Source organism: Lampetra planeri, chromosome 31, assembly GCF_965212315.1.
Source record: "Lampetra planeri chromosome 31, kcLamPlan1.2.h2, whole genome shotgun sequence".
Classification (NCBI taxonomy): domain Eukaryota; kingdom Metazoa; phylum Chordata; class Hyperoartia; order Petromyzontiformes; family Petromyzontidae; genus Lampetra; species Lampetra planeri.
Genome location: NC_136137.1, coordinates 1925585 through 2069763, shown reverse-complemented (window position 1 = coordinate 2069763; position 144179 = coordinate 1925585). Strand labels below are relative to the sequence as shown.

At 49.1% G+C, this 144179-nt stretch overlaps 4 protein-coding genes and 1 long non-coding RNA gene across 15 annotated transcripts; 3 read left to right on the top strand and 2 right to left on the bottom strand.

Annotated features, from left to right (window-relative positions):
• Nucleotides 1-48620: 48620 nt before the first annotated feature.
• Nucleotides 48621-98080, bottom strand: LOC144729077 (uncharacterized). Its single transcript, XR_013587624.1, has 3 exons — nucleotides 97976-98080; nucleotides 82846-82907; nucleotides 48621-49696 (listed from the first exon to the last, which is right to left on the bottom strand). It is a non-coding gene; the product is annotated as an uncharacterized LOC144729077 (long non-coding RNA).
• LOC144729075 (frizzled-5-like) lies at nucleotides 62608-67751 on the top strand. Its single transcript, XM_078608959.1, has one exon. It carries the CDS (start codon nucleotides 63700-63702, stop codon nucleotides 65905-65907), a length of 2208 nt encoding a protein of 735 aa, XP_078465085.1. The 5' UTR covers nucleotides 62608-63699; the 3' UTR covers nucleotides 65908-67751.
• On the top strand, nucleotides 67844-104032 carry METTL21A (methyltransferase 21A, HSPA lysine). Of its 9 annotated transcripts, none has more exons than XM_078608968.1 (5): nucleotides 67844-68060; nucleotides 99561-99774; nucleotides 99886-99997; nucleotides 100828-101109; nucleotides 102396-104032. In XM_078608968.1, exons 2-5 carry the CDS (start codon nucleotides 99628-99630, stop codon nucleotides 102563-102565), a joined length of 711 nt encoding a protein of 236 aa, XP_078465094.1. In that variant the 5' UTR covers nucleotides 67844-68060; nucleotides 99561-99627; the 3' UTR covers nucleotides 102566-104032. The 9 variants fall into 9 exon arrangements, with proteins under 9 accessions (XP_078465094.1, XP_078465095.1, XP_078465091.1 ...); XM_078608969.1 differs by lacking the exon at nucleotides 67844-68060 and adding an exon at nucleotides 90351-90413 and having other exon boundaries at nucleotides 100870-101109; XM_078608965.1 differs by lacking the exon at nucleotides 67844-68060 and adding an exon at nucleotides 90351-90413.
• A 4531-nt stretch (nucleotides 104033-108563) lies between these two features.
• On the bottom strand, nucleotides 108564-126925 carry LOC144729072 (cyclic AMP-responsive element-binding protein 1-like). The gene is given in 9 exon segments (XM_078608952.1): nucleotides 108564-108880; nucleotides 110246-110351; nucleotides 111048-111222; nucleotides 111224-111240; nucleotides 111988-112139; nucleotides 113421-113521; nucleotides 114537-114659; nucleotides 116910-116955; nucleotides 121159-126925. Coding segments are annotated over 9 exon segments (870 nt in total). The 5' UTR covers nucleotides 121164-126925; the 3' UTR covers nucleotides 108564-108735.
• A 297-nt stretch (nucleotides 126926-127222) lies between these two features.
• LOC144729073 (NF-kappa-B inhibitor-interacting Ras-like protein 2) lies at nucleotides 127223-132911 on the top strand. 3 transcript variants are annotated; one of them, XM_078608956.1, is made up of 5 exons: nucleotides 127223-127756; nucleotides 128417-128528; nucleotides 130667-130911; nucleotides 132009-132101; nucleotides 132278-132911. In XM_078608956.1, exons 2-5 carry the CDS (start codon nucleotides 128435-128437, stop codon nucleotides 132422-132424), a joined length of 579 nt encoding a protein of 192 aa, XP_078465082.1. In that variant the 5' UTR covers nucleotides 127223-127756; nucleotides 128417-128434; the 3' UTR covers nucleotides 132425-132911. The 3 variants fall into 3 exon arrangements, with proteins under 3 accessions (XP_078465082.1, XP_078465081.1, XP_078465080.1); XM_078608955.1 differs by having other exon boundaries at nucleotides 128414-128528; XM_078608954.1 differs by lacking the exons at nucleotides 127223-127756; nucleotides 128417-128528 and having other exon boundaries at nucleotides 129302-130911.
• The last annotated feature ends 11268 nt before the right edge of the window (nucleotides 132912-144179 follow it).

Here is a 144179-nt window from a genome sequence, read left to right as displayed (position 1 = left end):
CTCACTCGCACTCACTTTCTCAATTCTCCTACTGCCTCTGTTGCTCACTCACGAAACACTCAAACTCACCCACTCTCAGCTCACTCTTTCTCACTCGTTCACTCTCCCGCTCATTCTCCCGCCCACCGGCTCATTCAACTCCCATCAGAGTACAAAGTTCACGAGTTCTTGAGCCAATAGCGAACATGAACAGCGGGGGGTGGAACCCAGGATAACAAACAAACAGCCGTACTCGATAGCAGGTCAAGAGTTGATTCTTTTTTCAATGTCGATGCCTCGACCCGCTCGCTCAAATTTAAGCTCGAGAACTGTGGATCGATTGATTGGAGCAGCGCCCAACGACTGGGATTGAAAAACAATACAAGTTTGGACATGGGCCCTGATATTGAATTGAATGTGTCCTTACTTCTGTGAATTCTCCTCCGTTATGTCAAAGAATACATCATCGCAATCGTAAACGTCGTCTTTATCATCGCGATCATTGTTGTTGTTTTCAGCATCATCATCACCATCGTTGTCATTATGACCAACATCTGCTTCATCGTAGTCGCATTCAGAATCAAAATATGTATTTAGAGTGAAGGAATCCGATGAGCCCTGAAGCTCTTTTTCACCGAGGTCCAGTAGGGGCAGATCGGCGAGGTACAACAACAAACAATGCAAAACAAACACAATAGGAGTGCAAAATATAGAAAAGGTAAGCAAGTCACGAAAAACAAATATCATTTTAAAAAACTTCGTTAAAGTACAAATTGCAACGGGAGATAAATTCCTGCCGACTTTTAGACACCAACTGCAAGCTTGGGCAAGGCAGCAAAACAACAACAACAACAGTCCCAGACCGCACCAAGACAATATAATAACACATCACAATCGAACAATCGATACGCGGGCAAAACTATCGATACATTCACCAAAGCAAAAACAACGCTGCACCATCATACGTCTCGAATCAACGCATTAATCACACCTCCCTCCCCTCCAACCACCCACCCACCGCCTCCAAAAGAAATACAAAAAATCCTCAAGTAGCGAACAACGTTGCTAACGAGACGGCTAATGGCCTGGGCTGCCGCTCCTCTCAACGGAAATCGATCAGCGACAACAAAAGGATGAAGAGAAGCGGGCGATGGATTCCGTGGCCGCATCGCCGAGAACCGACGGCACACACACACAACATAATAATACTAATAATAAATCAGGGGACGCTTCAGCCCGAGATGATTGAATTGGCTGCAGCCTGGCCCACGCCACTAACAACAGGGAGCCACGGCCCGCTGTTGATATCGGTGAGTTTAACGCGTAGTAGGAGGCTTTCGCGGCCAATATCATCCATAATACACGGTCTTTTTGTGGGGGGTTAGATCGCGTAATTATACAAATGTGTCGTTAAACCCGCCACCACCCGACGCAGCCAATTCGTAAGAGTAAATGTTGTGGCTTTCTCTCCAACACACAACCGGTTAGTGCTGTACTAGTGACGAATTGGCACGTTCTGTTTACGTGACAACCCTTACTCGTTGGCTGTGTCGGGTGGTGGTGGGTTGAACGACACGTTTCTATATTTACGCAAGCCAACAGAGGTCGTCCCCACCCCCGACGCAGGAATGAGAAATTTCCACCACTGGCTGATGGGCTTTAAAGAGGAGGAGGTTGTCCTGTGGAGATACTCATCCTGGCCATAGGAATGTCGAATTTCCACCACTTGCGCGAGGTCGTCGACAGGAGACGATTACAGCCTCATGGCTCGTTTGAGCAGGAAACCAGTTCGGCTAGATGCGGTAAACATCCAACATGACCCATGATTCGTCGAAATTAGTGGAGCTGTCGAGGAGGAGTTCTCCACATGAACATACAGGTTAGCCGTCTAGTATGCAGATTGTTATTGTTGTTGACTAGTGGCGCGATGTTCACTACCTCGCCAGGTATGCAGGAAGTCGTGGGGAACGAACCCGACCCTGGCGCCTGCTGCTGCATATTTGGAGGTTGCGTGTCTCCCTCTCATCATCATCACGGTGGCTAGGAGATGTTAACTACCTCGCCTGGTCTACAGGAGGTCGTAGGTTCGATCCCGACCCTGGCACCTGCTGCTGTATATTTGGAGGTTGCGTGTCTCTCGCTCGGTGGTCGCATAGATTCTTCTCCGGTTCCTTCGCTGTATCCTTCGACATTTAGAGAAATGCGTTTAGACTATTTGGCTGCTATACATCTCCACACGACGACGAGCCACTTCGTTGAGCTGTCATTTGTGGCCAGGTCGCTTCTAAAAAGAAGAGAGACCTAAGTAGCTCAGTGGGCCTTACCTGGTAAAAATAAAAAAATATAATGATTTAGTTTAGTTATAAATTTCGATTTAAAGCTTTCGTGATTGCAGGGATTCATCTTCTTGGTTCTTTCGGTAAAGTCACGTAGAAGGAAAGTGATAAAATAATAAAAATTCAACATAATAAAATAATTCTCACGACGTTTCGGCCACAACGCAAGCAGCCAACCTGAGGACGGCTGCTTGCGTGACGTGACTTTACCGAAAGAACCAAGAAGATACTTATACATTGTTATTCTCCGGACTGACTTTCAAATGTTTGGCTCGAGACGATTGCCTCACTCGCAGCAGCAGCAACACCGGAGCGTTCATGACGACGCCGCAGTGCGACGTTCCGTGGCCAAACGATAACAATCACAACAATAAATGACGACGACAGCAACAACAACAACAACAGCGCCCACCGAAGACGCAACGTCGCGGGCTTCGTGTCGGCCGCAGGTTTCCCGCACCCCACTGGGACCGCGGGCTCCGTGCGTGCGAGCTCCGTGCGAGCTCCGTGCGAGTCGCCGTGACGCGACACGGGACGAACAAAGCGACCCCGGAACGCGGCGATGGGGAGCGATTAAAGTTCGCAGAGTCACGCAACGACTCCGCTCTCAAACGTGGAAAGCGCGGCGTTGAAAGTCGCGTTTTTCTTATCTATCCAGTCTGCTGTGCAGTAGCTAAACGTGAATAGTTCCTATGACCACTGTTTCATTGCTTTTATGGCTTTATTTTGGGGATTTTGGATAAGTTTTTTGGTTTGGCCATGTTTGTTTGTTGTAGTACAGAGTTAGACTGATGGCCTTAATCTAAGTTGTCTTGTGGTTGTTGTTGTTGTTTGACTTGCATCCCACTGGGATTTTTGCACATTATTGTGTACGGTGCTTTTTCTGCAATATTTTACTATCTTTTCTTGGATTTTCTGTTTGCACTTAGTCACATATTCACTTTAAGATGTTTTTTGTTCATGTTTTAGTTTTTTGGCTCACAGGGCTATACCTAATAAATGAACTTGAACTTGAATATACATTGTCGGTATCCTGCCCAAGTCTACTTACTTAAGATGTCTCTGACTTGCGTTTGTTCTCTGATCCATGTGTTCATCTGGCTGTCTCTCAAGAGTCATTCCAAGCGTGCGTCTGCTCCGTGCTTCTGCGCACACTTTTCAGCTCGTATCTCAGTTGCGGTGCGCAGCCCTTTGTCAATCTGCTACAGGATAAAGGTCTTGGACACGCTGTTACGGCGGTGGGGGATTGTTGGACCGTACTTCACAGCGCTGCTCGGTGCAGCTTTGGCGAAGAGCGTTTCAGAAATCGTTTCAAAAATCGCTCGCCACTGATGTTTTGTCGTGGCCAGGAATCCAACATATAGTCACCGACTCCAACGTGCAGTGCGCTAACCACTGTGCCACCGCTCCAACCTACTGATTCAACATCTCAAATTATCTTTTTTTCGTTTTCTTATAGTAAGGTTGAAGCAAATATTGTTGATCAGCAGTGGTTTTTTTTTTTCAATATTGTTTCAGAGCTTGCCTGTGGTATCACAATGCCATTTTATTTATGAGGACAGTTTTACAGGAAGGCCTCACTGAGTCCAAACAATATTTTTCGGGAGGCCGTGCTACATCGTGCTGATCATTTTGCTGCTATCAATGTCCGCGTGAAGCCACTTTCTTTGCCCTATCATTTGCGGCCAGGTCGCTTCTGAAAAGGATGCTAATAGCTCAGTGGGCTTTACCGGGGAAAATGAAACATAGTTTAGTTGTATTGGTATATGTTTAGTGATTTTATTACCTTTATTATATTTTGCACTACTATTGTGTTTTTGTACTGATTGTTGTCGTAATGTACTGACCCGCCCCTACTGGACAGCTTTATCGTTCATCGGATTCCTCCAGTATAAATACAGATTCTAATTCTGACATCGTCATGTTGGGCCAATTCCATAATCGTTTGGCATGAGGGAGAACGCCAGAGCACCCGGGGAAACCCAATGGGTGTGATGGGAGCAAAGCACTTAAAACTCTGTACTCATAGATTCAATAATCCTTAGCTGTACTGCCACATATAACACCTGGTATTTCCAGGTAGTCTACCATCCAAGCACGAACCAGACTCAAATCCGGCTTAGCTTCCGAGATCCGATGATGGAAAAAAAAATTGGCACATTCAGGGAGGTTTGTACGAAGATATAAAATGTGTACAAAATATATACTGTTTTAGTTTTCTTTCAAAATGATTGGGGGGAAAAACATTGTTAATATGTACGCTTGTAGACACGCCTGGGTGTAGACATGATTCATGCAGTGGAAATGCATTATGGTATTTACATGCCTCGTTGGCAGACGTCTGTAACGCGGTGTGAGATTGTGGTCATGTGTCTGCACAGGTGACAAATGCGTGCCCACCCAACTAGAGGAATAACGATCACAATCTAACGAGAAACTGAAACAGACCCGATCGGATAGAATACTGCAACACGATGGTGTGCGCTCGTAACATCAGATTGTGTCTTTCCAAGACCGCAAGTGGACCATAACAAGGAGGCCAGACTAAATGTTATTCCTGTGATAACAACATATTGAAATGCCAGTTTATTTGGGGAATATTTCAAGCCAGCTTATCCGTGGTACCGGCCAGAGCGACTGTGCAATGCAATACCTGGGCGTGAGAGACGAGCTGTTTTAAAAACACAAGCCAATAGGAGCGGAAACAAGTAATGTGTTTGCGTCATTTTGACGCACCGTATGGAACATGGTCAAACAACCCCTATGATCGGCACGACATGGGGAGGCCTTCATCCAGCAGTGGATTGACAAATTTTAAAAAACGCTGTATTGAATGAAAACATGACGAGAGAGTCGAAAAAGATTACTCTTTATTAATATCACCACGGTAAATTGTTGCTCATTCGATTGTTAATTGTTTTTGTATACGAATTGATTATGATTCAAGGGTCATCCGATGGGTTTTCGGGGTCGTACCGCGTGTTGATCGGCACGATTGTCCGACGTTTCCCTCCGCGTTCCTAAATCAGCTGGCAGCACGTGACAAATGGTCTCACATGCATAATGAGTAGGGTCATTAGGAAGCGATGCTTCCAAAAGAACAAACAAAAGCACCGATCTTGATTGGGTCAATTTCACCAGGACCCATTGAGACAACGCGTCTCCCTTTGCGAGAGTCACCAAGGTCAAGTAACACCACACACACAGCAGCAATTCAGAGCTAAATTACACACACACACACACAGCCATCAGATATACAAGAGATACTCAGTCGCTAATCAGCCAGAGTGAGATCCATAACCACACCGCAATCATTCGCTTCGCAGTGGAAGCATGTGAGCCGCAAAAAAGACAGAACGCACGCGCGCGCACACACGCGCATTGTCGATGTCCGCAAGGAGACACGGGGCTGTGAAGACGCCGTGGAACGGAGGCGCGCGTCGTGAAAGCGATTGCCGCTGACAAGGACACGGTACGATCAACTGGATCCGGTGCGGTACAAATATATTTCAGTTTTTTTTTAGTTTGACACGTGGACTTTCGCGACCAATGTCGTTCATAATAACGTTGTAATTTTTTTTGTTAGATCGCACGAGTATAAGCGTGTCGTTAATCCCGCCACCACCCGACACAGCCAATTAGTAAAGTTTGTCCCGTAAACAGAAAGTGGCAATTCGTTTAACTACCTCAGCCCATCCGTGTGTTGCAGAGTAAAAAGTAATATTTAAAAAATAATTAAACACGCTTTTATGAAATGTACTAGTAATGGACGAACTCCACGACTCCAGGAAGTGGCCCCGAAGCTTGTCATAACGTAAGGGGCCATGACCAATTACAGGCAACGTCAGTTGACCGTGGACAATTAGACCCAAACAGAAACATAACAAATAAAAAAGAATATTTAAAAATAAAAATAAATTCATGATAGAATATAGCAGAGGTGTGGACTCGAGTCATGTGACTTGGACTCGAGTCAGACTCGAGTCATGAATTTGATGACTTGCGACTCGACTTGGACTTGCATAACAATGACTTTGTCCCACCTCTGGAATATAGTATTGTCATCAGTATGACATAAGTATACCAAGTTTGCAGTCGATACCACATTGGGAAGTGGGTTAAAATTGAGTTACAAGATTTGAGAATACAACAACAGACAGTGTGAGTTAAATGAAAGCGTGTACAAATCCAGAATTCTGACATCATCTCCCGATGATGCTGCATGCAATTACCAGCGAAACGTCGTGCCACTCACATTGTAAATGTGTTGTGGATGTACTCTCCAACACACTAATTGGCACCTTTTGTTTACGTAACAAACCTTACTAATTGGTCGGGTGGTGGGGGGTTCACGACACATTTATATTTACGCGATCTAACCCAACAAAAAACCTTTTATCATGCATATTTTTGTTTAAACATGCACCGTGCGACAACACCAACACATCGCTATCACGATTACCATCCCCACTCATAAGTGTCTCGTGATGACAGCGCTCTCGTCCCCATCGCTCGTGTGTCTCCCTTTCACCTCGCAGATTCCTCTCTCCTTACGTCCCGGCAGGCCCCGTCTCTGTCAAGCTCAGCGGGGCCACTCCTCCGTGCCGTCGCAAGGTCACATCTGGCCCGAGCTGTCACCCAGCTCAAGTTCAAGTTCATTTATTAGGCATAGCCCTGTGAGCCATTCGGCTCTTGAAGCGGGTGCAACCGCAACAAACAAAAAACAAACACTTGAACAAAAAACATCTTAAAGTGAATATGTGACTAAGTGCAAACAGAAAATCCAAGAAAAGACAGCAAAATATTGCAGAAGAAACACCGGACACCGCTACACGCCAGAGGAGCGGGTGGCATCAGTTCGGGGTGGGCACGTAGCGCCCTCGTCAGAGGTGGTCGCATTCAGAGAGGACACGGAGGCACGAGAGGATAATGTTGTGTGTGTGTGGGGGTAGTCATGGGGTCTGTGAAAGAGAGGTGCTTAAGAAGAGTATTGCATTAGCAGAGCAGGGTATTGATGGACTGCGTAAACCACTTTGCAAGGGGACAGAAGCCACCTTTAGTGGTGAGACACGTGGTGTATTTGGGGCAGGAGTAGTGTATTTGTTGTTATTTTATGGGACGGAGAGTGGAGGCGAAGCGACTAGAAAATAAACAATCTGCAAAGATAGCGATATTGGGAATGTCCATGGAAGGACAGGGTGAGCGACGTGAACGTGTGTAATGGGACATGGCGAGAAAGTGACGTAGATGTGATCAGGAGGAGGTTTGTGATGGGTGGAGGAGGGCAGGTGACTGAGACAGGCACTGCAGTGGCACCCACGTGTCATTCACCCGCACCTCCGATTAGCACGGTTGGCTACGTATGGTGCTAAAGAAGTTCAACACAGATATATAGAGGGGTCGGCGATCAAGGGGAAGACGTAGAGCCAGGCGGATGGAGACCGTAAGAGCAGTCATTGAGGGTTAGGAGCCAATTTTTAAAAGAAGGGATCGAGCGTAAAGAATAAAGCGCAAGTGGGGCATGTTGGAATCACCAGCCCCGGTCATGATGACCTCCTGACCTTGACGTGTAGTTACTCTTACTATCACCATCAATCCTCCTGACAGGTTCTCGTGTGTATATATACACACACACATACATAAAGTGCATGCTGCCCTGTAGCCAAATGCGTTTACGAACTGTGCAATACAAAATCTGGCAAATGTTAAAATAGCCCCCTTGCTAATGGACTCGCTAAATGTGGCGCGTTTCAAGGCCACAACCAAAACCATTTTGTTGTTCGTCCATCGATCTGTCAATCTGTTTGTCCATTCCTCTGTCTGTTCATCCATCGGTCCGTCTGTCTGTCTGTTCGGTCGTCCGTCTGGGGTGCCACAGTGGTGAGATGTTAACAACCTCACCTGGTATACAGGAGGGCGTGGGTTCGATACCGACCATGACACCTGTATATTTGGAGTTTGCGTGTTCTTTTCTCTTCGGGCCTTCCGTTTGTCGACTTCACGTTTAGAAACAATATTCGTTTAGAGCATTTTGGCTGCTGTAAATGTCCACATGATAAGCCACTTTGTTGAGCAATCATTTGTGGCCAGGTCGCTTCTGAAAACGAGCATTTTTGCTCAGTGGGCCTTACCTGATAAAATGAAAACAGTTCAATAGTTTAGTTAGATAACTGATAAAAGTGGAATTGTTCTCGATGATACACGGTGGGACTTGCACATTTAATCGTGCGAAAGCCTGTCGCTAAACCTGCGTAGGTCTTCGCAGCTGAGCTTCACAGCTGCGCTCTCTGGCTGTGCCGCCACGCGTTGCGACGCACTACGTCCGACGTTTCGCTCCACGCGCAGGCACCGTCCTCGTGGAACCTTTCGTTCCCGGCACGGCGGCGCGAAACGTCGGACTACGTGCCACACAACAGCACGGTGGCAGGCACAATGAGCAAGCGCATCGGCGATAGCGACCGCCGTGTCCCTTGCACCGCTCCACGCTGGGGCTCGCTCGCTCGCCCTCTCGATCACCAACCCACAGCGACAGCAACAACAACAACAACACCGACGCTCGCGGCGCGTCTCTCATCCCCGTCTCCCCCCGCCGCCCCCACCGTCTCTCCCCACTCCTGTGCCTGCGCTTCCTTCGCTTCTTTATGCCGCACTTCAGATCCATTTGTAACCACGGCAATGAGCCAGCGGCGAGAGAGCGAGAGAGCGAGAGAGCGAGAGAGCGAGAGAGCGAGCGAGAGAAAGAAAAAAATAATGCAAGTTATAACTTTTTTTTTTCCTGCCATGGTTGTTTTTCAGATCTTTTATGCCCGAATTGTTATAATTGGGGCAGTTGCTTTCATGCTGCTATTGTTCGCCTGCAGTATCCACCGTGGATACGTTTAAAAACACACGACAACATCGCGAGACTTACGCGAATTATTTCAGCGGAGCAGTGCCAACTTATTTGACTTGATGATGATCTGCTGTACGAGCCTGACAAAGATCCCCCGTATAGCCTTGAACAGGCTGTTGGGGAAAGTGCTGTTGGCGAGCACCTATGAAAGCCGTCACTGCGCACGAGGGGGTGGGTGTCCAGCACCATGCCCGGCCGCCTTTGTCTCCCTAAGTGCTGATATTTACACAGCGCACCAATGTAGGATATTCATTTCAGGTTTAATCGACATGGGCATTACGCACCCACCCACACAAGCACGCTATTAAACGCAACGCGGCGGTCGTGCGAACCAAATCGTGGCATGCGTCATCCGAGTCAAAATGTGCTTTAATTCTCGCTCGACCCGCCAAGGTTCACGTTGATCCGTTGAGCGCGATGACACAACAACGCCATGGGTCGTGAGCAGTTCAACGCGGTCACATCCGCTGCGGTTCCAGCAAACTGGTCTCTGCTGGGCGAGCAAACCCAGAGGGCTATGCGGGCGATTGAATATTCAAGAGGTGGGTGACTTGAGCGTTCGCAGGCGCGCTACGGGTCTCGCAAGAACGAGAGTGACGATCCATACCCACAGTCTCGTGGCGTGTAATCGTGCGAGACGGTCGGTAGTGTTCCCGAGTAATCCTCGCCGATGATTTTGTTTTTGCTTGACACGTCGGCGTAGTTATAGAGTGCGCAGTCGGTGCAACTGCACAGGGGCCCCACACCCGCGGTGACCCATCCAAGTATTAAGCGGGCTCCAACCGGCTTAGTGTTTTAGATGTAAACATGTAGACCAGCCACATGCAGGTTAATTTGGTCATACACACAATCTGTCGAGATAGACATTTGTTTTGCAGAGGGGGCATCCCAAGTGCCGTATTTTCTTAAAACGTTTGTTTTTGGTTCGCAGATAAATCAATGAATGTTAGAAACCATTCGAGAGGGCAGTGGATCCCCATAACCACGACACCCCACGCATCTCTCTCCACCACCAAAAACGTGTGACGAGTGAAATTGCCGATTCATTTGGACGTGCACATAACAGGGAAGCGTTGTGGTGCTTGCACGAGGCGATGGGTTTCTCTGGGCACTCCTCGCCACGCACATCAGTTACAGTGACAATTATCTGAACTCATTTGTGGGCTTTACCGATAGGCCGTGAGTCGTTACTGCATTTGGAGAATGTTCCTTTCACTAACGATGCTTCACCAGCCTGGGAAAATATCGTTCTCTATTTTATTGTATTAGACAAGAGCCCGATAAAAGGCACGAACATTATTAAGGGAGGGGGGAGGGAGTGCAGAAACTCCACGGACGATCGGTGCTCCTGCATTCTTGGAAGGGGAGAAGATCGAGGCTCACTGCCCCACTCACGCGGTAGGCACCGCTAGCGGCGGGGACGCAGGGATTCGTGCGGGGAAGGGAAGAGGAACACAATTCAAGGGAAAGGTGTGTGGGGGTGGAGGGGATCGTTGTCTATTTTGGATTTCCGACGGCCAGGGAGCTGAGCGGTAGAGCGAGCGGCTCGCGGTCGAGACGGTTGCGAGGTTCAGATTCTGCTTGGGGGTTGACTCGGCTCATCATTTCGATGTAAAGCTTCTTTCGTGACGGCAGGGATTCATATTCTTCGTTCTTTCGGTAAAGTCACGTAGAAGGGAAATAATAAAATAATAATAAGAAACATTATAATAAAAAATGATGTCTTCTTTTTATTATTTTATTATTTCCCTTCTACGTGACGTTACCGAAAGAACCAAGAATATCAGCTCATCATCTCTCGGGGGGGGGGGGGGGGAGGTCGATTAAAAATACCTATCGCTATGTGCGGTTATCCTTTGGATATACTCGCCCCTGACATAGGAATGTGGAATGTCCGCCACTGGCCCAGGGCTGTAAAGCGGAGGATGACCACTGCATCGTTGCTCGTACGACCAGGGGGGCGGGGGGTGCACGTCGCTTGGGCCAGCCGCTCACCCAAACCCGTCCGACCGGCGCGTTCACCTTTGACCTGGAGCCCCGTCGATGGGAAACGCGCGCGCGGGGTGTGCACCCGTAACGAAGCACCTTGAGCCTTTTAATGGGCACAATGCACATCGCGATCTTTAATCATCGCGAGCCGATGCCGTGCCACGATACTCCGTCTAATGGAATGCGCACGCATTGTGCGCACGATGTTGACTCGCTTGCTGCTCCCTCCCATCTCTTTTCTCTCGCTCCCTCTCGCTCGCACCCTTTGACGAGTGATTTGTTTAGAACTTTAGAAGCAAAACGTTCGGGAGGGGGGTGGGTGGGTGGGTGGGGGGGAGATTACGGGACCGGCGTGGCGGTCGGCGGCGTCGACGGTGTCACGCCATCGCGTGAACGCGGCAGCCGCTGATCGTAGAGATGTCCCCGGTACGTGAAGTGTCAAATCTCGCGACGCGCGCTTTGCCTGCCTCGCCCGCATTGCGGAGATATTAGACATTCGATACAAATTGGGTTTTGTTGTTGTTAAACATCGGAACAAATATATACACGAGGTTTTTTTACTTGTGATGCTGCGATGCCAGTGGTGAAGACGCACAAATAAACTAAACTGTAAAACATATTTTTCTATTTTACTAGGTAAGGCGCACTGAGCGAAAGGGCTCTTTTTCAGAACCTGGCCACAAATGACAGCTCAACGAAGTGGCTCATCACGTAGTCATTGATAGCAGTAGCCAAACACTCTAAATAACAAACTCAACACATTCGCCGATCACACTTCTCTACAATGAAGTAGGGCTATTGCCCGAAACGTTGACCATGACATGCGATTATTTTAATTATTTTATTTTATTATTATTATCTGTATTCTTTGCACAAAAAATATCAAGTCCTAGGACAATGTCGTAAAAAACTTCGATAAACGTGATAATCCACCTTTAATATCCACATTCTGCAGCTAGATATTAGCTTTCTCCAATCTATTGTTTGGAAAACACCTTCCAACGTCGCCGTGGATATTAAAACACATTAATCGCTCAGCGAAGTCGTTACCACGTCCAGTGACCAATGGTCTCTAGGAATACAGTAAAAGCTTGGATTGCGAGTAACTTGGTCTGCGAGTGTTTTGCAAGACGAGCAAAAAAATTCAATAAACATTAATTTGATAAACGAGCGAGGTCTTGCAACACGAGTAGTATGTAACACGCTTTGTCTGCCGAGTGTCACGTGATCACTACTGATATACGAGTGCTTTGATATACGAGTGCTTTGATATACGAGTGCTTTGGATTACAAACACGTTTCCGGAACGAATTATGCTCGCAATCCAAGGTTTTACTGTATCTGGAAGAACCTAAAATGCAAGAAGGCTGCGGAACTCATGACGACAATGTTCAACTCTGACTTTGCCCCATTGATACAAGTTGCAATTCCACTTTTTTGAAATGTATTTTAATTGCATCATGTGCCCACAAATGGCCACACGATGGACGTAACGCATTCGCTCGTTGCGTTGCGAGGATCGCAACTCCTCTCGACGGGGCCTCTGCGAGTCGCCACGCTTTGTTTTCTTGTCTCGGGAAACTGTTCGTCTTGAAAAAAAGTTGACGATAATAGCTTTGGCTCTGTTGCTAGTTTACCTAGCCTGCCACTGTAATATATGTACATGTCGGTGTTAATATTGTTGAACAGCTATAATATATTTAACTGTTTGGATATTTGTTCATCGTAATTTTACAGTTCTTTTCTAAATCCACTGATGGAGTAAAACTCACAGTTGCGCCGTCGAGAGTGTAACTGCTCGGCCAAATAATCCATGGCGAACCGTGGCCCATTCAATTGAATAAAACTTCATTTTATGTTTCTATAGACATGAAGAGGAGACGAAGAAAGGGTGAAACCACTATTCGAACCAAAATTGCGTAAACAATTGCTGCGAATTACAGTCGAGCTTTCCCCTCCTCTATCATCACGACTGCTGCCTGAATTCCGTGCGAGTCTAATGTCACTGGGCACAGTCAAGGTTTCTCCCCGTCTCTCTCCGTCTCTCCCTGTCTCTCTGTCTCTCCACATATCTGCATGCCCCCCCCCCCCCATGTCTCCCTGTCTCTCTCTGTCTTTCTCTCCCCCCATTTTTCTCCAAACCCTCCCCCACAGCCTCCTCCCCCCATGTATCCCTGTCTCTCCCCACCCACCCCCCCGTATCTCCCCCCCCCATTCCCGTCTCTCTGTGTCTCCCGTACCCCCATCTCTCCCCGTCTCTCCCTTGTTTTGTTCCCATCTCCGCTCCGTGAGCAGCCGCGAGACGGAGTCGAGGAGGCAATCAATCCGAGTTAGCACGGCACCGCGTAATGACCGCAATACACAATCCGCCGTGGCACGAACCATTACATCTTAATAACAGCCGGGGACCATTACAGACCGGGTCGCGCCGGCCGCGGTGAATTAACCGCTTTCATCTCAACCCACCCTTCCACTTTTGTTGGGATCGGTGCGGCCAGTTTTTGGAGGGACCCCCCTTTGCACGCGAAAAAATTGCCGGCGAATTTCGGCTCACGGCGGAGCGAGGGCCGCGTGGACGAAATTGCCCGCGCCTCATCATCGCGGAGAGGAAGGCGGCACTCGGGAGCTCACAGAACGGGCGCAGGGCGGAAGCCTCGGTGGACGAGGGGGGGGGGGCGAATGGTTAAAAGGGGGGGGGGGCTTGTCGCGTGCAAAAAACCCCAACATCAATCCAATTTAAGTTGATCGACTAATGCAGACACATGGCAAGTGGCTCCTACAGGTATTATTTAGCGCTGCCCTCGTGCGAGCAAGACGAACCGCCGGTGTCTCCACGAGCCGAGATATGCCCCCCCCCACACACACACACCTCCGTATAATCCGGCGCAATTATCGCATCACGTTTATTGGGGGACCGTGACAGTGACCATCATTCAGCACCGTGCCGCGGCGCTCTCGACGGCGGCGGCGGCGTTTCGGCGGTGGGGGGCCCGGCGTGAGTGGGAGCGGAATTTTAAATCGCAACGATGTGGAGGAGGAACTCGCGACTCCGGCAAGCGGGAGATCTCGCCCCTGCTAACCTAATAATCCTGCAGCGGCAGCGGCGGCGAGCCTATTCATAAAGGCGGTTTACTCTAAACGTCAGGGCGGGAGAAAATAAAACACTTCATTTGCCGGCAAACGCCGTAACATGGTTACTTTTCTGAGGTTGGAGGGGGGGGTATAAAAATATCACATTTGCAGCACTTGTGCTTAGCCGAGAGATAAAATAAAATAAAAACAACGCGCTCGTGTGTTTGTAGACCCCTGAACGTGTGTTAACTTTACAGATTTGCGCCGTGTATTATTTGCTGAGTGGGAGTGTTGGAGCAAGGGGTTAATGCACTTCTGAGGCCGGTAGCCGAACGTTCGAATCCCATCCACGGCCAAAGCGAGTGGCAGAGTGACAGCTGTGGCAGGCGAGCGACTCATCCCCGTCACCCACGGGCTTACTGAGCAACGTGGTCACGTGCGCTCCGTGTTCCGTCTGGAGGTCATCCTCCTGAGACGATTTGTGCTCAGCCGCATCACCTCTACGTAACAGAAAGGCTCAGTCCCTTTTACACGCACCTTTACATCATCCGCACCTAGTTTACACAACAAAGGCCCATTCCTAACAGCGTGCTTCAGCCGCACCGAACCTCACAAAAATAATATTCAGCGACTACCTTGGCTCCTCCCACCCTCAACCAGTATATACACAAGGACTGTTTTCTTGGAATTTCTCTGATACAGCTATCGTGCTGTGACTGTTCCACCTGAAGACGGAGGCTTGTGTTGCCTCCGAAACGTCGTGATTTTTATTTTATTTTTTATTTTACTTTTATTTATTTTAATTTTTTACCTACGTGACTTTACCGAAAAAACCTAACAATACGCTTTGTGCTCGCTGACGAATTGTGGGGGTTTCTTTTTTGCAATACACTATTTTCAATTCTTACTGCGATGCAGCTGTTGTTTTTGCCCTCGTCCCGATTTGCATTTGTTTGTGATGTCGTCATTTTTTGTGGGACCCAGGTCACTCTCGCACATGGGACTCATCCCGATCTCTGGCTGGAGGTCTCACCTGGTTAAACAAAGTAACCCTGAGCTTGACCTGAACGCCCAGCAATCACCCCCCCCGCCCCCCCATGACCAACGCAGCATGGAGAGTGCCTTCATCCATCAGCGAACTGACATAAGGGCCTACATTACGACCATCCTTAACACTGACGCGGACATGTTTGAACTTTAAATAAGTATACAATGAAAGCAAAGCAAAGCAATAGCCATCAGAAGCAGCGCGAGGAGCATTAAAGCGAAACCCCAAATGCACACAGCGGCGTTACTTGCGCTGTGATCGGCGCGCAGGCAGAGACCGTGAAACCCGCTACGCTCGAGAACGCAACCTGATCCCCCGCAGTCTAAACGCACCCCGCAGTACGAACGTGCCTCGCTCGTCCAGCCGAGTGGTGGCGGAGTGGTTGCGTCCAGCCGAGTGGTGGCAGAGTGGTTCGCGCAGCAGAGGTCAGCGCGCTGCGTGACGAACCAGGCAGGCTGATGAACTAATTCGAAGTGTCTTCTTGGTTCCTTCGGTTATTGTCACGTAGAAAGGAAATAATAAAATAATAAAAATAAAACATAATAAAATAATAATTATCACGACGTTTCGGCCACAACGCAAGCAGCCATCCTCAGATGACAGACCTGTTCTTCACCTGAGGACGGCTGCTTGCATTGTGGCCGAAACGTCGTGAGAATTATTTTGTCATATTTTATTTTTATTATTTTATTATTTCCCTTCTACGTGACTTTACCGAAAGAACCAAGAAGATGAATCCCTGCAGTCACGAAAGCTTTAAATCGAAAGTTAATTCGAAGTGGTTGGACGTGGGAAGGAGACGTCGTTGTAAAAGTTGATGGCCGATGGTCGAGAACAATAGCGGAGTGGCAGCCAAAGGTTGCGAACGCGGAGGAGAGGACGTCCAGCGGCGAGATGGAGCGATGAGCTCCGCTCGCGTGCAACATGTGCCGGGTGGACAATCACACACCGCAGGCTCGACGGAGGTGGTGGTGCCTTGCGGAGGCCTTCATCCAGCAGTCGATTGACCACGGCTGATGACGAGTTATAAGAAGCGGTAGTGTTTGGTGGAGGGGGCGCTGGGGGGGGGGGACGCGGGCGGCGTCAGGAGCGGGTTTGCGGTGCAGAACCTGTTCCGGGATCATCAAACCCCTGTCCCGGATCAACCTCTTCATGCCGTGACTAATCCTGCCGTCGGCTCTCTCAGTCGCATTGCTTCTGTCAACAACACATGGGCGTTTGGCGCTTTGTGCCATTTGTTTGAACTTTATCGGGGAGCAAAGGTAGATACTGTATGTATATAAAGGAGGTTGCGTGTGCACATGCGGCCGATTCGCGGTACGAATTCCTGAATCGATGCATCCACACGGCCCGCTTGCAACGTGTGGCGAGCATTTAAAGTTAAACTAAACTTTGCATTTGTTATTTGACCAGGTGAGGCCCACAGAGCTATGCAGCTCGTTGTCAGAAGTGACCTGGCCACAAATGATAGCTCAACGAAGTGGCTGGTCACGTGGACATTTTACCAGCTGAAATACTCTAAACGCAATGTTGATTCTAAATGTGGATGGGAAAACCGGAGGACACCAGAGAAAAATCCACGCGACCACGAGGAGAGAGAGACACGCAAACTCCAAATATACAGCAGGGGTCAGGGTCGGGATCGAACCCACGACCCTCCTGCATACCAGGCGAGGTAGTCAACATCTCACAATGGACACAGTGACCTTCAGCCACTGGCTCTGTGTGGACGCGGGCCCTTACGTGCACACGTTTGGGGTTTCTTTTCTTTTTTTAGCCGTGTTTGCTCGTCGATTTTTTTTACTGTCTCCTGGTCAACGGGTGACCCCAGGTGATGTGGCAGATTTTAAATAAAAGCCACGGCTCCCCGACCGAGGCTGCTGGTTACAGCTTGGTAGCAGCGGCCGTGTGTAAGCAAACAATCGCTTTACAAGGCGAGGTATACAGCTCACGGAGTCAACAACGAGTTGAGGCAAACTTTGCACAGCCCACGGGTACAAGGCAAAGATCCACCGCGTAGCCTCGACAGACTTTCGGGGCAAGTGCTTTGAGCGCAGTCGCGCCTATGAAAGGTCGGCACGGTCACACGAGTGGGTGGGTGGGTGGACAGCAACCACACCCGGCCGCCTTTGTCTTCGTCGTGATTATGTTTAATACACGCCGCACCAGGTACACACGCCAGGTACACACACACACACAGAGACGCACGCTTTCAGCGAAAGCTCCTTTTCACCTCAATCAAGCGTCGTACGATTGAATCCGGGACGAGGCGCTCACGAATAACGCCGTGCCGTCATGCTGACCTCAGAACAAGGTTGCGTTTCTCACCTCCTGCCGAATGAAAACGTTTGCTTACGACCGCTTTGCCGACAGCGCCGTGGTGTCACGATCAGCATGCTGATGGTGATCAGCACGCTGATCGTGATCAGCACGCTGATCGTGACACCACGAGGTCGCCGATATGGATCCTGTCTCCAGCAAGCTTCTGAATCGCACCCCTCCTCCTCCCAGCCCCCCCGCCTCTGTCCGCCCAGCAGCGTACAGGCACGTCTCGCTTAACACGCGTTCTCTTTACGATAGTTCGCTATCACGAGGTGTGTGAATGTGTGGATGTGTGTATATGTGTGTCTGTGTGTATGAGTGGGGAGCGGTAGTGTATCGGTTAGCGCGCTGCGCTAGGAACCCGGCGGACCCGAGTTCGATTCCCGCTCACGACAAAACACCGGTGACGATTATCGGAACCGGTCATGGGCCTCCCTTAGGTCGACTCAGCCTCAAATGAGTACCTGGTGCGATGTGTAAACATCCCCACTGGGGAGACAAAGGCGGTTGGGCGTGGTGTTGGCCACCCACCCCCTCGTGTGCCGTGCCGGACTTTATAGGTGCTCGCTAACAGCACTTGCCCCAACAGTCTGTTAAGGCTATACGGGGGATCTTTGTCTTTGGAAAGGCGGTGAGCGCGAGAGAGGGCTGTGTGACTGAGTGGCGGGCGAAGAGGTGATATCCTCATGGGCCATACGGGGAACCTTGCACTGTGGTTCTTTGAGTGTGCAAAGTGTTCCATTTGATGTTTCATTACTCTATTTAAAAGTTATGCAGTCATTTGTATTTCTCACATTTAAAAAAGTTCTTCAAGAGTGGAACATTTTGGGGCTGAAACGACGCTCGTTTAACGTGGAGTGTTCGCTCACGGAGCAATTTTCGCCTGCACGTATCTCGCTCGTTAAGCGAGACGTGCCTGGAAATGGGTTTCACCACGGTCAGTCAGTATAGATCGGTCGGCAGGTCGCGTGTGGTGGTGAAGTAAAACATCGGGGTGCTCCCACCTCTTCCAAGACGCCTGGCCAGCGTGGAAGAGTAGGCCAAATACCCTCTCTCTAAACCCCTCTCTTGTGGAGGCCCTTCTGTCTGCAGTGGCGTGAGCCGGGAAATTTCAGGGCTGCGCCTTGACATTATTAATTTACTACTTGACTATTGCTGCTAACGTGTAATACCCCAGCCTGCTCGTCATCACGTCTTCATTCCTTGGTGCTGTACTGCACAGGCTGCCGTGCGGGGGACTTTGGCATATTCACAGGTGTTTAGTGTTCTACCAATATCATCGTGACGTTCACTCAGATGCTACAGAGAGCTACCTCGCACGCTAACTTCCTTGCTTCGTTAACAACGTCAACGCATTTGCATCTGCGTAATGAGCGGTGACTCTGTGCGCGTGTTTGTCCAGAGAACTCCACCTAGACAGCTTCGCCGCACATTTCAAGTGAGATTTGAAAGCTCGTGATATGCAGCTTATATGTATATAAAGGTGGTCAATATTTTTTGACAATAACAATTTGGCGAATTTGGTGAATTGGCCCGACTATGCTTACCTCCTCTTCCGTTTAATATCGCAGCAAAAACTCAGCACATTGCACAATAACCTACCTTCAAGAATATACACTGCAGTGGGTGACGTTGGGAAACGGCCATTCTTCATTGCACTTCCGAAAAATATTTTATCTGCATTTGATGCTCTGTGTAAAAGGGACGTTGACTGAAAAGGTCACTCACAATATTTGTGTTTTCTATGAAGGCCACAGTGCTGTCGGTGTTATTGTTGTTGTTTGTTGTGCACTACTGCCGACGCAGCAGCAGCGGCGTCACCAAATAATTATTCATCATTTATAAGAGACTGGTGCATGAACAAAAAACAGACTGCCGTGTTATTCAATACCAAACTGTCGCGTCTCAATGGGCTTCCCAACCAGTGTTTTAGACGCACTTAAAACCACAACAATGTGTTGTACTCCTAAGAATTGTCATCATGTTCACGGGAATGTCAGGTGGTTGTCTTCCTTACACCTCTGACCCCATGATAGTAATGCACCCGTTATGTGTGAAATTTTTTTAAAATGTAAACAGATTCTCCACATTCCACAGATTTTCAAAAATTCCCTAATTGATGACCTCACGCGTCGCAAAAGGCATACCTCCTTCAAAGTGATGCATTCTGGGAATTTACCACAGACTCAAAGGCTAAATAAAGAATGAATGGCCGTGGCTGGAGATCGTTTCTCATCCGTTTGGGCAGCAGAGTGGCCGGGCAGCCCCGACGGTTGTCCTGCTCCTTAAGCGGCGACAAAACGCTTTCGATTCAAAAACCACCTCCCTTGTGCGGCAGTGACACAGGGCATTCTCAAGACGCGCCGTCTGTGGCTGTGAACGGGGTGCTCAGCGTCAGCTACCGCGGGCTGGCGTCGCAAGCCAAAATGTGTCTCAGCTTTGAAGCTGTGCAGGTGGCCGGGTGGCTCACAGGGGCCGGAGCGCCGAGTCGACATCGCCGAGATGTTGGGTTCGAATCCAGCGTTCAGCCGCCGCCTGTCACTAAACTGCGGTTCTCAGGTGTCGCGAGGTAACTGGTGGTCTCAGCTCGGTCGTGAATCGACTGCTCGTAAAAGCGTCGTAAAATGTGGCTTTTCAACTAATTTGGCAGAATCTCCGGATGTGAGAATTACAATGATGGGTTTGACCGTTCAGGCTATCCGGGGAATCTTGTAGAGATTGGGTGAGCTATGAACCCAGCGACCCGAGTTCAATTCCCGCTCACGGCCAACACCAGTGACAATTATGTGAACAGATCCTGGGCCTCGCCTAGGTCGACTCAGCCTCTAATGAGTACTTGGTGCGGTGTGTAAATATCGCCACTCGGGAAACAAAGACGGCCGGGCATGGTGCTGACCAAATCACCCCCTCATGTGCCTTGCCGGACTTTATAGGTGCTCGCTAACAGCACTTGCGATCTTGTGGACCTTACCAGGTAAAATAAAAATATATGTTTAGTTTACCTTTGAAGAGAATAAAGAGTCCTGTGATAAATCTATTCAGCAGCGATTCTCTCTTACATACCGGGGCTGGGACACGCTGCTTTGTCAGATTTCCCAATGGATTCTTCACCTCGTGGCATGCATGATGCCGATAGCATATGTGGAATAAACTGTGGAGTAAAAATACTACCCAGTAAAACATTCGTTTAAAAACACACACAGACACAACACCGATAATTATCGCTCTTGTCCCCGTGAATTTGCGAGGTTCGTGGTCGGGTCAGAGGAGGATGGTTGACCCGAGCACCTTGCCGGGTCAACCATCGCCTGCATTCACGTCATCGGCATCGGCATCGGCCGGTGTGTCGACAGCATTCGCCTCGATGAACTCATCAACCACCTCGCGCCATCAACAGCGATCGTCGACCACGAGCTCGACGGCCGCACATCGCCCACAGGATGCGTGCAACGGTAGTCACGGCACGCGCACGCGACAGCACGAGGCTTGGTTCGCAGGTCACGGTGGCTTTCAAGTCGCCAGTGGCAAGATCGGGGATTTGAGAACGTGTGCGCCCCAAATGTAGGTTCGTTACTCGCGCACGCTGCATGTATGTGTATTTAAGTACGGACCACACAAGCATCGGGTATATGGCACATCCATAAACTAAACAGTGCACAACACAGTGTGTGAAGTTACTGCTTCATTGAACTTATAGCGTGCATCGGATGTTAATATGTAATATATATAGCCGTAATGATACCGTTGTGGCAAGTGCTGTTCGCGAGTTCTCATAAAGGGCAGCATGGCAACACGAGGGGGTGGATGGCCAGCACCACGCGCGACCGCCTTTGTCTCTCCAGTGTCGATGTTTATATATCGCACCAAGTACTCATTTGGGGCTGAGTCGACCTAGGGGAAGCCCATGACCGGTTCCGATAGTCGTCACCGGTGTTGGCCGTGAGCGGAGATCGAACTTGGGTCGCCGGGTTCGCAGCGCACCACTTCCCTTCCCCTCGCCCACGTGCTCCAGTGCAGTTGCACACCACCTGCACACCACCTGCACACCACCTGCACACCACCTGCACACCACCTGCACACCACCTGCACACGTCATAGCTACGCCACCGACGGATGATGATGCTGCTGATGATGATCGTTTTCTCCACCTTAGCATATTGTACATGTCATTCAAGGCCGTAATTATAATATATATTGGGGGGGGACACATCCCCCCCCAATATTCAAATATGCTCATAATTCCCCCACCCCCAATATATTGCTATTAAAAAATAATTTCTATGCTATGTAAATAAAAACAATTTGCTAAACCTTGGCCACAATGTCTAGACTTGTCTTCATGTCAATCAATGCATAGATGTATGTTTATATGATTGTGGTTATGGTTGTAATTTATTAATCCATAATCTCTGCCATTACATACAATGAAACAAGAAATGGTAAAAAAATAAAAACCGAGCAATGTAATACAATACACTATTCGACATTATTGTAAAAATAAATAAAAAGTCCATCCCATGTGTTAGTGAATTTTTAAATATTTTAGACAGGAAATTAGTTTTCAAATTTAGATATTTTTCTGGGTTGGGACCCCCAGACTCCCTGAAAAATTTGGTCCCCCCCAATGTTGACTCCATGGCTACGGCTTTGATGTCATTCCACTCTGCTGCAACATCGGTTTTAGTTCTTTCGGTGATGATTGCATCGGTTTTAGTGTTCTTATTCTGCTTTGTCTGTCCAGGAAAGCCTCGCCGAGTCTCAAGACTCAATTTCAAGAGGTTTCTGCCAAATTCTCGCAGTAGGGGAGTGCCGTTGCTGCGTGTCAAACCCAAATGAAGTAAATTGTAGGTATTCTTTTCAGAATAAGGATATTTGCCCAGTACCAGTCATGGTTTTTTTTGCTATGGTATGGAAATGGAGATCCCGCGGACGAACACCATGCAGACAAGAGGGAGAATACAAGAACAGGTTTTACCCTATCTGGCAATACAACAGTTGTGTTAAAACGTCTTAACAAAACGGTTTTATTTCCAGAAAAGGTCAAACCTCTTCTTGTATTTTGATCCTGGCAAGGGAGGTCTCATGGAGGGAATGAATATACAGCAGCCGTTCACCCGCAGTGGTTCAAGAATTCCCGACTGCCGATTGGTCACTGAATGTCGAGACCGTTCCAGAGTTTGCTTCTGTTGAATTATTGCTGCTGAAATGACACACTCCCAGAATGCTGTGTGGCTGATGGGATGTCTAACAACAAAAAAGGAATTTCGTTTTGCGTTGCAGGGACAGATATGCGAAGGGGCCATATAATTGCCTGGTTATTTATCTTGTTTACATTCTCCACAATAATGCTCATGATTATTCTGCGTTACCTAATACTGTAGAGACATAAAAGAGGAACACGCATAATTAGAGGACATACCCAGGTTGGAGAGACCAATCACGCTGACTGTGAAGTAATCGACGAGGTTACGTAACTACAGGTTAGCAAGAACCCACCCCACCACGTTTATCTCTTCCGCGACAAATTATCAGAGGATTGCGACTCGAAAGCTCACTCGTTGCTTTGGCTTTCTCGGTTTGCTGAGCGGAAAAAAAATAGACACACACACACTCATCGCCGTTCACCGCACAACACAACACAAAGTTTCAACAGTCCGCACGCGATGAGCTCAGTATTGATTACCTTCCCAATTGTGAATGTATCTTTGCAGTCGGAATCGTGAGTGCCTTTTCTGTTTTGAAGCAGAACTTAAATGGCTCAACGATGTTTGTGTCAAACCGGTTAGCAGCGAGTAATCATTGACTCTCCTTAAATGTTACCTTTGGGGTAATAATTAACGGAGTTGGCCATATAGGGGAATGTGATATATTGCCTTGGCAAAGAGTTCTATATGTGATGTGCGTGTGTTAAATAGCGTCCACACACACACAGTCGTCGCTACGTTAAAAAAAGAAAGTTGCTACTTTATAAATACGTTCCCCTAATGTTTCGCATTAAGTAATTGCCACACACTGCTCACTGGGCACATTAATTAATGATTAGACAGGTGATTACCGCAAGAGCGGTTGAAATTATCCCAATTCCGCGTAGCTCAAATGACATTTTACTGCTTCGATGAGCTTCGCAATAAAAAATTAACCAACATAATTGTGCATTACATTACACCTTGTCATGTAGAAACATCTCACTTCGCAACTATAATTGCCACGTAAAAGAGATATACATTCTTTACGACACGTGCTTTTTAAAATCAAATAGGTGCGCGTAAGAGTTGCATAAGAAGTGCAGTTCGTGTGTGTGTGTGGAGTGTGTGTGTGGAGTTAGTGTGTGTGTGTTAGTGTGTGTGTGTGGTGTGTGTGTGGTGTGTGGTGTGTGTGTGTGTGTGGCGTTAGTGTGTGTGGAGTTAGTGCGTGTGTGTTAGTGTGTGTGGTGTGTGTGTGTGGGGAGTTAGTGTGTGTGTGGAGTTAGTGTGTGTGGAGTTAGTGTGTGTGGAGTTAGTGTGTGCGGAGTTAGTGTGTGTGTGGGGAGTTAGTGTGTGTGTGGTGTGTGGAGTTAGTGTGTGTGGAGTTAGTGTGTGTGTGGAGTTAGTGTGTGTGTGGAGTTAGTGTGTGTGGAGTTAGTGTGTGTGGAGTTAGTGTGTGTGGTGTGTGTGTGTGGAGTTTGTGTGTGTGTGGAGTTTGTGTGTGTGTGGAGTTTGTGTGTGTGTGGAGTTTGTGTGTGTGTGGAGTTTGTGTGTGTGTGGAGTTTGTGTGTGTGTGGAGTTTGTGTGTGTGTGGAGTTAGTGTGTGTGGAGTTAGTGTGTGTTAGTGTGTGTGTGTGGAGTTCGTGTGTGTGGTGTGTGTGTGTGTGGTGTGTGTGTGGAGTTTGTGTGTGTGGAGTTTGTGTGTGTGGAGTTTGTGTGTGTGTGGAGTTAGTGTGTGTGTGAAGTTAGTGTGTGTGGTGTGTGTGTGTGGTGTGTGTGTGTGGAGTTTGTGTGTGTGTGTGGAGTTAGTGTGTGTGGAGTTAGTGTGTGTGTTAGTGTGTGTGTGTGGAGTTCGTGTGTGTGTGTGTTTGTGTGTGTGTTAGTGTGTGTGTGGAGTGAGTGTGTGTGGAGTTAGTGTGTGTGTTAGTGTGTGTGTGTGGAGTTCGTGTGTGTGTGTTTGTGTGTGTGTTAGTGTGTGTGTGGAGTTGGTGTGTGTGTGTGTGGCCTTCATAGGTGCCCGCGAGAAGCACTTGCTCCTACAGTCTGTGAAGACAATTTAGGGGGTCTCTCCGTGTGGGGGGAGGAGAAGAGTGGTGGCGCAGTGGTTGGACGCACTTCGCTGCCAACCATGGCGGCAGTGGCAAGTGGTATCTGAATGTGTGACGAACATTTCAACCGGTCCTGTGCCCCTCTTAGATTGACTCAACCTTAAATGAGCGGTGGGGAGACGAAGGGTGTGTGTGTGTTGTCCTGGCCAGGTCCACCCCTACATGTAAACTATTTAATACTAAAACTATTATAAATTGTACCAAGTAAGGCCCACTGAGCTATGTAGCTCTTTTTCAGAAGATACCTGGCTACCACAAATGATAGCCCAACAAAATAGCGCATCATGTGGACATTTATAGCAGCCAAATACTCTAAACGCATGTTTCGAAATACCGAAGGAAAAACCGAAGGACCTGGAGCAAAGTCCACGCGACCACGGGGAGAACACGCAAGCTCCACATATACAGCAGCAGGCGTCAGGGTCGGTAATCGGTCGCCTACGGCCTCCTGTATACTGAGCGAGGTAATTCACATCTCGTCAACAAATAGAGAAGGGATAGCTCTCAAAAGGTACCCCCAGAATAAGCAAATAATGCATACCCGTGCCGTTATCTCCTGGCCATTCAAGCTTTCATTGCTGTACTAGTGTCTTCTGGCCCCTCAACCCAAGGCCACAACACACACATGAAGAGAAAACGGCCAAAGTTCTACCCGGGTTTCAATTCGCTCGGTGTGCTACTGCGGCGGTGTGATGGGTGGCACACTGGATTTGCAATCCAGAGGTCGCCCCGTTAATTTGACCTCCTGGCGTGGCAGTCAAAACAATGAGCAAGTTGATTAAATCCTCCACTAACTTTGTAACCCCAGCAGTGTAGATATGCGCCCCAGTTAGATCAATCGGCAGGCAGCGAGCAGGTGGTTGAGTGTGGCTACTCTCACGTCTTCCAAGAAGTCAGGTCAATGTGGTGAGAGCAGGTCAAAATCGTCTCGAGAGGGCCCCTCTAGAGCTTCCTTTCAGTGGAAGTCCTTCTGCTCGCAAGCGAAAAAGAAAACGAGGCTGTGCACCATTACCATTGCTGTCAAGTTCAATTTCATTTATTAGGTATAGCCCTGTGAGCCATTCGGCTCTTGAATCGGGCGCAACCGCAACAAACAAAAAACAAAAACATGAACAAAAAACATCTTAAAGTGAATATGTGACTAAGTGCAAACAGAAAATCTAAGAAAAGACAGCAAAATATTGCAGAAAAAAATCACCGTACACCATCGCCGTGTGCAAACATCCCAGTGGGATGCAGCCCAGAGGATTTGGGAGTTTTTCGTAAATCTCTACTTGATCCGTCAACCCCTCGCCTGCAAATGCTGGATCAAGTTACAGGCGTGCGTCACTAATGAATGAACCTTTGCCCCAAAGACTCGAATCATTCGACGATGAATTGTCACGTGTACGGCACGAACCCGCATCGCGGCTTGGAGGACGAGGCGAGGACCTTCAATTGAATCTTATTTTCAAAACAGAAAACCAAGCCATGGCCCTCTCTGCTTTGCCTAGCTGCTGATTTAATCTTTTTCCCCATTGTACCAGGAAACGGAGAGACACACATTAGGTGCTCAAATGCCCCAGCATCTCAAAAGCGCCTTAGATCACATCTTATCTCAATCATTCCAATGCCCAGGTGTAGTTTTCTTTACTAGCCTAAGGGACCCCCCCTGATGACAGCTGTCCCCGTGTCACTGTTTTACGTCATTCTCTCTCCACTTTCTTTATTCATTCTTCTGTCCCCCCCCCCCCCTCTGCTTTTGATGTCACTTCCAGATCACAACGACGGAATACTCCTTCACGTACCAGCTCATTATATTCCGGTTGTGTCAATCCGGCGTATATCCTGACCTTTTTTCTGTTTGCGTTCTCGTTAAATATAAATAACATGTCAAAGCCCCCCCCCCCACACACACACACACAGTATCTGCGTTCTGCAAACTCCTTGGAACTCGGTGGTGCCGATCACGCGCCAATTGCTCACTTCACGGCACCGAGGTTTTCCCGCATTCGCTTTCGACGGAGCACGCAGCGGTGCGGCTTTGTCCCCGCGTGGAAACCAGAATCAATCGTCGTGACAACTGGAAGTAAACCACTGGAAGTAAACACCATTTGTGTGCACTGCACCGTTGCCTGCTTTTATGTTGTTGTTGTTGTTGACAAAATAAATGAAAATGAATTTAAATTCCCCCCCCCCCCCACGACGCCCTCGCTGAAATATCGCGCGCCTATTGCTCCACATTTGGCGGTTGTTGTTGTGTGTGTGAGTGCACGTGTTTGTGTGTGCGTGTTCATGTCTGTGTGCGTGCGTGTGTGTGCAGAGGTGGCCTCAGACACGCGATCTCTGAGCGGGCCTGAGCGTCTCTCCTCGCCAACGTCTTGCCGACGACGCCGAGAACCTCGCTCGCATGAATCCACCGCTCACCGTGAAATATCTTTCAAACGGCACCCGGCCTTAGAGCGACATTGATACATTGGTTCATCTTTATCCACGCCAGGGGACACACGTTTGATATGCATTTGCCAAGCGTGTGCAGCGTACATAAATCAACTTGAAACGTTCAATTCTTATGAGTGGCCAAAAAAAGGCAATCAACTCAGTTGCCACTTAAGAACCTGGTTTAGCGGAGGGCGGCTAAGATCTGAATTTTTACCCAGAATTCTAGCATCGCTGGCTCAGTGTCTCTGGCAATTCCATCATGAACCCACTGTGCCACCGAGTTGTGCCAACTGTGCCATAGAGAAAGCTCAGGTGGCAAGATTATCCATTCTAGACCCACCTACTGGCAACAGTGACATCTTTATCAGGGATGACCACAGACAACAATGATGGTGTTGGTGATGACTGTGGTAATGTTGATTGTGTTGGTAAAAATGGTGGTGATGACAATGATGCTAATGGTGGCAATGATGATAAGGATGGTTGGTATTAAGTGACGATAATGGTGGTGGTGGCGGTGGTGATGATAGTGGTGGTGGTGGTGATAGTGGTGGTAGTGGTGGTGATGATAGTGGTGGTGGTGATGATGATGGTAGTGGTGGTGGTAGTGATGATGGTCGTGTTGGTGATGGTTATGATCCCAACCTACCTGACTTTGTTTGCATGGCCGGAGTTGTCATGTGCCCATCATCCAGTTGAGGCTCTAGAGTTTGGGCTCAGCCAAATTAAGTGGAAATCCAAATTATATCGAGGTTAAAGACGAATGTGTCCTTTTCGTAACAAGGTAGACACATTGGCTGACGAATTAGATAAAATAAAAGTATGCCCTTTATTGACCCACTACACTCAGTCTCAAAATAACATTTTCTCCAGGCCCCTGCTTTGGAATGTTTAGCCAATTTCTTGAATGAGTGTTTGGCACGTGGCAGGAAATTGGAGAAACCCACCGTGCACACGGACAAAGGAGAAACCCAGCGTCCACACGAGGGGGTTGACACTCAGTACTCCACACAGACAGATTCAAGAAATCATCCTTCCCTATGCTGTCATCTCCTGGCCACCTCACAGCCTGATTCTCCAACACGTGGTGTTCCCGAGCAGGACTCCCATTCAAATATTAACTTGTGGGGTTCATCGAGATCCGATGAGATGCAGCAGATTCAAAGTGATTTCATGACCTACAATTAAACGAACCGCTTCACCTGCTGTGTGAGCGTTTACCGTAGTACGTCAGTCAATTTTTATTGGCGAATGCTAACGAAACTTTGCGTGGTTTTGAGCAGCCTGCAAGTCCCTTAATGGATCGTGGAGCCAGAACTGCTCTGAAACTCTCGTTCGAAAATATTTTTCTACATTTGAAATACGGACCTGCTTACTCCAAGTGTAAATTACAAAATGCACTGGACACTCACATTATGACCGTTTTGTCGCGGCGGTTGCGAGATGTTTTCCACCCAGCAAGGTTTACAGGAGGTAGTGGGTTCCATCCCAACCCTGAAGCCTATATATTTGGAGTCTGCATGAATCTATCTCTACCCGTAATCACGTGGATTTTTCTCCGGGTCCTCTGGCTTTTCCCTCCACGTTTAGAATTAACATGCATATAGAGTATTTGGCTGCTATAAATGTCCACGTGATAAGCCACTTCGTTGGCCATATCGCTTCTGGAAAATAGCTATATAACTCGTTGGGCATTACCTAGTAAAAACAATCATTTCGTTAAGTGTGTCTGTGTCGATTTCTTTGTGTGCCTATCTTTGTCTCTGTGTCAGTGTCTCTGTATATGCCAGTATGCGAGTGCGTGTGTCTGCAAATACATCTCTCCATGATAAGCCACTTCATTGAGCTATCATTTGTGGCCAGGTCGCTTCTGGTAAAATAAAAAAAAATAGTTCAATCGTTCAAACTTTAACAAACATAGCCATTATATATATTAAAAAAAAACTTTAGACTCGCCAACCTGTCTCCGGGCACTGCAGAATGACAATGTAATCCCACATGACACTTAAGCATTTAGGTGCATTACACATCTGCCAAGGCAGGCGTAGTCACTGAAAGATAGACACGACAGATACGGACATCGAGACACGGAGGGAGCGAGATGCAGACAGATTATGGCCACGCAGTGAGAGACAGATTCAAACAAATCTCGCACGGTCACTGAAAGATGTGCTCTGAAGGGTAGAGATGCGTACGGGCAGATAGGCCGGAAGGTGACAGATAAATACTGACAGACCGATAGTTGCATATAGAGATCAATAACGTAGATTAACCCCCTAAGCCGACCTCAATTCTCCCTGGCCGCAGCTAACAACCACGAGTGCCAGACGAGCGAGGGTAACGCTGAAGCCACCACCATCACCGAAGCTGCTTCATTCCGAGCTCTAATTTGGTCCTTTTTGGCTCTCGCTGCTGTTGCGCCACGCGTACATGACGAAAAGGAGCCACGGGCCAAGCTGCCCGGACCGGTTGGTGCCGTTTTTTTTACAGTAAACCCGCCGACTGCCACACAGCCGCATGAGCGCGCCGTGCATGGCGCCCGGTCTGGGACAGTAGCTGGTGGGGGGCCCTGGGTCCCCCCCCCACACACTTAAAAAAAGACCTCCGCGATTCAGGTCCTCAATACTCCCACCGTAGTCGTGTGGCTGCCACCGTCGCACGCAAGATCAAATGCGACCTTTTTGTTTAATCGCCTCTTTAGCCGGCGAACAGATTTTTTGGGGGGTCCTGCGAGTGGCCTGCGAGAGGAAGGAAACCCCTGGGATCTTTTGTTTTTTAAAACAAAAAACTTAATCGGGATTCTTGTTGGTTCTCGCTGAAACCGCCGGGGGTGTGGCTCGGTTGTGGGCAGGTTCTGCTGTTTATTTATCGCTTAATATGAATGAAGTGACACTGCAGGGATTCATCTTCTTGGTTCTTTCGGTAAAGTCACGTAGAATGGAAATAAATTCAGACTCTGTCTTCTCGACAGACCTGTTCTTCACCTGAGGACAGCTGCTTGCGTTGTGGCCGAAACGTCGTGAGAATTATTTTTATTATGTTTTGTTTTTATTATTTTATTTTTTCCATTCAACGTGACTTTACCAAAACAATCAAGAAGATTAAGTGACACTGCTTGATAATTACGTTTTTTTTGTCAGCGATGTACAGCAGAGCAAACAAGCTGACGCGTACTTCACACGTGGGGAGGGAAACGTGGCGAGGACACGCTGTGGCTAGAAAATGTTAACTACCTCGCCTGGTACACAGGAGGTCGTGGGTGAATTCGATCCCGACCCTGACGCCTGCTGTATATTTGGAGTTTGCACGCTCTTCCCTTGGTCGCGTATATTTTTCTCCCGGTCCTCTGAGTTACCCCCCCCCCCCCCCACATTTAGAAACATGCGTTTCGAGTATTTGGCTGCTATACATTTCCACATGATAAAGCCACTTGGTTGAGTTATAATTTGTGGCCAGGTCACTTCTGAAAAAGAGCTATATAGCTTAGTGGGTCTTACTTGGTTAAATAAAAAGTTTAGTTCAGTTCAATAGTTTTGTTTAGAGTGGGAGACATTGATCGAGGCAGCGACTTCATTTGCGTTTGTGGGCCTCTCTACCCAGACTCCACAAACATCTAACGCATGGGAGGTTTCACCCGTGGGACGCTGTGCCTATTGGCTCAAAGACAAACATGGACTGAGGTATGGGCACGGAGAGAGAGAGAGATAGTACACAAGCACACAAAGACAACGATACCCCATTTATCCATGTAGAGCGGAAGGGGCAAAGGGTGTTTGTGAACATCTATGAAGGCTGGCATGAGAAGATTTTGTGGACAACAGCAAACCAAGCCACCTTTGTCTCCCTAGACCTGAACCGGGTCAGGGGAGGTCCAGGATGTGTTAAGGGTGCTGTTTGCCTATGATGTTAAATGCAGATGGAAATTGAATCCCTGTGGCTGGGATTGTAACATCCTGCCAAACCTCTGCACCAGCACTTCAAATCTATGTATGTTGAACTTCTTTTGCACGGTACATAGCCAACTATACAAACTAAACAGAAACAATACTTCTAAAGAAATTCGTTTTCAATCTAGATTTAAAAGTGCATAGTTCCAGTTGCTTCTTAATATCGAAAGAGCGTTCCAGACGGCCGCAGACGCGCATGAGAAAGTGCGCGATGCAGTGACCGTCTTTAATACAGACACTCATCATACATACATACAAATACACACAAACGCACGCACACATGCATGCCCCCATAAACAAACACGCACGGCTTAATTATCAGAAAACATTCACCTGGCACACCACACCCAGTATACATGCCTGTCCCATTCAGTAATAAATTAATCCCCGAACCAACAGCCGCGCAAACACACGGGGAATGACTGACAAGAGACGGTCAACGCAGAGCGCTCCAGATAGAATAACGTTTATAAAGTGAAACAGAAGGAAAAGAAGACAAACAAAAATATGAAAGAGAGTGCACACATGGGGCCGGGGGAAAGCAACGGTGATAATAGGGCCCCCTGAGAGAACTGACCGGTGGATGAACAGTGGCATCAGTGGCAGCATCAGCAGCAGCAGTAGCAGCGGAGAGAGCACGGCCAAACGAGCGGCGAACAGAAGAGAAGGCCGCCACAACAAAGTGCCCAGTGGCGTGGCGCAGAGGTCGCGAGCACACGGGACGGGACACGTGGCATCTCAACGAGCCCTTTTAGCCTGCCACATTACACATTCTCCACCGCTGCCTTGTGGATGCATGCGGGTGTGTACGAGTGTGCGTGTGTGTGTCTACGTGTGTGTGTACGTGTGTGTGAATACGTGTGCGTGGTGCTGGCCACCCACCCCCTCGTGTGCCGTGCCGACCTTCATAGGTGCTCGCTAACAGCACTTGCCCCTAAGTCTGGCAAGGCTATATGGGGGATCTTTGTCTTTATCTTTGTGTGTGCACGTGAGCGGTAGCGCGCTGCGAAACGAACCCGACAACCCAGTTCGATTCCCGCTCGCGGCCAACACCGGTGACGATTTTCTGAATCGGTCCTTGGCCTCCCCCCCTAGGTCGACTCAGCCTCAAATGAGTAACTGAGTGACTGGTGCCGGTGTGTATAACACATCGCCACTCGGGAGACAAAGGCGGCCGGGCGTGGTGCTGGCCACCCACCTCCTCGTGTACCGTGCCGGCCTTCATAGGTGCTACTCGCTAACAGCACTTGCCCCTAGAGTCTGTTTAGGCTATACGGGGGATCTTCGTCTGTGTGTATACGTGAGTGGTGAATGTAGAATGTGGGAACAGTGGCGACGTGGTTCGTGAACTGTACCTGGAACTCGGCGACCGAGGTTCGATTTCGAGCCACAGCTACCGTCAGGAGCGAGTGATATCCACCCCGATCCTGATATGTCCACAACCGGCACACCACATCCAGGATACCCGTGGCTGCTGCTATTCACGTGCCAACTACTTCAGCCTACCAGCGACGAAGGAATACAATATAGCGACAGAAGTTTGGCCTGGATGACTAGCGAATGAAATTGAGTGGCCTAAAGTGTAAAACATGGCAATAAAGTAAACAGGCAACGCTGTACAAATGAGAGAATGCATCCTCGAATTGAAACACAATCCGACATCGTGACAATTCATCGAATCGTCACGTGGCTGGTCGCTCGTTCTCGCTGCCGTGGAGACTTTACCACGGCAGAACAATCACTCTCAGCAGTGCAACATGTATAGTTGTAAAAAAGCAGAATTAGCGCTCTGAGAATATAGCTGTTGGTGACATTTACACATTTAAGCTCCCCAGAGTCTTCAGGAACTTTGTCCAGGAGAGACCGGCTCTGGGCCTGTTTGACCATTTCCCCTCGAGTTTGGCTCCACGTGCGAGGAATAACAGTGCCACGAGATGAGCGCAAATGCGTAAAGCTCCTCACAGACGGATTCAAGAATCCTTCGCTGTGCTGTCGTCCCCTAGTCACCTCGTAATCCGAAGCCGACATCACTTTGCTATTTCTAGGCAGCCCCCACGTGTGTGTATGTTGAATTTCTTTCGCACCGTACGTAGGCAGCCGTGCTAATCGGAGGTGCTTGGCTCTATCGAGCGCCAACACATCCAGGGCGATTTGGCCACCCAAGAACGTGCACCTGAACTAACCCAGGCGCAAACCCCGCTCAGCGCCCTCGCATCTGACCACACCAGGCACGGTCCGAGTGATTTGGTAAAATCGTAGCAATGTAACTTGTTCATAATACGCAGCATACTCTTTGGTTCTTTCGGTAAAGTCACGTAGGTATAAAATAAAATACGACGTTTCGGGCGCAACACAAGCGTCCGTCATCAGGTGTAACGTTACAAAACATTTATATATAATACACACGCGTAGGCCATGTCCATTACGCGTAATATAACTATTTGCAATTTTCGTGCGTTTTGAAAATGTTTACGCGTTTTCCATCGAGGTGGGAGGCTTGCGAGGCTTCAATCTCCATGGCAACCGGTGGCAGGCCTCAGGTACCTATGGGTGCCATGGCAACGTCGAGTACCTGGCCTGGGTATTATGAAGAGGGGGGGGGGCGGATAGGGCAATCTTGCCCCTCCTGGCTCGGTTCAAATTATTAAAAGGATATGTTAATGTCCTCAATCAATGCGGTGCGAATTAATTTACGTCGATGGCGAGCGCTCCGCAGGTGTTTAAAGTTCACGCTTTGCATAAAACAAAAGGCGCCGGAATGGATTATGCGTGAGGGTTGCGTCATTTGTTGTTGGGCGCCTGGTGCCTACGCAACCGGTCAATAGGAGGCAAATATTGATACGCACTCACGTGAAAATTACTGCGGCTCTATTTACGGATGGCGAGCCGCTCTTCCGCGAGCTGCGATGCCGTTGGGGGGGCACTGATCCCACAGCACCGACAACTCCTCTTCCTTCTCGTCTGGCAGCTCGCGTTATCCTCGTTCTGGTTTTTTTTGTCGTGCGGCGTTGTTTTTTTTTGGGGGGGGGGCTCTGCTCACAGCACAGGCCACAGAGAGCTGCTGCTCCCAATGAGCACAGATGTGGTGCTCGCCTCCTCTTGAAAGCCCCGAGACCAGTGGCGGATTTCTATAGGACGACCTCTGATTACCCCTCCCTACAAAGTGGTACCTATTTTATCAACCCCATAGAGATGATGGACTGAATAAACCCTCCCCCCCACCCCACCTTCCGATTGCGAGCCACTCACTCTGCCCGCTGAGCCACTTGGCTGGTTAAAACCAGTACAGGGTGATCCATTTCATTGATCATCATCATCAGCAGCAGCAGCGTGAGCCATGTTCAGTCCACTGTTAGATGAAGGCCTCCCCGAGTCGCTGGTACCTCTCATGCAATAACTCACCCGATGGCTGGCACGCCATCTGACTTCATGCTGACGCATACACGTCTGGTGGCACGCCGCAACACCAGCAACAACAACAACCACCATTCGCCACTAAGTGGCGGTGACGTCACCACGACGCTTGTGCCAGGCCATGTGCACCTTGAGGCCACGTGCACCTTGAGGCCACGTGAAGTGTCGAACGCCCGCTGGCAGGAGGAGGTCACGGGGCAGACCCAGCAGGTGCCACGGGTCGACTGACTGAGATGACCGAGATGACCGAGATGACTGGCTGATGCACCCGGCGCTTCGCTCGTTGTTGTGAGTGTCGCAACACCACACACACACGCACACGTGTGCTTCGACGAGGACGACGAGGACGAGTGGGAAGCGGTTTCGTTGAGATGCGCGAACGCCCCTTTCCGAATCTGCGCTGAGTCGTAATCCGGACAGAGAGATTCGTGGTCAAGAGGTGCAGCCCTGGCATGCCGTTCGTTCTGTATCGTGGCATCGGGGGCCTCATCGCATCCACCACAGCCTGGGAGGGGTGGCGCTAATCTCACGCCACCTCGAAACAAACTGCGCCCTTTCAACGCAAATAATAAATTACCCCGCATCGCTTCAGGCGAACCGAATGACGGACACGCGCAAGCACCCTCCCTGCTGCCAACGTCCAAATCGACAGAATTCCACCCCACCGTTGCGGATCTCAGAAAGCAAGCGGGGTTGAGCCTGGTCCGTGCCCTGGATATAGGAGCCCACCAGGGACCTTGCCAGGTGCTGGAGACGTGGAACTGCGGGGTCGATGCGAGATGGCGGTCCACGTGATTGCAAGTTTGTCTGTGTGTCCGTGTCTGGAGTTGATATGTGAGTAAAATCACTTTGCGTATGACTAAATGACCCTGAATGTGCCCAATGTGGTCGTATGTCTAAAGCTAAGCAGGGTGGAGACCAGTTGGATGGGAGACTGCCTGGGAATAAAAAATATTATAGACATGAGTTGCACGGTGGCCAAGAGAGGGCGCTACACCAGTGGATTCTTGAATGTGTCTGTGCGGAACTTTCAGTGCAACCCCTTGTTCGTTTGTGTGGCTTTCCCTGCAGGGTTATCGGGTTTCCTCCCACAAAGAGCCAAACACTCATTGATGGATGCTCTTTGGTTCTTTCAGTAAAGTCACGTAGGTGAAAAATATAATAAAAAATATAAATAAATAAAAGTAAATTGAATCATGACGTTTCGATTGCAACACAAGCAATCGTCATGCAATCGAAACGCCGTGATTTAATTTATTTGTATTTATTTATCATTTTTTATTTTATTTTCCACCAACGTGACTTTAACGAAAGAACCAAAGAGCATGGATCCTTGCAGTCACGAAAACTTCAAATCTAGAACTTATTTATGGAAGTGAAAAACATCCAGACTTCAGGGAGGACGCTCGTGGCAAATAATCCTGAGACTCGCTGAGGCTTACCTCGCATATTCTTGGCAAGTGGTATGAATCATATCATCCCCATCACTTTATGGTATTATGCGTAATAACACATGAACATTCCTAATAAAAGCACAGGGGTAAGGTGAGGGGTGTTATTAGATTTATAGCATTGTGAGGAATGCTTTGTCCTATGGTTTTATTTTCTTCATATTTGAACAAGGTAGGCGTGTTAGTATGAAGGCAGACAGAGGCAGTGGCAGAGTGACAGTCACCCAGACATTATCGCTGTCAGCCAGACATATTTACAACAGCAGAGACAGGAGCTGAAGTGCTCACAGTGAAGAGAGCAGACAGAATGAAACTTACAGCCAGAGACAGCACCCGGTTCAAATGATCAAAACATCCCCATTGGTGGTCCTGATCCAGTGTTGGAAATTCCACATTTCTTTGACGGTGACCATTCTGATAAAGGCTGCCGACCACTGCAGCCTCAATCACCAAAGGCTGCAGACCAGATGGGATGAGCTGGAACCTGGCCAGGAGTTGAACTCATCCTCGCATAACTGGGAGCTCTGCTGCTCTGTCAAAACAGTCACAAGACGAAATGAGTTCCTTAATTTAAGCAAGCCTCAATGAGTCTCGGGACTCTTTTTATAACAGCACCCTGCAGTGGGATGTATGGCCAATTCTACTATTGATGAGTTTGGCTTGGCGTGCGAGGAAACCAGAGTACCCGAGGAAAAGCCACCACACACAAGAGGGAGTCACACTGAAAGCGCCGCACAAGCAGATTTAAGAAGCCATCGCGGTATTGCCATACGACTTGCCACCTCTCAGCCCAAGCGTACCATGTGGCATTCTCAGTAATAACCAGGCTCAAACCTACCTAGCGTCCGAGATCCGCAGACATCAATCGCATTCGGGGCGTTTTGGACCTAGGTCAAATACACTTCACCAGATCCCAACTCTAGGCAGCAACAACAATAACAACAGTGATGTCAAGGCAGTGCTTGTGCCAGGCTAGGTGTACCTCGAGGCCACTAAATTGTCAATGGCTGACTGTCAGGGGGTCCTGGGACAGGTTCGGGTGTTATACGCAGGGTTTCAAAAACTCCAGGACTTGTGACCAACCACCGCCACGCAACGTATTTCCGGCGTTTACCAATTTACTCCCCATTCAAATACAAATTAGCGCGATTCACGCTGCACGCGCCCGATTATTGTTAAACCTCGTCATCAACGCTGTCCGCGTCACTTGGAGCACGTGTACACGCGTCACTTGGAGCACGTGTACACGCGTCACTTGGAACACGTGTACACGCGTCACTTGGAACACGTGTACACGCGTCACTTGGAACACGTGTACACGCGTCACTTGGAACACGTGTACACGCGTCACTTGGAGCACGTGTACACGCGTCACTTGGAACACGTGTACACGCGTCACTTGGAGCACGTGTACACGCGTCACTTGGAACACGTGTACACGCGTCACTTGGAACACGTGTACACGCGTCACTTGGAGCACGTGTACACGCGTCACTTGGAACACGTGTACACGCGTCACTTGGAGCACGTGTACACGCGTCACTTGGAACACGTGTACACGCGTCACTTGGAACACGTGTACACGCGTCACTTGGAGCACGTGTACACGCGTCACTTGGAACACGTGTACACGCGTCACTTGGAGCACGTGTACACGCGTCACTTGGAACACGTGTACACGCGCGCACGTCGATCACGTGTACACGCGCACAAGCGCACACCGATTTCAATATGACTTTGAATCGGCTCACTCAATGCAAAGGTTTACGTGCAACGTGTTTAACAACCATCCGGCGCGTGCAGCGTTGCACGATATGATTTGCATTTGAATGGGAGGAGTAAATTGGTAAACGCGTGCTGGTGGTGGTGGAGGGGTGTCAATGACTGTCGAGTCATCTGGTTAACTGACTCTATTTCGATTTAAAGCTTTCGTGACTGCAGAGATTCAGCTTCTTGATTCTTTCGGTAAAGTCACGTAGAAGGGAAATAATAAAATAATAATAATAAAACATTATAAAATAATTCTCACGACGTTTCGGCCACAACGCAAGCAGCCGTTGTGGCCGAAACGTCGTGAGAATTATTTTATTATATTTTATTTTTATTATTTTATTATTTCCCTTCTACGTCACTTTACCGAAAGAACCAAGAAGATAACTGACTCTACTCAAGACACAAACACGACAACGTTGTGTTCAAACGTGCAGGCTCAAGGCAGCGAGTGGCGGGGAAAGGCGTCGAATGACAGCCCCCGTGAGAGGCGCTCACACGCGGCGAGGTCGGTAGGCATTCACAGGCAGGTGGGCAGGGCAAGTCTCCGCCACCATTCAGTGTCAGCGGGGCGTCATAAACCGATCATTCATAGAGCAGAACGGCGTCCTGTGCGCTCGTAAAACGTGAGCAAACACCGCGAACAATCGGCGAAGAATGATGCTCACTGCGGGGTGCGACTGTGCTCATGCGCCACTCCCCGCGGCTTTTCTTGCCCTGTTTGCCACTCTTAGGCTCTCCTCAAATACCGTCTCAAGTAGCCGATGAGATACCGCGCAGCGTCTGTTTGGCCGTGAAATTCTACATTTTAGGCATGGGAAAGGGGGGGGGGGGAAATATTTTTTTTGGAGAAAAAAAAATATTTTTTTTGGAGAAGAAAAAAATAGGTATTTTTTTGGAGAAAAATATATATTTTATGTAGATTAAAATATCACTCGGATAACAAATTCATGCAGCAGTGGACTGAACAGGGCTGGTGATGATATACTAAGGGCCTGTACTCGCGGCAAAAGAGTCGATTCAAGCGGCCAAATAATCGATGATTTACCTATTATGCAAAGCGTATGCAAATGTGAACTAAATTAATACATGTTAATTTAGACAATACTGTACAAATGAGACAACTACAAACAAAATACGTAATGTGTTCTTGACTCGAAGAGCCACCCTGAAACGTGACAATTATTTTTTTCTGCTTGTTGAGTCAACATGGACAGTTGTGCCCTGTGTAACACATGTGCTGTGAATCACACCCTGCAGGTGATGTAACCACAACATTGCTAAGTGGACATTAAAAGCGCGTTTATTTATACTTAACTATTCAATTAAGTCACCCACAACGCCAGTACAATTAACTTATAAAACACGAGATTATAGAAACTGTATTAGACCAGCATGAAAGTGTTATTGGTTTTTCTTTTGTAATAAATGTCTTTATTGGGTTTTTTCTGTGAGTTTCGATTATATTTCTCCCATTGATAGTCCTTGATTTGCCGGTACAGTCTTTCAAACTCTCCACGGCTGAACCTCGGTCTCCCTAGAAACATATATTTCTCAATCAGCTCTTGGCATGGTTTATAAATAAGGGCCTTTCCTGCGTATGTCAGTGTCAGGACACGTCGTAGAAATTGATACATTACAGACAGCCCTTTGTGAATTATTCACCGCTGGATGATGGCCTGATCATGCTGTCAGTCATTTTGGCGTTGTTTGACCATACTTCACCACCCTGGTCAGTGCGGGCTGGTGAAGCTGGCGGAACCCAGGAGCGGTTTAGATGTCACTCGCGACTGACGTTATCCGTGGCCTGCATTCAACCCCAGGTCAATCGCTGGGTTCACAGCGTGGCGCAGGGACCACCTAAAATATAGAAAGTATGATTTTTAATAATCCTGACATTGGACCGATGACCTTTTCAGTATCTCGATCTGAACCCATTTGACCAATTCTGGGCGTGCAATGCAGATGTTGATTTAAGCAAAAACCCCGTCGCCGACAGACGAAGCGAGACACACACACACACCTATAAAGCACGAGGAGAGTAGGGGACGTGGGCTCGCTCTGCAAACAGTAACATCTGTGTGTGCTCGCGATAGACAGGAGACTAGAGAGGCTGCACGCTATGGCACCGGCGCAGCCGTGAAGGCGTCAATCTATCATCATTAGCAACTATGAACCATCCACTGCTGGATGAAAGCCTTCCCAAGCCACCCCCCCACCCCCCCATCGCTCATTGGTCTCATGATGAAAAATATTTCATTTGGCCTCCTGCACCCAGCCGTAATGTGTTAAAGTGGCAACCTGCAAGTCCTTTAGACGTTGTCCGCCCGCTCGTTCCTACCTCCAGCCAGCCGGCAAAACTTTTTTTTCAATAACATACAATGATAAGCACTGTAACGGAGACAGAAAACATCTCCAGATGTTGTATCTCACTGGGCTTTCTTCACGAAAGACTACCCTTCCATGTGCAGCAGAATACAGACGTAATTAAAGCTTTTCGATTTAAAGCTTTCGAAGAATAGTAATTAAAGCTGTTATGAAAAGTGGGGCTTGGTCAGGACACCAATCACGAGGGATCGGAGGGAATCGGCATCCAGGGGATCGGACTAATCCGAGAGGCCATGCACCGAGGAGATGGAGCGATGAAATCAGTTCGTGTGCAGGAGCTAGGCGGAGTATTGCTTTGCAAGTTCATGTGAGAATGCGGACGTCTAATCCAGCAGTGGATCGACCATGGTTGATGATGATGATGAGTAAGATTTAATTATACAAAAATTCTGCACTTCCTCGTAACCACTAGCATGCTTTGCCCACGACATAGCAGCCTTAGCGTCACACTCCACGGGAGGCAAATTAGTCGATTCAATTACGACGGCCTATGGATGTGCGTGAGTGTTGAGCGGAGTGCAGTGGGGAGCGGCGGTGCGGTGATTAGCGCGCTGTGCTACGAACCCGGCGACTCGAGTAGACATCGTCACTCGGAAGACAAAAGCGGTCGGGCGTGGTGCTGTCCATGCACCCACACGTGTGCCGTTCCGGCCTTCTTTAGGTGCTCGCTAACAGCACTTGTCCCCAACAGCCTCGGGGCGGAATCTTTGACTTTGTTTGCCACGAAACTTCAAGCAGATATGTGTGGCAGTCCAGGCTGACCCTGCTCTATTGAGTGAAACAAATCAACCTTCGGGCGATATCTTCTTTTTTGTGTTACAGAAACCCAATGACAACATGTTGTTTTTCAGATATTTCTAGTTGGGGCGAAGACTTCACTGTGGTGTGCCAATTACCAGCTCTTCACCACAGGCCTGTGCAGAAATCGCTCATTCGGAGATGCAGCTTTAGAATGAAAACAGCTTATCCAGAAATACACACAGACTCACTCACATCGTCGTCGTCGTCATCATCATACAGGTTTGCGTTGCCGTAGAGAATTTCAGAGTTCGTGAGCAAACACATAGTTGCACAACCTAGAGAGAGAGAGGCAAAGCACGCAATCGGAATGCCTGTAAAAGGTCAAGGCGCAGCCCTGCAATTACTCTCTCACGCCCCTGCTGGTAGCGAGGGCCCCTCCACTGGAGGAGGCTCTAGAGTGACTCTCCCATCTACGGCCCTTCCACGCTGGCAAGACGTCGTGGAAGAGGTGGAAGTACCCACTCTTTACCCCACCACACGCGACCTGCCCGTTGGTTCACTGCTGTCTCTCCATTGCACCGCTGCGTGGACAGATGCGGTGGTGGGTCGGGGGGGGCGAGGGTATTTCAGATACGTGCCTCCCCCCCCCCCCCCACACACATTGTGTCAACTGCCGCGCCAGGAGATCGAACACATCGAACCGGCGGATTGCGAGTTCAGTGTCGCTTCACGGACACCGTCATTCGTCATTGCGTGCGTGTGCACACCTTCCACACACATCGCTCGCACGTCAAGCAGACACAAGCACCACCACCACCTTGAGGTGTGCGGTTCAGTCATGGTTGTCACCATATCTCACAGAGGAGAGAGACGGACGACTTCGCAAGTGCGACGAGGAAGCGAGGGCGCGTGATGCGACGAGGCTGGCCAGTTGAAAGAAACAGCAATTATCAAACAAGACGATGAGGCATTCGTCCAGCAGTGGATTGATCATGGCTGATGGCTGATCCATAACCTCACCTCCTCCTTTGACGTCCACTCATCCCCAACTGGGGTGGTTGGGAAATCTCAGTCTGGTGATGGCTGCAATCTTCTGGCTGCAGTCGATACAAGTCTGAAAACACGCCCAAGCTGCTTGTCGTGAGTAAAGTAGTACCAATTTTATCGACTCTAGAGATATGATGCTGATGATGATCTGAGTTGACCTCCGACCGGGTTTTGAACTCGCAACCTTCCAATTGCTAGGAGAGTTGCTCTAACAGCACTGTCCAACACGACACACACACACAGACACATACAGACACACACACAAACACACACACAGACAAAGACACACACAGACACACACAGACACACACAAACACACACACACACAGACAAACACAGACACACACACAGATACACACAAACACACACAGACACACACAGACACACACAAACACAAACAGACACACACACACAGACACATACAGACACACACACAAACACAAAAACACAAACACACACAGACACACACAAACACACACACAGACACAGACACACACAGACACACACAAACACACACACACAGACACACACAAACACACACACACAGATACACACAAACACACACAGACACACACAAACACACACAGACACACACAGACACACAAACAAATAAACATGGCACATACGTACACAGGCGGGGTTTGCTTCTTGGACGCGTTTTATAGGACCCCATAAGAAATCCCAAAGATAATCCCATGGGAGTCCTAAAGGAATCCTTTAGGATAGAGGGGAAGAGTTACCTGAATTTAAAATTCTACACGAAAAACATATTTGCAATTCTATCAGGCTGTATATCTCTGTATATATTCTATAGGATAAAGAATCCGAGATGTTGGTTCGTGTATTCGACATTTCTCGATTAGATTACCACCACGCTTTGTTTGCTGGCCTCCCCGACTTTAAATTAGGACGGCTCCATTTGGTACAACGTGTTGCAGCCAGAGTGAGCACTCACTCACTCGCTAACTCACTCACTCTCTAACTCACTCTCTCGTCAACTCACTCACTCGCTAACTCAATCACTCTCTCTCTCTCTAACTCACTCTCTCGCTAACCCACTCACTCTCTAACTCACTCACTCGCTAACTCACTCACCCTCTCTCTAACTCACTCACTCACTCGCCAACTCACTCACTCGCTAACTCAATCACTCTCTCTAACTCTCTCTCTCGCTAACTCACTCTCTCGCTAACTCACTCACCCTCTCTCTAACTCACTCACTCGCTAACTCACTCTCTCGCTAACTCACTCTCTCGTCAACTCACTCACTCGCTAACTCACTCTCTCGTCAACTCACTCACTAACTAAATCACTCTCTCTCTAACTCACTCTCTCGCTAACCCACTCACTCGCTAACTCACTCACTCTCTAACTCACTCACTCGCTAACTCACTCACTCGCTAACTCACTCACTCGCTAACTCACTCTCTCGTCAACTCACTCACTCGCTAACTCACTCTCTCGTCAACTCACTCACTCGCTAACTCAATCACTCTCTTTCTAACTCACTCTCTCGCTAACCCACTCACTCGCTAACTCACTCACTCTCTAACTCACTCACTCGCTAACTCACTCACTCTCTAACTCACTCACTCGCTAACTCACTCACTCTCTAACTCACTCACTCGCTAACTCACTCACTCGCTAACTCACTCTCGATAACTCACTCACTCGCTAACTCACTCACTCTCTAACTCACTCACTAACTCACTCTCTCGCTAACTCACTCACTCGCTAACTCACTCACTCTCTAACTCACTCACTCACTAACTCACTCGCTAACTCACTCTCTCGCTAACTCACTCACTCGCTAACTCACTCACTCTCTAACTCACTCACTCGCTAACTCACTCACTCTCTAACTCACTCACTCGCTAACTCACTCACTCGCTAACTCACTCTCGATAACTCACTCACTCGCTAACTCACTCACTCTCTAACTCACTCACTAACTCACTCTCTCGCTAACTCACTCACTCGCTAACTCACTCACTCTCTAACTCACTCACTCACTAACTCACTCGCTAACTCACTCACTCTCTAACTCACTCACTCACTAACTCACTCGCTAACTCACTCACTCGCTAACTCACTCACTCTCTAACTCCCTCACTCGCTAACTCACTCGCTAACTCACTCTCTCTCTAACTCACTCACTCGCTAACTCACTCACTCTCTAACTCACTCACTCACTAACTCACTCGCTAACTCACTCTCTCGCTAACTCACTCACTCGCTAACTCACTCACTCTCTAACTCACTCACTAACTCACTCTCTCGCTAACTCACTCACTCGCTAACTCACTCACTCTCTAACTCACTCACTCGCTAACTCACTCGCTAACTCACTCTCTTTCTAACTCACTCACTCTCTAACTCACTCGCTAACTCACTCTCTCGCTAACTCACTCACTCGCTAACTCACTCACTCTCTAACTCACTCACTCGCTAACTCACTCGCTAACTCACTCTCTTTCTAACTCACTCACTCGCTAACTCACTCGCTAACTCACTCTCTCTCTAACTCACTCACTCGCTAACTCACTCACTCTCTAACTCACTCACTCTCTAACTCACTCACTCGCTAACTCACTCTCTCGCTAACTCACTCACTCGCTAACTCACTCACTCTCTAACTCACTCACTCTCTAACTCACTCACTCGCTAACTCACTCACTCTCTAACTCACTCTCTCGCTAACTCACTCACTCGCTAACTCAATCACTCTCTCTCTCTAACTCACTCACTCACTAACTCACTCACTCGCTAACTCACTCTCTAACTAACTCACTATCTCGTCAACTCACTCTCTCGCTCACTCACTCACTCACTCGCTAACTCAATCACTCTCTCTCTCTAACTCACTCACTCTCTAACTCACTCTCTCTCTAACTCACTCTCTAGCTAACTCACTCTCTCACTAACTCACTCTCTCACTAACTCACTCTGTCGTCAACTCACTCTCTCGTCAACTCACTCTCTTGCTAACTCACTCTCTCACTAACTCACTCTCTCACTAACTCACTCTCTCGCTAACTCACTCTCTCGCCAGCTCACTCTCTTGCTAACTCACTCTCTCGCTAACTCACTCTCTTTCTAACTCACTCACTCGCTAACTCACTCTCTCTCTAACTCACTGTCTCGCTAACTCACTCTCTCGCTAACTCACTCTCTCGCTAGCTCACTCTCTCGCTAACTCACTCTCTCGCTAACTCACTCTCTCGCTAGCTCACTCTCCCGCTAACTCACTCTCTCGCTAACTCACTCTCTCTAACTCACTCACTCTCTAACTCACTCTCTCGCTAACTCGCCGGTGCTGTGCCGGCCCGACCAGGTTCCTAGTGGTCGTGGAAACGAGGCAGCAGAGCTCACATCCTGGGAACTGGCAATGTCGTAAAAATGTTTCCTTAAAAAAAAAACATTTGTGCTGCAGTGACCCCTTCATTGTAGTCATGCGAATTTTAATTCCTCGTCCCCCCCCCCCCCCGCGTGTCCTGTATGCGCATTTTTCCAGTCGAGAATGCGACCTGCTGGGCTCTGACCCGAGTCACACATCCCCTGAGATACACGCAGTTTCCCCACTTTATTTGTACTGCCATCTCTATCTCCCTAGCACACACACACACGCGCGCGCGCACTCTCACTTACATAAACGCTCTCTCATTCTCACTTACCGTCGATGCTTTGTTTCACACACAAAGACAAATATTTTACCCTACAGTCTTAACAGACTTTTGGAGCAAGCGCTGTTAGCGAGCACCTATGAAGGCGGGAACGGCACTCGAGGGAGTGGGTGGACAGCACCACGCGCGGCCGCCTTTGTCTCCCTAGTGGCGATGTTGACTACACACCGCACAAGGTACTCATTTGAGGCTGAGTCAACCTAGGGGAGGCCCAGAACCGGTTCAGATAATCGCCATTGGTGTTGACCGTGAGCGGGAATCGAACCCGGGTCGCCATTCTCTAAAGTAGACATAATTTCATCATCGTCATCATATAACTCTATCACAAACGCACACACTCACACACTCTCTCACTCTCTAATACATCAACAAAGGCTTTCACAAAGTCTCGCACAGTCCATCACACGCTCGCTTTCACTCTCACACGTGCACCCCAGCACACACACTGATGATTTTCACACGCACACTTCCTTAGACACAACGCCAGTCACGATTCACCATTATGTGACGGTGACATCGCCGCAGCTCTCGTGTCAGGCCATGCGCACTTCAAGCCACGTGAAGTGTCAGAGGGCTTGCTGGGAAGGTCACAGGACAAACACAAAGATCCCCGATTTAAAGCTTTCGTGACTGCAGGGATTCATCTTCTTGGTTCTTTCGGTAAAGTCACATAGAATGGAAATAATAAAATAATAAAACATTATTTTTAAAAATAAAACATAATAATACAATATAATAATATATTATGTTTCATTTTTATTATTTCCATTCGACGTGACTTTACCGAAAGAACCAAGAAGACAAAGATCCCCCATATAGCCTACAGAGGCTGTTGGGGCAAGTGCTTTGAGCGAGTACCTATGAAGGCCAGTAGCGACGCATGGGTGATTGGTGTGGCCCCCCCCTCCAACACACTCGGCCACATATTTCGCCACATCACGGATGTGTACGCAAGGTATCAGATTACTCGTTTAGGGCTTAGTCGACCTAGGGACTCGTTCAGATATCCGTCACCGATGCCGGCTGTGACCGTCAAGCAAACCGAGGTCGCCGAGTTCATAACGCTCAAAGTGCGCTCGATGCTGCACTACCGCACCCCGAACAGGACACACGCACTCACAAGCCTTCCCTTCTCCCCGCCTTTCTACGCCCTCTCTACTGCACCAAAAACAACATGAAGCAAAGTCCAAGTCAAACACGATGGGCTCCGGGGTAGAGCAGCAGGCATGGCCAGGTGGCTTCTGCAAATATGCCACCAGCCCCGTGCCCGCTCACCCACCCGTCAGCCGGCCGCACGCCAAAGAGCCCCTGGAACTTTTTCACGTTCTTTTATATGTTTTTTTCCACTACATTCGTGAAACTTTAAGATCATTTGGTTTTAATGGCCGTATTTCTATCTTTAATATTTGACATCGTGCTTATTCATACATTCGTAACTGTCTGCTGCCCGAGTCGCCCTTGAAAGGGAGTTGCGTAGCCCAATGGGAAATTTACTCGGATAATAAACTTGTCATTCTGATTCAGGCATATTTAAACACCTCTGAAAGTATATTCTTGGTTCTTTCGGTAAAGTCACGTAGAAGGGAAATAATAAAATAATAAAAATATAAAACAAGAAAAATTCCCACGACGTTTCGACTGCAACACAAGCAATCATCATCAGGTGTGAAATCCACAGCAAGAAAATGTGATGTCTGTATAACGTAATTTTTTTCAAATTGTCTTGCTGTGGATTTCACACCTGATGATGATTGCTTGTGTTGCAGTCGAAGCGTCGTGAGAATTTTTATTGTTTTATATTTTTATTATTTTATTATTTCCCTTCTACGTGACTTTACCGATAGAACCAAGAATATGAATCCCTGCAGTCACGAAAGCTTTAAATCACCTCTGAAAGTCTCAAACTTTTACCACACAAACGTGCGCAGTGGATGCTGCCGTGGTGTTAAAGTTTTATACGTAAATAAAATGTTTAGTTGTATAGTTTAGTAACGTTCAGCAGCACCCTGGACTTGACTTCCTCACAAAGCAGCATTTGCTGAATTGATCCCAGAGGGCATGATGGGCCGAGTAAACGCCCGAACCAGGATTTGAACTCGTAACCTTCCTAATCGAGTCGCTCGCTCCCCCGCTGTTCTACGCGGCCGGTAGGACCTTTCACCTCGTTAAACGCAGCCAGAGAGAGAGAGAACAACATTTACATCCACGTGGCAACTGGAAAGCGCACAAATTCGTAAGCTAACGTCGGACGCACAGGATGCATCGCGCACACATCAGCTCTGGGGGACGTGCGCATTCATCCGTCTTCTGAAATACAACCCTCAGCTGCTGCTGCTGCTGCAGCGCTGTTGATTTATGAGCGCGTTTATTTGGACGTGGGGTTGACATAAAGGTGTCTCTTGCTCGCGTAAAGCCGTGCGCGTGTCCGCGTGGCACACGTGACTAAAGTATCATGCGGGCAGGGGCACCGGGAGGCAATTCACCGCCTATGAGGGACATTCACGTGGATATTCCGAGTCTGCGCACGAGTTCAACCTCGTATGGAACACGTCTTAACTCGGCAGAAACGAAAGTCGTTAAGACGAATGCAATTGATCATAACATGGGTAACAGGGGAGAAAAAACAAATATAATTGCTATTATTGTTATTACGTATTTAAACTCGACTATGTGAATGGACTGACCCTTGTCACAGGAATGTGGAATTAGCACCACTGGCTCAGGACTTGCAATGAGGGAGATGGATACTTCTGTAAACTAACCGCTCGTTTGGTTGGAGAGCAGGACTGACGGTCATAAGGTTACGAGGCCAAATCCTATCCAGGGTCAAACAATCTTTATTATGCCCCATAAACAAGGGTCAATAAACAGAACTCGGCAAATCGATGAGGAAATGAATGAGAAACTAAACGGAGATAACAACAACACGCGTAGAGATGCAACGATGAAGTCAGCTCATGTGCAGGTGCTCGGGTGGATAGTTTTTTCGCAGGACCATGAGAAATCGCACAGACCAGATTGATCATGGCCGTTAACGAACGATAGAGTGGAATGACCCTTAAGATTAAGTTAAGTTTCACGTAGATTTCGTCTCATTCACAAGAGGGAGCTGGGTGCCCATCATGGCAGAGAAACCAATGGAAGCGATTAAGTAAAAACGACTAAGGAGATATGAGAGCCAAGACAGAAGCGACTGTAAACAGTGCACAAACGCTGCATTACGTCAAATATATTCCCAGTTCCAACGCATTACTTAACAAAAAAAACATTCGGAGTCAAGTTCAATTACAGAAACATCTAATTCCATTCAGGATGATTCGTGCAAAAGCGTGTAAACAGACCATGACATATATATATGTGTGTGTCACTCGACCTTGCCACCAGACCTGTGGACAATTATAATTTACAGCTTGCTAGAGTAACACGGAACCTACACGGAAGCACGTGGAATGTTTTATGGTGAATGTATTTTAGTCGAGAAGGGGGTGCGGTACTGGAGGGCGCCGTGGTGGCTAGGAGATGTTAACTACCTCGCCTGGTGTACAGGAGGTCGTGGGTTCGATCCCGACCCTGACGCCTGCTGCTGCTGCTGTATATTTGAAGTGTGCGTGTCTCTCTCGTCATCATCATCACGGTGGCGAGAAGATGTTAACTACCTCGCCTGGTGTACAGGAGGTCGTGGGTTCGATCCCGACCCTGACGCCTGCTGCTGCTGCTGTATATTTGAAGTGTGCGTGTCTCTCTCTCCCCGTGGTCGCGTGAATCTTTTTTTCTCCGCGTTCTCAGGATTCTCTCCCCCCCTCCACGTTTGGAATCAACGTCACGCGTTTATGGTATTTGGCCGCCGTACATTTCCGCGTTCGAAGCCGCTTTTCTTTGAGCTATCGCGCGTGGCCAGGTCGCTTCTGGGAGGAAGAAAAAAAACAGAGCGAAGATTGCTCAGTGGACCTTACCCGGTCAAATTAAAACAACGAGTTCACAGTTTAGTCGGCAAGTCGGACGCCGCCGCTGTAGTAGCGCGCTCCTGTCTTAGGCAGCTCGTGCCTGCGCCGAGAGCACTCACGAAAGGTTAATCCATAACATCCCCCCGCACAATCCACGTCGCACGCCTCGCAAATCTTTATTTTCATAGCCCGATGCCGCACCGAGATTACAGCAGCAAGAAGCAGAAGCAACAACAGCAGCAGCAGCGGCGGCGGGTCTCTACCGTGAACTCTTTTGGGTGAAAGCACGTGTTCCTTTTGTGGTGCCGGGTGTTCGTTGCCCCCCACACCCCAAACACAACCACTGGTCACCGTGTGCCCCCACCCCCCACTGCCCCCCTCCCTCCCTCCCTCCCTCCTGTACCCCATGGTGACTCCGGCCGCGATACAGAGCGATCACATGCCCACGCCCCCCGTCAAGGCGTGCGTCTCGCGTTGTGCATTCGTGTGCTTTGTGGCCACGGCGCTGACTTTTCCCGCACGCGTTCTACAAAACTCTCCTTCCTGCACGGTGTCCATGCCGCCGCCCTCCAGACCTCGCACCCCCACGATGGTCGGCCCAGCCCAGAATATTTCTTTCGACCCGAGGAGGAATCCGATGAGCTATGAAGCTCTTTTTCACAGATAGTATTACTTTTACACTCGTTTGCGTTCATTCATTTGACGGAAAACTACTCGTCGTGGGTTTAAACTCAATATTTGTGTTCATTGTAAATGGAATTTACTCGTTAATGACATACTGCAGAGCGGTGGCGCAGTGGCTAGCGTGCTGCTCTGTGAACCCGGAAACCTGAGTTCGATTCCTGGCCACTCCTCACGCTTCACCAACCCGCAGTGACCAGCGTGGTGAAGTATAGTCAAACACCGCCATGACCGACACGACTTGGGGTCGTTTTCATCCAGCAGTGGATTGAGAAAGGGCCAGGCGTGGGTTTTATTGTAATGCTGTATTCCCCGGATGGGATTTCTAAGGGCAATAGTTGTCGCTGCACATTATAATCTGGTGGCTGTGTGTGTGTGTGAGACCAGATTTATACAACTTCATTGACACCAGCAAAGGTTTTGGGTGCAACTTACATTCCGCAGCATCTTAAAGGCCAGAGAACACAGTGAGATGAATGTAATCTCATAAGAAAACCATCGGTAAAGTCACGTATGTAGACATAAAATAAAATAAATTTCATAAAATAAAATCAATTGTATTTCTACATACGTGACTTTACCGAAATAACCCATGAGTATAGTAATTCCTGCAGTCACGAAAGCTTCAATTCTAGATTTAAACCATTGGTGTAACAATTTTTTTATTTTATTTAAGCCACCGACTGCTCATCGCCAACCAAAAATACAGGTCTCGACGATTCGGCTTTTGTTGGCACTACCTGGGCACTTAGCGCAAAAATGTTGCGTAGGTGGGACGCGGTGACGACAAAACGAGAAGAAGTTGGCACTTGCCAGTAGCCACGAAGCCACACGCAAAAGTTTGTGCTTTCAAAATCCGGCCACTTGAGCGAATCCCCTGCACAAACAGGAGCATTCTCGCAGCACCCAAACGAGTTTGTTCAACCCCCCTCCGCTTTTGACCGACGACGAGGAACAAACGCTTCGCGTGAGTTACCAAGCGCACGCCAAGCAGCAGCGAGCGCGGCCACTGCCAACGTCATCGCCCACGACCAAACAGCATCGCCCACGACCAAACAGCATCGCCACCAGCAATTGCAACCGTCGTCAGTACCACGACTACCCCCACCACCACCACCACAACTACCATCACCACGACTACCACCAGCACTGACACCACCACCACAACTACCACCAGCACCCCCACGACTACCACCACCACCACGAATAGCACCAGCACTGACACCACCACCACGACTACCATCACCACCACCACCGCCACGACTGCCACCACCACGACTACCACCAGCACTGACACCACCACCACGACTACCACCACCACCACGACTGCCACCACCACCACGACTACCACCAGCACTGACAGGACCACCGTCAGTACCACAACCACCACCACGACTACCACCAGCACCACCACTACGACTACCATCACCACCACCACGACGACCATCACCACCACCACCACGACTACCACCAACACTGACACCACCACCACAACTACCACCAACACTACCACCACCGTCACCACAAGCCTCGTGTCCACCACCACAATTACTAAGCGCCATCATCGTGACGACCATCGCCGTCATCACCACCATCATCATCATCAAGACGACAACCATCAGCACCACTACCACTAAAATGATTAGCACCACCACCACCACCATCATCATCATCAGCAGCATCAAAGACAAAGATCCCCCGTGTAGCCTGTAACAGACTACAGGAGCAAGTGCTGTTAGCGAGCGCCTATGAAGGCCAGAACAGCACACGAGGGGGTGGGTGGCCAGCAACACGCCCGGCTGCCTTTGTCTCCCTCGTGGCGAGGTTTACGCACCGCACCAGGTACACACGCCATCATCGGCATCACCACCACTATACCACCATCACTTCCGCCACCACCACGACCGCCACCACGACTATATGAGGCGCCTACCGGGACTCCCCATCTATAAACATCAGCGGAAACGCCAACGGCTCTTTGAGCCCAAACTACGACACCCGAAAGAAATAGCAAAAATGCACCGCGCTACGAGATGACAACGAAAAGAGACGAGAATACCCCGACACCCCACACACACATATATAAACATATATAAACATATATAAACATATATAAACATATATAAACATATATAAACATATATAAATAGAGGGCACACACAGTGAACACCCGTGCACGTGTGCGTGAGGAGCGGTGGGAGAGTGGTTAGGGCACCGTACTACAAACACGGCGGCCCAAGTTCAATTCCTGCTCACCGCCAACGCCAGTGACGATTATCCGAAGCGGTCCTGGGCCTCCCCTAGTGTGACTCAGCCTCAACTGAGTACCTGGTGCGGTGTGTACTGAACATCGCCACGGGGGGGGAGACAAAGGCGGCCGGGTGGTGCTGGCCGCACACCCCCTGGTGTGCCGTGCCGACCTTCATAGGTGCTCGCAAACAGCAGTTGCATCAACAGTCTGTTAAGGCTATACGGGGGGGTCTTTGTTTTGTATTTCTGTGTGTATATAGTGAGAGGTAATGTAGTGGTTAGGGAACTGTGCTACGAACCGGGCGACCGCAGTTCGATTCCCGTTCACGACCAATGGCTGGCGAATATTTGAACCGATACTGGGCCTCCTCTAGGTCAAATCAGCATTAAATGAGTACCTGGTGTAGTGCCTAAAACATCGACGTTGGAGAGACAAAGGTGGCCGGACATGGTGCTGGCCACCCACCACCTAATGTGCTGCGCTGACCTTAATAGGTGCTCACTAACAGAACGTTGCTATGTATGTTTGTGCCACTTGGTGTGACAGTGCGGCGGGGCAGTTAGGCACTGCACTACAAACCCAGCGACCTGAATTTGATTTCCAGTGGCTTGTGATATCTCAAGCAGTTATGGGCCTCCCCGAGGTCAACTCAGCCTTGAATGAGTGCTTGATGCTGTGGGTAAACTACAGCACTGGGGAGACAAAGGCGGTCGTGCTGGGCATAGTTTTAGCCACACAACCCCCTTACACATGACCCATTACAACCTAAGGCGCTCACTAAACGCCTTTGGCCCTGACACTTTCAGAATATACCACAGTGACAATTACTTACCCGGGAAAGCCACAGCGAGTGCCAACACTAATTTCACGCAGGGTCCTGCATTGGGCTGTTTCACCGACTTCACCGATGAGCGACTGGCTTCACGTGGGATGAATCTGGAAGCCCACCACATGAACCCACCAAGAGATGTTTGCCACCCAGCCCTGCCACCTCCTGGCCGGACTCCCGCTGCCCCCCACTCCTAAAACACCTGGCAAAATCCTGGCTTAGGTCACCCATCCAAGCACCCCACCGGGCTCAACTTCCACTTCGCTTGTGAGATTTGTGTGATTCGTCCCTTGGCCACACGCGGGCGGGGGGGAGCATCATCGGAAGCCTGTGTTGCCTCCGAAACGTCGTGATTTTTTATTTTATTTTTATTTTACTTTTATTTTTTATTTACCTACGTGACTTTACCGAAAGAAAAAAAACCCCTAAGAATATGAATATGAGCATCATCGCGTTCGCGTTGTGACGCTTCTTAGCTCGCGGGCTAAATCTGAGGTGGGGCGGCTTCCCGCACATTTCGAGGCACGACAGACAGCTGCTTACAGGCCCGCTCCACGCGACACGGCAGATGATGACGGAGTGGGATTTTCTCGCTTGGGGTAGACTACGGGGTCAGGGGTTTTGGCCCACGGGTCGCGTCCGCACTGCTCCTCGCGTGGAGTGGCTCAAGGTTCGATTCCCCACCCGGGCACTCCCCGGTCAGCGGCGCGCGTCAGACGGGTAATGTCCACTGCTGGATGAAGGCCTCGCTTGGGGGCAGCGACATTATTTTGGCACCATGTTGGGAACAAAAATCTGCTTTGTAGCTCTGCCGTTATCGTTGAATCGCAGAAGGGAAAAGCTGTAATAACGTGACCGTATCTTCTTGGTTCTTTCGGTAAAGTCACGTAGAATGGAAATAATAAAATAATAAAAATAAAACATGATAAAATAATTCTCACGACGTTTCGGCCACAACGCAAACAACGCAAACAGCCGTCCTCAGGTGGAGAGCAACATAATAATTATTTTATTATGTTTTATTTTTATTATTGTATTATTTCCATTCTACGTGACTTTACCGAAAGAACCAAGAAGATGAATCCCTGCAGTCACGAAAGCTTTAAATTGAAATTTAACGTGACCGTAACTCACCAAATACCCCGCTTAATATTTCACATCAAACGGCTCAGATGCTCCGCAACTGCCCGTGGCCAATCCACCACTGGATGAAGGCCGTGCACTCGGTGTCAGGGGTTGTGGGGGTGGTTTGCCCATGTGTCGCCACATGGGTCAGTGTGGACTGGGGGGTAGTGTTGTGGGGGGGGGGAATCCAGAACCAGTTTAGATATCGATCACCAGCGATCTTAGTTGTGGTCGGGAACTGGACTCGGGTCACAGGGTTCACAGCGCAGTGCGCTAACCACTGCGCCACCGCTCTGCTCCCCCCTGACAAAGTAACACGGATGTACGTTATCAACCTGGCTACATCTGAAAAATGCACAAAAGAGCTCGGGGCAGGGACTAAATGCAAAGTGGGGGACTTTATCCCGCATGAGCTCGCGATAAAGTGTCACCTTTTCGTGCCACATTACGCAGAGGTCACGAAAGGAGAAGTTGTGTAGACACAAAACAGACAAAGAGCCCCCCCCCACCCCGTACAGCCTTCACAGACGTATGGAGAAAGTGCTGTTAGCGAGCACCTTTAAAGGCCGGCATGACACACGAGGGTTAGCCGGTGGCCAGCACCATGCCCGGCCTACTGGAGATGTTCTCACACCGCACCGCGTGACTCATTTGAGGCCGAGTCGAGCTCGGGAGAGGCCCAGGCCAGCTCGTGACACCGCTTGCCGAGACGAGAAACACAAAAGGAGACAGACGGTCGAGAGGAGACGTCGCGGCACGCACCGTGACGACGGCGAGCAGTGCGGACGAGGGCAGACGAAGAGACGAGATGGAGACCGGCAGTACAAGCGGGAGAGACGGAGCACATTGAAGACAGGACAAGAGGAGACACAAAGATGGGCGGGCGGGGGAGGAATTCCTGCATCGAACCGTCACTCGGAATCATGACAATTTATCGAATCTGGTTCAGGTAGTGGTGGTGGGGAGGGGAGAGAGAGGGGGGGGCAATGCCTGGTTGTTGTCACAGCAAAGCTGCCGGTCAGACGACCAACGCGGCGTTGAGGGACGCCGCGTTGGTCGCGGCTGACTCCGTGAGACTCTTCACGACGCGGACGCAGCGGGAAAGTTCGCGCATTCGCCTACGAGAAGTCACTGCGTTTCGTTGGAGGATATTCCTCATGGTGAGGGCGGGGGGGGTATAAGGGTGGTTCAGATGTCTCCTGACCCCCCCCTCCCCCAATTCTCTAAAATATAATATTCATCTAAGTAAAGGTTTAATTTCGATTTAAAGCTTTCGTGACTGCAGGGATTCATCTTCTTGGTTCTTTCGGTAAAGTCACGTAGAATGGAAATAATAAAATAATAAAAATAAAACATAATAAAATCTAATGTTTTATTTGTATTATTTTAATATAAAACATAATAAAATATTATGTTTTATTTTTATTATTGTATTATTTCCATTCTACGTGACTTTACCGAAAGAATCAAGAAGATAAGCAAGGTTTATTTAAAACAGAAATTAATATTCAAAGCGAGGGAGGGTGGGGGTGATGCTTGGGGTCAATTAATTGTGGGGGGTGGGGGGTGGGGGCAGTCACAAGACATCTGGACCACTCTGTAGACGGCGTTACGAGACAACGCGCGTGGGAAACGGTCGACGCACAGCGCCGCTGCGGACGTCTCGAGAACGCCGATCGAGGCGTTCGTGCACACCAGCCCGAGGTTACTGGAGGCGCGACGCACACACGCTCACTCGCAGCAGCAGCACGCAGGGACAGGAATAACATTCTCTTTGTGCGAGTGTTTTCTTTGGCCTCGTTCCTCTTGTTTTTCCGCGAAGGAATCTCGGAGCAGTCGTTTAAAAGGATCTTTATAATAAATAATTAATGTTGCGTTCAGCCCTTTTGTCGGTCCACTGCTGGACGAAGACCTGCTCTCTCTCTCTCTGTCGCCTTGTTTGTTATTATATGGGTTGTTTGACCATACTTCACCACGCTGGTCAGCGCGGGTTGGCGAAGAGGACCCGCGTGCCTGGTCATCGTCCCCCCTTCCTGCCCCCCCACCCAGTACCCATGTTTCCACACCGCACCAGATACTCATTTAAGGTTGAGTCGACCTATGGGAAGACCACTCGCCACTGATGTGCGCTATGGCTGGGAATTGAACTCAGGTGGCCGGGTTCATGGTGCACAACGTGAACCGCCATGCCACTGCTTTGGAGAAAATCCATATTTACAAGGAGATCACACCGACAATTTTTACTGATTCTACAGATTATTATGTTTTATTACCATTATTATTATTTTTTTACACAGAATGCCCCACAATGTGTCTCATGGCTGTTGTTCATGAGGGTCCTGCCACGTTTTCAGACTCGTGGTGATGACTGTTTGTGAAGATGACAGTCGAGTAGCTTCAAGGTCACGGTTGAGATCTTGGTGGCTATTGACGCGCTCAGAAAAAATGAAAATGATTGAAATGACGAATGAGTCTTAAAATGATCCATGACAAATTTGCACAATGTCGATAATGACGATTGTTAGGGTTGATGATGATGATTTTTATTGAAATAAGTCATGATTATGGAGATGATTAAAACAATTATGAATGTAATGACTCATGGTTATAAACTGAGAAGGATTGACAATAACTCATTACGATTAGTGACACAACTGGTGATTATTTAATGGCAGATAACTAAACTTAAACTAAACAATTTTACATTTTACCCGGTAAGGCCCACCGAGCTATAAATGATCGCTCAGCGAAGTGGCTTATCACGTCAAAATGTATAGCAGCCAAATACTCTAAAGTCGCGATGTTGATTCTAATTATGGAGGAAAACCCGGAAGACCCCGAGAAAAATCCACGCGACCACGTGAAGAGAGACACGCAAACTCCAAACATACAGCAGGCGTCAGAATCGAGATCGAACCCACGACCTCCTGTATACCACGCGAGGTAGTTAACATCTCATAGCCACCGTGGCAGATTATTACATGATTCTCGAGATGGCTTGTAACTTAAATTAGTCATCGTTGTGATAACGACGACGAACAACGATGACAATTAAATTACAAACCAGTTGTGATAACGATTATCACCGTGATAACGACGATGATGATTCAGGACTCGCACAGCTCATCAATGATTAACACAAGCGAGGTGCAAGTCCACGGGAGAGAGTCGTAGCCGGGGGGTGCGTATGTCTGTGTGTGTATGTCTGTGTGTTGGACTTCTTTCGCACCGTACGAAGCCAACCGTGCTAGTCGGATGTGCCGGGATGAGCCGTGCTCGTCAGGCGCGGTAATAAGTCCCGTCCCAATAATTAATCCGCTAACACCGCGAGCCCGGCCGTAAAGTGGGCCCCGCTCATTGTGCAAATCCATAAATTATGCACGCGCGTGTGTGCGTGTGTATCACAATACACAAAAACAGACAAAGACAAAGATCCCCCCCACCCCAGTATAGCCTTAACAGACTGTGGGGGCAAGTGCTGCTACCCAGCACCTACGAAAGCCAAGACGGCACACGAGGGGGTGAGTGGCCAATACCAAACCCGGACGCCTTTGACTCCAAAGTGGCGATGTTTACGCAACACACCAGGTACTATTTTGAGGCTGAGTCGACCTAGGGGAGGCCCAAGACCGGTTCATATAATCGTCACTGTTTATTCGTCGTGAGCCGGAATTGAACTCGAGTCACCGGGTAGTGCACTAAGCACTAGGCCGTCACAATACACCACACACACACGCACGCGCGCACGTATGAATGATTCCTTAAAGTGATCACGCGTGCCCAGAGAGGAGACCCAACATCTGCTGTGACCCAGCACTTTTGATGGGATGGTTGGTGGATCGCGACAACGCACGATACATCTTCTATACGCCCGCCCCCTCCGATCCGGACCCCTTCGACTGGACTGCACAGTGACCGCGATGACACCGAGTGAATTTAATCCATCCGTGCGGAGACGGAGCGCGCTTATCCCTGCCACGTGTATGTGCGCGATGCGGTTTCTCCAGCTGCTGCGGGGCTGTGTCGTGAACTGAATTGGACCAAACGTCCGAATCCACAACCCGCCTGAGAAAGAGTCGTGAGAATCAGCGAAGGTTTCTTGGCACAATCCTCACATTATTTCGTCGTCAAGAAATTGACATAAACATACATCCTAACTTTCGATTCAAAGCTTTCGTGACTGCAGGGATTCATCTTCTTGGTTCTTTCGGTAAAGGCACGTAGAAGGGAAGTAATAAAATAATACAAATAAAACATAATTAAATAATTAGACAGAGTCTACTTGACGAACCTGTTCTCCACCTGAGGACGGCTGCTTGCGTTGTGGCCGAAACGTCGTGAGAATTATTTTATTGTTTTATTTTTATTATTTTATTACTTCCTTTCTACGTGACTTTACCGAAAGAACCAAGAAGATACATCCTAACCTCTATAAAATGTGAAATATTCATCAATCCCAGTCAGACTACACAATGTATATGGAACAGCAAAACACGTGTCAGTAGATACGTGCGTGCTGATTAGGTGTGTAATTAGAGATGTATCAATTATTGCTCGATGCATGCTTATAATCATGAATACTAGAATCAGTTATTTACAATGTGTGTACGTTATTATATTGCAGGATCGTGAGAGATGGTGGCAGCTTGCGGAGGCCTTAATCCAGCAGTGGATTGATCATGGCTGATGATGATGTCACTTATATGGCCAATTGTATCCTCCTCAGGATAGAGGAGTGAATAAAATCGTAAAGTCAGATTTTATTTGTTTAAACCATACACAAGTAGAACAACACAATAGTCAAATCTTGAATGTATTCGTGAGCCTAATGGCAAATCACGGAATTGTTCGTCGGCGAATAGTCCCATTGCCTTGTGAAGAATATAAAATAATAAAAGCAACACACGTGTGGAGCAATGTTGCAATGTTCCACACACTGTTACCATGCTGAACACCCAAGTGCAATGCCTTGTCCGTGATGCATCGCATTGCACCAGTGTGCAAATTTCATATCGGAGCCTGGCCTGTGCCTCCTGTAGGTTTACTCAGCAAAAACAAATGAGCACCGGGTGAGGTCATCTTCTTGGTTCTTTCGGTAAAGTCACGTAGAAGGGAAGTAATAAAATAATAAAAATAAAACATAATAAAATAAAATAATTCTCACGACGTTTCGGCTACAACGCAAGCAGCCGTCTTCAGGTGAAGAATGAGACACTAGCAAGCTAGGAGCTTATGAGGCCTTGTCAATATTGTTGCGAGGAAGTCAAAGGCGTCCTGGTTCTACTTGCGTGCCGCTGCTCCGTCACCACGCACTCTGACGCGTGTGCCTCAACAGATGCTCGCTAAACAGGGTGAGCACCATCAGTCTTCGCCGCTGAGCGTGCGGTCACATCTAAAAGCAGGCCACGCATAGCGCACGGAAATAATCATCATCTACGTCTGCAGATTTTAATAGAACCAAAACGTTTCATTGCATGGGATATAATACTCTAAATGTACAGCCACGGCTTTACGCTGCGCTTACCGTGGATGTGAACAAGATCGAGATGCGATGAATGCCTGGAGCTGCTGATACCAGTAGATCTAAACAGAATATTTAGGACGTAGAAACTGCTGCACACATGTTGACCTTAGCTATATTTCAATGCATTAACGAGGCGTACAGGGCATGGCTAATTTAATTTGACAAGCCAAACATAGGGTGCCGCCAGATTTAGCTTGTGGGCAAGTTGGAGCGCCTGACAGACAGAGAGAGAGACTGGCACAGTGGCACGAAGATCGATTCACAGCCACACCGAGAAACGACGCGGACGCACGGGCAGACACAGACGCACGGGCAGACACAGACGCACGCTGACACGCAGTGACACACACGCACATTGACACGTGGACACGCACACACAGAGGCGGACAGTCGCACAGACATGTAGGTACATATACGTAGATACAATGTCACATGGATAGGCACACATTGACCAACCTACAAATAGACACACAAACACTGACTAAAAACACACACACTGGCCAGAAGCACTGACACTCACAGACGGACACAGACTCGCAGACACTCACAGGCACAATGATACACTGACAATCATATTGACACACACACACATTAACCCATACATACTAACACATTGACACACATAAACACATAAACAGCCTCACAGACACATTGACACACGCACACAGACAGACACACACTCGCAACACACAAACACACACAGTAGCACACGAACATCATGACACACACTGGCCCAGGTACACATATACACAATGACAAACAAGACAAAGATCCCCCGTATAGCCCGAACAGACTGCTGGGGCAAGTGCTGTTAGCGAGCACCTATTAAGGCCGGCACGGCACACGAGGGGTTGGGGGGCCAACACCACGCGCGGCCGCCTTTGTCTCCCCAGTGACGATGTTTACTACGCACCGCACCAGGTACTCATTTGAGGCCGAGTTGATCTAGGCGAGTCCCAGGACCGGTTAATATAATTGGTATTGTCCGTGATCGGGAATCAAACTCGGGTGGCCGAGATCGCAGCGCGCTAACCGCTGCTCCACCGCTCCCCCACACACGCATACTAAAAAAAACACGCGAACATATGAACACACGATCGCACTTGCCGACTAACACACCCACCACCGTACAGCCTACACAGACTGTTGGGGCCAGTGCTGTTCACTCAGACAGACATTCAGACACAATGACAAACACACTGACACACATACACACATACATACACACACATACACACACACGCACTCCAGGGACGCCTATGCTGAAATGCTGAATGGCCGGCTCACGTTCAGAGCCTCAGGGGCTACAACTCTCCTGCCGCCTGCCTCGCTTTACACGTAACGCTAAACAAGAGACAAATAAATAAATAAGCAACGCCACAATAATTATTATTTTATTCATATCATCATCGTCGCCACCACTGTAAGAGAGATACACAGGCACCGGGCAGCACCCGCGCGTTCACGCTGACACACGCGATAAGGCAAAGACCCCCCGTGTAGCCTCAACAGACTCTTGGGGCAAGTGCTGTTGACGAGTAGCACCTACGAAGGCCGGCACCACGCCCCGCCACCTTTGTCTCCCCCCCATGCTGATGTTTACCCACCGCAAATACGGCAACACAGGCAGTAACGCTGATGCACAGCTAAAACACACACACACACAACACGCCAAAATACACAAGGATACTCATATATACACACACACGGTTATACTCAAACACACAAATATACACCGTATAACACACACATGCACACACGCTCGCAAAGACACACACTCGCGAACACAGACACACACATACGTAGATACACAGACTCACAGACACAGAGACACACACACACACAGATCCCACATAGAGCCTTGTCACACTTTTAGGGCAAGTGATTTTAGCGAGCACCTATGACGGCCGGCACAAAAACACACAAACACACACACACACAAAGATCCCCCGTATAGCCTGAACACACTTGTGGGGAAAGTGCTTTTAGCGGGCACCTATGAAAGCCGGCACGGCACACGAGGGGGGTGGGCGGCCAACACCACGCCCGGCCGCCTTTGTCTCCCCAGTGGCGATGTTTACACACCGCTCCAGGTACTCATTTGAGGCTGAGTCGACCTAGGAGAGAACCGAGGACCGGTTCAGATGAGTGTCACTGATGTTGGCCGTGAGCGGGAATCGAACTCGGACCGCCGTAGTTTGTATCGCCGCTGCGCTAACCGCTGCGCCACCGCTCCCCACACAGACACGCACACAACTGACACACACACACGCACGGAGACACGCAAAGCGGGCGTTACCGCACACACCCACACACACACCCACAAACACACCCACACACCCACAAACACACCCACACACCCACACACACGCGCGCCCGTCCCTCTCGCATCGCAAGCCCACCCCCCTCCCGCCCCCACCATCGCACCGGGGGCTCTCTCTCTCTCTCTGTCCAAAGGTGCTCGGAGAGGGACGGACCCTGGATTGCGTTGTCAGTGACAGCCTCTCTCTCTCTTGCTCTCTCTCCTCGTTCTGTGTGGAGTCGCCGCAGAGCCCGGCTCGCACCGCCCGGCGACGAGAAGTCGGAGGCACGGCGAGACGTCGCCTCGCGCAACGATTCGCCGACTCGCTTGCAAGACGCACGCGGCACGGCGTATTTGCCGGCGCAACTTGTTCCTTAGAGTTGAAGCTGCTGCGGCTGCTGCTGCTGCTGTTGTAGTAGTAGTACGCATTTGACCGAACAACGATGAGTGTCGTCTAACGCGAAGATGATGCTGGACACACCTGCGCTGGGATATCAACGACGCGTGAACTGGAGCAGCTGAGGCGGCATGGCCACCGACTGCCGGGAAGTGACTTATCGCGTGTGACTCCTTCGACACACTTGGGCGACACAGGTGTGGTGGTCGTGTCACTCCTGCGGTAGAAGCAGCAGCGGCAGCAGCCAGGTACAGGTGAGGCACGCGGGGATACACGTACCGCGCACCTGATGGCAAGGTGAGCGCATCAGGAGCGGTCTCCAGCCCGTACGCGGACCATCGACGTAGCGAGGGGACAGGAAGACACGCGCAGGCACGACTCAAGTCTGCTACTGGCTCACCGCCGCCGTCACTGTCATCGACGACAGAAGCAGCAGCACGAACGCCCAGGGCTTTAACAACAACAACAGCAGCAGCAGCAGCGACAACAAACTTGGTGGAGTCGCTGACCGATTGTCGGCTGGCATCGCGCACACGCGAGAGCGCATCCCGTGTCACCACCATCATCATCACCATCATCATCACCATCATCCTCACCACCATCATCATCGCCACCGCCACCATCCCGGGCTCTTAGTCACTCACACCATCACCACCACCGCCACCACCGTCATCATCCTAAACTCACACCCGCTAACACTTGTGCCTACATCACCACTGCCGCCACCACCACCACCATCATTACCGTCACAATAGGCTCCTAGTCACCCGCGCCTGTGCCATCGTCCTCGTCATCCTCGTCATCTCGACCAACCCAACTCAAATCAAGATTCAACTCTGCGAGGCCGCCGCCACGATGGCGCATGGCTCGCTTCGCGGCTCGCCGCGGTGGCTCTGCGTGGCCGTGGCCGCCTGCTGCCTGGCCAGGTGGCCCCTCCGAGCCTCGTGCAAGGAGCTGGTGTGCCAGGAGATCTCCGTGCCCATGTGCAAGGGCATCGGCTACAACCAGACGTACATGCCCAACGCGTTCAACCACGACTCGCAGGACGAGGCCGGTCTCGAGGTGCACCAGTTCTGGCCACTCGTGGAAATCCACTGCTCGCCGGACCTGCTCTTCTTCCTGTGCAGCATGTACACTCCGATCTGCCTGCACGACTACAGGAAGCCGCTGCCGCCTTGTCGCGCGGTGTGCGACAGGGCCAAGGCCGGCTGCGCGCCGCTCATGCGCCAGTACGGATTCGCGTGGCCCGACCGCATGAACTGCGACCGCCTGCCCGCGCAAGGCGACTCCTCCAACCTGTGCATGGACGACAACCGCACCGAGCAAGGCGCCGGCGGCTCGACCACCACCACCACCACCAGGAGGCCCCTGGCGGTGAAGCCGACGCCGCAGCCCAGAGGCGCCAAGACGAACCGCGGGGAGCAACGCTGCGACCGCGGCTGCTCCTGCAAGGCGCCGATGGTGCCCATCACGAGTGAGCGACACCCGCTGCACAACAAGGCTCGCGTCGGCATGGTGGTGCCCAACTGCGCCATGCCGTGCCACAGCCCCTACTTCAGCGCCGAGGAGATGACCTTCGCATCGCTGTGGATCGGCCTCTGGTCGGTGGCGTGCTTCTTCGCGAGTCTCACTACGGTGCTCACCTTTATGATCGACGTGAGGCGCTTCCAGTACCCGGAGCGGCCCATCGTGCTCATCTCGTCGTGCTACCTCTTCGTGTCGCTGGGCTACATCGTGCGTCTCGTGGCGGGACACGACGGCGTGGCGTGCAGCCGCGAGCCCGAGCGACGCCACGTGCTCTACGAGACCACGGGGCCCGCGCTCTGCACCACGGTCTTCCTGCTCACGTACTTCTTCAGCATGGCCAGCTCCATCTGGTGGGTCATCCTCTCCTTCACGTGGTTCCTCGCTGCCGGCCTCAAGTGGGGCAGCGAGGCCATCGCCTCCTACTCGCAGTACTTCCACATGGCTGCCTGGCTTCTGCCCAGCGTCAAGTCCATCGCCATCCTCGCCATGAGCTCCGTGGACGGAGACCCCGTGGCCGGCATCTGCTCGGTGGGCAACCAGAGCTTGGACACGCTTCGTGGCTTCGTGCTCGCCCCGATGGTGGTCTACCTCCTCATCGGCGTCATGTTCATCATGGCCGGATTCGTGTCGCTGTTCCGCATCAGGAGCGTCATCAAGCAGGGTGGCAAGAAGACGGACAAGCTGGACAAGCTGATGCTGCGCATCGGCGTGGTCACGGTGCTCTACACGCTGCCGGCCGCCGTGCTGGTGGGCTGCTACTTCTACGAGCAGCACCACCGCGAGGCGTGGGAGAGGGCCCACAACTGCGACTGCGTGCCCGAGGCGCAGCGAGAGCGGCCCGCCTTCGCCGTCTTCATGCTCAAGTACTTCATGTGCCTGGTGGCAGGCATCACGTCGGGCGTGTGGATCTGGTCGGCCAAGACGCTCGACTCGTGGAAGCGGCTCTGCTCTCGCTGCTGCTCGCGAGGCAGGAGCAAGCGAGGTGGCGGCGGTGGTACCGCTGGGGCTGTCGGCGGTGGTGGTGGTGGTGGTGCCGCTGCCGCAGCAGCAGCAGCCACCACCACCACCAACACCTCCACGGTCACCGCCGCCTCGTCCGGTGGTGGCCCCGCGGCGTTGCGCGGCGTCACCACCACGCACGTGCCGCAAAGCCAACCGCTCATGCATCACCACCATCACCACCATCACCAGCAGCAGCAGCAACAGCAGCAGCAGCAGCAACAACAACAACAACAACAACAGCAGCAACAGCATCTCCACTACCCACTGCAGATGCAGGGAAGTGGACAGCAGACCCGGATGTCTAGCGCGCACCTGCACCATCAACATCACCACCAGCAGCAGCAGCATCAGCAACATCAGCAGCAGCAGCATCAGCAGCAGCATCAGCAGCAGCAGCAGCATTCGTCAGCAACAAGCTCTGCCGCCAGTTCGGTGCGGCACGCGTTGTTCCCGGAGCGGGGAGTGAGTGGAAGGACTGCGATGGGGCACGTGGGGATGCCCCATCCCCTACAGGTGCGCCTGGCACACGTGTGACCCGTCTACCTGGGACCGTCTGGGTTCAAACCGGGATACGAGTCTACCTGGAATTCCAGTCCACCTGGGTCTGTCCGAGATGCGAGTCTACCTGGAATTCCAGTCCACCTGGGTCTGTCCGAGATGCGAGTCTACCTGGAATTCCAGTCCACCTGGGTCTGTCCGAGATGCGAGTCTACCTGGAATTCCAGTCCACCTGGGTCTGTCCGAGATGCGAGTCTACCTGGAATTCCAGTCCACCTGGGTCTGTCCGAGATGCGAGTCTACCTGGGTTAATCTGTACAATACGTTTACTTGAGACTGTGGTCGACCTTGGGCATACCCGTAGCACAAGTCTACACGCAACTGCATTCTACCTGGAACCAGTGTATTTGCATTTCTCCGAGATACGAGTCTGCGTGGAATTCAGTGGACCTGGGGAATACGGTCTACCTGGACGGCGATTCTACGTGTGTCTACCTGGGGACTCAAATAGACCTGGAAGACGAGTCTTCCTGGAGACAACCTGGGCGATATCTGTCCACCGCAGTAAGTGGTCGTGAGGACACGCGTCCAAGACGTTGGATGATGCACGCAAAAGCAGTGCGAGCCGAGGGGAGCGGGTAGGCAGAGAGTGGAGTGGTGGTGGTGGTGGCTAACTGAATGTAGTGCTACACCATGAACGGACCATGACAATGACTAACCCCACAGCGGGGCCACTGCGTGACAGCGAGAGAAGCCCCCCACCCCCCCCCCCTAACTCTATGGATACTTTGTCCGGGCTTATACAGGAGGCTAAGCACGTGTGTGTACATATAATTATTATACAGAACCGTGGCCCCTACGAGCGCCCTTGTATAAGCTATATATATTATATATATAAAGATGTAAAGTCTATCGCGCGTGAGATGACGTTCGCTAATTAATATATTGGTAATGTAAATACGAGGCTGCGTGTTGATGACGCGAGGTGCACTACTAAAGACTGCGGCGTTCATCTGCCCCTGTCATCGAGACTAAAGCAGAAGAGGGGTTTTGAAATGAGGATGATCTTCTCAGCAGCTGGGCATACACAATTACAAACTGTGTCCGTTTTGTTTTTACAATTGTTAAAAGATCATTAAGATATCGTTGACGCATTTATGGCAGTCGGACACACAATGCTTACGCAGCCCGTGCACTCTTTGACTTTAGAGGTCTTGTGAAATGAGCCATGTTCCTGTGTTGTGTCGCCTGATATTAAACTATCGTCGTCGTCATCATCATAAATGAACACGCGAGTTACGTTGCATACAATGTTGATGACGACGATTGATATACAATGTGTTAATTTCATGACCATCATCATCGTCGCCACCACGACTGTGACGATCATTTATGTTGTAATGCATCATCGTTAAGTCGTTGCTGCTTGATTGGAAACGTCTCATCGCCAGCATCCTCTCTGACACGCGACATTCGTTGCACGCAAATTCGACGGTGACGGGGCGAGATGATCATGGTCGCGTTCGGCGTCACGATAATACGACGAACTTAATGACGATAAGTTGTCATTCATAATGGCCACGATTATCTTTAATTCGACAAATGATCACCTGCATTACGGCGTTGTGATGATGATAAAGCCAGTAATGCGTAAAATAAATCCTCATTGCCATCAATTCGACACGCGCTTTATGCCGCATACAAGTTAAATTATGATGATGATGATGATGCTGATAACGATAAAGAATTTAACACGAATTAATAAATAATAATGTTAGTGACTGCATCAAGTGCCACTGTGGAACTAATTATACAGGTAGTCTATGAACTGGATTCGTTCCTTCTTTACATAAAGCACTTTGAGTCGTTGACTTATGACACCGTGAGTTTCTCATCCGTTTACGCACGCACACAACGCACTTGGGCTCGCGCCGTCAGCGAACACCTATTAAGGGCGGGTCACGGCGCACGGGGGGGGGGGTGAGGGAGGGGGTAAGGCAGTCGCGCTACTCACGGCCGCCTTCATCTCTCCCCGGTGCCGATGTGCTGATTGTTGTACACACGGCGCGATGAGCACTCCCCGACTAAAACCGTGTCGAGCTTCGTTCACGATCATCGCCGCCACTGCACGAGCTCCGGCCCCCACTGCACGAGCTTCGGTCCCCGCGGCCGCCGGCAATCGAACTCAGGTGCGTCCGGGCTCGTAGCGGCCAGTGCGCCAACCGCCGTGCCACCGCTCGCCGCGCGTAAACAAAGCGCGCAGTTTGGGTTAATTGCAGGCCGGGTTACTTGACGCAGGGCCGAAACGACCCGTTACAGTCGGAGTTTTACAAGCGCTCGGTGGTGAGCGGGGACCGCCGCGTACATTTTTACAACTTCAGCCGTAAATTGTCTCGCTACTGGGGACGCGGTAGCGTGGCTGCGACACCTCTAGAGGCGTGCCCGTGTGTGTGATGTCTCTCTCTCTCTCTGTATACGGGCCCCCTTTTAAAACGTACGGCTTTGGTATATGGCTCTATGGCGTATTATTGCTTGCCTGGGTAATACCGACAGCTGTGAGTGAGCATGGCCCGCTGATGAGTCCCGGTGAAAGGAAACTGCGCCACTGTCTCGCTCCCGTGCGATGGACTCAACATCGGAGTTTCGGGTTTGTTTTTCGGAATCTTTCGGCCGACAGAGTCCGCTCCACAGACACAATTTGAAAATAACTCGGAGTGCATTTTTATTAGTTTAGCAGTCTCCAGTCTCACGGCTCTCCGGAGCGTGAACCGGAAAGTGTCGTAACGCGCGTCAATCCCTTAAACCGGTTTCAATGTCTGTGAGTCTCAACAATCGGTGGGGGAGGGGGGGGTATGACGAGATAACCGCTTCCCAATGGATTTCCCGGTGTTACTGATAAAAGCCACCCACTGACAACATGGCTCGTATTCATATCCGTACATTAAACATATGCACAGTAAGTTGATTAAATACTCGTTTTGTTCGGCGATAGCGCGTTATGTGGAGTAAGGCATCGAAACAGGGATGAGTGGAATACGGGGTCAGGATATTTGCAGTCGCTCAGGGGCAACTGAAATGCGTGCCGTGAGAATGTGAGTGTACAGCCCTTTAGCAATCCACTGCTGGACGAAGACCTCCCCGTGTTGTGTCGGCTGAGCGGGTTGCTTTACCAAACTTCACCACGCTGGTCAGCTCGGGTTGGTGACGAGCAGGAGGAGGAGGGGGGTGGGTGGTTCAGATGTAACTCGCAACCGTTCAAAGCCGTGGCGAGGAATCTAACTCGGGTGGCCTGAATCACAGTACAGCGCGCTAACGGCTGCGCCATCACTCCATCATCGAAAAGAGTAATCCTGCTGTCATAAGTGACAACATTAATCGTAAGAATGGTCGTTCGTGAGCCAGGGAAGCTTCACTGAATCTCAAGACTCGTTTTCAAGAAGGTCCTGCAATTTGACTAAATCCGTGTTGAGTGAGAATGCTCGTGGGAGGACCGCTCAGGATCCCGAGGAAACCCGCACGCGCGAGGGGACACCACCCAATGTCCACAGGTCCTTTGATCCATAATATAGGGTTTTTTTGGGTGAGATCGTATAAATATAAATGTGTCGCTAAACCCGCCGCCACCCGACACAGCCGATTAGTAATTTAACACGTAGGCTTTCGCGACCAATATTATTCATAATATAGTTTTTTGGGTCAGATCGCGTTATTTATAAATGTGTCGTAACCCTCCACCACCCGACACGGCCAAACAGTAAAAAATGTGTCACGTTTTTCAAAGGTCAAAATAATTCACTTCTTTAGCCCACCGGTGTGTAGAAGAGAGAATCAACAGCATTTTAAAATTTGAGTACGACGTTTCGCTGGTAATTACAATCAGCTTCATCGGGCAAGAATGGTGAAGCTCTCCTGTTGCTTCCGGTCTTAAATAGAGCAGCAGCAGGGTAAGGTTGTCACGTAAACAGAACGTGCCAATTCGTCACTAGTACAGCACACCGGTGTGTTGGAGAGCAAATCCACAACATTTACGATCTGAGTACGCAATATAGTGGCCTTGCTCTCCAACACACGGGTGTGCAGTATTAGAAACGAATTGCCATGTTCTGTTTACGTAACAAACCTTACTAATTGGCTGTGGCGGGTTGAACGACGCATTTGTATTTACGCGAACCCAAAAAAAACTATATTATGGATGATATTGGTCACGGAAACCTACGTGTTAAACCGAGGTCCTTTGATGTCGATTTGATGCACTCGGCATTAATGATAAGTTGTCAGTCATTGTCGATCTACTGCTGGATGGAGCGACCATCCACTCGCTCATTCATTGGAATTGGCCTCGCTTCCCAATTGCAGCCACAACCTCCTCTAAGAAGTGAGATTATTTCCTCTAAAAAGGCCATTACTATGCATAATAATATTATCATTTCTACAGCCTCGTTGCTTTGCTCATTAAGATAATATTTTCTTCTTAGCGACTCTAAAATAACCACTTGTTTTTATTTTTACGTAACTTGTTATTACCATTGTTGCGCAAACACTTCAGCATAGGCTGCTTTAAATTAATTTGACACCATGGTTGTTATTTATAAGCTGTGTGCAAGCGCAATAGCCTCCAGATTATTGATAATTGCAGTTGTCAAAAATACTCTATGACAATAACGACTTACAGCCCTTTGTAACTCCACTGCTGGAAGAGGAACTCCTTATGCTTTGCAGGCCACGGGCTAAATTTATTACCAGACTTCACCACGCTGCTCACAGCGGATTGGATGAAGGTGGGGGGGGGCAGTGGTTTTCTTATACTGCCCTCAACGCCTGCTGACCGTCTGTCTAAACACGGTCCAGGCTCACGCCTGCTGAGCTTTGCGATATTCCGACGCGGTGAGGTGCTTCACGTGCAGATGCTGGCGCTGCGGTGCCCGGCCACAGACACACCTGGAATGCGGGGAGATGTTTTTTTTTTAAAGGCACAAATTTACAGACAACTTCATCCGGTTGGAATGTCTATAGCGTTGCGTGTGTATTTGTGTGTTTGTGTGTGTGTGTTTGTGTGTGTGTGTAGTTCTATTGCCGCTTACGGCCAACACCAGTGACGATTATCTAAACCGGTCCTGGGCCTTCCCTAGGTCGACTCAGCCTCAAATGAGTACCTGGTGTGTAAACATCGCCACTGGGGAGACAAAGGCGGCCGGGCGTGATGTTGGCCACCCGCCCCCTCGTGTGCCGTGCCGGCCTTCATGGGTGCTACTCACGAACAGCACTTGCCCCAACAGTCTGTGAAGGCTAGACGGGGGAGCTTTGACTTTGAGTAGGTCTGTATGTGCGAGCCTGTGTGTGTGTGTCTGTGTGCGTGAGAGTGTCTGTCCTGGTTGTTTAATACCCGGGCCAGGTTTTGACACCTAAACTGTCACGTATGTAGTAATTACTCAGGAGGCTTGACGACGGGATCGGAGGCACACTTATTTATTAACACAACTTGTATACAGTTAGCGAGTATACACAGGACCTAAGGGGTAACGTCCCCTTACTCGGCTAACAGGGAGACACAACATCTAAGCCCCGCTAACCTAAGCCCAAGTCCTCCACTAGGGAGCTAGGGGAGGCTACCTGTCCCAGCCCTGGTCAAGCTGGGATCCGACCCCCTGAGTTCCCAGACCTGCTCGTCAGTCTGGGCTCTCGGGGCCACGCCACCGGCTTGCCCTGGTCGGCCCTTATAAGGACAGCGAGCCAGGGGAGCTCCGGGGCCTATTCTAGCTGGTCTTCCGTCTTCGCTGGTTAAAGCTGATACCTCGACCTCGAGCCCTCCGGCTCACCCCCTCTTATAGTCAGCGGCCCCCCCGGGAGGGGCCCGTGGGGGATGCAGGTGCGGACGTCGGTGTGGCCACCTCCTATGTGTACGGCCCTAACCACGCCCCTTGTGTTTGTTTGCCATCCGCTCCCATACACAATTACACCTCTACATCACCCCCCCCTGTACAGCTCGCAGCCGTCCCCGGCTGCAACAAAACCAGAATAAAGGTGCATGCCTCCCCAAAACCGTGTGTGCCTCGCGTAAATTTAACAAGAACGATAACAGTCATAACAACAACAACAACAACAGGAACAGGTAGAAGAAGAAAGAGAAAAAAATAACCCGGCGCACCCTCCCGAATAAATACCCCATTCCGCAAACCCAACATATATACACGCGCTCCGGATGTCCCTCCCCCACTGTCCGCAAGGGCCCCCCAACGGCCGACCTCACAATAGTCTGCGCGTTTTGGCGCGCGTTCTCGCGGCGGGCCCGTCACAAGGGCTCGACCTGGCACGCTCAGTGGTGGTTGGTGACGGTCCGGGTGCAAGAGAGTCTGGCGTCGCTGCCGAGTGACCCCCGACCCCTCCGGGAGGGGTTGGCGGGCGTGGACCCGTCACTCCTGTTGCACCTGGAGATGGAACAGTTGACGTCATGTTAGGCGAGAGCAGCGACGTCGGGGAGTCGGCGGACCCCTCACACGTTTGGCCATGCGTGTGTGTGTGTGTGAACCACGGGCCGGCGCAATGAACGGTTTCAACCTTGAGGGGTGCACGTACCACCGACGCCTCCCCCATTTGACGCGAACACATTGCGGCCGTAAGACCTGTACGACCTCCACTGGCCCCCGCCACGGCCGTACCAACTTTGACGAGGTTGCCAGTGGCACCTGGGGACAGTGCAACCATGCCCTGTCCCCTGGTTTCCATTTGAACACATGTACCCGCCCCAGCCGAAGCCTCTCGTTCGCCTTCTGGCGGAGTTCAGAATTTTGCACGGCCGCTTCCCGCGCCTCAGACAATTTGCTGATGTTAAATTTAACGTGTTCGGACAAGGTAGACTTCGCCTGAGGCGCCGAGAGCTTCAGCTGGGTCGTCACAGGGGGGTTAGCCTCGCGGCCATACATTAAAAAGAAAGGGGAAAATCCGGTGGCCGCATGGGGAGCCATCCTGTAGGCCTGCAACACACCGGCTATGCGAAGGTCCCAATCTGTCTGGGATTCGGACACCTGTTGGGACAGCATAGACGTGATGGTCCGATGTAGCCGTTCCACCATCCCGTCAGTTTGAGGGTGATACGGGGAGGTCCGAATTTTTTCCGTACCCAAGAGGTCGCACACCTCGCGGAGGAGTTTTCCCGAAAAATTCTTACCCTGGTCAGTAAGCAGCCGTTCCGGAGCACCTTTGTCGAGGACATAGCCCTGGACAAAGGCCTCCGCGATGGCTGCTGCCGACTGGTTGGCCAGGGGCCAGGCCATAGGCCATCTCGTGAAGTATTCGACCCCTGTCAATAAATACCTATTCCCCCTGGGTGTAGCGGGAAATGGGCCGAGTATGTCTAGCGCAACGAGCTCGTTAACCCGGGAAACCTTTATGGACTGCAGCGGAGGGTTGGACCCCCTAGCTGGTGGCTTTCGCTGCGCGCATTGCGTGCATGACCCCAGGAGATCCCCCACGTCCTTTGCCATGCCCGGCCAGAAGAAATCGAGCTGGAGCGTGGCAAAGGTCTTGTGAACCCCCAAGTGCAGAAGCCGCTCATGAACAGCCCATACCACCTTACCCCTCAATGCTGCAGGCACCACGAGCTGCTGGCGGCGGGTTTTTCCGTCCCAGTGCATTAAAAGACCCTGGAACAACCCCCACGAGCCAATGTTCGCCACCCCCTGCCCAACCCCCCCTGCGCGACGGCGCAGAGCGAGGAGGGAGGTGTCCTCCATTTGGAGGCGTCCCCATTCCGCGACCGACAACCCCAGCAACGAATCCCTCCCTTCTTGCTCGATAGGACCCGAAGCCAAAGGCGCATCGGCGGCGGCCACGAGGACCGAATCGGTGGTGACGTTCGGGGGCCTACAACGCCCCGAACCCAGGAGGCAAGCGCACTCCGAAGTGGGTGGCAACCGTGACAGGGCGTCAGCGTTCGTGTGGCGGACGCCCTTACGATATGTGGTGACAAAGTCGTAGTCCTGGAGAATCTCCAACCATCGAGACAACTGGCCCGATGGTTGTTGAACCCGCAGAGCGTACTGTAGGGCCGCATGATCTGTACGGACGGTGAAACGCCGACCGTACAGATATGGGCGGTACTGCTGAATGAAATAAACAATTGCCAATAATTCCCGACGGGTAACGCAGTACCGTTGTTCCGCTGGAGACAGTACCCGACTACCGTAAGCCACCACATGCTCTACGCCCCCAATGAGTTGGGACAGCACGCCCCCGATGCCCGTGTTACTTGCATCTGTATCGAGCAAGAAGGGTTGTGAGAAGTCGGGGTAATTCAACGGCGGAGCCCCCACCAGGGCATTCCGGAGGGCGTGAAAAGCAGCCTCCTCCTCCAGCCCCCAATGAAACCTGACTCCCTTGGACGTCAAGGCATGCAATGGTTTCGCGATCGTAGCGAAGTCAGCCACAAACCGTCGATAGTACGACGCGAACCCAATGAAACTCCTGACCTCTCCCACCGAGGTGGGAGTCGGCCAGGAGCTGACGCATTCTGTTTTGGCGGGATCAGTGGATATCCCCGAGCGCCCAACAATGTGACCCAAATACCGCACCGATTCGCGGAGCAAATGGCACTTCTGCGGTTTAAATTTTAAATTGGCAGCCCGCATTTTGAGAAAAACAGCACGCAGCCTCTGGAGGTGTTCCTCGAAGGATTTGCTAAAGACGATGACATCGTCCAAGTAAATTAAACACGAATCCCATTGCAAGCCTGCCAAGACCAGTTCCATTAACCGCTGAAAAGTTGCCGGCGCAGAATGTAAGCCCATCGGCAAGCGGTTAAATTGGAAGAGACCTTGCGGTGTCCGAAAAGCAGTTTTAGGTTTTGATTCGTCATCCAGAGGAAGCTGCCAGAATCCAGATAGTAAATCGAGGGTGGAAAAGAATCGCGCCCCCGCCAAGGCATCGAGCGACTCATCCATTCGAGGAAGCGGGTACGCATCTGCCACAGAAATTTTGTTCAATCGCCGAAAGTCGACACAAAACCGCAGTGAGCCGTCGTGTTTTTTCACCAAAACGATCGGTGCGCCCCACGGGCTGTTGGAAGGGGAAATGATATCGGCGGCTAGCATGTCATCAACAGCCGATTTGACATGATCCTTTTCGGCGGGACTGAGCCGAAAGGGATTCTGGCGGATTGGCGCGCTGTCACCCGTGTCAATATGGTGTCGCAGCAATTTAGTACAACCAATATCAAATTTGTGTTTACTAAAAACGTCGGCAAATTCTTTCAGGAGAACTCGCAGCTGCGCACGCTGCGTGTCGGACAGATCCACAGATCCCGCGCAAAGTGCATCCAGCCATCCGTCATCACAGTCCGAATGCGGTCGCGACGGAGGATCGGTGGTTACCTGACCCACGAGTGGTTCCTCATAGGGCGCCGGCGTTGCGTGTGCAAGCACGGTCCCTTGAGGAACCACGGCCGTTCGCGATCCTACATTAAGGACTGCAATGAAGGGGTCCCCATCCCCTTTCACCATGGTCTGAGCCGCTAGCAAATCGGGTCCATTGACCCCGGCCCGAGATGGTCCCAACAAGACCCCCCGATCCGCAACCCCTTTAGCAAACGGCCGACGCAACCTAAGAGGGACGAGCATCTGAGCCCCCGGGGGTACGCGCACAGTTTTTGTCACGAGCGCCTGCACGGTGGCAAACGCCCGACGCTCCGTGGTGGGGGAAGACAAAAATGTAACACGTCGGCCCGATGGGAGCTCGATGCACCCCTGGTCAATCAAGATACGGATGGGCATTTTGGCCAAGAAATCCGTCCCCAACAGGCACGGAACCGCGAGTGAGGAGGAAACCAAAACAGGCCCGGATAATTTAATGTCTCCAATGCAAATTTTGGCGCGGATTTGCCCAATAATGCCCAGCGAGCCCCCGTTAGCAGCATAGCATGGCACGTCAACAGGGAGCAAGGGACGACTTTGAACGGGAAGGATGTTATAAATCAAATCAGATATAATGGTCGCCGATGCCCCTGTGTCAATTAAAATCCGCACCTCTACCCCATCAATATGACCGACCACAACCGATGATCCCGCCGACGCAGCAACGACACGATGGGCGAGCTCCGACCACTGACCCGGTTGGAGCGCTCGCCGCATTTCAGAACAATCGCGCGCGATGGGCGGCGATTTTCGAACCCTGTTCAGTTGAGCGCGTGAGTGTGTGTCGGATGTGTGCATGGGCCAAACGTGTGAGGTGCCACGACTCGCCGTATTTCTCTGCTGGAGCTTGGGTGGAGACGGCGTGGCGTCCTGACGAGGTGTCGCTCCGCGCTGACGGGGAGCCCGGCATCCTGACGCAACGTGGCCTTGCAGGCCACAGTTGTAGCAACGTGTGAGCGCCCCAGATGGCCTGGGCTGCTCCTGGCGGCTCGGTCCATTCCGAGCCTGCGGTGCCGCCGATCTCCATTCCCCCCGCCGCTCCACCCCGCAGACCTCCTCTGATGGGAGGGCGGTGGCCGCCATGGCATGGCCGGCCACCCCCTTGGCAGCCTTGCGACGCAGGGACCGCAAGCCCCCGTGGATGTGGCGCGCGACCAGCAGGGACGACATCTCTCCGTCGTCTTGAGCCAAGACGGCGATGTCCAGCTCATCGGCGAGTAGCAGCAGCTTTTCAGCCACCATGGCGTCCACTCCCTCCTCGTCCATCCGCGGGAAAGCTGCCTTTGCCAGGGCCAGGAGAGCCGTTCGGAAGGCCAGGGGCGATTCGTTGGCGCCCCGATGCCGATCGTGGAACAGCTGCCTGCAGTCCGAAGGCGGCCCATAGACGGCTGACAGCAGCTGCAGCGCCAGGTGCAGCGTGGCGCGCTTTTCCTTAGGCGCCGAGGTGAGGGTAGCCAGGGCGTCGTCGTCCAGCATCGCCGGCAGCGCGCATAGTGCCTCGGCGTCCGTCCAGTTCGCCATCTCTTGATGAGCGATGAACCGCCTTTTGAAGCCACCCCAATCTCCAGCCGCTCCCACGAACTCCTTGAGAGGCGGCAGTCGCTGTTGTAAGGCGACGTCCGTGGCTGCGGATCTCGCTCCCTCGTTCCCAGCCGACGTTACAGTGTGGGCGGGCTGTGAGCATGGCATCGCCGGTCGCTCCGTTGTTGACGCGCTGGCCGGTGTTGATGATGTCACGGCTCGTGCTTGGCCCTCAGCAGTCACCTGACGCGGGCCGGCCCCGCCCTCTGCTCGCACTGTAGTGACGGCGGGAAATTTAACCGCGAGCCGCGTCGGGGTGGCGGGAAATGCCGGCGTGCGTCGGCTGCTGCCGTCTTCCCGCGCAGCCCCTCCAGCTCCCAGCCGCGTGATCTCCTCCAACACGGCGGCCGCGGCGTAGAGCAGCTCCGCCAGGCGGGAGTGAGCCAGCCGAAGTCCCTCGGCCGACGCATCCCCCCCCTCCTGTCGTAGCAGCGCGGGTGTACTCGGCCCCGGCTGCTCCGATCCGACCTCGGCCATCTCTGGTGGTGATTCGGCCGCGGTGTCCTCCCTCTCCGACTCCCTGGTACGTGTCGTCCCTCGTGTGTCCATCTTTGGACGTTTTACTTCTGACACCAGATGTAGTAATTACTCAGGAGGCTTGACGACGGGATCGGAGGCACACTTATTTATTAACACAACTTGTATACAGTTAGCGAGTATACACAGGACCTAAGGGGTAACGTCCCCTTACTCGGCTAACAGGGAGACACAACATCTAAGCCCCGCTAACCTAAGCCCAAGTCCTCCACTAGGGAGCTAGGGGAGGCTACCTGTCCCAGCCCTGGTCAAGCTGGGATCCGACCCCCTGAGTTCCCAGACCTGCTCGTCAGTCTGGGCTCTCGGGGCCACGCCACCGGCTTGCCCTGGTCGGCCCTTATAAGGACAGCGAGCCAGGGGAGCTCCGGGGCCTATTCTAGCTGGTCTTCCGTCTTCGCTGGTTAAAGCTGATACCTCGACCTCGAGCCCTCCGGCTCACCCCCTCTTATAGTCAGCGGCCCCCCCGGGAGGGGCCCGTGGGGGATGCAGGTGCGGACGTCGGTGTGGCCACCTCCTATGTGTACGGCCCTAACCACGCCCCTTGTGTTTGTTTGCCATCCGCTCCCATACACAATTACACCTCTACACGTATAATAAAGACAATAATTGCAGCTGTATTGAAGGCCTCCTCCCTATTTTGTGTCGGTTATGGGAGTTGTTTGGCCATACTTCACCACGCTGCTAAGTGCGGGTTGCTGATGGGGCCGGGGTGGCAAGGAAGATCACTCGCCACTAATGTTAGCCGTGGCCGGGATACGAACTGGACATTGCTGGATGATAGTGATCATCATCACCACCATAACCGATAAAGACATCATGACGATAAGAATTATCATTTCTGAATCATCAGTCATCATGATAAATTATTGAGGATCACGATGATAACCATCAGTACTGCTGTATCATCAATATTTGTGAAGGGTCGTGATGATAATGACCATTGCTGAATCATCACAATGATCGTCGGAGGATCATCGTCATTTCTGAATAGGCATACTCTTCTTATCATTGCGGAAGAATCGTGATGAATATAATGATCGTCATTGATAGATAATCATGATCATAATCGTACTCATCAGCGTGACATTTGTCCGTACGTTCTGGACACTGAACAATTTCTTCACCTGATGACACCGTCCCACGCATCACCCTGTGAGTGTTGCTGTGTGTGTCACTCTGTGTGTGTGTCACTGTGTGTGTGTCACTGTGTGTGTCACTGTGTGTGTGTCACTGTGAACCCCTTGTCTCACTGTATGTATCACTGTGTGTGTCTCACTGTGTGTGTCTCACTGTGTGTGTCTCACTATGTGTGTCTCACTGTGTGTCTCACTGTCTCACTGTGTGTGTCACTGTGTGTGTCTCACTATGTGTGTCTCACTATGTGTGTCTCACTGTGTGTGTCACTGTGTGTGTCTGTGTATGTGCGTCACTGTGTGTGTATCACTGTGTGTGTCTGTGTATGTGTGTCACTGTATGTGTGTCACTGTGTGTGTGTGTCACTGTGTGTGTCACTGTGTGTGTCACTGTGTGTGTGTCTGTGTGTGTGTGTCTCGTCGGGCGGGGGACTCGAGACAGATCGCCGGAAACACATTGTTCATTGTGTGACCCCGCGTCGCGTAATTCCAGCGAAGCCGATCCCAAACAATGCTCTTGGCGCTTCAAAACAGGAAGGGAGTGGAGTCGAGGCTGTCCAGAGGTGTAGGTGCGTGTGTCTGTGCGTGTGTCACTCTGTGTGTCACTGTGTGAGTGTATGTGCGTGTGTCTGTGCGTGTGTCTGTGCGTGTGTCACTGTGTGAGTATCTGTGCGTGTGTCTGTGGGTGTGTCACTGTGCGTGTGTCACTGTGCGTGTGTCACTGTGCGTGTGTCACTGTGTGAGTGTCCGAGCGTGTATGTCGGTGTGTGTGTCACTGTGCGTGTGTCACTGTGCGTGTGTCACTGTGTGAGTGTCCGAACGTGTGTCTGTGCGTGTGTCACTGTGTGAGTGTCACTGTGTGTCACTGTGTGTGTCACTGTGTGAGTGTCTGTGCGTGTGTCACTGTGCGTGTGTCACTGTGTGTGTGTCACTGTGTGAGTGTCTGTGCGTGTGTCACTGTGCGTGTGTCACTGTGTGAGTGTCCGAGCGTGTATGTCGGTGTGAGTGTGTGTCTCTGTGCGTGTGTGTGAGAGGGCATGATTGTGTGATTTTGTTATCTGTGGTGTCGCAGTGGTTTGCACAATGCGCTCTCAACCTGTGCTACCCGAGTTCGATTCCGGCTCACAACCAATGCACAGTGGCTAATATCTGAATTGGTCCTGGGCCTCCCCAAGGTCGACTCAGCCTTAAATTATTACCTGGTGCGGTGTGTGAACATCGCCACAAGGAAGACACAAGCAGTCAGGCGTGATGCTGCCCACCCACCCCCTCGTTTACCATGCCGGCCCTTCATAGGTGCTCGCTAACAGCGGGAGAACTTTGTAGAATGTATGAGTGCGTGTGTGAATCTCATCATGTGTGTATCAGTGTGCATCATTGTGTGTCAGTCACGTGTCGATGTGTCAGCGTCTGTGTGTCTGTCATTCTATCCCTGTATGTGCCATTGTGTGTCAATGCGTCACTCTTGACAATGAGGCAATCCTAGTCTCGTGAGCTCTCACCTGCTTACATAAATAAACTTGAACTTGTGTCAACGTGTGGCGCAGAATCTGTGCGTGTTTGTCAGTGTCACGGTGGAGAGATGTTAACTCCCTCGACTGGTATACAGGAGGTCGTGGGTTTGCATCTTGTCCTCTCTCCGTGGGTATTTCTCCGTTGTCCTCCGGTTTTTTCCTTCCACATTTAGAGACAACACGTGTTTTAAGTATTTGGCTGCTATAAATGCCCACGTGATAAGCCACTTCGTTGGCGATATCGCTTCTGGAAAATATCTATATAACTCAGTGGGCATTACCTAGTAAAAACAATCGTTTCGTTAAGTGTGTCTATGTCTTTGTGTGCCTGTCTCTGTGTCAGTGTCTCTGTAAGTGCCAGTATGCGGGTGTGTGTGTGTGTGTGTCTGCAAGCACCTGCCTGGGTATTTTGTACCATCGGGCACTCCGCCCCCACAACTCCCAATCGGTGATGGGGCAGTTGTGGAGAGAGTAGAGAGTTTCCCATACCTGGGCAGTGTGCTCATGACCGGCTCCAGTTTATCAGCAGAGGTCTCACTCCGAATCAGTCGAGCGGCAATATCTTTTCATCGGTTGCGTAACGCTGTGTGGAAGCTAACTGGTGTGTCGCTCCGCACGAAGCTTCAGGTCTTCTCGGCCACGGTCATTCCCTCCCTTCTCTACGCTTGCGAAACGTGGACCCCCCTAGTGGAGCATCTTCGCCGGTTGGAAACATTTAGGCTGGCCTGCCTACGATCCATCCTGGGTTTAACCAGGCTGGATTGTGTGAGGAGCTCACAAGTCCTTGAAAGATCTGGGCAAAGTCCCATCAGTGAGCTCCTCCGGCAGGCAAGGCTGCGTTGGCTGGGTCATGTAGCCCGCATGCCCAGCCACCGCATGCCTAAACAGCTTTTGTTCGGCCGGATCGAGGGGGCTAAACGGGCGCGGCACGGGCTAGAGAAGAGATGGAGTGATGTGGTACAGGAGGACGTGGAGCTGAGTGGACTTGCCGATGACTGGTACCAGCGGTGTCAAGATCGGCCTCTGTGGAGGAGGCTCGTGAAGGACGCTACTGGGCAGTTGGAGGCAGTCGCCCTCCAACAACAACGGAGGGCGGAGGAGCGACGCTCACAACAACGAGCGGAGCGCCGGGTGGCTAAAGCACAGCAAGTTGGCACAGTAGGGGGCACAGGTGGTGCATCAGCCAGTCATCTCGGTCATCTCGGTCAGTCGACCCGTGGCACCTGGGTCTGCCCCGTGACCTGCCAGCGGGCGTTCGACACTTCACGTGGCCTTAAGGTGCACATTGCCTGGCACAAGCGTCGTGGTGACGTCACCGCCACTTAGTGGCGAATGGCGGTTGTTGTTGTTGTCTGCAAGTGTGGTCGTGTGAGTGCGTTTGTTTCAGTGTCTCCGTGTGTGTCTCCGCGTGACTCTGCGCCTGACTCCGTACACGGGGATATTTGTCTTGTATGAGTGTTGTGTGCGTGTATGCATGTGCCCACGTCGGTGTGTGTGTGTTTGTGTACGCACACGCGTGTGTGTGTGTGTTCGTACTGTGTGGTTGCGTGTATGCGCGTCTGTGTTGTGTGCTTGTGGGGAGCGGTTGCGTAGCAGGTAGCGCTACGAACCCGGCCACCCGAGTTCGATTCCCGCTCACGGTCACCACCGGCGATAATTATCTGAACCGGTCCTACACCCTTCCTTAGGTCGACTCAGCCTCAAATGAGTACCTGGTGCGGTGTATAAACATCGCCACTGGGGAGACAAAGGCGGTCGGGCGTGGTGCTGTCCACCCACCCCCTCGTGTGCGTGCCGGCCTTCATAGGTGCTCGCTAACAGCACTTGCCCAAGGCTATCCGGGGGATCTTTGTCATTGTATTTTTTTGTACTTGTGGGGAGCGGTGGCGTAGTGATTCGCGCACTGATGCAGTTGCTGGTGTCGTCTGCGATAGCCCTTAACGCGGAGGGCTTTAACCGAGTCTCAAGACACTTGCTTCAGGCGGCTCCTGCTTCGTCGATGTGGCCAACCCTCTGTTACGGTCACATTTGCCAAGCTCCTCTTAGGGGCCATCCATTGAGTCCGTGCTCATGGAGGGGGGAGGGGGTAGGGGGGGGTAACCCAAATGCGTTCGCTTGCGTATGGGGGGTCTACTGACAATGTTCGTACGCATAGGAAACGGGGGGGGGGGTGAAGCCTCGATAATAATTTGTCTACATTGTCCTTCAAATGAGTTAGTCCGGCGGTGGACTATCTGTTTGCTTAACCGCGTTAATATTATTAATCCTTGATCGTTTCTGCGTGGATTAATAATCGGTAGTTATATAAGATTCGGTGGGGGGGGGGGTAAAACGTCCGCGTGCGTACCGGAGGGGGGGGCTCAAGTTTTGACAGATTGCTGCGTTCCAACTCGATGGATGGCCCCTTAGGGGGGGCTCATGCGTGTCCGCGAGCTTGTGAGCAACGATGGGGGGCGTAGCGAGCGAGCGAACGGCCCGGCCACCTTTGTATCCCCGGTGTTGATGTGCAGGACCACAGCGCCGCAAGAGGTTAACACATTAACACGAAAAACATGGGTTAACCTCGGGGAGAATCGAGCCAGCTTCAGACACGATATCTTTCCCGGCGACGTCTGGCATCGAGGACAAACATATACAACACTCACGGACACACACACACAACGCACACTTGTGTGCTGTATACACACAAACATTAAATACACTAACACGCACACACACTAACACGCACACACACTAACACGTACAAACATGAACACGTACACACACGTGAACAGGTACACACACGCCAGCACATCATGTTCTCACCGGACATGATGTTGTCTCGTCTGTAAAGGGAGATGTTTTTCTTGTTTCTGATATTGCCCGGCCTGTAATGAGATATTACTACATTGTCACGGATTTCAAACGTACACATTTAGATGTAATATCAATTTAAAGATGTGGCCAAGGCCGTATCGTGTCGTCGGGACTAGTTCATTGGGTTAAAGATTTCAAAATAATCTGTCGGTTTGTTTAAACATTGTGCGAATGTTTGTTGAATTTTTTTTCCTCTAAAAAAATGCGCGTTTGTTTTGGAAACCACACGTGGTTTCCAAAACTATAGCAAATTACTTTGAATGCACACGCACTGTATCACCACACTTATACACGGGGCATTAATTGTTCCTAAATTCCGCAATAACAATTAAAACTCAACACATTATTCAATAACACTGCGGCTTTAAAGCGATAATCATCATCTATTTATTTAATAGGTCACGTATCAGGCATTAACACGTCGTTCCGGGCAATGGCCCTTTTTCAGGTGCCACAAATAAGGACCATTGCCTGAAACGTCGCCTCCTATTATTGTGCGTCTTTTGAGACCACACAGCGTTGTTATTGCGAATGTGTTGAGGTTGCGTGAGCTATTAGTGGTCGTACACCACTGTCCACGCAGCAACAGCATCACCAAATTATTTGTTACATTACGAATGGCGTTCAGAACCACCAGTTCTCGCTTAAATGGAAGTTCTATTCCGACTACAACGTGACGCAGTATCAATACTGATACAGAGAAAAACACAGGGAGATACATATATATATAGTTTGGACACACGGTAAATAACGAAAAAAAAAAATTTTTAATCTGAAAACTGCGCAAAGGAGCTTGGGGGAGAGACGCACGCTTGGAATTACATTGAGAGCTAGAAAGTGGAACACGTGGATTGGAGAGCACACGCGGGGTAATGACAAAGTTCACCTGTTTAAAAAAAAAGGTAAGTCGGGATCGAGAAGGACACGTGGCTGACGGTCACGAGCAATCACGGAGTGGCAGCCACGGAATGGAAAGGCATCCGAGAAGACGTGTGGTGGGGGGATGGAGCCACTAAATATGTTGTTGTGCAGGTACCAGGTGGATCATTCACATCGCAGGGTTGTGAGAGATGGCGGCGGATTTGAGAGGCATTCATTCAGCAGTGAATTGAGCATCGCTTATGATATAGTACGTAAAATGTAAATATAGACAAGTCTTACAAACACATGAAACTCGCTTAAACACGATATTGTACACCAGGGAACTGGTAGGAACGTTGGGTTGCTCGGTCAATGGCCAGGGTCAACGGCGGCGTGGTGTATTCCGCAAATATGCCCGACTGTGAGGGCGGGCACAAGCCGGCGTGAGTAGGTTAAACGTTGAGTTTTATAAGGGCACCACAGGGTGACCAGCCCCACCCCACCCAGCCCCACCCCTCCCACCCCCCACCCAGCCCCACCCTCCCCACCCAGCCCCTCCCCACCATCACCACCCAGCCCCTCCCCACCTTCCCCTCCCCACCCAGCCCCACCCTCCCGATCCAGCCCCTCCCCACCCAGCCCCTCCATGCACGACGGACGGACGGACACAATAATCCCCTGTGGGCTGGTGTAACCAGGAGGTTCCTACCAGTAACATAGCCACATAGCTATGCAGAGATGGAGCAGTGGTGAAGTGGTCATCGCACTGCGCTATGAACCCGGCGATCAATTCCCGGCCACGGCTAACGCCAGCGGGCAAGTGATATCTGCACTGACTTTGCACCCCCCGACTTCCTTCACCAACCCACGTTGACCAGCGTGGTGAAGTATGACCAGGCGACGTGGGGAGGTAGGCATTCATCCAACAATTTGCTTTACACGTGACTGTAAATGGACGTAATATATTGCCGTGTGAATAACCTCACTCATTTTCAAATGGTCATCGCATAATTTTAACACGTAGGCTTTCGCGACCAATATTATTCATAATAAACGTTTTTGGGTTAGATCACGTTATTTATAAATGTGTCGTAACCCTCCACCACCCGACACGGCCAATCAGTTAAAAAAGTGTCACGTTGACAAAAGACAAATAGTTCACTACTTTAGCCCACCGGTGTGTTGAAGAGTGAATCCACAGCATTTACAATTTTTGAGTACGACGTTTCGCTGGTAAATACATCCAGCATTATCGGGCAATTCGCCAGAATGCTGAAGCCCTCACTTGCTCCCGGTCTTAACTAGACCAGCAGGCTGACGTATTTCACTGTTGTGGGCCACGTACAAAAATGGGAACCTCCACAGTGATTCATATTCTCAGGTTTTTTCGGTAAAGTCACGTAGGTAAAACATTAAAAGTAATGAAAGTAAAATAAAACAAACATAAAAATAAAATTCACGACGTTTCGGAGGCAACACAAGTCTCCGTCATCAGGTGGGACCGTCACAGCCAGATTAGCTGCATCAAGTGAAGCAATGATTCAAGATGTAATCCCTTATAAGCAAGTTGAAGGGGGGGTGGAGAGGGCTTTCACACTCCACAGTGATGCCACCACAGATGGTACCGACAAAGTGAGAGGTCTACTCTGGGAGCACGGACTCATAATGGACGAGACTGGCAAGAAGGCAAACGAGAGGTCGTCGACCCGCCCGATGCGTACCAACCCACATACCTTCACATCTACCTACTTACCTACCAACCCACATACCTTCACATCTACCTACTTACCTACCAACCCACATACCTTCACATCTACCTACTTACCTACCAACCCACATACCTTCACATCAACCTACTTACCTACCAACCCACATACCTTCATATCTACCTACTCACCTACCAACCCACATACCTTCATATCTACCTACTTACCTACCAACCCACATACCTTCATATCTACCTACTTACCTACCAACCCACATACCTTCACATCTACCTACTTACCTACCAACCCACATACCTTCACATCTACCTACTTACCTACCAACCCACATACCTTCACATCTACCTACTTACCTACCAACCCACATACCTTCACATCTACCTACTGACCTACCAACCCACATACCTTCATATCTACCTACTTACCTACCAACCCACATACCTTCATATCTACCTACTTACCTACCAACCCACATACCTTCATATCTACCTACTTACCTACCAACCCACATACCTTCAAATCTACCTACTTATCTACAAACCCACATACCTTCATATCTACCTACTCACCTACCAACCCACATACCTTCACATCTACCTACTTACCTACCAACCCACATACCTTCATATCTACCTACTTACCTACCAACCCACATACCTTCATATCTACCTACTTACCTACCAACCCACATACCTTCATATCTACCTACTTACCTACCAACCCACATACCTTCATATCTACCTACTTACCTACCAACCCACATACCTTCAAATCTACCCACTCACCTACCAACCCACATACCTTCATATCTACCTACTCACCTACCAAACCACATACCTTCACATCTACCTACTTACCTACCAACCCACATACCTTCACATCTACCTACTTACCTACCAACCCACATACCTTCATATCTACCTACTTACCTACCAACCCACATACCTTCATATCTACCTACTTACCTACCAACCCACATACCTTCATATCTACCTACTCACCTACCAACCCACATACCTTCATATCTACCTACTTACCTACCAACCCACCTACCCGCCAATGTATCTACCTACCTACAAACCGACCTGACGTCATATATACCTGCTAATTTATATACCAACCCATCTATATATTGACATAGATATGGAACCACCCATGTATCCACCAAATTACCTACTTACTCACCCACGTTTCGACTTAGATATCAACTAATTTATATCATTTCTACCCACTTCTCCACCCACCTATCTAACCGACTATATATCTACCCACCTTTCTACCACTTGCTTACCTACTACACTCATCAATCAACCTATTGACTGGCCTACTCAGGATTTGCCAAGCTGCCTAACATTTTAATTACCCACAATATCCACAATCCTACTGACCTACCCACCCATCCGGCTAGCTACCTACTTACCCACCAACCCACATATTTACATTCCCACCTACTTACCGACCTACCTATCCACCCACCTAATTATGTTCTTACTCACCAACACACCTATTTCCCTATCTACCCACCCACTTACGTAGATACCCACCCACATAATTACCATCATATCTACCCACCTAACTACTGTCCCACCCACATAGCTATTTCGCAACCCATCAACTTACGTTAGTACGCATACCTATACGCTGCCGTGATGTGGGCTATGGCATAACCATTCAGGACGAATTTGCGCACTCTCTCGCATTCACTATGAGTTAAAGAACCAGAGAGGATCAGGCTCATGCGAATGCACCCACGTCCCTTCCATTGTCTCTGCAAGACACACGCGACATTGGACATTGTCCTGGGACAATTTAACGATACTCTTCTCACACCAAAAAAGCACCACAATCGCCTCCAAGTCACCGGAATGATGCACAAGTACGTCGTAGGCACGCACGCACCCGGAACACACACACACACGTGTGTGTGTTTGTTTTGGCAAGAGAGACAGAACAGATCAAGCAGCTGGCGTTACTAATCACGAGGGAATGAAGAGTCAATCGGACCTTTACACGTGTATGTACGTACGCACGTGCGACCCCCATTGAGTCACGTTCTAGAGGCCGCCACGTGTTTCTCGCGAGCACGCAATGAGTCACAAGCAGGAGACCTAATCTCAGCCGGGTTTAAGATGCTTTTCCGCACCCGGAACACCACCGCATCTCGCTATGGCTGTGGCTACTCGGCACGTGAAACTTACCCAAGTTATACCAATGAGCGAGAGAATATTCGGTGAGAAATTGAGCCATGGTCTCGCGTGTGTGGGTGGGTGCTTGTGAGCCTGGGTTTCCAAAAATCACAGCTCCTCCAGATGTCATTAGAGTTGACGACTTTCCACGTTTACCAATATGCTCCAATCAAATATTAATTGAGTCCGTTACATGCTGCGTGCTTGAAATTACATTGAGAGGCAGCAAGAGGAACATATGGATTAGAGAACATACGCATGTCATTGAAATACCCATGTCGATGACATCGTTGAAATTGATAAGAAACGTGGTCATGGGCAGACCACGTCGCGTAAAGAAGCGATGGTTGATGACCGATGGTCAGGAATAATAACGGAGTCTTAGCCAAGGAATGCAACGTATCCGGGAGCACATCCATCGGGGAGATGGAGCGATGAAATCAGTCAATGCGCAGATGCTGGGTGGATTATTACATCACAGGATCGTGATGGGTAGTGGCGCCGATTTGGAGAGGCCTTCATCCAGCAGTAGATTGGCTGTAGCTGGTGGTGTTGTTGATCACGCGTTGCGCGCCTGATGATTGCTTAACACGTCCCGGCGAGGACGTAGAGAGCGATTCTTAATTTGAATGAGGCTACGTCACGCTACGCACAGCACCTGCGTCTGCACGGGGAAGGCTTTAACAGAACAATCGTCCAGGGTCGTGACTTCCTATGTTAAATCCAAATCACACGAGGACACCACGCACATCATTATTGTGAGGCATACTTAGCATTATCCCTGCCAATGCCAGCGTATTGTTTTCGCGCAGACGCAGCAATAACAATCCGGAATGTGTTGTTGCTTTATATATAAATAGAGCACATGCACTTGCGTTTATTAAATACACAAAGAGTGCGCGTGCCTTTTTCACTTGGTGGACAGGTGGATGAATGTCCTCTTTGACCGATAAACTATGAGGCTCACAGTCTCCACGGATCATCTCTCATTTATTAAAGGTCACCGTCCTCTGTTAAGAAAAGTGGGCTCAGGCAGGGCACGTCATGGCTAGGAGAGATGATTGCCCATGGTCGGGACCAACGCCGGAGTGGCAGCCAAAGGAGGAAACGGGCCAGAGAGGGAATGACCCGTGGAGACGGAGTGATGAAATCAGCCAAGTGGATTATTACATCGCAATAGCGTGTGGTGGTGACGGCTTGGGGAAACCGTCATCCAGCAGTGGATAAACCATGGCTGATGTTTAATATTCTGACCATAACTAGGCATGAGTTGCAATATTTGTACACTCATTTTATTGGTGAGAATCCATAAATACTGATTTAATAAATGTGTCTTAACAGACATCTTCATTTCAACTAGGTGGGGATCCAGTGGGATTCGTTGCAACATTTTAATCATCATAAGCTCATCTCCAATTCCAAAGGCACCGGCCTCCTTCTGCTAGATCTGGTAGTTGTACGATCTGGCTTTAGGTCTTCCCCTTGGTTTCCAACTTCTGAGGTGTCTCTGTAATCAGCCCAATGCATGTCTCACCATCATCCTGCACAAGCGTCCCACTCATTAACGCCTCTTCTTACTACTGATATCTAAAACACCTTTCTTGCCACGTTACATTCTGAACTCTTAAATGTACGTACGCTTCCCCTCCACAAAACTGTTTGCAAAGTCTTAACACTACAGGTGAGCAGGTGAAAAGCCTCCTCATTGGTGGGTTTTGACCACAATTGTTGGGTTGAAACTAAACAAAAAAAACTAAGCTACAGTATTTACATTTTACCAGGTGAGGCCCACTGCATATATAGCTTTTTTCAGAAGCGACCTGGCCTAAAATGATAGCCCAACTTAGTGACTTATCACGTGGAAATCTATATCAGTCAAATACCCTAAAACACACGTTTCTCAATGTGGAGGAGAAACCCGGATGACCCAGAGAAATATTCACTGGGAGAAACACGCAAACTCCAAATATACAGCAGCAGGCGTCAGGGTCGGGATCGAACCCACGACTTCCTGTATACCAGGCAAGGTAGTTAACATCTCACAGCCACTGTGATGATGATGATGAGAGAGAGAGACACTCAAACTCCAAATATACAGCAGGGATCAGGGTCCGGATCGAACCCACGACCTCCTGTAAGATTTAGCTGTTTTTTCCTGGATTTTTCTGTTTGCGCATAGTCACTTTAAGATGTTTTCTTGTTCGTGTTTTTGTTTTTTGTTTGTTTGCGGTTGCACCCGATTCAAGAGCCGAATGGCTCACAGGACTATACCAAATAAATGAAACTGAAAACTGTATACCAGGCGAGGTACATGCGGATACCCAGGACCGGGTCAAACACCACCCGCCACTGACGTGTGCCGTGGCAGGTAATCGAACTGATGCCCCCGTGAAAGGAGAGAGAAGCGGGCAGCTCTATAAAGACAGCCCTCACTCACATCATGACCCACCAGCTCCATTCAACACCGACAGCCACGTGTCATTATAACGACGTCCAACATCACCTCATTATCATAATTTATTCACGCAGATCGTCCAATCAACGACCGCCGAGGGACATGCAAAGCGGCGGGGGGGGGAGACAGGGCGGGGCTTGTCACGACGAGCCAATGAGATGGCGGCTCACGAACTGGCGGTTGCATTTCCCACCGCGTTTAGGCGAGGCGAGCGCAGTCATTGGCTCGCGCCGCGTATCCGTATTGGGGTTTTTATTTTGGCATAAAAGCGTGCGCGTCCGCTTTTGCACGGTGGGTGAAGTCTGTTCAGCGTTTTTATGGAACGGGGCGACGCGACGTTGTGATAGGGGAACACAGAAGTTTCATTGCGAGAAGAAACACACAGCTATCTCCACCCCCCCCCCCACCGTCGTTTTAATTCAACCGGAGCTTCCGGGCTGACTGTACGGCCTTACTGTAGTACAGTACGCCGTGGTTACTGTACCTTACTGTACGTACAGTGCGTACGGCACAGAAGCCCCAGTCCTCTTGACCAGTGGAGGGAATTCCACATTCGCATGGCGGGTGCTGGTTTAGTTCGCGCGTGTGGCGAGCACGAGATTTCACAAAGTGGTACTCGTTTTATCAACCCTGTGTTGTGGTTCCGTGGCTGATGCCGGGTGGACCGCTCGACCAGCAGGGGCACAACATTTGACGGCTGGGGCTTGTATCGACTTAGCAATGTTACTTACGCGTCTCGTTTTGTGTGAGTGGGAATATTTAGATTCGATAGATTGTACAGTAGACAATTGGTTGAAATAACCGAAGCAGCCACGAGTTCGATAAATTAATCGAAATGGTAAAAAAAAAAAATCCTGAATCAAACCGCCGTTTATAATCGTGACTTCGTAAGATTTGCAAGGGGAAGCGAATGAATAAATAATGATTCCCTACCCTAGCAAGTATTAACCCGTACCCTAGGTATGTAACAATTCACCCATTCATACTATTAGGTGTTTCCTAAGGTGGGACCGTCAAGAGAGACAGTCAATTTAGCTGTGACGCTCCCACCTGATGACGGAGACTTGTGTTGCCTCCGAAACGTCGTGATTTATTATTTTATTTCTATAATTATTTTTATTATTTTAAAAAAATTACCTACGTGACTTTACCGAAAAACCTAAGAGTATTAATCCTTGCAGTCACGAAAACTTCAAATCTAGAATTAATTCACCCACTCCACGATAGGCCATTTGATCCTTATGGCAGGACCCCGGGCTACCAAATAATACTAAATCTGGCGAGGAAATTAAAGATTTTATTTCTGGGACACTTTTTTTTTCGGGGAGTGGAGGGTGGCGGGGTAGAGTTGAATCGTGACACCCCCGAGGGTAGCGATTTTGTTCGGGTGTACTGTGGGATGCCGTGTTGCAAGTGCATCGCTAAATGCCCTTTAAAAGATGAGCGAGGCACACTGCCTATTTACCATAAACTGTGTGAAACGGATAAAAGATTAACCCGTAAAAACTAAGTTTTTCACTATAAATCCTTTATATGCGTGGCGGCTAGAGTCCTCTCGTCCTCTGGCTTGAGATGGCTGCCACCTATGGGTCAGATGATTGCCTGCCACCATTAAGCAATTGGTCATTATAAAAAAAAAATTCCTAAAAAGTGTAACATTTTTGAAAAAAATGTTCACGAAAATTAATTGTCACGCACAACGAGTCTGTGTGCAAAATGTCAGCTCGATTGGATCACGGGAAGTGGGTTAAAAAACGACCAAAAGATTTGCACGGTCGTAAGCGCACAAGCAAGCAAGCAAGTGAACTTAATATAAAGGATTTTAAAAAGGAGTTTTTGCTCTGTCCAATGCATTTCAAAGTTGTAGCGCCATATGATGAGACGAAGAAGACATTTGGAAGTCTATATTTTATGCAAGATGTCTCAAACTCGTGGTCCAACTCTCCGTTGCACCCTGCGATGAGTTTTCCCCATGAAAGTCAAACGAGATGTTTAAGCTTTCAATACTGGAATATAGCCAAATTAAGTGAAAATCAAATTAATGTGTTTTGTGTATTGGTGTGTGTGCAGCCATGACAGATCTGCTATTCAGCCAAATGAAATAGAACATTTTACCTGCAATATGTAATACATATATAGTCATTGGTGACTGGGCTTAGACCATCAAATGCACTTGAGAACCCAGTTAAATTACAAGTGGCTGTAACCTACATTAAAACCCCATATCCCACTAGTTATGCCTTAGATCCCTGGCCGATGAAGCACCCATCATTTCACAGTTGTACAGGAGATTTTCAACTTTGAATAGTGCATCGTGTACAGCTCGTCGAGATGAGTCGATTGCCGACCATCAACAGACTAAAGATGACCCCGAGATACCGCCATAAGGTTCATCTGTTCAGATCAAGCGCACGCTTTTCATTCGATTTGTATTCAATAGAATCCTCTTGACATTGTGAGGCATGTGGTATCGGATATCCTGTGGTAGCTACACCGTTGCCTTGAAACTAACGCCGCGTATTGTATACGAGTCGAAGAGCTCAACGCATGCCTTGTGACCAATAATCGATTTTATTTTATAAACCCATTATTCGATAGATGTCCACAACATCCACAAGTCAATGGTGGAAATTGCAAAAAAAATGTTGCAGGGCTGAGTACATCCAAAGAACAAATACTGTTGAATTCTCATGAAGTGGTACTGATTTTATCAACCTCAGGCTGATGGGCAGAGCTGAACCTTTTCTGGTATTTGAATTTGCAGACCTTGAGGTTAAGCCTGAAACGCTATGACCACAATTACTCTCAGGCTGATCATTAACAGTGAAATGTGTGCATTGGTCAACGACTGCATTGCAAGCTCTCAAACGAATACAATGTTACGTAATAAAGTGGAAATACCTTTATTTAATGAGGGCAACATCCATCGGTTATCACGACCATTGGCAATAGTGCCACCACATAAACCCTCTCACCATGGCGTATTTCTGTTCGAGCCCCCATTTGTCCACTTTCTCCGTCTCGGTTGGGTGTTGTTACTAATAAAACAACAAAACGCCTTTTGGCTTAAACAATAAAAAAACACCCAGTTCCAGATATACATCTTCACAAAATTATCCAGACATGGCGCCTTGGCCACTCGCCCCACCACTATTATAATTTAGATATCCGCATGTTTTGACAACGATGACATTGGTCAAACCCCTCGTCCTAATTGGACTCTGCAAGATTGTTTTAAAGGGGAGGAAAAAAGAGTAATCATCCCCTTGAATAGGACGGCTCAGCTAAGCAATGCATTGACATGTTTTACATCTATAAGTATACCCCCACGAAAAACTCTGGACGAAAAAACATGTTCTGGCTAGAATTTATATGGCAAAACCTGTTTTTGTTTATACACGTAGAATCTGGCATTGTCGGTGTACTTATGCAAAGCTGGGTCTCCAATTAAAAAGATTAATGGTGTCAATGGGCTTTTACCTGGTTATAAAGGTTTACTACCTCGTTACTTGGGTGTACTACATTCAGTGAGTACAACATCTGAATGGGAAATCCCATAAATAATAGCAACTGTTGCGATGTTTAAATCAAAGAAGGGTGGATTCACCTGAATTCAAAACCATAACTCGGCTTCACTTTTAAAAAAAACCTATCAACGTTAGTCATCAGAATATGTATTTATACTGGAGGAATCCGATGAGATAAAATGCAGTTTTTCTCCCACAGACGTCCAGTAGTGAGCCCACTCTGGGCATCAAGAGTCTGCCCGTCGCACGCAATCGTTGCCGTTACTGAGCAGTCGTCGCCACCACCGCTGCCAAACTCACCGCCTGATGATGCCGGTTGTAACGTCGTACTCGGACTGTAAATGTTGTGGATTTGCTCTCGAACACACCGGCGTGTGCTGCACTCGTAACGAATTGGCAAGTTCTGTTTATGTGACAAACCTTACTGAGTTGGCTGTGTCGGTTGGTTGGCCGGTTTAACGACAATATTCATATTTATGCGATCTAAACAAACAAAAAACAACATTATGGATAATGTCGTTGTTTGGCAAACTGCGCGCGCCCTCGGTTTTGCAAGCCGCCGCTTGTCTGGGAGGGGCACGGAAACCGGTTTAGCGCAGAGAGGCGCGCAGCCGACCTCGAGGCGCATTCGCACTCGGGCTGCGATGACCGTGGATTTTTTGTAACGAGACCGGTGATGGTAGGTGGTGGTGGGGGGTGGGGGGTGGTGGATGGGTGGGTGGGTGGTGGATGGGTGGGTGGATGTGGTGGTGGATGTGGTGGTGGATGTGGTGGTGGATGTGGTGGGTGGTGGATGTGGTGGGTGGGTGGTGGTGGTGGTGGTGGATGGGTGGGTGGTGGTGGTGGATGGGTGGGTGGTGGATGGGTGGGTGGGTGGTGGATGGGTGGGTGGGTGGTGGATGGGTGGGTGGGTGGTGGGTGGGTGGGTGGGTGGTGGATGGGTGGGTGGTGGATGGGTGGGTGGGTGGTGGTGGTGGGTGGTGGTGGTGGTGGATGGGTGGGTGGGTGGTGGTGGTGGTGGATGGTGGTGGTGGATGGGTGGGTGGGTGGTGGTGGATGGATGGGTGGGTGGTGGTGGTGGATGGGTGGGTGGGTGGTGGTGGATGGGTGGGTGGGTGGTGGTGGATGGGTGGGTGGGTGGTGGTGGTGGATGGGTGGGTGGGTGGTGGTGGTGGTGGATGGGTGGGTGGGTGGTGGTGGTGGATGGGTGGGTGGGTGGTGGTGGTGGATGGGTGGGTGGGTGGGTGGGTGGTGGTGGTGGATGGGTGGGTGGTGGTGGTGGTGGTGGGTGGGTGGGTGGTGGTGGATGGGTGGGTGGGTGGTGGTGGATGGTTGGGTGGTGGTGGATGGGTGGGTGGGTGGTGGTGGATGGGTGGGTGGGTGGTGGTGGGTGGGTGGTGGTGGATGGGTGGGTGGGTGGTGGTCGATGGGTGGGTGGTGGTGGTAGATGGTGGGTGGTGGTAGGTGGTGGATGTGGTGGGTGGGTGGCGGGTGGTGGATGTGGTGGGTGGTGGATGTGGTGGGTGGGTGGTGGTCGGTGGGTGGGTGTGGATGGGTGGGTGGTGGTGGATGGGTGGGTGGGTGGTGGTGGATGGGTGGGTGGTGGTGGATGGGTGGGTGGTGGTGGATAGGTGGGTGGGTGGTGGTGGATGTGTGGGTGGGTGGTGGTGGTGGATGGGTGGTGGTGGTGAATGGGTGGGTGGGTGGTGGATGGGTGGGTGGGTGGTGGATGGGTGGATGGGTGGTGGATGGGTGGGTGGGTGGGTGGGTGGTGGGTGGGTGGGTGGGTGGTGGTGGATGGATGGGTGGGTGGTGGTGGTGGATGGGTGGGTGGGTGGTGGTGGTGGATGGGTGGGTGGGTGGTGGTGGTGGATGGGTGGGTGGGTGGTGGTGGATGGATGGGTGGGTGGTGGTGGTGGATGGGTGGGTGGGTGGTGGTGGTGGATGGGTGGGTGGTGGTGGATGGGTGGGTGGTGGTGGATGGGTGGTGGTGGATGGGTGGGTGGGTGGTGGTGGATGGGTGGGTGGGTGGTGGTGGATGGGTGGGTGGGTGGTGGTGGTGGTGGATGGGTGGGTGGGTGGTGGTGGTGGATGGGTGGGTGGGTGGTGGTGGTGGATGGGTGGGTGGTGGTGGTGGATGGGTGGGTGGGTGGGTGGTGGATGGGTGGGTGGGTGGTGGTGGTGGTGGATGGGTGGGTGGTGGTGGATGGGTGGGTGGGTGGGTGGTGGTGGATGGGTGGGTGGTGGTGGATGGGTGGGTGGGTGGTGGTGGATGGGTGGTGGTCGATGGGTGGGTGGTGGTGGTAGATGGGGTGGGTGGGTGGCGGGTGGTGGATGTGGTGGGTGGTGAATGTGGTGGGTGGTGGATGTGGTGGGTGGGTGGTGGTGGGTGGGTGGGTGGGTGGTGGTGGATGGGTGGGTGGGTGGGTGGTGGTGGATGGGTGGGTGGTGGTGGATGGGTGGGTGGTGGTGGATGGGTGGGTGGTGGTGGATGGGTGGGTGGTGGTGGATGGGTGGGTGGTGGTGGATGGGTGGGTGGTGGTGGATAGGTGGGTGGGTGGTGGTGGATGGGTGGGTGGGTGGTGGTGGTGGTGGATGGGTGGGTGGGTGGTGGTGGTGAATGGGTGGGTGGGTGGTGGATGGGTGGGTGGGTGGTGGATGGGTGGGTGGGTGGTGGATGGATGGGTGGGTGGTGGATGGGTGGGTGGTTGGGTGGGTGGTGGATGGGTGGTGGAAGGGTGGGTGGGTTGGGTGGGTGGCGGTGTTGGGTGGGTGGGTGGTTGTGGTGGGTGGGTGGTTGTGTGGGTGGTGGGTGGTTGTGTGGTTGTGGTGGGTGGGTGGTTGTGGTGGGTGTGTGGTTGTGGTGGCTGTGGTGGGTGGGTGGTTGGTGGTGGTTGTGGTGGTTGTGGTGGGTGGGTGGTTGTGTGGGTGGTGGGTGGTTGTGTGGTTGTGGTGGGTGGGTGGTTGTGGTGGGTGTGTGGTTGTGGTGGTTGTGGTGGGTGGGTGGTTGTGGTGGTTGTGGTGGGTGGCTCTGCTAACCCGGAGCCTACGGATGAAGTTCTGTCGCCGCGACCTGCAGCCCAGAGTTAAGTTAATTTGTGAGCAGCAACACACCATGATGATGTACAATCGACATTTGGATTTCCGCTGCATCTAAATACATCTGCATTGCGTGTTTCATACGCGCACACTTCGCACAATTAAAGCAGAGTTTATTTTGCCATAATATATGTTAGTTTGGGTTAGATCGCGTAAATATACACAAATCTGGTTGTCTGCCTGATAATGCTAGTTGTAATTACTGCCGAAACGTCCAGATTGTAAATATTGTGGATTTGGGAAAATCTCCGTGTTAAACAGAGTTAATTTGCTCGCCTCTGCGAGGACCGGGCGATGTAATAATCAGTATCAGAGTCATCAGATGTATTCGTGCACAGTTCACACATCAGTAAACGTCTGCTGCAGAGATGGAGCGATGAAATCGGCTTGTGTGCAGGGTGCCAGGTGTATTGTAATATTGCGCGGGACCTTGTGAAAAAATGACGGCTTGCACACATGCATTCATCCAGCAGTGGATTTATCATCGCTGATAATGAATTAACGACAGGTCCCAACATACAACGTCCGAAATATACCGAATGCTCCATTTATAGATGTCCCACTGACACATCAGTGACCTCGGCTTATATATTATCGAATTATGCAAGCAAATCGTAGTGAATTTTCGATTTAAAGCTTTCGTGACTGCAGGGATTCATCTTCTTGGTTCTTTCGGTAAAGTCACGTAGAAGGAAAATCATAAAATAATAAAAATAAAACATAAAATAATTCTCTCTCTGTCAAGTAGACAGACTCTGTCTACTAGACAGACTCTGTCTACTTGACAGACCTGTTCTCCACCTGAAGACGGCTGCTTGCGTTGTGGCCGAAACGTCGTGAGAATTATTTTATTATGTTTTATTTTTATTATTTTCCTTCTACGTGACTTTACCGAAATAACCAAGAAGACACATCGTAGTGGCTATGCTGGACAAAGTGTACCAGGAGAGTTTAAAGACGTGTACTAAGTGTATAAAGAATGTTGGAAGACTTATTTAAGCTTGGAATGAGAATGCCGTTTTCTCTATGAATTCTGTAATTTTATTGCGGTAGCTATAAATGGATCAGCGTGCATTCACGTGTACGCTTTGAAGCAGTGACACGGTTAACAAAGAATAAAAACCACAGAGTTGCAATTTAAGTCCGAACAATTCAAGAGTCTTAACAGTGACAGAGTGATTCATGTAGTGACTTAACAGCAAATTATTTTGTTTTTTCGCGTCCTACCTTGTAAATGCAGACTCTTCCTTTTCCCCAAAACTGGTGAAGCCATGGTGGCCGTTTTCAGCGGCGAGACCCAAAACAACCCGTTCGTTCCATTTACAAGTTTAATTAAACCATTGCTGATTGGACATCCTCTGACCATCATGCTGTTACATAACTGGTTTGGTGGTGGTGGTGGGGAGGAAACACTCCCATTGTTTGGGAATCGCTCATTCCTTGCATCTCTACTTAATCAAGGAGATTGTTTCCATTTCCTGCAGGTGGAGGAGCCCTTGCCAGTGTGAACGTCTTGTCAACTTGCAGCGGTCCCAAACCTTCTTGGCACCAGGGACCGGTTTCGTGGAAGACAATTTTTTCACGGACCGGGGGGCGGGGTGGTTCATCATTGGGTCTTTCCCCCTTTTCAAAGAAGCTCTCCAGCCACGTTTGTTTTTTACTTATTCTGGCTAGGAGTTAGCAGCTTGTGGGCTTCCCAACACTGTGACTGAGACAAGTGCGTAGTGCGGGAAAGAAGCGCGGACGTAAGTGCTCAATAATAAAACAATGGGGGCGAGCCCATGGGTGGGAAAAAAACTGATTATCCAGCGGCAGGCATCGGGTTTTTTCTTTAATACAATTAAACCCGATTTCGGGGAATTAAAACCTGGTTTAATGAATACGAAACTCTGATCCAAGGCTTAGGCTGCTTCCTCGTCGGTGCTGCTATCGTACTCGGGGGGGCCGTCGGGCACGGGGTAGTCGTAGAATGCGGCGGGCAGGTTGGTCTTGATGAACACGAGCTTCTCCACAATCGTGGGCGCCAGTGAGTTCCTTAGCTTGGAATGGACGAAGCCCATCGTTGAGAAGTTGGCGAAGTGCGGTTCTGCAATTAGAACCAACTAACCCGGATTTATCCCAATCTCAGATGATCGGGTTTAATATAAAAAGACAATTAAACCCGATTGTAAAAAACCCGACTGTGCCTCCCTTGGGCGGGCCACGCGCGGGCTCACCTCTCACCTGCTGCTGTGCGACCCGGTCCCTAACAGGCTACGGACCGGTACCTGTCCACGTCCCGGGGACTGGGGACCCCTGTAATGTAAAGGATGTGGAAACAGCCGCAGTCGTGGGTTGGTTTAGTTATCATTCATCAACTATGGAGCTTTCCAAACACGAGATATTTGACATTCTTTACGTGATAATGCATCACACCTGACTTGTGTGCCACACACACACACACACCTGTAATACAGCCACGAGGAGGTAGGACCAATGGTGCACACATGATCTATCTGGGAGACGTCACTGTGCCTCGGGGTTTGTGGAGGTCTCTTGCGGTCTCTACTGCTCGGGTCTGGAGGTAGTAACAGCGTTTCGGCTCCACACCGATTTTTTGTTGTTGCAATGTACTGTATTGACTAAACATCCTAAAAGAGAATTCTGTTGAAAACAGTCTTAGGGAATGTATTCATCCATTCGCTTTGGTTCTTTCTGTAAAGTCACGTAGGTATAACATAAAATAATGTATGGATTCCTGCAGTCACGAAAGCTTCAAATCAAGATTGAATGTATTAATCGTTGTTTTGGTATTTGTCTCTGCTGTCACCAGCCCTGAAGTGTCAGCGTCGTCTTGTAAAAGGCGCGCTTGGCTCCGTGTAGCTGTTTTTTGCGGGACGATGGCGTTGGTGGTGTACGAGGACGCAATTCCCCCGGTCCTTCGCCGTTTCCACGAGCCGTCGATGGCGCTGAGATTCGCGGGACGAGACCTCTCCCTGCGGCAGGACTGGGGCAGGCTTGGCGTGGCTGCCGTGGTCTGGGACGCCGTGAGTGGTGACCCCAATTCACCCAAGCAAGTTCTCGTTGTTTTAATTATTGTATTTCCTTCCTGCCATATGCAATCGGTGGTGGTGTTTGCTGTCCGTATGTCACTACAGGCTGTGGTTCTGGCCACGTACCTTGAGCTCGGCGCGGTGGAGGTGAAGGGAAAACGTGTCCTGGAGCTGGGTGCTGGAACGGGGCTGGTGGGAATTGTAGCGGCGCTTCTCGGTAGGGCTCAGGTGCCCGTGGCTCTCAATTAGCACCATGACCACCGCCAACAACCATCCACAGCGGCTTTCTATTGGAGCTCTCATGTTGGTGCCATTAAAATTCTGATTAATGATGTCTCCCTTGCAAACAAGACCGAATGGATCAATAAGCTCTTGCGTCCAGAGAATAATGAAGGTGATGCATATGATGAAGTGTTTTTATAAATGATGGCATGAGGCTTTGTGTGATGGAATAAAACCCACAGCAACCTCTTGGTCTGCCATAGATACCAATGAGCACGATTGTACCTTGTAAAGCAGTCACGTGTGGTGCACAGTGGCTTTAAGTCCCTTAGCCTAGACCACACACTCATAAAAGCTTTGTTTGCCGACGACAAGCATGACCGGCTTTAACAATATTGTTTCATTCGTGCTCGTACTTATATATGGGTTGGTTTTCTCTGGACAGTCCGGTTGTCCTCCCACTCAAAACATTTTTTAAAAACTGAACAAACTTTCTAAGCAGGACCCTGTTATCATGTTTTGTACAGTCATTGATGACCTGACTTAGACCATCAACACTCACACCTGAGAACCCAGTTAAATCATCAGTTGGGTAGCCAAAACCCAGATTTTCATTCCTGTACTTAGAGGTGCTGGCACAGCGATCTGACCCCATCCAGTGGTACAGCAATTGGGATTTCTGCAACTGAAACAGCTGTCAGTGTACAGCTCTCCAATGTTTTTGGGGCTGTGTCGCGCGTTGCCCGTTGCGAAGACCGGCCCAACATCAGAGAGCTCTACAACACCACGGCAACAAAAAAAATAAACCTACGCCGTACTTTTCAGTTGTTTCGTCTTCATGCTTCCTTGCCGCCTCCACCGACCAAGGAGCATCGTCGGTGAGCATCACGGACCGTGCGCCCGTGCTGGGCTTCATCCAGGAGAACGTGGACGCCAACCTGGGCGCGGGCGAGCGGAGTCGCGTGGCCGTGCGGGAGCTCTCGTGGGGCGAGGGCCTCGGCGCCTGGGCCCCGGGCGGGCACGAGCTCGTGCTGGGTGCCGACATTGTGTACGTGCGGGACACCTTCCCGGCACTGCTCGCGACGCTGCGCCACCTTTGTCCCCACGGTGAGGCGGAGAGCGCACAACGTGCACCTGTGTGTGTGTGCATGCGCCAGAGGTCGCAAACGGGTTTTGATTCCTTACCCGTACCCGGCCGCACCAGGGTCGCAAACGGGTACCCGTACCTGGCCGTACCCGTACCCTACCCGTACCCGGCCGGGTACGGGTAGGGTACGGGTATCGGGTACCTGATTGCGAGCTCTGGGATGAAGCCATGTTGCAGGCGCGGGTGGGTTGATTCTAGGAACTTGAATTGTGAGAAGAGACAAGACGTTTGGAAATGAGTGACAAACAGTTGCTCACCAGTGACTCGCGGCCTACCCGTACCCGGCCGCACCAGGGTCGCAAACAGATACCCGTACCCGGCCGGGTACGGGTAGCCGGGTATCGGGTAGGGTAGGGGTATCGGGTACCCGGTTGCGACCTCTGGCATGCGCGCATGACCCACAACCTCTGCAAGCCCCGCCCTTTCAGATCAATGTATGTGTCCTTGGTGTTTGTGCCATTCTTGTGATAGCACAATGCTATCACATCGGCGCAATGTTTCACTCACGATTATAGTCCGTGGTAGTTGTTATGTGGCTGTACCCAATAAGGCAACTTGTCATTTTATAATTTGATCAATTTGGACAATGACACCGGCCCGCATGGTCTACTCTTTTTTTAATAACCTCAGGAAATTTTTACGTCCACCGTGAAGCAGACGGTGGGGAGGTTTTCTGTCGTTGCATCCGTAATATGAACCAAGGCAGCCACTGGGCTCAAACACAAACCTCGACAACACGGAGCAAACACGCTGCCGATTGGCCATGCCACCATTAGCTTGTTGCCACAGGACTACGATCGCAACGGGAGCACCGCTTTATCCATACTGAGGATACACAGACTAAACATCCTGCTAAGTGTTCATCACATGCTAATCTGGAGTTTTTCTCATGGCTGGAATGCTGAATTGTGAAAATCTGAATACATTTTTCTTTGCGCTGTTATTCGTGTGCAGGCTGCGACCATTAAATGCTTTTACTTGACAATATAGTTCAAGCATGGGTGGCTAAAACACAGATTTCAACCCAGTATCTCAGCAGCGCTGGTTCAGCGCTCTGTACGAACTCTGCCACCTCTGCTGCGTTGATTATTTTTAGCGTCAACGTTGGGCATGCATGCACATCAGCGGTGCTAAAGGTCGCACACCGCTCAGCAGTCGTAAAACACAAGCACAACAGTAGCGGAGAGCATCGTTGCGCCTGCGACACGTCTCGATTGCACCCGTGCCCCCCCCCCCCCCCCCTTAGGCACGGAGACGCTGGTGCTTCTGGCGTGCCGGATCCGGTACCAGCGGGACGAGGACTTCCTGGAGATGCTGGCAGGCTCTTTTGTGGTGGAGCGCGTGCACCACTGCAGCGAGCGCGACATCCACATTCTGCGCGCGAGCAGGCGGCCTTCTCCCTCCGGAGAGCTGTGAGCGTCCATCTGCCTAAGATGCCAAGCAAGGCAGCCCCACGTACGGGACGGTCACAAGGAGTCTCAAAAGACACTCGTTCTGGAGGAGTCCTGCATTGTTGATCGTCATCAGCCACGATCAAAACTCGATTAAGGTCTTGCCCAAGCCACCACAATCTCTCACGATCCTTTGATGCAAAAATCCACCGAACACCTACACAAGAGCCGATTTCATCGCCCCGTCACCGCGGTGGACAATAATATAACAAAAATGAATCAATCATGTTGACATCACCTTCACACCTGTGTGAATGATGTATCCCGGTCAATAGTGTACTTCCTGCCCGGTGGGTTCCCTCCCGTAGCTGCCACTCCATTGTTCGTATCGACCACCGACCATTATCCCTTCTAGAGACGTGTCCCTGTCCAAGCCCACTTACATTTAATACGTCAATATGATGTGTTAGCCGTTATTGTTAAAGGAGTAATTTGCACATCAGAGGGAAAGCAATGGGCTGGTTGCATAAACATCTCGTGAGATTACCCCCCCCACCCCCGATCATGTAGCGATTTAAATGGCAGTGGAAAAATACACTTGTGTATACAGGGTGTTTCAAAAGGATAGACCCGATTTGAAATCGCTACATCTCTGCAACCACAAACCGCCCATGAATGAAACTCTTACCACTTGAAAGGGCGGGGCATAGAGAGGGCGGGGCATAGAGAGGGCGGGGCATAGAGAGGGCGGGGCATAGAGAGGGCGTGGCATAGAGAGGGCGGGGCATAGAGAGGGCGGGGCATAGAGGTTCAAATGATTACCGCTCGATGTCTCTCCCAGCGCACAAACAGCCCAGAGCCTCAGTCATTCGCAAGACGCGCTGCCGCATCGTTGGAGAGGTAGCACGGGACCCCAAGACGTGGCGCTACACTCTTGGCCCCCAAGATCCCCAGACGTCATCGCACCCTGCAACTTTTTATTGTGGGGATACGCCAAAGACCGCGTTGTTGTGCCACCATTAGCGACGAATCTGGATGACCTCAAAAATAGAATCATGGCAGCGGTGACTTTAGTGGAAGAAGACACTTTTAGAGGCGTTTGGGACGAATTCAACTATCGTCTCGATGTTGTCCGTACAGCAGGTGGAGGGCACACAGAGCATTTATAAAATGGTTAGTAAAACTTGATGACTCATTAAACCGTTTGTAACTTTTTGTATAATTGTAACATGTTGACATCGTGAAATATACTGCTTTGAAACTGGGTCCATGTTTTTGCAACACCCTGGACTATTCAACCTGCCTCACGACACCTGGAGAAGAAAAATAAAAACCACTCAAAACACGATAACGCTCAAAATGGAAAATAGATGTAATGAACATATTTGTACGGATCTCTATTGGTCGTGTTGTCGGGGGTTTCTTGCTGTGGAAGAGGCTCAATTCTATCATTCGTGTTGAATCTCAAATAAAAGTGGTTTAAGCATTGGAATGGGACTTGGCCCAACAGCATTTTGGAGTGAGGGAAAACGTTCGTGGTAGCTTTTGCTGGATTGGTGTGGAATTTGTTTCTGGACTTTAGACTCAACACCGAGCCACGTTGAGGAAGGGTTCATGTGCAACACCCAAGGTAGCTGTGCAAACGTTCCGCGTGTGATTCCCACTTACGTGGTGCGTTAAAGCCATCGTTAATAATCAACCCGATGACATGTTAAGACAACACTGCTGGATAAGCATTTTTTTTATAGAAACAAGCTTTAGAAAATGCAGCACGTAAAATCAATCTTGCACGAGCAAATCTAGTTCATGTAGGGCTCGTTTGCATTCGCCAATATTTAACTTGTGAAAAAATAATCACAAGACGCTTTCATAAATCACATGTCCAACTCCCATGTAACGCGGTTGGCATCATGCGCTGGGCATCTCCGTGTTAATCTTGCCGCGGCCCACTATTGCCACCAGCCGGTCGCACGAGGGGAAACGGCGCTCGGACCGTGCGAGGGAAGTTGCAATTCAACCCGTGGTGGCTTCGGCGCTATTTTGAAATCCATTTCCCAAGAAGACCATAAACAGGGGGGTTTGTTTACAGAAAGCGGGCCCCCGCAGAACCCCCCTTTTTATCACGGTGGTGGATTCCACTTGCGAAATGTTTGCCTTCCTGTCCCACGGCCCTCTCTCGGGGTCCCCCCGTTCAACGCACGGCAGCGCCGCGTTTGTAAGCGATACCGCAGATGGCGGCGCTGTGTGATAAAGGCAGCGTTTACCTGGTGCGAGAAAACTGCACCTCCAGGGGATGGGGTGACGGGGGGAGTCAATCTTAACAAACGGCGACTTCAACACACCTGCGCACACACACACCCCGCCCCATGCTCCTGCCGGGTGAACGCGGCCACCCACACGCGGTGGTTTCGTAAGACCACACTGCCCCGCAGTGGCTTAATCACTGAACACCCAACAGCAGTAATTCCAACACGGCCGTGTATCCGGCCCCACTGCAGCCTGTTTTTTTACGTTTGCAAACTTCCGTTCAAATGCAGTTCTTGCCGAAGACATTTGTACATGACGGTCACCATGAACTTGCGCCATGGTGGAAGGGTGAGGACTTGAGTTTCAAAAAGACAGAGCCCGATTCGTGTGTGGCTGATAAAAGATGTCAAATTGGCACAAATTGTGGCTTTTTGCCACCAAAAATTTGCACAAAAATTCCCTGCCTGCAAACACAAACATTAGGTCTCCTAAACTTCAGGTGTTTTTTAAAATATCAGTAACGGAACCACTTTATTACTTCCGATGCCCTTTGGCCTAACCAATGTTATAACAGCCAGTAATGTGCCCGAGTGATGTGGCTTAGCGGTAGAGCGAGTGGCTCGCAATTGGAAAGTTGTGAGTTCAAATTGTGGTTTAGGGTTAACCTAGGCCTTGGTCCCTACGGGGTCGATGAAATTCATACCATTTTGTAGGGAAGTCAACATTGATTGCCCTATAGATACCCCCCCTCCCCCTGGCCAAGGACTGTAAAGAGTGCGTCACATGAGCAGGACAGCACTAAACTTCTTTTGATATTTATGGAATTAGTGGCGGCTGCATTGCAGGAACATATGCATTAATTCAGTTTCGATTTAAAGCTTTCGTGACTGCAGGGATTCATCTTCTTGGTTCTTTCGGTAAAGTCACGTAGAAGGGCAATAATAAAAATAAAACGTAATAAAATACAATTCTCACGACGTTTCGGCCACAACACAAGCAGCCGTCAGGTGAAGAAACAGAGCTGTCGGAAAGACAGCGCTCCAATGAACACTGCTAAGCTTGGCAGCGTATTTAATGCTCCTCTCACCCAGCTTTAAATACGCTGCCAAGCTTAGCAGTGTTCATTGGAGCGCTGTCTTTCCGACAGCTGTTTCTTCACCTGAGGACGGCTGCTTGTGTTGTGGCCGAAACGTGAGAATTTTATTTTATTGGTATATTTGTATTATTTCCCTTCTACGTGACTTTACCGAAAGAACCAAGAAGATGAATTCAGTTGTTTAAAACTTAATTACAGAAACGCACTTCTACAATTGTAACGATGCAATTCCATACAGGTGGGAGCACAACTCTCCTGTTTAAATGCATTTTAATCACATCATGCTGCTTGCGGGGGGGTACAAAAACTAGTACATTGGCCGAACCAAAAAAATCTAGCACTAAGGCACAAGCGATTTTCTTAAAATCCTAAATTATTAAAAGCACCAGCCTGTAATTCTCTTTTTTTGTATATATTTTTTATACGTACATTTTATGTATAAAATCTGAAAATTGTAACATGTGTTTGAATGTTTTCATTTTAAGCGAAAATGATTTCGTCAATACTGTACTGTGGAGCTAACTTAAAGGACTTACAAAGTGTTCACACATTTAGTAAGTAATGAGGTGGCAACAATGAATAAATTATCCTTCGCTAAACTACGAGACGGCCATCGATGATCACATCTGAAAAGGCAAAAAAACGTGCAGACCGAGTGAAGTGGAGATCCCCTAAGCCACCACGGGCTGCTATTGACTTAATGTTAATAAAGCATTGAACGGAAACTTAACTTCCCTGTATTTAGTAATCAATTCTCTAAATCGCTCCCCATTGGGCATCGTTCATTTGGGACAGGAGCATAGTTTGATACTAAAAGTCGGTGGTACACACACTTAACCAATTGGGAGAGCTTCCCCTCGACTTAAAACTAATGGTATATGCACCCTTGGCTAATAATTGACTTCAAGTAATTTTATATCTGCTCCGTTACACCAACGATGTGTATTGGTAAGTGTTGGTAACATAAACACTACGTGTGCATTAATTCAAGCATAAATACCGAAATGCACTCAATTGGTAGCAGTGTTCATCGTTAAATAAAAGGCTTGAAGATATAAAAATTAATGATACATTGGAATGAATCACCGATTCCTTCCAAATGAGTAAAATGACTCCACCTCACACACTCAATTCTCCACCACACCCCAGAGAGCACTAGTGTGTGAATCGGTATTTTTCACTTTGTGTTTTATAAGCGAAATAATTCAGGAAATTGATTTCTAAACATGGGAAAATTAATATCACCTCCCCATCGTTCATTTCTCTTTGTTGCATCACAGAGCTACTACAAGTACTAACATCTGGGCCTAGCACGACAACGCTTGTTTAAACTCCCTCGCAAACACCCGTGCCGTCCGTGACATTGGCAGGTGGCCCACCAGGGTGAAAATAAAATAAAAAAGCCACCCAATATTAACAATTAGGATTGATATTCAAATGCAATTTAAATCATATTACAATTCAATGGTAATTCAAACAATATAAGTACAGCCCGAGCGTCAAAATCTCCATCTAAACCAAAAGCATACGGGGGAAAAATAAAGTATGAATTAGTAATGGCAGCGCGACTTGCAACGTCATTCGTGATGAAATCGGCAACAGGTCCACACGTGAAACCAATACGTTTCATTCGAAGTAATATTACTCGACAGAGAAATGGTAAAAATAACACCTGATTAAATGAGCGCGAGCTAAAGGGGCGAAAAGGTCTGCACTCTCAAAGTGGCGTGCAGAGCTCGAATGATAGAGCCCCTTGCTGGGTTCACAGCCACGCATTTAGCGACCTAAAATTGCTGTTGCTGGGTGCCGAGGGCCTGCAAAGGACCTGCTCAAATCATCACTGGGGCCTCCACTTTGCCAATTATTGGTAACCCCCAACCCCTCCCATTCCCACTTGCAAGTCTCCCAACCACTCCCACACTTCGACTTTTGATACTAAACTAGTTTAGGCATGCGTGGTTCTGAGCAATGTCCTATATTCCCGTTCTTTAAATCCCCAAGTCCCCTAACCCTAAAAAAGACCCCTAAACATTCTGCTTCAACACCAAACTTGAGATATGACCTTTATCTCGAAGCACCTCTGCTGCTAAATTCTGCCAGCCCTCAGAAGGGGTGAGGTGCGGGGGGGGGTGTGAATCTACATTTGAAGCCCAACCCAGCATCCCAGGACACGCACGTCCATTACGGTTATATATACGCGCCATGTGCACATGGATGGGGTTTCCCCCCCCCCACCGTCTGCTTCCTTGCCGACAAAAGCAGTGAAAGTTGTGCAGGAGCGGTTCCAACATGTGTAATGCGTTGGGGCAGGCCGTGCGACTCCCATCCGTAAAAAAGCTTGAGGATGAGAAGCCGGGGAGACGCAACGTTGAGGTGGTGCCGAGACACGGCGTGCATCAGCCTTGCCTGGGGCGTACACAGTGTTCGGTACGAGCACCTTCAACCCCGGCCCGTCCCTCTCTCTCGGCGCCTCCGTCTTCCCACACCCCAAGTTCGCCAGGCGACTTCACGGTTGGATCAACCGCCCCCCCCCCCACCCACCCCACCTCGTCGTCGATCCGTGGACGCTGGGTTACACGCGGGAGCTCGGCAAACGCTCCACGACCACGTGCGGCAAAGTCGCCACACCGCCACGCCTCCCCCGACCTCCCCCCCCCCACCCCAAACCACTTCCTTTAGATTTGACCTCTCAGCAAGTGACAGGTTAAGAGTAAAATTTTCCGGAGACAAAATGCAAAAATGAAATAAAACGACGACGAGAACGCAGTGTAAAAAGGTAAACGTTGGCGCGGCCTGCACTCGGTCGGTCCGCGGCTGAGCGCAGGCAGCGCCCCCCGTTGCTGCTGCTGCTGCTAATCGGTCTTGTGGCAGTACAGGTCCTTGAGGGCCTTGAGCTCCTCGATCAGGGTCTTGTTCTGGTTCTCCAGGACGGCCAGCCGGTTCTCCAGGCACTTCACGTACTCCTTTTTTTTCCGCCGGCACTCCCTCGCCGCCTCCCTGCGGTGCGACATGGCAAAGGCAGAGGGGGGGGGGCGCTTGAGTTTACACACGCATATACGACCAACGAACAAATTGCCTGCAATGCGCCCGGTCTCGTCAGATTAGCAAGCTAAGCAGGACACAAGCCTGATTATTTCTTGGATGGAAAAAACACAAAGCACTAGACAGGTGGCTGTAGGCCACTGCAGGATTACGTTGTGGGCAGCAATAGGCAAATGGAGCAGAATTCATTGCCGTACTGTACGTCTATGCTCCCACATCTACATCAGTGGCGAGTGATAGCCGAACCGGTCCTGAACCCCCCCCCCCCCTTGACCAACCCGCACTGCCCAGCATGGATAAATGTAGTCCAAAAGCCCCCCATGACCACGTGACGTGGGGAGACCTCATCCACCAGTGGATTGACAAGACGGCTGTTGACGTGTACACATACAACTGCAACCGCCGTTTGCCACCGATCGTCATTTCTCTACGGTGCTTGTGCCAGGTTAGGTGCACTTTGAGATGATGTACAATGGCGAAGGCTCGCTGGCAGGTCATGGGTCAGAACCATGTGCTAAGGGTTAAAACTGGGGTACTTGACAGACACAGCACATGCATTCCCCTGTGTGCTAACTGTTGGTACATACACAACTGTCAGTTGCTAATATCGAATGAATCAATGCTGTTGCAGTAAAGATCTTACAGGCTAGTATCTTAAGTCTGCCACCCACCGAAAACTAAAAAAAAATTATTCCGCATGGCAAGTGGATCATTCTACGGTTCACCAAACCCTGCCTTTAAAGCACTATTGCAGGCACACACCACCATGTACAGCACATCAATAACTTTACTCAAAAGTACATCTCATTACCTACAAACTCACCGCTAAATCTACTTATTAAAATAATCATCTGCCTACTCAACTAAATACATATTTTTTTACCTACGTACAATTACTATTCAAAATGTTAGCATCTAAACAAGAAAACATTTAATAATTTACAGAAGATAGAGGAGTGACAAAAATGACAGGAAAACCAATGTTTAATTCTAATAGTTTGGTGAAATAAAGTTCAGAACCAAATGTAACGTTGAGTGTTTCTTTTTCCCATGCAGTCATTGGCAACCAAGCCAAGACCATCAACCCACAACACTTGGGGACTTGGTTTAATCCACAGATGGTCAAAACTGGAATTCGCACCCAAATGTTCAGCGGTGCCCGCTCAGTGCTCGGACTTCTGAGCCACCCAGCCATCGACTGGCACACTCCTCTACCCACCCACCCACAACACAATCCTGTGCTATACCCAGCCACATATTCGAACACCCATTTACCCACCCACCCACCACTGCAACCCCCTGCTGTCCTGTGCCACACACCTGTTCTTCATGAGCCGGATCTCTCTCTTGCGTGTCACCGGCTCCTCGTGAATTGATGGCGAGCTCGCTGGCGACGCTACCACCATGTTCTGCTGCAGGTTCCCAGCTTTCAGCGAAGCGCCACGCCAATAGGGTCAGGTCGTGGTCACCATCATCACCACAACCGGCGAGGGGTCAGGGTGGGGGAGGGGGGTGGATAGAGAGGGGAGGGTGTGAGAGCAGAGGGATGGGTTTTTGTGGGCATTGAAAAGTTAGCCGGCAAGTCAAGTTTCCACAACCATTAACATGACATTTGCTACTTTGAACACTTTCCAACCAATGTTCAAAGTGTTTATCCATTATCTATGTTCGTCGGTCTGTCATGGGGGAGGAGGGGTTTGCACGAAAACTCAAAACAAATAAAAGATAGTGTCTTCTTGGTTCTTTCGGTAAAGTTACGTAGAAGGGAAGTAATGAAATAATAAAAATAAAACATAATTCTCACGACGTTTCGGCCACAACGCAAGCAGCCGTCCTCAGGTGAAAACCAGGTCTGTCGGGGAGACGGCGTCTGTTTACTTGACAGAGAGAGAATTACAACTCATCTAGCTGTCTGATTTGTTTGCAGGTTGCACCGCGAGTTGTTCGGCAAGATACCCACGTGCTTGACGCTTCTGGCAGCACGCGAAGCGAACGTCGCACATCATCCAAAATAGCGCGTGGTAGAACCAAAAAACACATGGCAGCACCAATGCAAACACCTACATATGCAGTAGAAATGATTTAGGCACACAAATATCAGCGAAGGACCGCGTCACTGTACCTTGCACCACAAATTGTCCTCCCTGCAGCAGCACAGGCTGTCCGTCGGACGTCTGCGCATACTGAAGGATGGTGGCCGGCCCGGATGCGCCCCCCGTCCCGGACGATGGGATGGCGAAGGCCTGCAGGCCTTGCAACGCTTCGGCACCCCCCGCTGTGGTGAGGTGAAAGGTACCCGCCTTGGCCGATGGTAACTGTGAACGAGGATAAGGACGGACAGGGCGATCGGATTTAGATGTGCAAACCTAACGATTCATGCCCCCCCCCCTTCAACCCCCGCTCTTCCCCGCACCACCCCCCACAGAGTCGATAATTGACCACGATTTGAGCTACAAGTCGTTTTACTGTGTTCATAAGAGAGCTTACAGGAAGAAGGAAGATACATTCTGATGATCCGTGATATTGGTAAGAATGCAATTATAATTAAAACATTTTTCGTCTCATTGATATTGGTTTTAGGGTATTCCATCTAGTTGTACAGTTTCGTTCGTACAATTTTTTTTAATCAATCTAATATAAATTAGCGTATCATTTGCATGCCCTTTGGGGATGTTTTTCTAAATATATTTATATAAAGTTAATTAAATTTATGCTTAATTTCAGCCTTATTCACTTGTGCGTTCATGTTGATTATTTTTTGAAGGAGCTGTCGTGCAGCGATTACCACACCTCACGAAGAATATGGAGAGCGGAGTTCGATATTATCCGCGGTGGTTAACATGACATCTGACTTGGTCCTGGGCCTCCCCAAGGCCTCACGAGCTTTCAATTATCAACTGGTGGTGCGTGAAAACACCAGCGCTGGGAAAACAACGGCGGCCACACCACCACCTTGTGCGCCATGCCGGCCTTGCTCGGTGCATGTATACGGCACTTGCCCGAACTGTCTGTTAAAGGCTATAGTGGGGGTGTTTGTCTTTGCGTGCAAGTGCGAGTCGTACTGTACTGGCCCCCGGAGGTTTGGAAGATGGAGGAGATTTGGGTTCCACCAGCCGAGTTGGCCTGGGTCTCCCCCTCCCCCTCCTCCTCGCTCTTTTCCTCCAGTGTGGAAGCCACGTTTGTCGCGTCGGCTGAAATCTCGTTGAAAATTTTCCTGTGGAAGACAGTGGTGGGGGAGAAATGGGTCCACGGAAAACTTAATAATCGTTTGGTCAAGTAGCGTTTCATATATATATATCGTTGAATCCCACAACCGCGGAGGCGGAACATTGCAATCGACACGCGCAGATACCAAGTGGTTTGTTACATCGCTCGCAGGTCAAAGACATTGATGGCAGGGGAAGCCCTCATTTAGCAGTGGATTGAGCATGGCTGAAGATGGATCGTGTCAAATTTATTTTAGGAAACAGGAGCGAGTCCCAGATGTGCAGTGCGGGTTTTACCGCATTTAAATATCAACTCGATACCGCCAGGGTGCAAAGTCAAGCCAAGTGGTTTCCTACTCCGAATACGCATTGTGCGACACTCATCGTCTGTACTCTTTGGTTCTTTCGGTAAAGTCACGTAGGTAGAAATAAAACAAAATAAATCACGACGTTTCGATCGCAACACAAGCAATCTTCATCAGGTGGAACAACCACAGCAAGAAAATGCTGAAGTCTGCTTACAATCCTGAGCCTAAGACCTAATCAAGAACTCCAAACTGCATTTCAGTTGGGTTGCTCGTTCAATGGCCTGCAGGGTCAACGGCGGCGTGGTGTATTCCACAAATATGGCCGACTGTGAGGGCGGGCACAAGCCGGCGTGAGTAGGTTAAATGTTGAGTTTTATAAGGGCACCACGGGGTGACCAGCCCCTCCCCACCCAGCCCCACCCCCCACCCAGCCCCACCCTCCCCACCCAGCCCCACCCTCCCCACCCAGCCCCACCCTCCCCACCCAGCCCCACCCTCCCCACCCAGCCCCACCCTCCCCACCCTCCCCACCCAGCCCCTCCCCACCCTCCCCACCCAGTCCCTCCCCACCCTCCCCACCCAGCCCCTCCCCACCCAGCCCCTCCCCACCCCACCCCTCCCCACCCAGCATCTCCCCACCCAGCATCTCCCCACCCTCCCCTCCCCACCCAGCCCCTCCCCACCCAGCCCCTCCCCACCCAGCCCCTCCCCACCCAGCCCCTCCCCACCCAGCCCCTCCCCACCCTCCCATTTTTGGATGCACGACGGACGAAAGGACGGACACAATAATCCCCTGTGGGCTGGTGTAACCAGGAGGTTCCTACCAGTATAAGTATAATTACAGCAGTATCTTTTGCCGAAATCATAAATTCCATTAAAAAATTCTTACAATATATTCCCACTGATGCGAACATGATTGTAAATTACCCTGGCCCTGCTGGGAACTGGACTCTGCCAGCCCATGGTCAGTTTGACACACACCTGAACGACGGGCGTCGCGCGAGCAACTCCTTGCGCTTGCGCAACTCCAATGCGTTCTGCGCGCCCTCCTTGGAGTTGTCGGTCTCTGTTGCGACTGCCACCTAATAGCGCCGTCAAATAACGAAACAAATCAATTCCAAATCAGAATTAATGGTCAAGCAGTAAAAAATAAAATCAGCAACAGCTGCCGCCGCCATCCACCACTAGGGGATTGTGACGCCACCATGGCGTTTGAGCCAAGACAGGGCAGATCAAGATTTTAGGAGTTAACTGAAATAACTGGCAGATGTGCCACCTGTGCTCAATAATAACAAATAAAGGCAAAGATCTCTCGTTTTGCACGAACAAACTTTTGGGGCAGGTGCTGTTAGCGAGCAGCTATGATGGCCGGCACGCCATACGAGAGGGTGGGTGGCCAGCACCATGCCCAGCCGCCTTTGTCCCCCCCAGTGATGATGGTTACACAGCGCAGCAAATACGTAAGGCTGAGCCGTCCTAGGGGAGGCCCAGGACCAGTTCAAATATTCGTCACCGATGTTGTTCATAAGCGGAAATCAAACTCGGGTCACCGATTTCATAGCGTAGTGTGCGAACCACTATACCACCACTCAATAAATACACACGCGTACAAATAATCCTACTTTAGTATAGCCTAATAAACTGCAATGAGTGTTAGCGATCAACTATTAAGGCCAACACACAGCGTCGCCAGAACCATGCTTCATTGGACTCGTTTCCCCATTGCGGATGTTTACAGAATGAACCAGGTTCTCATTTGAAGCAGAGTTGACACCAGGGGATGCCTTCATTCTGCTCAGTAGATTGATTCGTGGTTGATGATAAATTATTAGAGCTAGGCTATACAATTAATTAAATTAATCTATTACTCCACTGTTATTGGTTCTATATCTCCGGTAAATTGGTGTCGTTATCGGCATCATCAGCCACGTCACGCTGCGCGTGGTTTGAAGGGTGTTTCAGGAGGCAAGTTGTTAGGGTGGCTGTCATTTTTAAAGAGGCCAAACCAAAGTAATCCATTACAATTTTCATCCCAGATTGACCGACAGCAATTGGCCACCGTGTCGCACCACCGGCAACATCCCGTGTGAATCGTACCTGCACTGTTTGCATCTGCGGGGGCTGAATGACGGACGGCTGCGCGTTCTGGATCACCGTTGGTACCTGCACCTCCTGACCTCCGGGCAGGTGGACGACCGTCACCTCAGGACCCGACACAGCCTGGCGGCAGAGGACAAGGGACGTGAGAATTAAAGATCGGGAGAATGCGGGACAGTCAGATGGGGAAGGAGCTGGGGAGAGAAGGTTGCCCGCGTATGTGATAATAGAAACAGTTTTTTTAGTTACCCAGGATATCCTCACTGAGTATCAAGACTTTTTTCAGTGGGGTCCTGTGCTTGGGATGTCTGCACAATTGTTTGAGAATTTCTGTGTGTGGGAGAAAAGAAGAGCCTGGAGAAAACCCACGCAACGGAATGTAACACTCAAATACAGCAACACTCAAAACACAACAACCTACTTACTCTACGGCCATCTACTGGCTACCTCGGTGCCCTGCAGGTTGGAGATGCCTAAACGTGACAACATCTGTGCGATCTACAAACCCCACCCACCTCCAAGGCATTGAATCACAAGCATCCACTACCACCACTCCTGGATCAAACCCCTTGTGGTAAACATCACTCGTGTTTAACATTCTCACGTCTCGGGCCAATTTGCCTGAACGGTGTTTATTCTTCACTCTTATTTCTGTCACAGGAAGGTCGAGGCGCGACAAAATATTCCACGATAATCAAGTATATATACACACACCATCATTGTTCTACGATCTTTTGTCAATAATCCACTTGTGGATGATGACCTACAAGCCCCGGCGGTCATGGGGGATTGTACGACCACACTTCACCACGTTGGCCAGTGTAGGTTGATGAAGGCGGTGCCTCACACGAGGTCATACATCATGCACCAGGTTGTTGGGTTCACAGCGCAGTGTGCAAACCACCGTGGCACCATTCCCCCCCTCCCCTCCATCACCAACAAACCATAACCGCTGTAGTCTTATTACCATAGCAGAACCAACATTAATGAGGCATCTTGTACATTAAGGCATCAGTAAAGGGCACAAGTCTGGCGCTAAACGTACAAAGGCAACTTGGTCTGTGCAAACTGGGTGCCCGCAGAGTTCGCATGGAAGAACTCAATGCGCATCGCCGCCAGTGATACCGATCTGCTTGGGACGGTGGTGCAAATTTAAACACGCTTCTCGGAAAGTCGATGACGGAACACTCACTCAATGTGCGACGAACAAACTTGTTATTTATGGCGTTCGTTTGTTCAAATTGCATTACAACTGTGCTGCCATCGGAACTCCCAACGTGCAGTGCGCGCCAACCTGTATCCGAGATCGCCCTCGGCAGGTAACGTCACCGTTTTTTGACGTCGCTTCAAGTCACTTCATTCACACTCATGGTAACCCTTTTTATATGCCCTCCACAGGGTTATCAAGTGAAACCAACGTGTTTTAATCATATGTGCTGCAACAGACCACAATTTATATGATGGTTGTTATGAGTTGTTGGCGACGAGGCTGACACCATCAACTCTCTACAACGGAGGACCCTGGTGTAATCGTCACGTGTGGGCAAGAGCTTCATTTCAGACAGATCGACGACCTGGAACATTGAATCTGCAGCTGGTAGACCGCATCCTCTCGCTATAGCCAACAGCCAACTACCCACTCCTGCCTACAGTCTACCAACACAGAATATGGATCCAAACCTAGCACCTCAATAATGCTGGCTCATTAAACTTCCGTTATTCTACACTCAAAAATCAAAGGTGTCTCCTGATTGAACAAGCATCGAGGGAGAACTCATCCTTCACAGGCTGTCATGCCGGTTGATGGAAATTCCACATTACCATGGTGAAAGCCACCTAACACAATATTTATCCAAAGTCTATTCCTGAACTTGTGACATGATCTGTTTATAACATCATTCACAATACTAGCTCTTCACATGTGACGCTGATGGCGTAGGAGGTAATGCAATGTGATTTGTTTATCCGGGAAAGCCTCACCGAGACTCAAAACTCCTTTTCTGAATGATCCTGCATTGTGACGTTTGACCAATTATTTGTCAACAAGTATTTTGCAAGCAGGAGAAAATTGGAGAACCCAGAGAAAACCCACCAAATATACGAGGAGGAAATACTGAAAAGGTGCGCACAGATGAACAGAAAATCCATTTGCTATACTGGCATCTATTGTGGCCACCTTGCAGCCCAAAAAGTTGAGGTTCAACCCATACAATTTAAATTGGTTTTGATACCACCAAATGTGACCGCAACTCAAGATGCCGTACAGAAAGTCAGCATATTTGTATTGCAGGTGGTCAGTGTGATCATCCACCAACCCCTGCCTCCGAAGCATTGCATTAGGCATGCGCCACCAATCCCAGCTTAGTAACATACCTGTGACTTCACTTCCTGTGTAGGTTCTGCTGCCTCCATCATCCACCTACCACGCACACAGAACACATGGCAGTCACACCTGTGCTCTGTGCTGAGAGTATAGAATGAGAAAGATATAAATGGAGTATAAAGAAATGAGAACACAACAATGAGAATGGAAAATATCTTTCTCATTCTATAATCTCACTCGTCACCATTCCAGTCTACGATTCCCATTCCCTATTGTATCTACATCACGCAGGATGCACACACCAGTCACACCTGTGCCTGGTGGAGGACACGGCTCGATCGTTATGGGATAGGTGCTCAGGTGGGACGTCAACAGCAAGCGGAGATCTTCTCAAGCGCTGGACAGCTCAGTGGTCACATCACTCAACCGTAAGCCAGTTTAACAAATGAACTGACAGTCCAGTTGTCACCACAGTCAAACACTTCTGTGCTAGATTACGAACAAATGCAGTCTGCTAGCTATCAAGTTTGTTGCACGTTTGTGTATATGACCTAAAAAAACATCATACCTGTTTAGTGTAGTCTATTGTGCAGCAGTATGTTGACCCAATCCCCAAAAAGTAAACAACTGTTCCTATAAACAACCATGGTAGCAGGGTTCTGCAATCTCTGCATTGAAATAGATAATATTTCTGAATGGTATATCTCCTGGATAAAATCAAGGACATTCATCCGAATAGATACGCAAGCCACGTTAGAAACTAACACAATGGCCACATTGTGTTAAAATTCAGCCCCATCCCCACAGCTAATCTGTGCAGCAGCAGCAGCAGCACTACCACTATTTTGAACACACCATTAAATTAAAACAGTACAAAACAGAAATAAAAACATGACAAATCAAATCAATGTCAAAGCATAATCAAAACACCATTAGGGACAAACAAGGTTGATAAACTGCATCAGCGTGACAAGTGCTGAAACCAGACCCACACGCACCAACAAGGGCGTAAGGCAAATACGTAACGACAGCGTCACGATCCTGACTCACCCAGAGTCCAACACCGAATGCCATTCGTGCGGTTTCACACGCGGGCGTCCGGTACCATTTATGATGCACACACGAGAATGCACACGCCACCACCGCCGTGCCGTTCGGGGCAAAGCGGCTAGAAGAAGGCCCTTGACGAAGGCATGGACACAAACACACGCGTGCGTACGTCACGTGGGCTGAACCCAGCACACACTGCTCGCGGCTGACGTCAGCGGCGTGAGTCACATGGGCATCATTGGGCTTAAAAATAGTTTTCTTTCAAGAGGGCGACGAATGCGCACGGGGGGGGGGTGGTGGAGAGAGGGCTGCCTGGATGGCTGGGTGTGAGCGAGTACATATGGGAGGAGGGGGAGTGTGTGCAAGTGAGATGGAGGGGGGGTAAATCTTGCCCGACGGCTCCCCTCAATACACTGTACGATGCATGGCAAAGGTTGTTCACATTAGGGACCACCATTATGACACCTGGCCAGTGGGCAGTTATCTCCGTGTCTCTCACACACGGCGAATAGCTTTGACCCATGTAAGAATGCACAAGTGTGTGCGCGTCTATTCTGTAGGGATAGACTAGTTCTCATAAGAATGTGGAATTTCCAGAAAGCACAAAGAACGCGGAAATGGGAAACCCCAAAATGTTTTTACGCGTATTTTCTCAAGACACGCATATAACAACATTTAGTCCATTTACAAAAAGAACAATCCATAAATGTGCCTTCATACAATTATGAATCCTGCACACACTTGTGCATATATATACCAGATTACAGCACGGAATTATTTTCTTTAAAATACCAAAACAAAATCTGTATTATAGTACAATAGATGTGTTGCCAGAGAGGTGAAGGGCGAACATTCAAAACGATCGTTCAAACTCAAAACTCCGAACAAGTTTAATATCATAAAAGGTTTTTTCTACTATTATCTGGCAACAAAACAGGTGTTAAGATGTTAAACCACCAAAAGTTTAATATCGAATAAATCACTTCATCTAAGACTGCCATCAACAGCATATAAAAATAATAATAATGATCTGCCTATTTTCAATCTACTACTGGATGAAGGCCTCCCCCCTCTGTGATGGACGTGGGTTTTTTGTACCATACTAAACCACACATGGTCAGTGCAGGTTGACAAAGGGGAGGTCCCTGTACCAGTTCAAATACCACTTGCTGTTGATGTTCGCCATGGACGGGAATGAAACTGTCACTGGTTTCAAGGTGCAATTCACGAGCCATTGCTCCACCCCAACAGAACCTCCTAGGACTGAACAAGAGACCATGTTGGAACAATATGGCTCAATGTCCTCACCGACTTATCTTCATTAAATCTGTATGAATCTAATCACCAATTACATGACAGTTGAGTTACTATATATGCAATGAGGTTAAGAAACATCCTGTCCAGTACTCAAATTCAGTTAGCAAAGCTTCAATCGTCCCATCAGGGTACGACCTGGAAGGCGACATCCCTGAACTCGTTTTCAAGTGAGTTCAAGTAAAATCGAGGACTTCAATACAGACAGAAAAACCGCACACACCACTGGCTAACCACTTGGTTACATAAGCATGGCGATCAAGATCATTACAGCTGGGCGTGGTGCACACACGCCTTGTGATCCAGCGGTTTTAGAGGCAAGGAATTGTGGATCACGTGGATTTTGAACACTTCCAAAACCCACAGCTGCAGTGACCACGAGATAGTAGTACAGGAAGTGGGTTCAAGATCCCATCTCTGGAGAGCTTGAAATATTATCCCAGGGTTTTCTCCAGATACCTCAGATTACTCCCACACACAAAACACTTGTTAAATAGGAATTGCTCAAACCCCCCAATGCAAGAAGTTCATGGAAAAGTATTCGGATTCAAAGCTTTCCTGTAAAAAAAAAATTATCATTATTATGAGGATATTAATATGAGAAATGCGAACACCACACACAAACAGATGGTAATAGGGCTTGCAGAGGGTTAAGTGATGGGCGATAAGAGGTTAATGCAACAAAATACATCATTGTACTATTGATACTTTTCATGCTCCCACATGCATGGTCTCCCACCTTCACCGACCAGCATAGTGAAAGTGTGGTCAGAGCCTTGCCTTCATGGCCCACACGGTGTGGCAAGGCCCTCATCCAACAGTGCAACAACACAAAGGTTGCCCATGTCAATTTTTCATTCCAAGCCAGTGGTCAAAAGTTATACCATAAATACTACAACAACCACTTCTGCCTTCCCAATACGTATTTTCAACTTATCAACCTCAAACATATCAGGAGTAATGGGGATGATCACATTCACAAAACACACACCCTTAAAATGTGAATTGCCAAACATCCCAATGCACTACCCTCCTGAAAATATATCATTGACTCCGTGAGGTATTATCAGGTAAATATAGAATGAGTATGATTGAGAATGACAAGGATATTAACTTTTGATCTTACGAGAGGGCAAATACTGCTTTGCCAACTTTGCTCTCATGGATATTCAATAATTGATTAATAAAACGGCATGTATGACAAGTAAAATCCCCTGTGATTTATACATTTTGTAAACAATTAACTATAAAATAAGTCTAGCCATCTCAATCATGATCAGTCTAGGCTCCAGAATACTTGAATATTGTAATTCGCAGTTAGCACTGCCCAAAACTTCCCAAGGGTGGAGCGGTGGTGCATTGGCAAGCACAACACGCTATGAACCCGGAAACCGAGCTTTGATTTCCCGGTCAAGGCTACCGTTAGTGGCGAGTGATGTCGAACGTGGGCCCCTCTTTAACCCTTCACCAACCTACACTGACCAGCATGGTAAAGTATGGGCAAACAAGCCCCGTGACCGACATGACATGGAGAGGCCTTCACCCAGTAGTGGCTTAACAAGGGCAGGATGTGAAGTTTATTAGTACGAGTAACAATAGTCCCACACACCTGCATCACATTGCAGAAAAACAAAGAAACCGGACACGAGAGAAATATATGGCTGGTAAGTAAACACAAACACACATAGTGTACTACCTGGCCAAACAAATAACAAGTTATGTATACAAGTAGCATTTTCTACGTGGGTCTAGCCGTGTACACTGCTTGGTACGCTGCAAGCACTAAGCCGTACGTGGAAGATCTGAATGACAACTGGGTCAAACCACAAGGAACGGGGAATGTGGTTCACTGAGCAGTGGCCACTCAGCACAAGAACACGTGCCAAGCCAGCAAGCAACTACGTGTCAACTTCACCAATTTTGTTCATGTAGCACCTCATGGCCGAGCAAACGTCCAGTTCTGTCCGATATACTCTCCGCGTCGAATCTCTTCAGTCTGGCATAATGTTGGCGGGTGGGATGGGCGGCTAAAACAAATCACAAACATATGTAAATTCGGTCATAATTGGTTTACTTGGCAACATGTTTACAGTCACACGGGTACTGGGTCACTGGCCCTCGATGAGAGAGGAGCAGCGTAAAGATCTACTTTATTGCAAGAGCGCTTAAACTGCAACCCGGAAAATCCGCCCACGGGACATTCGCCGACTAACTGTATATACGAGATAGATTTGCATACAAAACTGCAAGTTGCGACTTGACCACGAGATGGCAGTACAATGGATTCTTGAATATATCTGTGCAGAACTTTTAAGCGTTGCCCCTTCGAATGCATGGGATTCCCTCCGTGGACCCTGCATGCCAAAACACGTATCGATGAAATTGGCCAAACATCCCAATGCAGCACCCTCTTCAATGGAATCTTTAGGGTTAAGGCGTTCCAGAAGAAATCACAATATTCATCAACACAACAATGTGTTAATATCGGTGGACCTACAAATCATAACTTTGTGTTAAATATGACAAACTATGTATAACGTGACCTATTGCCTTAGCTTTCTCGACAAGTTGAAACACATCCCCCCCCCTACCCATTGTGCAAATTGATAAAATACAAAAAAAATGCCAAGGCCTCTTATTGGTGGCTGATACAAGCAATGCATTGCAAACATTCATGTGCGTTTGTATGTGAGCTAGTAACGATATAAATATAAAAACGAGGCATGCAGATAATGACATGTGCGACTGGTGATATCTACAATTTGACGGAAACACAGTTTTCGAAAACATCTTAAGTATGAGTCTAATATCAGCGTGCACGCTAGTGTTGCCGTATGTGTATTGGGGGTAACCTTTATCATTAACTTGTGTTTTAAATTCAGCATATGCTTTAGCAGTGTGTACATGTGTGTACGCATTGTAATGTATGTGTGCTAAGCTCTATCCCAGTGTGTTTGTTCAAAGTTGAGTTGCTTTTGTGTCCTGATGCATTTAGTTTGACTCGATTGTACCCATTCATTATATCGTGAGTACCAATGTGTATATAATAGGATGTATCAGTTTGTAAGAAACATCACCCATGTCTGTATGTGTAGAGTATGTATCAGTGTGTATGACGATGTGCTGTTCTAACATGTCTAATGCTAGCTGCTACGGTGTATATTAGTACTGTCCTCCTGTGTACTATGTGTACAGTAGCATACACTAAGCACTAGTCTGTTTGAATTCCCTCACTGTCCATGTACCAGTGTCTGACAGAATGACGATATACTCGTGTACAAATCATGTACAATACCACTATACATTGTTTAAATATTACAAGCCTTTATATACATACGCGTATACACCATATACTACTCTGGTATTAGGCGCCTCTGGAAACCCAATGTATTTACTACTATAATGAGCCAACAATGTTTGTGTGTAAGGCGCGTGACGTCACTTCACGGCGACCAGCCCCCCTCATTAATAATCATGAACAAGTGACGTCACTCCACAGAGCCCCCCCCCTCATTAATAATCATGAACAGGTGGGCTCCTCCACATGGACCCCCCTCATTAATAATCATGAACAGGTGACGTCCATATTCTTTGGGTCTTTCGGTAAAGTCACGGATCAAGACGTCCACCAAATGGACCCCCCCCCTCCCTCATTAATAATCATGAGCGGGTGACGTCACTCCACATGGGGGGGGGGCGAGACGCCTCCTCCCCCCTCCTCAGCATCAACTCACAACCCTCACGTCACGTGATCTCCGTAACGCTGTTGAGACATCGAAGTAAAAAGGACGTCATGATGAACAAGGGATCATAACCTTTAAAGTAAATAAGTTTGTGTCACCGCGGCCTTTCACATTGCACACGAATAGATGCAATGAATATCACGTCGCGGTCTGTTTTTCGCTTAAATGTATCAGATTTACTGCAATATAGGCTTGTAATTTATTATTTAACAACGTGCAATCTTTTCTATTTCTCACGTGACAGTTGTTTTTTGTTTAGATTTTTTTAAGACGCTTCATTGCTGATCGGTAGTTTATGTTATTTGTTTTGCGTTCGTGATTTTGGTAACCCAGCTCAAGTCTTGCAAGACCCCACTCGACTCTTCGAGTTCTCAGCTGGCTAAACAAAATAATATATATGGGCGTGCAGGAGGCCCCTTACCTAACCGAGCTCTGAATTAACTTGGACATAAACATACAACTGCGACTGCACTACCATTCTCTAATCGTGTCTAGATGCATCAGTGCTAGCACTTGAACGAGGACGTTTGGCAGGGTTGTTATCTGTGGGGATACGGAGTCCCACTAACAAGTTTGACAATGTTCTGTTAGTTGATTTTGATGCCATTGAAAATGACGACTTTTTTTGCACACATCTGGCGTAGAAACAACGAAGCTATCGGCCACGTTTGTCGAGACTTAAAAATGTGAGTTTTTGTTCAATCCAATTCTACATAAATGCATGGAAATTTAGAATAAAAGTTACATTGTTAAGGGGTATGTATGTTCAACTTGTTTCGCACCTTATGAAGCCAACTGTGCAAGTTCAACATACATACCCCCTTTCTTAAAAATGTAACTTTTATCATTAATTTCCGAGCATTTGTTAACGTTTAATGTAGGGAGCGAGCGACGACCGTGCGGCTGCATTACCATAAGGACGCGGCTGCACACGCCATGTCTACGTACGGTGCGAAAGAAGTTCAACACACAGCAACACACTCCCGTTCTTAACCGTGCCATTTTTGTCATTAAATTTCCGTGCATTTGTTTATGACGACCGCGCGGCCGCATTACCGTAACGGCGCTGCTGCATTACCATAACAACGGCGCGGCTCCATCACCGTAACGGCGCGGCTGCGTTACCATAACAACGGCGCGGCTGCGTTACCATAACAACGGCGCGGCTCCATCACCGTAACGGCGCCGCTTTGCAATTGGGAGCAGCGCTTCCCAGCAGTGGCAGAGGAGGCAAACGAGATGATCGCCGTTGTATTTAAATCGCCAAGTCTGCGTAATTAAAGCGCACAATATCGCTTAACAGACTCAAGGGTGATTGTTTATGGTGGCGTGCATTTATTACGTTATATCCAGCAATGTCTTGCGTGATGCATTTTTAAAAGTGGGGCAGTTTTTTTTTATTAGGCCGGCAACGCACACAGCCTTTCTTGCAGTAGCTTTAAGGGTAGTTGCTACTTTTTTCCCAAGGAGCTAATCGGTATTTCTTGCAAAAACATGTTGAGTATTCATATTCTTGGGTTTTTTCGGTAAAGTCACGTAGGTAAAAAATTTAAATTAAAGTAAAATAAAAAAAATAAAAATCACGACGTTTCAGAGGCAACACAAGCTTCATGTTGAGTAGCTTGTAGTTTTATCTTGCTACCTTTTCAAATAAGCTTCCCAACAGTCAAAACGCATGAATACTTAGCCAAAGTAATTAGAAGTATGGCAAGCCACTGGAGCTACACACTTTTAAAATCTACATTTCAAAATAATTTTCTTTAGAATTAATTTTAGTGTTTAGTTTATTGTCCTTACCCGCACCTCCGATAAGCACGACTGGCTAAGTCCGGTGCGAAATAAGTTCTAACATACACACAACCTTAGCAACACATTGTATTTATATTACACACATGCCAGAAAGTAGAAAAGGTTAAGTCCTGCTAGGGGCAGTACCCACAAAGAGAGAAATTTATGCACAAAAAAAAACACGTTCTGAGAACGTTTTGGGTCCGAATTGCAGACTCAATACTTGGCAATGCCGATCGCCTGATCCCAACCTGGAACTTTACACGACTTGGCACCCCCCTCCACCTCCCACTGCACTTTCGTCTCATTCCATCACCAACACGCATCACAATCGGTTTCCTGTGACGCCATCGCATGGGACTGCGAGCATTGCAAGTCTTCAAAATGTTGGGAGATTACAACTATAAGTATTGTTTTATTATTACCGGGTAAGACCCATCAGAGGATCCCACAAACCTGGCCCCACTGGGCAATGGTGTGTTACACACAGATCTCGCCTGTTAAAATACAATATTCGTAGAATCTTGCTGTAATCAATTAGAATCGGTGTTTTCGTTGGACTTGACACGTGGTCCTACAGACAACCAATAACAATTTGCCCACATCCTTTCTGAGAAAGCGATATTGAATTGTAGTTAACTGCAGAACTCCAATCGTCACACATCACCTGCCCATAAAAACTACTTAGGTATCATTAATCTGTGTGTAATGGGGGGGGGGGGGCAGTAGAGTATCTATGACTATATACCATGGAATATTGTGAACTATATTACTACGTGTCTTGGGACTAAATACTGCAGTTCTAACTATAGTTGGCCGTATATGTATTATGCATATAGTACTCTATGTACGGTACTGTTATATTGCCTAATAAGCATTAGTATTATTCGAGATTTGAAGTATTATTAGTGTACTTCACCCTCCTATTTATAATGAAATCGTGTTGCCCACATGTACTGTATGCTGTATATGCCATGGTAGTTTATTACTAAGAGCATGTATTAGTGTATTATCGTGTAGTATGCCTGTGTAGTTGCAATATTGCACGTTTTCATATCCTTTGGAACTTTCGGTAAATTCACGGAGATAGGTTCAAAGAAAATAACAAAAAAACTTTACCTTAAGACCAAAATAATATTAATTCTTGCAGTGATCAAAGCTTTAAGTCAATATTGCACGTTTCAGTGATGTTTAAGTGTATTACTAGGTGCTATTGTGTACGCATTAACATCAGTATGTACTCGTGTTATAGAACTCGAGTTGCACACAACGCAATGTGTACACCACGTGGTTTATAGTAATTTACTTGTATAAACATGTATGTATTGTAATACATGTGTCATGTTGGACTGCATACTGCTAATGTTGATGGCCCATATACTGTTCATGGTTTATAGTAACGTGTACGGCTTGTAATGGGACGATGTTTCGTGTAATATTGTACATTGCCAAGTACTCTTGTGCATGTAAAAGCGTTATGTAAAACACTTATTTGTGCTACAAGTCCTGTCGCCATTATATGTATCTACATATTGTATATTATGACTATATACTATGCCATATTGTGTACGTATTATCGTTCACTGATGCATATAACACTTGCTATTATAAGACTTCATATACGCACGTGGAGTACGATGTACGGCTCCATACAACGTACTCTCAGTACCATGCCCTACTGTGTATAATTAGTATGTACCACACACTACTCGTATCCTACAAACCCATTATATGTACTATGTTAAGACTACGTACTCTTAGTATGTAGGCTGTGATACAACAGCATTAGTATTTACTGTACGTACTATCGTGCACTAGATACTGCGATAGTACCACAGGCCCCCACGTGTACACTGTAGTATGACCATGTACAACGTGTAGTAGTACTATTGCGATTTGTACGAGTACTCTTCGTACTACACAACTACCACATCTGCCTGCACGGAGCACACGGCCGATCGCCTTCCGTGGCCTCCGTCGCTACTACCGCCGCTTCTTCTCGTGTCGGTCGTGGATGTTGTCCATCTATTGTTGTTCTATTCTAACCGCCAACACGCAACGCGACGCGTTCGCTCGCACAAAGAAGTCGAGATACACACACACACAAACACAACAAGAGAGACACCGCAACTCCCGCCAAAAAAATCCCCGAGCACCCCACGCGGAGTCACGAGCGACGTAACCAACTCACCTCGTCACGGACTACGACACGACGCGCGCGGCGGCGGGACACACGCCTCTCCCGTCCGCATCACGGACGCAGAGCGGCAGCGTAGGGGGGTGGGTGGGTGGGGTGGGGGGTGTCGAAATAGCGCCGGCAGAGGGCGCGGAGGGATATAAAGCGCCCAAGCGGGTGGCCTCGTAGCGGTCCGCGCTCAATGGCGGCTTCCCATTGGTCCGCGCTCAATGGCGGCTTCCCATTGGCTCGTGCGCTTTTGCAAAGTGCACCCCAGTTTATTTGAACTTTATTTATTTATTTTTGTTTGCCCCGAACGCACTTTAAAAAAGTGCGACTGTTAGAAATGCAGTCGACGCTGTTTCGTATAACGAAGTACTTACACCGAATATAATATTACAGTTGTACTAATAATTTAATTACGACTCTATAATAAAGCGTATATTAAAGTCGGCTGTGGTTTAGGTATCATTGTAACAATGTAACGGCACACTTTCATATCGAGTATACACAAACAGGGTACACGTCTTATTTTAAAAGGTGTCGTTAAAACGTGAAACGCTTCCCACAATAAAATCTTATTCCTTAGCGGTGGTGACTCAACGCGGTTTGAGAACGCGCCCGGACGCGGGGTGACGTAATGGCCACCACGTTCGATGACGTCAGCGCGTGACGTCACCACTGGTTACCGCTTCACAACATTGAGACGCCTTTACGAACAATAACAATTCATAGCAAGGGGCTAATACAAGCGCAGCAGCGCGGCGTTGTTGCTTTAGAGTCGAAATTTGTCAACAATCTCCCCTCGGCACAAAGCATCGCGGCGGTGAGTGTCTCGCGATATCGCTCGGGATTTTTTCGTTTGCCTGCGGCCTCGATCTTGCCTAGAGCCGCTGCCGGGGGAGGCGAGGGTGGCTGTGGGTTCCGGGCCAGGCGAGGCAGGCTCTGTTCCGCGACGTTCGAGCAGGCCTGGTTTCTTAAGATTAAAATTGCGGCCTGTGAAACATTGTAACCACATCGTTTTGCGCGGATGCCTTTCTAAAATGTGTCTCTGAGCCTCGGAAATGAAGACTGCATTGCAATGACCTGAACCCCCATTATCCTAAAAGTCTGCCTCTTGCAACTTTGCCGCGAGCAATAAACACAGAACCTTGACAATCCCACTGGTACCTTAGCCTGGGCTCAGAGTGAACTAGAGTCGTGCATTGCGTCGGAACCAAGTCGTTCCCTTGCCTTCCCAAGTTGTAAAGATCACAACCCTTACCTTTTAAGTATCCGCCGGCGATTTCTTGATATCTCTGTTGATCTTCATAAGTTGCAATCAGCAATGCATTCTGCACGGACGCATGGCCTGGATCTGCATTGACGAGATGTAGCAACGAGCTCCTTTCCCCAGGGACACCGAGAGCAGCAAGCGTGTTGTTGTTATTGTTGTTGTTGATGATCTCCCCGTCTCTCTCTCTCTCTCTCTCCCCTTGTTCAGCAGTGGCCGCTGCTCGAGGCCATGGGCAAGAGTTGCAAGGTGGTGGTGTGCGGATTGTCCTCGGTGGGGAAGACGGCGATCTTAGAGCAGCTGTTGTACGGTAACCACAAAGTCGGTGAGAACTTCGCCACGGTCTCTCGCCTCTAGATCTTCATCGTCGGTGGGGCGTTCATCAGACGAGCGCGAGGGTTTTTAGTATTTGGTTTTAGCACTACAAAGACAAGGATTGGGTAGAGTGCTGTTAGCGAGTAGCGCCTATGAAGGCCGGCAACACGCCCGGCTGCCTTTGTCTCCCCAGTAGCGATGTTTACACACCGCACCGGGTACTCAGTTGAGGCTGAGTCGACCTAAGGGAGGCCCAGGACCGGTTCTGATAATCGTCACTGGTGGTGTTGGCCGTGAGCGGAAATCGAACTCGGGTCGCCGGATTCGTAGCGCAGCACTTACCTGCTACCCCCACACACACACACACCTTTATCTTCTACGAAACAGGTTTCTGTTGGGGGGCAAGGGGGGTTAAATCGCGTAAGTACAGGGTGCTTCAAAACAATGTTAACACTTCCGAGAATTTGCAACAATACCACAAGAAACGTGGCCTCCGGGCTCTGGAGAACCACCTGGAGAAGATTCCAGGCACGCGTTGATAATGATGAAGCTATTAACATTACATTTGTTTTCATGTTACTGCGTATTATCCGTTCTTTTGCCATTCAAAACGATAGTCCCATATGAGTGTTAACATTTTTTGAGGCACCCTGTATATACATGTGTCGTTAAACCCACCACCACCCGACACAGCCAATTAGTAAGGTTTGTCTGAATGAGGCTCGTAATTACTGGTGAAACGTCGTTCTCAGATTGTAAATGTTGCGGCTTTGCTCTCTAATAACGAATTGGCACGTTCTGTTTACGTGACAAACCTTGCTAATTGGCTGTGTCGGGTGGTGGCGGATTTAACGGCACACATATTTACGCGATTTAACCCCAAAAAAAAATCTATTTTGGATGTTGGTTGCGAAAGCCTGCGTGTTAAACTGACACCTGTATCTGTTATCTGAAATGGGCGTCTCAAATTGCACACGCGACACAACACACATGAGCCTGATGTCTCCCAGACATCCCTTAAGTTTTCACAGACTTATTCCATCATTAGGTGTACGGGGTGGCATTTTCACAATTTTATCTGCAATAAATTATTCTCATCTTTGTAACGGTGTATCTGCTGTATACGTTGCCTTTCTGCCAACATGAATCAACTCCCAACACGAATCGGTTAACAAACATCCCAGTGCTGAGTGGTTCCAGAGCAGTGTTCTTCACTCATTTTCAGAGGGTGGCCACTTTCGCCGATAAGACATCGTCTGTGCGAGGGCCGCCACACATTTGAAACCATTGGGGTTTGACAGTACGAGGATGATGATAATGGAGCGGTGTTGTCACTCTTTGTTTATTGTTGGGGGCCGCACTAAAGGCCACCAGGGGCCGCCAGTGGCCCACGGGCCTTGCAATGAAGAACACTGCTCTGGAGTGTCTTTTGGCCTACTCTTCCACACTTGGAAGACGTAGGAGCATACACCACCGCACGTCGACTGTGGTATACTCTTCGTTCATGTTATGCATAGGCTTTTGGGACAAATAGGATTAGTAGACAGTTTATTTTGCCGAGATTGGGTAGATATGGCAATGTTTATAAATTTGCGACAATAAAATAAAAAAAAAGTGAGCAAACATGCATGTAAATTGTTAATTAGCAAAACCGGAATGTTGAACGGCAAGCAACATGTTTAACTATTTTTATATACAATGTTTTGCTGGAAATTACATCCAGTGTCATCGGGCGTTAACAAGAGCTCAGATCTCACATTCTTCATTGTCGCACATCCCGTATTGCTAACCCGGTACACGAAGCATGGCAGAAATTCTTCATGAGAACTAATCGGCTCACGGAATATCATACCTGTCAACCCATTGCCAGTGCCTACCTTATTACAAACCAATTCAGACCTTATTGGTAACCCCGTGGCCTTAGAAATCTCAACGTTTATCCTCACAAAGTCCCATCACAAGGGCGAAACACAGACAAAAAAATTACCCGTATTGAAACGGCTGTACGCCATATGGACATGAAAACTCAATTTCCCTGTACAAGAATATGTGGTAAACCGTATGGGTTGGCGGCTAGAGAATATTATTGTAAGAATGCTGTGAGAGAAACGGGGTTCGGCCAAACAAAGCGGCCGTCGGATGCTGCAGGCTCGGAGACCAACGAGACCCAGGAGGACATCTACGTGGCGTCGATGGAGACGGAGCGCGGCGTGCGCGAGCAGGTCCGCCTGTACGACACGCGCGGCCTGCGCGAAGGCGGCGTGGAGCTGCCACGTCACCTCCTCGCGCTGGGCGACGGCTTCGTGCTCGTGTACAGCATCGACTCGCGCGAGTCCTACCGCCGCGTCGAGAACCTCAAGAAGGAAATCGACAAGGCCCGCGACAAGAAAGAGGTAGTCGGTGGTGGTGGTGGTGCCAGCCATGGGGGGGTGGGGGCGGTCAGTCTGTACTCCAGCAACCGCCATGCCTTGCCGGTATCAAAAAGCTCCTTCTAACCATGAGAAACCAGATTTATAATGTGATGTTTTCGAATGTTAACTTTGTATAATGAAGAAACGTCTTGATAACTCATGCGGGGCAAATGGAGTCTTCGTGGGACACTTAAACTGCGAACATTTCACGGGATTTGCTGGTATTGCTGTGGCAACAAATGTGCACCTCATGTTTATCAAGTTGTCTCAAGAGATATCAACTTGGTAGCATTAATAGCTTTACATAAAACACATAACCTTGCTCTGTGATGACAATTACACAACACAATAGGTGGTTTTGAACAGTGAATAGTTACAGCCAATCAGAAAATCTTATATCTTTATACTATAATAGAAAAGTTTTCTGGCTGGTTCCTGCCTGGATTCCTGCCTGGTGCCGGGCCAAGTGCGCATGTGGAAGTGACGTCATATCGCACATCTGTGCAAGGATGTCACATCGTATTCCACGGTGTTGAACCGGGTTCGTGTGGCGTGTTGAAGTCATGCCTCTCCGCCCACACGCTCTCTACCCCGGCCATGTATGACGCGCAAATACGATAGAGGAGAGAGACGAGAGGGGAGGGAGGGAGACATCGAGAGGCATGGAGAGGGGCAGAGAGACAGTGAAAAGGCATGAGATGGGAGGACGGATTAGAGAGAGGCAAGAGCCATTGATATGAAAGAGGTGATAATAAGGAGAGCTAGGGTGAGAGAAACGGGGAGACAGGGGGGTGAGGGAAGTGGATGAGATAGAGTGGAGGAGAGGAATATATACAGGGAGAAAGAGGTAGAAGAAGGGACAGGAAACAGAAACGGATAGCAACAGAGAAAAGTGAGAAATCGAGATAAATTGGCACATACAGTGCAGAGATGGCAAGAGAAAGTTGAAGATAGACAGGGCACGATATTCGTTAAAAAGTTTAGTTGGCTGACTGAAAGGGACAAGTCAAATCCAAAGGACTTGCGGGTTGTTCGTTATACGGAAAATTGTCCCTGAGTTGGCACGCTTCCCGTGGCAGGTAACCATCCTGGTGCTGGGAAACAAGAGTGACCTGGCGGATTACCGGCAAGTAGAGGCAGAGGCAGCCCAGCTTTGGGCCAAGAACGAGAAGGTGCGTGGATACACAAGCCATGATGCCATCACAGCGCAATCTCCGTGACTCAGGACAAATTAATCTGGAGACAGCCCTTCGGCAATAGCTCTGTTTCAATTGTAATTGACTGCCATCGTCATGATTTGTAATTACTGCTGTGTTTGACACCCATGCACTCGACTTGCAATGTGTAGGTGCGGCTGTGGGAGGTTACGGTGACAGACCGACGGACGTTGCTGGAGCCTTTCGTGTACCTGGCCAGCAAGATGACCCAGCCACAGAGCAAGTCCACCTTCCCTCTGAGCCGCAAGAGCAAGGCAGGGTCCTCTTTCGAGAGCTGAGCTTTGGGGGAAGCATTCTTATTGTTCCTGAAGCAGCAGCAGCGATAAGGAAAATAAAACACACTTGCTGTTCAAGAGTCCCAAAGCCACAATTCCTGGTTGCCACAGCTTTGGTCTTCCTGGTCTACCAGTATGGTTGCTGGGTTTTTCATTACATTCCTCAAAAGCCTTTTCGCCTCCTAGCATGCAAACAAAAGTCAAATGGGACTCTACGTTTGTGCACTGTAACATATGCCACTAACCTCGAGATATATTTATTTTATTACAGAAACTTTTAGTTCACAAGTTTTTGCAACATTGTGAGAGCCTTGTAAAACATCTATCGGGAATATCTAATAGCTGATCAGGATTTGAATAGCAACACATTTGGCATAATTCTCATGTGGCGCACAGTGGAATCTTCTTCACGCTGCTTTGTCAATTTAAGTCGGTGGCTGCTTATAAAAGCTTTTGTGGTATTGCTTAAAATTAATTTGAGGGTAAACTTCTTTTTCCAATTGTGTAGTAATAATAATTTTGATTTATAAAGTGCCCTTCGAGAATGTATCTCAGAGTTCCACAAATGTAAAGGGGGATGGAATAAATACGTAATCGGGGAGAGAAAGCCTAAAGGGACAAGATGGAAAATTATAGAAGGCTTTAAATAGGTGAGTTTTCAGCCAGGACTTAAGTGTCTGTATTGACTCCAAGTCCCTAACCTCCAGGAGCAGGTAATTCCAGCACCTGGGTGCCATACAAATAAAAGCCCCATCACCCCAGGTCCAAAGCCTGGAGCATAGTGCATCGAGTAGGACACGATTGGGAGACCTTGGAGATGACGGTGATGTGTGGCTGAACCAACTGTTGAATTAGTGTGGAGCAAGCCCGTTTAAAGCCTTTTACAAAAGTATCAGAATCATATAATCAACGTGGGTTTGAACTGGGAGCCAATGCAAGAGACATGAGCACATGTCTGAGACATGATCCCGAATAGGGGTACGAGCGAGCACCTTGGTGAATGCATGTTGGATGCATGTACATTACGTACATACATTTCCTCTATTGGAAGTACACTGAGCGTTAAAACGACCATCCTTTAGATAAAACAGACCATAGGTGTCAGCACTTGCTTGGGGAATGGACGGTCTATTGAGTACACAGATACTTCCTTGCATTGACGTGTATGCATGCCAATGAGTCATGGGGGAGGAGGGGAACAACATTGTGAACTGATCATATTTGATCATGCTCGGAAATATGACACATCTTCCGTCTTGAGTTGCATGCATAGATCCGTAATGTAGCTTGCAGTAGCTAATCATCGCCAGTTGCCATTCGCAACCCTTGTTGCAAGAGACCACTCGCTGTCCCTTTACAAAGTGTTATTTTCGATTTATGACCCCTTAGGACTAGAGTCATGACCACAGCTGCCTGCGCGCATGGCCCATAAATTGACACCCCAAAGAGGTGCCAATGAGTGCTGCCACAGCACAGCAGGATGTTACAGAAACTTCGAAAACTATAACAGACCCTTAAAACGACCCAGAGGGCTGCAAGCCTAAAACAAATGGCTGAAACATTCACTGCTTACTCATTTCGAGCAAGAATGATATCTTGATGCACTCCTGTTTAAAATAATTTCTTGTATTTCCAAGAAAGCGATCTGCATGTAGATTGTTTTTCATTGATGGAAAAAAAGTTCTAAATGTAGGCAAATGCTTCTGACTGGGACAAGGATAAATCAATTTACATATTTTAAAAAAACGATAACTGAATTTCCAAGCATTGTTATCCAGCACAGCAAACTCTGCTAGACCACATCTGGTCAAATGTAAACAGGGAGTTCCAGAGCAAACAATAACATGTTTCCCTTGCAGGAGAGAAATGTTGAAATTAGTTTTTAATCTTCGAAACTCAAGTACTCTCATTTATTTAACATAATGAGATTCTCTGTTGAAATTAGTTGGAGGATGCTCGGATAAATGGCATCCTAGCCCTTGGCTAGTTGCAGAATCGTGACAGAGTGGACTTGGCTTGCCATATCCTTCCAATCTGTGTTCAAGCGCAGTGGACTTGGCAGAAAAGCCAAGGTCTCGAACCTCATTTTCAGGAAAGGTCTTGAGAGCACCATTGGTTTGTAGTGCACGCCGTGACCACGCAGTCGGGGCAGGAAAGCGTGTGCTAAGATGATGATAGAGCAGGACTCCCATGTTTATCCCAGCTGCTTCGATGACGATTTTAAGATTATTTTTGCGCCACAAGCCTCCATGAATTCTGAAATAATTTGCATGAATTTTCCTGTAAAAGGCTATCTTTGCTGATGCATATTGTGATCGATATTATTTGTGGTGTGTGTGCACTCACAGTTATTGTTGATAAATTATACACGTTTGGTAGCTGGATAGCCAAGTTGTCTGCACTCGTTATTGAATTGACAGTCACATTCCTGCAGCTGCCCAGTAATTTCTGCAGGCGAATTACGAAAGTATGTTGTCTGCTGCGAAGTTTAAATTAAAGAGCCTGTTACATCCCATGAGTAAGCTATTGTCAAAAACACTTATCCCCCCCCCCCCCCCAAATTCTAATGAAGTTCTGTTACTCGGGTCTCGGATTAGGTCATCTGTGAAGAGTCACCTCCCCACCGATTTGATGTTCTTGTAGCAATTCGAGGTCACGATTCAATACAAGAATCTGTCTCATTTTTACCACCTAGTTTGTATTTTTATTTCGTTACTGTTTTGTTCGCTTCATCAGCCTACATTTTTCAGCGTATAATTTTAGCACATTAAATAATTCATTCTTACATGCACGATTATATGCATGTATCATAGAGGCTAAGAATCGATTTCATTGATGCATCATTGCCTATTTAATATGAAATGGAGTGTACCTTTCGCGAAATATGGATGTGTATTTAAGCGGAAGGAAATGGCACCACTACTTCAACATTCCATGAGTCACTTATTATATATTATATTCAGACTCAGAATATTTATACTGGAGGAATCCGATGAGCTATAAAGCTCTTTTTCACATGTCCAGTAGGGGCAGATCAGACCGTTACAACAACAAACAATACAAAAACACGATAGGAGTGAAAAGTATCGGACAGGTAAACAAGTCACTTAAAATATATATACAAATAAAACTTAACAATTTGTATCTTACCAGGCAAAGCCTACTGAGATATTAGCCAATTTTTCAGAAGCGACCTGGCCACAAATGATAGCTCAACTAAATGGCTTATCATGTGGAAATGTATTGCAGCAATTTAATCTAATCTAAATGCAACGCAGAATAATGATGCCTTTTTCATTTCTGCCGAACACTGGGTTTCAGTTACTAAAAAAAAAATCTGTCTTGATATAATGTTTGGCCTTGTTGTGGTAACAAATCGGTATGCCGGCTCTGAGACTACTACTGTACTGACTGTTAACCTGCTCGTAATGTGTTGTTGAACACGTGTCGGCAAGTGTTTGTTTCGGAAAAACCGTGATGTGTTGTACTTGTTCCTTAGCTTGTATAGATTGCATTCTCAACAATCCTCGTTATGGTATTACCTAGCAGTAGAAGTTTTTAAAGACGTTTTTTAATAGTGCATGAAGTTTGTGTGGATGTTTTATTTTAAGTATTTTTCAAAGTGTCCTGGGTTTCCCTCCTGTAAATAAAGTGTTGATGGGTCTTAACCATTGTGCGCGAGGTGTGTTGTGTTGATGTCGCACCCAACACGTACTGGGTAGGGAAAAGCCTTCGGGGGTTTATCATCAGCATTGAATCTAAATTCAATTCATGGACATGCCACTGCGCTTGATTATATGTTGCCAGCTGCGTCCACCGGCTTTGTGCCTATTTTCGTACATGTTATGTTGCTGTTATTTTTGCCGTGGAAAATACATTTAAAAAAGACCAACCAAAAATATATATTATAAAAAAGTTAAAATACTTTTGGGCAGGGTCCTGAAAAAGCATCTGAAAACCCACTGGCATTTTCATGGATAAACAAAGGACATAATTACATTAATACGCAACACGAAGCAAGCACACGCACTATTGCAGTCGTTTTCTCGTTCTGGGAGCTGGGACATGTTTGCATGGAGGCTTTGTAGGAGAAGCTAGAAGCTTGCCCTGTACCCTTCTCGGCGTCTCGTTTCAGCAGCGGACTGTGGCTATTTTCGAGCGTCAGCTGATGTCAGGGACCACCCTGTGCTTTGCGCCTGAAATAGTTCATCCACTGTCTCCATAATAACGCGTTCACCCAAGCCTCGCGATGCCTCATTATATATGTATCTCAGGGTGCCGCGAAATTCTTGAATCGTTTTGAGTCGGTGGTGCAAGCACAGACGTGCTTCCAGAAAAGAAATCAGGAATGAGTGAATTGTGTTTCGTGCATTACTCTGGCCATAATCATTCAACACAGCAGCAATTCAATAACATTGCACGATAAAAACGCAACGCATCCATCGCCTTGGGTGAAGGCGCTCTATATGAATATAAATTACCATCAAATGAGAATACACTGCCCTAAAATAGGAAAACAAAACGTACTGTAACGTCATGTTTTAGAACAGGTGGCTCCCAATCGGAAGTTTGCAAGTTTAAATCCTGGAACGGGGGTTGTTGTCGCCCCATCATCCCCCCGGGCTCAATCAAATGAGTCATTTTGTCAAGGAAGTGGAGCAATGGATAGACTCAGTTCTGCCACAGGAATAGTGGATTTCCAGCAGTGACTTTCCAGCACTGGCTCACGGCGGTAAACGGGACTATGAGCACCACCTGAATGCTCAGAGCAGAACATCTCTGGACTTTTTGGGCAATGACCCTTCTTTACACGAGAGACGGCAGAGAGATTGAATAATAATTGGTGACTAGACGATGCACCGTGGGGCTCTGATATAAATTTAGCTTGAAGGATGTTTCCAGATGAACAGTCTTACATTGGCATATGAACAGTTAACCATAAGTCGATATTTAGAAATAGACATTATTAAAAAGTTTAAGAAAATTTAGTAAAAACAAATTACCGAGTCATGATTCAATGCTCGAATTATTGATGAGTTTTTGTTAAACCAACATTGCAGGAAACGGTAGTGGCCATGTGAACCAATCGCATACAACAAATATTAGTGCAGCCTTGTTGTCATTCCACAGGACGATAAGGGCCTCCCTCACAACTCCACGCCATCTGGGTTGTCGGGGGGTTACATGAACATACGTCATGCTAGTTGGTGTGGATTGGTGGAGGCCGGTCGCATAGACTATCGAGCAGAGTATGGTACAACAATTGAATGCTGCGCTGCCCTCTGCTGACAAGCCCTGCAGTACCCGACAATGCTTGTTTTTTACATGGTGGTGACCCAACCAAGCACGAAACTGGCTCAACACTACTTAACATTCCTCAGATCTGATGAGATCGGGCAATTCCGGGTGATTCGGTTTTTAGGCATACAACACGTGCAAATTAAAATCAATATGTAAATTATTTCTGGTGTGATTTGACACGTGTTTTCGTGAACTTAAGAATTGATATCCGTTGATTAACCGATGGGATCGTTACTCACGTATTACTGTAACTACACAAGTCTCTCTGGTGAGAAAACAATGTGTGCTGGTCAGCCAATAGAGACAGGGAGCTGGGTTGTGCTGATCGAGACGGGCATAAATGATCCACATGTACATGGCAAAGATCAGTCCGTGATGCAACCACTTTTGACCCTTCCAATTTTACCGACCGAGAAGGAGACTGTGGGCCGAATCAACCCAAGACTGAAATTTGAACCGGCGACCTTCCGTTCTCCGCCCCTGGCGAGACAGATTTAGCCGCGCCTGTGTCTGTCCTACACGACGGCGCAGTCCAATTAACATCTCCACCGCATTAAGACCGTCGCGAATAACTTGCGCCGCTCGAGGAGCCTTGCCGGTGCCAAGAATTGGGGAGCGATTCCCGCGTCGCATTCAGAGGAAGTGGCTTTGGGCATCTCGAGAGAGAGAGAGAGGAGATCGCAAACAATGGATCGGAAGGTGCGGGCTAAAGGAGAGGAACGTGAGACGGGGAGGGAAACACGATTGGATATCCAGGTGATGGAGGAGGAGGGCGGGCCGCAACGAGGTGGTTGGTTGGTGAGGGTTTAGGAAAACAAAGTCAGTTGGTTTGAGCGACCCCCCCCCCTCTCCTCCTCCTCCACGCCTCTTCAATTATAATCCAAGAGCGCTCTTCGTGTGTTGTGTCACGAGGTGAATAACTTTCCATGCGGAACTCTTGCAGCAAGCAGTGATATCAGAATCAGAAGCTTATTATCCGAGTAAATGACCCATCGAGCTGTACGGCTCTTTTTTTGTTCAAGGGTGACTCGGCATGCAGGCAGACACGGCAGCAGCAAGAGTTAATAAAACACGATGTAAAAAAAAAATTCAAATTTACAGGCGCTCTCTGCCATGCAGTATGCTGGCGGATGTGCACTCTGCTTGTGAAGTCACTTACCAAAAGCCGTTTAATGCACACTGGGGCCAGACCTTTTATACGCCTTGTAAAATGTGGTCGTTTCATGTCACTCAGAATCTGCCCAAAGCCAAACTAATTTACACCCCGTATTGTTAACGCCTGGTGGATGAAGGCCTGCACACGCCACATTGGACACGGGGGTGGGGGGGGGGGTATTTGACCATACTTCACCGTGCTGGTCCGTCCGGGCCGGTGAAGGTGGCAAGCACTGATGTTTGAGCACAGCAATGATTTTTTCCCACACCGCCCTCTGCTAAGAACACAGCCACGCAGCAGTCGATAGCACTCGTTTGGTCATCGTGGTTGCACACCCACAAGCACCATTGAGGCCCGGTCCTGCTTAACTTCCAAGATTGGGTGTGATTCATGTGATTTGCTCAAAGGCAAAAACGAAATTAAGTGGAATATTTTTTTTAACATGATCGTGTTTTCCATAATTGTTGGTAACCGGGTTGTGAGTGTAGTATTCACTTTTTATATAAGAGAACTTGATTACATCACGGGCGACCACAACCTGGACTTAAACCAGAAATCTAAACATTTGTGGCTCGATGCTCTTCTCAGCCTTGAGCCACCCAGCCACCTCGAGCGCAAACATCCTTGAGGGGCTGGGGCATTTCAGGCACCGAGACACCAAATTTGGGCCAAATCTCCCTGCCTCCTGTTCGAAAGAGATGTATTGTAAACATTCGGGCGCTCAAACACACATGAGTGTAGCCCATAGTCATAATTATTATAATCATTGTTTACCGAGGAAAGCCTCACTGGAGGCACAAGACTCTTTCTCTGTTCAGGGATCTAAACTAAAACTAAACTATTTTTTTCATTTAGATATTTTGCAAAACCAACCTGACCACAAATGACAACCCAACGAAGTGTTTTTTCACGTAGAAATGTATAGTAGCCAAATACTCTGAAAGCACGTTTCTAAATGTGGAGGGCAAAACCAGAGGACCCGGAGAAAAACCCACGTGACCATGGGGAGAGAGAAACATGCAAACTCCAAATATGCAGCAGCAGGCGTCAGGATCGGGATCAAACCCACGACCTCCTGTACACCTGGCGAGGTAGTTAACATCTCCTAGCCGCCGTGATGATGATGAGAGAGAGAGAGACACGCAAACTCCAAATACACAACAGCAGGCGTCAGGATCGGGATCAAACCCACGACCTCCTGCATACCAAGCGAGGTAGTTAACATCTCCTAGCCGCCGTGATGATGATGAGAGAGAGAGACACGCAAACTCCAAATACACAGCAGGCGTCAGGGTCGAGATCGAACCCACGACCTCCTGTACACCTGGCGAGGTAGTTAACAGCTCGCCACCGCGGCGCAGCGACCTCGGAATACGACTGCGGAGGTGTTCGCAGTTGCGCTGTAAAGCTCTCCGTGTGTCTTTTGGGTCGGTGCGTGTGGTGGTCCGGTACCAACACCACTCGGGAGGGAATTGGGAGTGCCCAGAGAAACCCACAAATCAAAATTCCACACAAACATCCTTGCCCCGTAAACCAAAACACTCACCGCCTGATCCTCGAGTGCCCAGGTGAGAGTGTATCCTAGCGGCTCAATCTGAACGTGATCCGCCATCCGTACATCCAATGCGTTAGATTACACACACCGATTAACATATTAATGTATGAACACACTCGAACACTGGTTAATATACAAATACAAAGATCCCCCGTATAGCTTTAACAGACTGTTGGGGCAGTGCTATTAGCGAGCACCTATTAAGGCCGGCACGGCACACCAGGGAGTGGTTGGTCAGCGCCACGCCCGGCCGCCTTTGTATTTACACATCGCACCAGGTACTCGTTTGAGGCTGAGTCGACCTAGGGGAGGCCCAGGATCGGTTCAGATAATCGTCACTGCTGTTGGCCGTGAGTGGGAATCGGCGTTGGGTCACCGAGTTCGTAGCGCAGCGCGCTAACCACGACACTACCGCTCCCCACACACGCACATGTAGGTCACCATCGCACCATGTATGGACCACCATAGCAGGGGTCGACAGGGTCACGTGAGCAAATGTGGTCCGGTGGGTCAGGGGTCACAGCGCTGAGTCAGCACAGCTGAGATCCTGGGCTCAAGTCTGAGTTTCAGCCACCTGGGATTAAACCGGGCTCGAGTGGAGAGAGTTGATGGTCTAAGCGCGGTCACCAATGACATCGAAAACAACAATGATAATTGTATTTTTCACTTAATTTGGAAAAATTCCAGCTCTGCGAAGCAAACTAAACCCAGTTGTGTGCTTGTTATGCAAAATAAATTTCTCTGTGGCAGGGCACATGGGTACATGGGCCCCTTAGCGTTTAAGAAAAGAAAGGATCTCAGAAGTAGCTCTGTGGTGTCTCATTCCACAGGCTGTTTTCTCACACGTGGGATGATGCACTGTTCTGGAAAGTTTTGAATGTATGTTTATTCTCATGACACGGTACAATTAGTACAAAGGGAATATACCTTCCCGGAAAAATATGTGTACGTACATTTATACACACGGACCTAGTTTGTATCGTGTTAGATGCATCATAAATAATTGTTGTAGAATTTTGCTCCGAGACCGTTGACAGAAGTGTCACGACGGTACCTGACACTTTTTTTGTCCAAAACTGCGAGTGACTGCAAGACAGAGGTGAGATCATTGTCAGCTTTTAGCTCTGCGTACTCGTGGGGGTTGGTGGAGTTAATTCGGGATGGAGCACGTCACCAGCAAACAACTCCCGGTGCAAATGGCATAGCGAAGCGGCGTGCGTAATACGCCTGATAATACATCAACCTGCGTTATATGCTGCGTAAGCACAGATGTTGATCCGTAGCAGCGGCGTTGCAGAGTTGGCATTGGCCCTGGTGCACGGAATAAAAAATAATGGGGCCCCCTCTCAAATTTCCTCCCTTTTCATAATCCCAGCGCCCAGGCTTATTCTGAATGTGCAATGCTCCTTAGTTGTATCAATTTGTTTAGCGAGGCAATTCTCGGTGAAATGTAAACTCCTTCTTCAGAAGGGGCCTACTTTGAATGTTTGCACCATTCCGCTAATGAGTTGCTGGGCGTCTGGGGAGAAAAATGATACCCATGGAAAACGCGCACTGAAATAGAGGAGCTATCGAACGCCACTACAGGGAAAGCCTTACTCTTTGGTTCTTTCGGTAAAGTCACGTAGGTAGAAATAAAATAAAACAAATCACGACGTTTCGATCGCAACACAAGCAATCCTCATCAGGTGGAGAGAGCCAGTCTGAAACCAATTCCCGATACTGCCCAAGCCATCTATGCTTGGCAAGCAGACTGAACACTCTGACATAACCATAAAGACGGGAAAGGTCCACCCATAAATCTCATTTACGCACTGCCAGTGTGGCTGGCATGAGCCCAGCCTGTCCAATGCCCCCCCTCTTTGTAGCTTGGCGTTTGGGTCCCTCCAGCCCATGGCGGTCAGCGCAGTTGCACCGCCTGCGTACTTGTTAGCTTCGCCAATTGTCCCGGATGTGCACTCAAGGGAATTCAATTGAGAGTCAGAAAGAGGAGCACATGGGTTGGAGCATTCTTGCAGGCCCAATGCATAAACTATCCTATTCAACGAAACTATTTATATTTTACCAGTTCAGGCACACTGAGCTGTACAGCTCTTTTTCAGAAACGACCTGGCCACAAATGATAGCCCAACGAAGTGGCTTATCACGTAGAAATGTATAGCAACCAAATGCTGTAAACGCGTGCTGATTCTAAACGTGTTGGGGAAAAAAATCAGAGGACCCGGAGGAAATTCCACGCGACCATACGGAGAACATGCAAACTCCAAATATACAGCAGGCGTCAGGGTCAGGATCGAACCCACAACCTCATGTATCCCAGGCGAGAGAGGTGACATTTTGCCACCGCGGCTCCCCGCAAGACGAGTGGGGGGCGTGCAGGGCACCGTCGCTAGAAGGTGCGGTGGGAGTTGGTCACAAATGAAAAATGAAGTGGCAGCCAATGAATGGAATGCGTCTGAGATGACACCCACCGAAGAGATGGAGCAACGAAGTCAGCCCGTGCGCTCGATGCAGCGTTACAATCGCGTGATCGCGAGGTGACGGTGGCGGCTTGGCGAGATCATCATCCAGCAGTGGATGATGATGATTATAGGAATTGGCTGCGACGCAGTTGAGATCATGGCGGGCGCGGCTGTGGGGGGGGGGAGCAGAGACCAAACAAAGTACACTCACGTCAACAGCGCTCGCCTCTCTGTGCTGAGTGTATACACAACTGCGCTGCGTCAGCGTATATCACAGCAAGTGCATTTGTCCGGCGAACAGAGCATGCGCTTATATAGAGATGGCCACGTACGAGCGAGCTACACGTCTGGTGGCGCGGAGAGAAAGTTCTCCTCCCCCCACCCTCTCCACCCCAACGGGGATAGAGGTTTGTGCATTCGTAGGGTGAACTCCGGATTACTCAATGCACCGGGCAGAGTGTTTTGTCTTTGTGGGTTGCCTATCGGGTGCTGGCCACCCAACACCCCTCGTGTGCCGTGCCGGCCTTCATTAGGTGCGGGCTAGCTGCACTTGCTCCTACAGTCTGTTAAAGGCTATACGGGGAATCGTTGTCTGTGGGGAGCGGTGGTGTAGTGATTAGCGCACTGTACCGTTAACCGGATGGCCTAAGTTCGATTCCCATTCACGGCGAACATCAGTGACGAATTGCTGAACCAGTTGCCGAGTATTCCCGAGGGTGACTCATCCTTAAAAACGAGAAACTGGTGCAGAATAGATATCACCACTGGGGAGACAAAGGCGGCTGGGTGCTGGGTACTGGCCACATCACCGTGCTGACCTTCAGAGGTGCTACTCGCTGACAGTACTTGCCCAAAATCCTATGTAGGCTTCACGGGGGATCTGCATCTTTATAGAATTCCTACTCTGTGTTATACCTAGTTTCCATGAACCACAAAACTCAAGATTAAAGCCGAGTTGCTGGTCCTGGCAGCGTATTTCCAAATATTTAGCCAACTCGAATCTTTTTGCGGAGTCAGTTTTTCTTCCTGGGCCGACCTTAATTCCTCGTCAGAATTTGGGTTGCGCAGAAATGCATCGTTAAATGTGTTACAATTTAAAATAAATACAAATAAAATGATTGTAGCTGTGACCATTCCAGTTTACAATTCATAATTCATTTCTGGGCAAGGCCAAAAAATATTCTGGTCAAATGTGTGCTCTCATACCACATCCACAACCCGTCATAGCCATATGTGTGGATATCAGCTATGTTGGGGGTCAGGGATGGTCTTACGAGACAAATG

What these genes read in the sequence shown, in the direction of transcription:
- LOC144729075 (XM_078608959.1), top strand. Translation starts at nt 63,700, where the DNA reads ATGGCGCATGGCTCGCTTCGCGGCTCGCCGCGGTGGCTCTGCGTGGCC.
- METTL21A (XM_078608960.1), top strand. Translation starts at nt 99,235, where the DNA reads ATGATCTATCTGGGAGACGTCACTGTGCCTCGGGGTTTGTGGAGGTCT. An exon ending in TCTACTGCTCGGGTCTGGAG is followed by an intron (nt 99,312 to 99,560) that starts GTAGTAACAGCG and finishes TGCTGTCACCAG; the next exon opens with CCCTGAAGTGTCAGCGTCGT. An exon ending in AATTGTAGCGGCGCTTCTCG is followed by an intron (nt 99,998 to 100,827) that starts GTAGGGCTCAGG and finishes CGTACTTTTCAG; the next exon opens with TTGTTTCGTCTTCATGCTTC.
- LOC144729073 (XM_078608954.1), top strand. Translation starts at nt 130,531, where the DNA reads ATGGACATGAAAACTCAATTTCCCTGTACAAGAATATGTGGTAAACCG. An exon ending in AGGCCCGCGACAAGAAAGAG is followed by an intron (nt 130,912 to 132,008) that starts GTAGTCGGTGGT and finishes TTCCCGTGGCAG; the next exon opens with GTAACCATCCTGGTGCTGGG. An exon ending in TTTGGGCCAAGAACGAGAAG is followed by an intron (nt 132,102 to 132,277) that starts GTGCGTGGATAC and finishes TGCAATGTGTAG; the next exon opens with GTGCGGCTGTGGGAGGTTAC.